Below are 130,991 nucleotides of genomic sequence, written 5' to 3' on the forward strand. Positions count from 1 at the left end.
ATTTCTCCTTAAGTTCATCAAGAATTCCCTTCTTTTTATTGAATTTATCACAATACCTTGAGAACAACTTTTTCAGCATAGCTTTACAGCTATTTAAAATATATAGTAATTTAGGTCAGGTTTTCAGAACATTACTCTATAAGTCACTAAGTGGAAAGTAACAGAAAGTTGGCTTCCCTTTTTGTAATTGCCTATTGTCCGCTCAATTTTCTGCCTACATCTTTGATAACTGATATTCACTGTTGACCCAAGAAGCCCATCGTAGAAAGAAACCCTCCCTATGAACTTTGTTGGGTTTCCATGGAATCTTTTGCTCAACCATACAGTAGCATATTCTTTCTAAGGAGGATATAATCAAGATAGTCCATAATTGCCTATCAAACTAACAGTATGGTGATTGACAATCTCTTTATATTTCAACTCTAACTCTTTCAGTCTTAAAAGTTTGGTGAGGAGAAATCCAAAAATTGTTTTAAAGAGGAAAAAAATGCTTGCACAATTGCATCCATGGAGACATGTATATATACACAACACAGAGAGAAACAAAAAAGTGCTAAGTCTGCCTACCAACTAACACTCATACTCTCTCTCTCTCTTTTAATGAGAGAGAGGGAGAGAGAGAGGGAGAGAGAGAGAGACAGCCCAACACTCTTGCTGGCATCCCGGCCAGATGAGAGGGACTGCAGAGGGTCTCTCCAAGTTTAGGGCAGCGAGTCATTCAATGGGAAAGTTGCCTCTTGGAAGGAATGACCTGGCTTGGCTCCCGCTTTCGATTTGCTGCCCAATGACCGAACAGAGAAGCGAAGAGGTAGGAGAGATGAAGCGGGAGTCAAGCCGGGTCATTCCTTCCAAAAGGCAACTTTCCCATCGAATAAATCGCTGCCCTAGACTCAAGAAGACCCTCTGCAGTCCCTCTCGTCTGGTCGAGATGCCAGTGAGAGTGTTGGGCTGAAAGAAGGAGGGATACACATACTCATGCTCTCCTTCCCTCCCTCCCTCCCTCCCTTCCCCCTCTCTCTCTCAAATGGCAAATCCGAGCAGCCGCTGCTGGGAGCCTGTGCCTTACCTTCTCCCAACCAACATACCCCTTCTCTCAGCTACTTTCTGCCTTGTGGACCTAGAACTGATTGCTGTCTCCAGGCTGGTTCTCCTCTCCTATTATTGTGGAAGGCATCTCACAAAAACCACTGTACAGCAGTTGGAAACTGCTGCACGGTGTTTTATTGCCATGTGCACGGCCGCGCAGCCGCGCAGCTTAGAGGGAACATTGCCGCCAGCCTGTTGATCCATTGATCATTAATTCAGAACCCCAGTTTATTGTTGTGCCCAAGGTGCTACACTAGAAATGGGGAGCCTGAGCTTGGAAACTCGCTAGTGACTTTGAACCTTGTTTCTCCCACTCAGCCCAATCACAAGGCACTGATTGTGAGAAAAATAGGAGAAAGCACTGTACATCATCGAGTTGTTCAAAATACAAGACATAAATATAATAAATTGGTGCTGACACTTTAAAGTCCAGAAAGCATATATCTGGACTGAGAAACAGTTGAGGTGGAAGATGAGTCTGGTAGAATCCTATGCTAGGCCCAAGATTAAATGTAGCTCTAACATCTCCTTCAGAGAAGATATTCAGCCAGTTCGGATTGGTTTGGGTGAACCTGTATTGGTGCCCTGCGAGTGGGTGGGCCTACTTTGGCTCTATGCCATCCCACTTAGTCATGTTTTCTAAGCCGTGCACATGTGTGCAAGCTGTGTGCGCAAGCAAAGCGCATGAATGGAAGGCATGAAATGGAGTTTGACACACCTGATGAAGGACATTGTAAAAGTATATGTTTTAAATCAGTGTTAATTTTATTACACCTCCAATATAATGCTTTGATGGTCCTTTTTTCTACATAAACGTTAAGAGTCCAATACATTATAAATATTTATGGTTCTATAAGTCATGGTTTTAGGTTCATTGACATTCTTGTTATAGAAATTAAAATACTCTCCCACTGTCTATGTAAGAAAATTTTTTGATTCATTATTGCATTCACTTCTTAACACCTCCATATAAAATTGATTTATTGATAACAAATACCTATAAAAACTAATAGTAGGTTTTTTAGTTTTAATATTTAACAAATTGTTCTAGTACCTCAGGTGCTAGAAAATGCTGCTGTTCCAAAAGACATTACTAACTAATGTTGTAATGGTAAATATTGCTATTTGTCTCCTAATACACATCATGTTAAGAATTCATCTTCCTCTATTGATTGTGCAAGTTATTATCCCTACTTCCCTGCATCACAGCTGATCGTTGGAATTACTGGTTCCCCTGAACTGGTAGTATTTTTTTACTATCAGTTCGGGTGAATCGGTCCGAACCAGTAGCATTTCACCCCTGGCAAAGAGGTTGAATCTTTATTAGACATCCCATTGTTTTCTAAGTGATGTGATTGTTTCCAGAGATACTAGAGTTGTAATATGTTTAAATCTTAATACTGTCCATTCAAGCAAAGATGCTATACGTATATATGTATATTCCAAGGTTGCTCAAATCAGAAAATTAAGACCAACTGTTGGGTTCCAGATCAGTAATCAAGGTTTTTAATCTTTTTGCTTATTAACTTTGGCACAAAATGTTGTTACTTTTGGCACCCAAATTACTGCATTGTAAAAGAAGTCTAAGATTTCTGGATTAAAATAGTAGCCTGACATAAGAGGAACAAGTTGTTTTAAACAAAACATATTCCTTTTACTTTCTTCACTATGTGAGGAAGGAGAGGCACGTGTTTGTTTTCAGCAGTCTTCAGCTTAATTCCCTAAGACACTTATGAAAATCTCTTAAAACCAATGTTGATATGAACCTGCACTATATTATAACCTCACACATTTTGAATGCAAGTAAAAACAGAATGAGTTTCTTGTACAAATGTATGCAAAGTAAAATAAAATATACAGCATGTTGAGAGAGTTCTGTAAGAAAGGATGTTAAATCCAGTTGTGCATGCTTCAGAAATGATTTAGAGAAAGGATTTGCATGACTAGAGCACATTTCTGCTATTAATTAAAGCACCTATATCTTATTTCGGACTTCTGCATGAGCCTGAAAGAAGAGGCACAGTTTTATTTAGAGTTGTATTAATTCTCCCAAGTTAATTCCTTAAAGTAGTAGCATTTCCCCTCAAGACTTATGGGGATAGGATAGATTGGGCTGCTTTAACTAAAAATAGAAAGATGCTGTGTGTCTATCAAAGCATTTTGAAGCACTCCTAATATTGATTACGAGTCAGAGTTGGGTTCCTACCAGTTCACACCTATTCGGTAGAACCGGTTCATCAAATCTACCGAACTGGTTAGAAGAGGTCCCACCAGTGAACCCGGAAAGCAGGCCACACCTACAGAAGAGGTTCCAAAAATTTTTGAAACCCACCACTGGTCCTTGGATATGATTATTCTGCACTATCATGCTCATATTTATAAAACTCAGTGCCTCTGTGAAAGGTAAGGATGACTACTGCGTTTGTGGTGCAATCAGAGCATTGCATGTGTTGTTTTAACGCAAACCAAAGATGCCTTTTAAAAAACAAGTTTACATCATATTCTTATGCATGCCAGTGCTGTGTGTGAGATAATTTAAGGTGGTTCTGACAAGTGTCATTGGCATCTTCATATCCGGTCACATGGGCGGCAAGCCACTCCCATCAGGTCACATGGGCCTCCCACAAAGGAGGCTACACCCACAGAATAGGTTCGAACAATTTTTGAAACCCACCACTGTTACGAATAGTCCTATTGTTACCACTATAATGAGCCTACCCATCATAATCATAACTGATTTAATCATTTTACAAACTTTTTACAGCAGATGTTGTCTGAATCACCCTGGAGGTTGGGTGAATCTACAGCCATTAAGCAAAAATCACAGCCATTAAATAATCTGATGTCATTAGGTGAACCAAGTTAAGCTACAGCCACGGTTTTGCCAAAAGAGTGGAAGTAAACACTGGTTTCCAACAAATTTGTAATACATGATTATGGTAGCACAGGAGGCTCAAACTTCATCCATGTGATGTATTTGTTTTTCGATTAATGTATTGTCTTCAAGTTGAGCTTGGCTTTTGATAACTTAATGAGAACATCTATTTAGCTTTCTTGACAATACTAAAAAGGTAGTTGCCATTGTCTTTTTCTTCCTATCTAAACTGTTGTAAAGCCATGACCTTAGCTTTTGAAGATCAGTCAAAATCAGCTGAGTTGCCAGTGAGTTGCACTACAGCTAGGCTATACTATTGGATGTGACTGCAGAATGGTGATGTTCCTGGCCATCTATGGTCAGCTGGTCAATCACAAATACTATAAATTACCGAATTTTCTTAAAAAAACTAGCTTGATGTAAGAAATACATGAAAATTAAGTGTAACCTCTAAAATACAGTAATACTCAAGTTATGACTACAATGAGAACAGGAAATCCCATTGCTAAATAAAATGTGATGTCACAACTTCCTGCTGGCTTCCAAAACCCACACTCAGGGACTTCCTGGGCGGGACCTTGCTGATGGTGGCAGCTTAACAGAGCTGCTCCCGGGTTTCTGGTCGCGTTATCTGCCTAGACATCTGGCAGATACCTTGCTCTTCAGGCAAAGAAGAGCGGGAGAGCGATCCAGCTGGTAAGAGCTTTTCCTTTGAAGCTTGCAGCTTTTTTGGCTGCAAAGAGAAGGGGGGGCCAGCCGAGGCTGAATCATTATCTCCATGCTGGAAATTCCTAGCTTTTTTATCACAGCTTAAAGTAAGGCACCTCCACTTAGAACAATATTTGAACTATTTATCTGAAATTAATACAAGCAGAGTCCGTATCTGAGAATCTTATCTGCTTTTTTTTTTATCCTAGCTTCATTTTTTACAAGAGCTTCCTTCGTGTACTTGTTTTTTTCTTTCTTAAAAAATAAGCTCCTAAAATGGCGATGGTGCATTCTCCGTAACAATGGCACATTCCTAATTCTTCTGCAAAGAACAGTGATAAAAAAGATCAAAGGGAAGAACAGCCGGCCAGCAGTTTCTTACTAATTAGTTTCACTTCTCTGAAGAGTTTACAAGACTTTCTTCTTATCAACTTTGTTAATATATATTTCTGATACAGAGAAGTCAAAATGGCGCTGAATATGCCGAGCTGCTTCGTTACAATGTCTTTTTTGAAATCCTTTGAAAAATTCTAAAGAGCTAATAAAGGGGTGACTTAATACCCTTTTTTTTTCATATGCTGCATAGCGAGCTAGTAGAGTTTGATTAATTGCTTGGAGATAAGACTAATAATGGCATCAAAATTAAATCCGGGGGGGAAACTTCCTCCCCCTCCTAGAAGTACATCCCCGATACCTGGCACAAAGCTGCCCCCTACTGGAGATGTGCTAATGAAAGAACTTTTTTGGAAAGCTTCAGACAATTCAAAGAGGAGATAAGGGATGATTTCAAAGAGTTTAAGATGGATTTATATGATAAACTTGATACTAGGATTGCCAAAATAAATGATGATATGCTGGGACTTGTAACTGTATTGACAGAACATGTTTCTGGAATTGAAGATAACCTAGAGGTTCTTAATGAAGCTAATACCAATTTGACATCCAAAACTGAGGTGGTGCAACAAAAAGTTGAAAACGCTGAAAAACAAATTATTATGATACAGTACAGGCAGATGGAGCTCGCATTAAGAGTCAGGGGGTTGCGTGAGGATAAACAGGAAAACTTGAAACAGATTTTTTCAGAGGCTTTTGACCGTCTGGTGGGAAGATAGGGGTCCAACTTTGACTGGCAGATTGATAAAATTTATCATGTTAACTCTTAGGCGGCAAAGCAGAAGCAACTCCCCCGAGATGTAGTCATATACTTCGCCACAAGAGAGTTCAGAAACATGATACTACAAGATTCCTATAACACCAGGCTTCAAATTGGCGGCCAGGATTTGATTGTCTTGAAAGAAATACCACCTCAAATGCTAAGAGCCAGGAGAGACTATGCCTTTCTAGTGGAAGAACTCAGAAACCGTCAGATACAGTATAGATGGGATGTGCCATTTGGTATTATAATTACATTTGACAAGCAAAGATATCATCTCAACTCTGTATGGAAAGCTCGAGATTTCTATCACAATATTCTGAAGGTGGGACACCCTGCATCATCTGGATCTGGAGAAAGACCACGAGAAGGACAAGATAGACAGCAAACCACACAACTACCAGACAAGACACACCATTTCCCCCCTCCCGGAAGGGCAAGGTGTCATGGAACAAAGACCTAGCTGTATGACTACCAGACGAATGGAAAAACAAGCTACAATGCAACAACCTCAACAATCACCGGCCATTGATCAAGGAGTTACAGCAACAAGCTCAGAAGCCATGGGAGGAGCTAGGTCAAAGGTTAAACAGGCCATGCAGGAGGCTCTAAAAAAGCTTCAGGCAACCAAAAATGACAACTAAGATTTTGACATGGAATGTCAATGGACTGAACTCTCCACAGAAGAGAAAGAAAATTATTTCACTATCTTAAACAGTTCAAGAATGATATAATTTCTCTGCAAGAAACTCATATCAAATCAACTGATCAAAAATATTTGTTTAAACCCAAACTCGGTCAACATTTTGTGACCTCTGCTACGGAAAAGAAAAATGGTATAGTTGTATACTTAAGAAAAGACATTAAGGCTGAACTAATTGAAGCAGATCCCTTTGGAAGATATATCGCGCTAGATTTAATCTTAGAAGGGAAAAAGACATTACTTTTGGGAATTTATGCTCCTAATCAACAGCAAGACGGATTCTATAGAAATCTTCATGCTAAATTAGTACAGTGGGACTATAAGTCTTGTATACTATTGGGTGACTGGAATGGCGTGATTGACACTAAAAGAGATAAGAAGACCTCTCGCCCAAACACTAAAATCCGAGCTAAGTTACCCAAACCTTTTTTTGACATGATGGACGACTTTGAATTGAGAGATATTTGGCGAGAAAGAAACGCAGAGGAATATGACTTCACCTTCTTTTCTGAAAGACATCAATCCCTTTCAAGGATTGATTTTATACTAATCACGAATGATTTACTTTCTAGGGTGAAGAAGACAAAGATTGCGGCGAGGATCCTCTCAGATCATAACCCAGTTTGGATGGAATTGGGAAAGGTAGTGCAGGCAAGAAGGTCTTGGAGGCTGAATGAAAACTTATTCAGATATGAAAAGTACATTAATGATTGTAAAAAATTGTTATCTGAATACTTTGTTCTGAATATGAATAAGGGTACACCCATGGAATTTGTATGGGATGCAAACAAAGCATATATGAGAGGAGTACTGATGAATATAAACAAAATGCATAGACATAAACAAGGGCAAAAACGAAAAGAATTGGAAGAGGAAATTAAAGGGAAAGAGTTGGAGTTAACATTGAATCCAGGCGATACAAAGGTTAAGGAAGCAATTAACATATTAAAATCCCAATTAGATATGTTGATCTCTGACCAGGTAGCCACTAGTTTATTATATGCAAAACACAACACTTTTTGTAACGCAAATAAACCGGGCAGATGGTTAGCTTATCAGATTAGGAAAAATAGGAAAACTTGAAATGTAACCAAATTGAGTTATAGAGGGAAGGAGGTGTTTCAACAGGAGGAGATTCAAAAGGTATTTCGAGAATTTTTTACAGAATTGTATAAAGGGGACAAAATTAAGGGTTTAGATATAGACAAATACTTAGATAAAGAGAAAATACCCCTAGTTAGAGAAGAGTACAGGCAAAAGTTGAACCAACCAATAACCTCAGGGGAAATCTTGCAGGTAATTAAACAACTAAAGTTAGGGAAAGCGCCAGGCACAGATGGCTTGACAGCGGTTTACTATAAAAACTTAGTTAGAAATGGTAGAACCTCTTAGAGAACTATTTAATAAAATTCAAATGGAAGGTAAAGTGCCCCCATCTTGGAAGACAGCGTTTATATCTTTGATACCCAAAGAAGATCAAGATACTACCCAACCAAAAAATTGTAGACCTATCTCATTACTTAATGTAGATTATAAAAATTTTACTAAAATACTAGCAAATAGGTTAATGGTGGTTATTCAACAATTGATACATACTGACCAAACAGGTTTTATACAGGGGACACAGATGAAGAGTAATGTTAGACTAATCATTAATGCATTAGAATATTTGGGAAGGAACAACCAAATCCCTGCTGCGTTCATATTTCTGGATGCTGAGAAGGCCTTTGATCGAGTTAATTGGCAATTTCTGCTGAAGATATTGCAAAAAATGCAGATAGGAGATAGCTTTTTACGGTCAATTAAAGCAATATACCAACAGCAAACAGCTCAAATCATAGTCAACGGAAGTTTAACAGACCCTTTTCAAATTGGAAAAGACAGGGCTGTCCTTTGTCCCCACTATTGTTCATTATAACTTTGGAAGTATTGTTGAATAAAATACGGGGCTTGGATGGTCTAAAAGGGATCAAGATTAGGCAGCAAGAATACAGAGTCCGCGCTTTTGCAGATGATTTGGTCATAATATTGGAACAACTGCAGGAATCTAGTATGGTTTTAATGAATACAATTAATCAATATGGTCAAGTGTCTGGTTTTAAAATAAATTTAGGAAAAACCAAAATATTAGCTATAAATATGAATACTAAACAAAAGGAAGAACTAGGAGGGATGCTAGGATGTGAGGTAGTTAAAAAAGTCAAATATCTTGGGGTCAATATTTTAGCCTCAAACGGAAAATTATATAAGCACAATTATGAACCACTTTGGCGGAGTATACAGATAGATATGAAAAAATGGGAGAAATTGCACTTATCTTTGCTGGGTAGGATAGCGGCAGTGAAAATGAACATTTTACCAAAATTTTTATTTCTTTTTCAAATGCTACCTATACTTTAAAAAGATGCGAATCTTTTAGAATGGCAGAAGGGTATCAACAAATTTATATGGGCCGGAAAAAAGCCGAGAGTAAAGATAAAAATAATGCAAGATGTATGCGAGAGAGGAGGCTTGAAATTACCTAACCTAAAATTATATTATGATGCAGTGGTGCTATCCGCAATTAGTGATTGGACCCATTTAACCAACGATAGAATACTGAATATTGAGGGACACGATCTGGTATATGGTTGGCATTCTTACTTGTTATTTAACAAAAAATTGGATAAGAATTTGAAAAGTCATATCCTAAGAAATGCTTTACTGCGGGTCTGGAAAAAATATCAATATAAATTAAATGATAAGTTACCCATGTGGGCAATTCCTAGACATGCAATTGAAAATATGAATATAGCACAAAAACTGGATAGAACCACTTACAGACAACTTCTCACTTTGGAAAGGGGGGTTCTACAACTAAAATATTTAGAGGTATTGAAAGAGGAGAAGGTAGTTCAAACATGGTTCCAGTATGGCCAATTACAGGCCAGGTGGAAAATAGACCAAAAAACTGGTTTTATCCAAGTTGAGGATAATTTGTTTAAACAAATAAGAGATCAAAGTTTAATGCATATAAAGAGGATATATAATATACTAATGTACTCTTTGGTTAAAGATTGTATGATAAAGTGGGCTCAGAATATTGAAGAACCAATAATGTTGGACACGTGGGAAAGAATATGGGTAAGAAATGTGAAATTTACACAAGCACAGAACCTGAGAGAAAATTTTTATAAGATGTTTTATAGATGGCATTTAGATCCTAAAAAGCTGGCTTCTATGTATCCGAATGTACAGCCTAAATGTTGGAGATGTGGTTCTCTCGATGCTACATATTTTCATATAGGGTGGACTTGTCAAAAGGTTAAGGCATTTTGGATAAAAATGTGGTGGATCATGCAAAATATCTTTAAAAGAAGGATAAAGTTTACTCCTCAGTTATTTTTATTAGGTATATGTACTGACTTTACAGCGGTAGAGACCAACTTGGTTCTGCACCTAATAACGGCAGCAAGACTGTTGGTGGTGCAATACTGGAAGAAGGAAGACTTGCCTACAACTCAAGAATGGACATTGAAAGTTACAAACCTAGCCGAGATGGCTAAAATATCGGCATATCTTAAAGACCATTCAAATGAGAAATATAAACGAGACTGAAAAAAATGGATTGACTATACACAAAACAAATACAGGACTAAGAAATTACAGATAGCCTATGTTTAAGATTAGGAATAATCTAAACTGCTCAAAGTTAGTGTAACAGGAAGAAGCTGAGTTCAACGCAGGTGTTATTGACTTCCTTTTTTTTTTTTTACTTCCTTTGTCTTAATATATTTTAGACTATGTTTGTTAAAAAATCTATACCGTGTACGGGCTCTGGGAAGTCGGGGGGGAAGGGAGGTGGGGTCTTAGGGGGGAGGGGGGTATATAGTATGTGTCAGATTTCAAAGTAACACAATTGCACTTGTATATTGTTGCTCTTTAATTCCAGTGTAAAAATAGGACAAGCTGAATATATTAATAGATAGTAGAAATACATCGAAGGGAAGAGTAGAGGGATAGAAGAAAGAGGGGTAGAGAGGGTGGGAGAGAGGATTGGAGGGAGGGTGAGAAGGAAGGGAGGGAGTGTATCGGGAGAGAGGAGTGGTAGAGGGGGAGGGGAAGTAGGGTAGAGGGGAATGATGGAGGGAAGATGGAAAGTTGGAGGGGGGCGAAAGAAAGGGTGTATGGAGGGTTGAAGAGGTACATTGGGTTTCTATTTTGGGGGGTATTATTGACAAGAGGAATGGCTGTGTTTATTGTTTAATGTTATATGGCCCCGGTTGTGCACAGTATATATGTGACTGTACAAAAATGAAAATGGAAAATAAAAACGCATTTACCTACAAAAACCAAACTCAGTTGGGAGGCTTGGTGTGTGTTGGGAGGGGCAGGTAAGTAGAATGAAATTTGGGTTGGCTGCTACTGGGTGATAGTGGGCAGGGGAATGGCAGGGGAAGTGAGGTGTGGTTGGGCTTGCGGCAGCTGCTGACAAGTGCCCAAGGGTGCACAAGAGCCAGGGAAGAGGCACATGTGGCTGAAAAGGCACAGGGCAAGTGTGGCAGGGCTTAGTTGGGAGAGTGTGCAAGTGTGTTGCAAACAGAGGGATTTGGAGGGGTTGTTTATGGGGGGGCGGGGAAGTCTACCTGTGTTCTGACCTAGCTTCCTTAAAAAGCATGTCTTAGTCCCAGCAAAACCTCTTTTATTTACACGACTGTGAATTCCTTTTATTCACAGTCAGCAAGACTTTGCAAAGAGTCTTTCAGAGGAATATTTATCAACACGAACCTTATCTCGCTCAGAGACCTGCCAAATTACAAATTTCCAAATGCAGGACAAGGCAACACTTGGCACAGATTCTCTTATAGTCACAAACAGAACTTTCCACTCTTGAAATGACCAAAGGAATTGTTTCCTGCAAAAACCCATTCCCTGTTCCCTCCTCTTTTGTTTCCTATGGGAGGGGCCAATCACTTCCAAGGTGTGGCTTTACTCCCAAGTCAACCTTGCTTTCTTAATTGTTCTTGTCTTCTTGCAGCTCTGCACCTGTGCACACTGGGGACAGGCTCCAGCTGTTTCTCTGCCTCACTGCTGTCTAGCTCCCTCTCTGCCTCTGATGCAGAGCCCTCGTTTGAGCTTTCTTCAGCCCCCAGGACTGACACATGTTCCTCCCCAACCTCGTTGTCCAACTCTGCTGCCAGCTCCATTGGCCACTGGCAGGCCACAACAACCTGGGCAATTGATAACATTCCCCACTAATTTTCCTATTGACTTCTGTGGGAGACTAGCAGGGAAGTTTCCAAATAATGACCACATTAAGTTATATTATAAGTGTGAGCCAGTTCCTAAGCATCATATGACTATGGGGTTGCTAGGACAGCTTGAATTCTGAGGATCATTCATAACCATCTTTCATTCAGCACCATTGCATCTTTGAAGAATTGTCTCTTATGTGTCTGTTAACCAAGGAGTTTATCATTATGGAAGGAAAAACCTTATGTTATCAGGAAAAAAACATCAGGAAAATAGAAAATTCTGGCTCTATGGATGTAACAGCCTTCTTAATTTTGTATCATTGCCAATCAAACATGATCCTCATTTATTCCCACAGATGTCAGGGTAGTAACAGTTTACCCATCTCTACTTTATAACGACTAACGACCAGTTCATAGATGTATTCACATTATTTGATTTTCCTCCTTCTGTTGAGTGAGTTTTATGGAATTCCTAGCAATTAGAGTTCAAATTCAGTGAATTCTTTCCAAATTCATAGTTTTATTATTTTATGTAAGACAATTAGGATAAAAAGTGAACAAACCATGGTTAGCTTGATCATTTAAGCATGTCATAAAAGCAGTCTCATTCATTCTGTGTCCTAACATACCTTATATTTTTAATACAATTAGGAACAAATGTTTATTTGCTCCACATCGAATAAAGTATTTGTATGTTTTCCATTTTCTGTAAAGTACGTTCTCCTTTTCATACCGATGAAAGCTTAATTTGATGTTCTTCATATAAAAAGGATAATTTTACTATCTGGCAAAAACACATTAAACCAGTTTTAATATTAAACCTCCAATACCATCACTTCAAGCAATTTAGAGTAAATAATTTTCTGGACCTGGTTATATGACTTCTGGGAACATCAGAAATAAACACTGAATGAATTCATATCCACGTCTTCACTGCATTGCACCCAGTGAAACAAGTCTAAGAGTAAATTACTGGGGCTCTGTACACTCTTAATTTTTTAAAAAAAAACATTAGATCTGGTTATTTCAACAATAAAACAAGTAGCTGCCAACCCTGGAAGGCGTTGGCTCCTTCAGCATGGTAGCATGGCTCCAGTTAAAAAACTTGATTTATATGAGTTTTACCAGAAAAGGAAATGGGGGGGAGTAAATACACCCATATGGACAATTGGAATATCCATGGCTGAAACTTTGAAAAAAACAACAACAGAAAGTTGGCTGAATGAGGAGTATCAGAATGTACACTATGCAGGGAGACACGTATTGTAACACTAAGTTCTGCTTTGGTTAAACAATAAAAGAAACCCTGTTGATAAAAGGGTAACTTTTGTTCTGTAATTTGGCTAACTACTTGAAATAGATGTAAAGCAATGTGTAGCCTCATTTTTAATTTCCTTCTCTAACAGGAGTGTGTTAGTATGGGGGCAGGGAGAATATGTATCCCTTTACTTTAAAATAATATTTCTTTCTGTTTTGCTTGACTGCTGACATAATATGATCAGGATGGTGATGGAAACCAGATACAACTGCAATAGATTTTTCCCCTTTCAGTAGCTGAACTTACATTTAACCAAACTGCATTCAGTCCAATTTATTTCAGAACCTGTTTTCTTAGAGAAACTAAAGGTTGATTTTGTCATCACTGGCTGTGGTTGCACAACTACATTTTCTGTTCCAGGTCAAGCGGTATTCAAAACATGCTCTTAAACCTAATCATATTTCTATTTATTACAAGTGGCTGAGATATTTAGATTTAAAAGTCATTGGAGCTGGGACTTTTTCCTCTTTCCCCCTTTTTTATTAAGTAAAATTTGCCTAATTTCCTTACACGAGATCTTCCCCCACTTGCCATTTTCTCAAGGAATATTTTGAACCGTCTTTATCACATCACAGTGAAGTGATAAAATGTATCACTTCATTATCATTATTGTTATGTTGGCGCAACAATCATTTATGTATTTGTTTGATAAATTTATGTAGCAGCATAACGGGCATTTTTTAAAAACCTCAAAAGCAATAAAACAAAATAACCAAAAAGAACACAAATAATTAAAAATATTAATCTGTGAGATAGTGCACTCATTTTTCCTAGTAATACAGCTCTTTTATAGGTGTCACATCCCTGTTCCCAAATCCTCAGGCAGATGGCTAAGCCACTGTTCAGCAAGATTGGGATCAATTTGACACCAACAGAGAATGTTATTGTTGTATTAAATTTATATGCCGCCAGTCTCACTGTTGAAGCAACTCTGCATGGCCGTACAATTATATTCTACGGAGCGAATGCTGCAGTAGACAGGCTTTCTACTTTCTATGAATGTTATTGTATTTTTAAATTGTTGTCTGTCTTATTTATTCCCTTTACCCTTTTTATTGTAAGCCGCCCAGAGTCCTTCCGGAGTGGGCAGCATACAAGATTAATAAACTATAACTATAACTGTCATCCTGGATCCCCACAAATGACATTTCTTTGTGGATGTCCTTTCTTTCAGATCTGATTTTTCCAATTGATGAGTAGAAGGTGCTAAAAATCACAAGCAAGGAGAACAAGCCATGCATCCTTGCAATGGCATGTGAAAATGACCTTGAGGGACAAGGGGAGGAGATGCTCCTTAGGAAGCCATCAGAAAAAAGAGAGAGGACTTAATTGCCAGAGGAAAAAACCTAGGAAGGACCACCCTAGTTGATTGGGTGGTTAAAAGGGATGGTGATAAATTTGTAATTTCAACTTTTGAAATTTTCAACATCAACTTTTGTTGATGTAGCCTTACAATAAAGGAGAATCAGCTCATATACAGTGGCCAAGTGGTGAAAATTGCTTGCCTCCCATTTGGAAGGCTGAGAGTTTAATCTTAAACCATGGCAGATATTTATCTCTTAGGAAGCAAAGAGAAACAAATTTATTTATTTATCTATCAAATTTTAAAACCGCCCATCTCCCTCACAGAGACGTACTTAAGAACAGTGTTAAAGCAGAAGCGCATGGCCACTTCAAATTATATTCAGAACAGATAGGCAATAAAATATTACAGTCTTCATATTTCTTGTTGTGATGAAGTTTAAAGAGGAAAATACTTCATTAATTTAATATTAATATGTAATATATGGCTTTTGATAGCTACTGTCCAATTTCTAGCTTTCATTTTCTAGGGAAAATTGTGAGGAATATAATTCTGCAGTTGATGAGATGGATTATCTAGGCCCATTTCAGTCAGGTTTCATCCTGAAAACTAAAACAGCTTTGGTCATGTTTTTAGCTGACCTGTAGTGAAATCAGGATGGAAATGGTCTGTCTATTTTTGTGATATTTTAAATACTGTCTACCATGGTATCCTTCTAAACTGGCTCCATGGAATTGGGGAGACAGGTTTACAGTTGTGGCCTTCTTTTCTCCAGGGCTGTTCCAAGCAGTGGATTAGATTTGATTAACGACCACAGGTTTTACTTAATGACTGAGTTGATTCACTTTACAACCAACATAAAATAGTAGTAACATCAAGTCAGGCCAGATTATCTGTTTAACAACCGCAATGACTTATGATGCAAAATCCATCTCAACTGTGGTTGCTAAATGAGGATTACGTATAAACCAAATTGTGAATGCCCAGTTTGGTTAATAGCAGTAGACTTAGACTTATATACCGCTTCATAGGCCTTTCAGGCCTCTCTAAGCGGTTTACAGAGAGTCAGCATATTGCCCCCAACAATCCGGGTCCTCATTTTACCCACCTCGGAAGGATGGAAGGCTGAGTCAACCCTGAGCCGGTGAGATTTGAACCGCTGACCTGCTGATCTAGCAGTAGCCTGCAGTGCTGCATTTAACCACTGCGCCACCTCGGCTCTTGATAACTGATCTATTTAGCAAAAAATCTCTCTGAACTATCAGTTTATACATTGCACATTTTAATTTCTCCAAAAGAAACAATGCATTAAGAAGAGGCAAAAACCATAATGCTGAAAAGAGATTCATAGATTGTTTTTACTAAGATGACATACTGATTTTAATACAACCACTAAAGGGCATATTTCTATAAGTCAAGGACAGAAATGAGTCTTCTTCAGCCATGATTTCCTCATTCGATCTTGTTTGTTACTCTCCTTTATAAAACAGATGCTGAAGTGATTGTCTACTAAGTCAATAGAACCACAGAGCTGAGAAGCTGGAAAACAAGCACAAGATGCTCTTCTGATTTAGTCTCCTTCTTTTTTACTGGTTAAGTTCTTCTAAATTACATTAAATCTTGGACACTGCATTGCCATGCATTCCCATCTGGAACCCATTTCTTGAAGTGTCCTGTAAAATCTCCTACTCTGTCATGCAGAAGAGAAGCAACTGCCTGAGTATTAATAAACCCTTGATTTATTATCTCCCCCCCCCCAAAGTATGTCTCACTTCAAGCAGGCCCTCTCCCCCCCTCCTTGCAGATTGTTGAAGGCATCATCCCTTGGCTAGACAACTTGCTCAGAAAATCACATACTTTCCCCATGTCACACTAAATCCTATCCGAAAAAACTTTATTTCCCCACTGCAACCAACTTAATTCACAATTGAGACCATTTGTGTTTTGGTGTTGTGTCTTTCAAACTGCCATCCCAAACAGACTGTTCTTGGATGAGTTGGGAGTTCAACTCCTAGAATTTCCATCCAACAGAAGCCAAAGAACTTTCAGCAGATCCAACAGATCAGGAATCCCACAGACAGAGAAAAAGAGCCTTAAAATATTTGGGTGTTTGGTTCTTTGTTTTATTAAGGACCACAATAGTAACATCTGCCTAGGTATTTCTGAGAGATGCTGCTATAAGCCTGACTGTAGCTTTATAAAGATAAAATTAACTAAAGCTGACAAATGCATTTCTTTTATACTGTATTTGGAAAATATTTAGGACTAAATTAATTCAGCTTCCCAGTTAGCCAATTCCTGAAAATGGGCAAACCCAATTGATCCATTACTGAGTCCTCTTTGGTGTAGTTGAAACTAGCAAAGTGAGCAAAGAACTGCTGTTCTTTAGAAATAGTTTGAGGGCAGCTTTCTTTTTTCTTGGAGGAGTCATTGCTTCAGTGTGCCTCTTAATGTCTGATTTTAACTGTTTACTGTATATACTCGAGTATAAGCCTAGTTTTTCAGCCCACTTTTTGGGCTGAAAAAAGCCGCCTCGGCTTATACTCGAGTTAGTGAAAAATTTGCCCGAAATGGAGGAGAAAAAGGGGCGGGGCCATGCCGCTGGGTGACACTCGTGAATGGCCCAGTGCCCCTGTGAGTTTCCCCTCCCTCTGTGTCAGTTTGCCGCGCAGCGCGCACCGCACCATCCCCCTTCCTCACGTTCTAATGTAATGCAGGGCTGTCTTACGATTCCCCTTCCTCCCCCTCCTGCCGCTCTGCAACGATGTCCCACCTCCTCCTTGTTATGGCAAGCAGCCACATAGCGATGTCCCACCTCCTCTGGTACAGTGATCCAATGATAGGAATCACTGTGCCGTGTGTCATAGGAGGCGGGACATCGCTCCCGCGGCTGCACGGGACATCATCATCACAGCGGGACATCAGCATCATGAGGTGAGTGAAGTATTTCATTGAATACACCGCTAGTTTACTGTTTTTCTTTGAAATAAATATTCAAAAACATTATTGGTATCTATTTTTATTTTTGAAATTTACCGGTAGCTGCTGCATTTCCCACCCTAGGCTTATACTCGAGTCAATAACTTTTCCAGTTTTTTGTGGTAAAATTAGGTGCCTCGGCTTATACTCGGGTCGGCCTATACTCGAGTATATACGGTATGTTTTACCTTATATGTAACTGTAAGCCGCCCAGAGTTACCCTATGGTAAAGAGGGCAACCAATAAATTTTACAAGAAACAAACAAACAAACAAATAGTCCCAGTCACCATCTTGACTCCCCCCTCCTCCTCGTGAACATCCTGACTGAGGAATTCAGAGTGATGGCATTTTTGTTAAACCAGGGCTTGCACTAGCTATCTCCCATCTTCTATTTATAAAAGATATGGAACACAGATTGGTTCCTGGCGGCCTCTGCATTTTGAAGCCAATAAAGCTAAAATTAATAACAGGTCAATTTTAAGTGCTTTGTGAGGGACTGAGATGGGGAAGCCCAGGTAGTTTTGAAGCATCCCAAGTCTGGTGTTCCACCAAAATGAAACAGTTGAGCTTATTTCATGAGGTGGTCATCCTATGAATATAATATAATAAAGTTCCTTCGGTGAAAGTAATTAATAACATTAAACCAGGTATGACAGAATTTGTCTTTGATAATATAGATAGTCTTCAAGTTGTTATTGGTCATTTTACCAAAGTTACAACAACGGCAGAAGAGATGCTTTACAGCACTCTTGCCATGGTAAATGGTTGTGCTGCCCCTGATGATCATGGGATTGCATGTTGGGTAGGTGAACATTATGACTGGTTGCAGAATTCCCCTGCCACATGACTGTGATTTGTGATACTTTTTGCTGGTTTCTGGAATTTTGTGTCATCATCATTCAAATGAATTGGTGCTCTCTTGACAATTGCAACATTTGTTTGACAACCACCATTGAAAGTGTGAGAATATTATTTCCAATCATGTGGGTTCCTTGATATATGATCACAATGACTTAAGACTACATTTCCAGTTCCAATTCTGGTTGTAAGTTGAGGCCTACCTAATTGCATTTAGGAATTGGCTGTTGCCAAATTTGGTTACAGCTACTGAATTAAAAAGTTAAAAAGATGAAAAGGATAATGGTAATACAGTCCTACATATGCTTAAGGATATTTATCTATGTACTAGGGCTATATTACTATTATCCTTCTCACCTTTCCTATTACCTTCTCATATTTGCATCTTATGATTATATCACTTCGTTGTTAACATATGTACACTGAGAGCTTATGCCCGGAGCCAAATTCCTTGTGTTCAATCACATTTGTAAGCAACCAAGGTTATTTAGATACATGAACCTTTTTGTCCAATCTAAGAGCTTCATTTCATAAATATGTTGATATAATTCTTTCTTGAAACAGTACTTTTAAAACAGTAACACTAAAACAAATTTATTTATGGGTGTAACAAAATAGGTTTTAGGTGCATAATTATCTATATATCTACAGTTTTCTAAAAATGAAATGTATATAATACTACATCATACAACAATTTAATTAACTTATTCCTTTATGACTGTTATTTTTGTAAGAGGGATTGAAATTTTTCTATCAAATACAACTAGGATCTGAGAATCTTATAGTTTGATTAGTTGTCTTGGGATCACATTTCCCCCAAAGCAGACTTACAAGTGGTAGAAGCTATAAAGAATAAGCACTAAAATTATAAAATACTAAACTTTGATTGGAAAATATATAATTAATATTCTAGGAACTACTGTATAGATACTATCAGATTTATTGTAGTAAGCATTGAAATAATTGGTGTAGTAAATGCTTTTATTTCATGTTGATAAATTGCTTGACCTAGCTACATGTTTGATCTAAAATAGACTCTTAAAACACTTTTTTATTTAAAAAAAAAACAAGAAATCTTATGAAGCCAAAATATCATTCTTGGTCATATTTCCAAGGTTTACCTTATGGTTGTACAGATATTAGAAAATGTTTCCGACTGACCATATACTAGTAGGAAATGTTTATTGTTTATTACATTTATTGTTTTGTTGTTGACATTGATTCATATAGTATTGTATTTTTTGATCTACCAGTATTGCATTTAGTTCTAAGCACATACTAAATAACATTACTACTACTATGAACAGGATTCTTTTGTTATTAAATCCTATTGCTAATAACCTGATCTAATCCTGTATTACTGTTATAACCTGGATAAATGTTATTAGCTATGTTCTGATATTTATTTTTATTTTGGGGTGGGGAAGTTGTCAAAGTTGCTCTATTTTGGAAAAGTTAGTTATTAAGGGATGGATGTTTATATTTAAAGTTTAATACTACATGCTGCCTAGAGATGTTCTGAATGGTGTCATAGAAATGTTATAACATAATTGTAATAGAAACATCTGAGCAACTGGAATTTCAGAAGCATCCCATGACTCATAAACTCAGTAGCACTCAAATAAATACTCCTCAAACCATAGAAATCTCAAGCAATGAACCAAATCTTAAATTTATCTTTAGATTTGGTGTTCCTTCTTTTATCAGTGTCATCAAATTGGGAACCAATTAGCAAATCACAATCATCTGAGAAATCAAAAACTGCCTTCATCACTGAGTATTTTATTTCCTTTGCCTTTTATCTTAAGCTATGATAATGCAAATATGTTTTGGCTTTCAATAGTCATTGTTCTAGAGTGCTGCATATTTATTTATCTATTTTTAAGGTTTATCTATCTGTAAACTTTATTGGCTGCCCATATTACCACAGGGTAACTCTGGATAACTTACAATCTTAAACAAGCTTTTTCTAACAAGCTGATTTACATACAGGCATTTGTAGCATTTGCTTTCCTAGATGGATCAAAGAAAACTATAGCGGTCACCTCTGTTCTGAGTTTACAGCTTTCAAGAATTACTTTACTTACAAATAGATATAAATGCTTACACCTAATGAGGAATTTGAGAAATGTCTTATCTGCATTTTCTTATAACATTAGGCTTCAATTCTTCTGTCCTTTGTGCAAGTAAATGCCAATCACTATCTTATCAGAAGTCCTAAAACAGATTTAAGTGGATTTCCATGCTTTTAAAAAAACTGGGAGGATTCATTTATCATCAGATGTAATGCAACAGTTATCTATAGGCAAAACTTCCTTTTATGAAGCTCTATTAGGGAAGAAACGCGGGTAGGTCATATACAATATTATTAAATAACATTATATTGCTCTAATTTTTTGTTTCATTTTAGATCATATACCAGTACAGCTAAATATACATTATTGTATTTAAAAATCTGGGGAAAGAATGTAGATGAATTTTTGGGACATATGACCATGGTCAAATTACAGTGATGCCTTAGTTCATTGTTAAAAAACAGTGGTTAGGCAAATGTTAGTTCGTATTATGAAACAGCTGCTGATCAGCTCACTTATTCAATATGTTTGTAGACATATTTATAAATAGTAAGGATCAATAAAATACTTATAATTATCTTTCTAAAATAAATCTCGACTCCACATCACTCTTTTGTATAAAACTTAGCAATGTACATATAGTTCTATATCAGCAGAATGCTTTATTATTTTTATTTATTTATATATTTATATTTAGCTTAATTGTATTCATGTCAAAGTTCTGTAAGGTTAATGTTATTTTGGCTGTGACAAACCTGATATTATAGCTATTACTCTGAGGAACTAATTCTAATAATCATGGAAATAATTTTCAAGGGAAAAAATCACTATGCTTATTTCTGGATAATGCAGATATAAATTATATACATAATTATATACATAATTTATAATCACACCTAAAACATTCTAAAAAAAGCTACTACAAGATTTAGAGCATACATATATTTAATAAAAGCTATCATGTTATTGATTACTTTTAATTTAAACTAAATTTGAATATTAGTTATTGCGTAACTACTGTAGATGCCATGAGCTAAATAAATAAAAAGTGATCAGTTTGAATGTATAGGATACAAATATGAAATGTAGCAAAATAAATTCAGTTTACTTTTCCCCCCTAATAAGTTTGCTCATATTTTTTAAAGAAGAAAACAGTCTTGGTTAAATTAGGCCCCTTGTTGGGGGCTCACAAAAGTGTTCATTTTGGAATTACGCTATATTTTGTTGGGTTCTTTTTTATAAAACAAAAAAATGTTTAACTTGATTATTGTTAATTAAATAAATACAGAGAACTAACAAAATATATGACAGAAAATGCTCTCATACAAGTACTTATTTTAGCAAAGTTAATTTATAAGGCAGTATTAAATACAACATTTGTAAAATAGTTATATTGGAAATCATACTCCTTTGGCATATTCAGAAAAGTAGATAGGATTTAAAAAGTTATAAATTTCATCCTATCCCTCATTAACATTAATTTAATGTTAATTAATTTAAAATTATAATTCAACTAGTATATGTAATTACAGTTCGAAAATATCCAGAAACAATTATATATAATTGACTTAACTTGGGACATAAAAGGCCATAGAAATATATCTTTTTATCTTATTTTTTCTATCTTGTTAAATTTAAGCAGTCGTTTTCTAATTGGTTTGTATGTGTTTAGTCTGCTTTATTTTGTTACCCCGTGAGACGGGCAGTGATACACACGTGATGAATTAATACAAATAAATATAAAATCATTGCAAATCAGAAGCCCAGCCCACTCTGTTTTTTGAAATCGAAGAGCCAAGCCTACTTTTAATACCGCACGACTGCCCGAATTAATCCTAGTTCTTTTTCGACATGCTGCTTATTAAAATATTTTGCATTGCAACGCCCCTGGCACTTGTCCATTTGATATGTTGACTGGGGATCATGGGAAGTGCATTCCGTCTCAAGCAGCCTCTGGCTTGCCATTCATTTGGCGAAGTCACCGAAACAGAAGATAACAATAAATGTCAGCTAGGAAATCCGCAAAAAAACAAACAAACCCCAAACCCCTGCGGAAGCGTGCAAGTAAAGGCGAGAGGGAGATGATTGACAGCTCAAACAGTCGGTTAGGGAAGAAAGGAAACATGATGGAGCCAGACAGTCCCGAAGGCGGCGGACCCTCGCCTGGGTAGAATCCAAAAACAACCAATCAACGGCGGGGAAGAACTCCGGCGCGAGAGAAATGGGAAGGTCCAGCCTACCACGCGCGTTGTTTACTACAGGAGAAAGCTCCTAGCAACCGAAGAACTAACGTCCTCATGGCAACCAGCGGCGCTAGCTCTGCAACAGAAAAGAGCGGCGGACTAGGCCGTATCTTCCTAGATTCTAACAATTACGGAGCGAACCGACCATCGGCTCAGTCTGGTAAGCAGCTGCGAACAAGTGGGTGTATTTGTATATTCAACTTATGTTCAATATATATTCAACATAACACACTTTTTGGTCTGCATTTTTCTTTTCTTGTTTATAGCATCTTTCTGCCAAGACTCTGGAATGGTCATAAGCCATGGGAGTAGCCTTGACTAGAGCAGCTCAGTGGACGGCGGCTGGAACTGGAACGGGGACCTTAGAAATTACTCCCCTGAACGAATCTCTTTTGAATGAAATTATCAAGTTCACAGAAACGTTTAGTAGCAAGCATCTCCAGGAAGCAGCTTTTGTCTTTAAAGAACCACTTGAATGGCAAACAAAACTAGAACCATCTGCATTTGAGGCAGGCTATGATGTCAGGTAAGTCTGTGGCCAGCTCACTCTTCCCAGAATGTACAGTATAAGAACAAAATAAGTCTTCAAGATGCCTATGAAATTTTTTTTTTATGGGTGCAGATTTTGTTTTCCCCATTTCCTAATGGAAATATTAGGATGTGATTTGGATCTTTTTGTCCTGTGATGTCTTATCACTTTTGCATCTGCAAATCTTCAGATTAGCAACCCTTTTTATTGGTCAAGATAGTTTGAAGGAATGTAAGGAACATAATCATAATAATAGAGTTCAAGAAAGAGGCAGTTTGATATAGTGACTAAAATGTTGAGCTAGAAATCAGGAAACTGTGAGTTCTAGTTGTCCTATAGGCATGAAAGCTGATTGGATGGCTTTGGGCCAATCATGCCCTTTTAGTCTAACCCATCTAACAGGAGATGGAAAGAGACAGAAGATAGAAACATTAATTATGACAGCTACAGCTAGTCCTAATGTTACAATGGAAATTAAAGTTAGGATTGCCATCGATAAGCAATTCATATAGTGTCACATCACATGTCTGTGTTGCTTAGTAATGGTAATACTGACAATCTCCATTGCATTATAACCCCAGGAGCATCCAAGTCAAATGGGAAGAGGTAAGGAGTGTGTGGCTGCCATGGATGGACCTTGGGAAGGTAACAGCAACAGACAAGTACAGGGAATTGTGTGTATTTGTGGGAGGGGAGAATTTTGCAACAGAGGATAAGATCCCTGGGATCTCCTACTCCAAAGTGGAAGAAAAAGCAGCAGGGGCAACTTGTGATCTTCCCTTCAGTTTTCTACTGACTTTGCTTGTGAGAAGATTTACTTTAGAATGAATGAGCTAGAAGGAACCTTGGAAGTCTTCCAGTCCACCCCCTTGCTCAATCAACCTATATTATTTCAAATAAGTGATTGTCTAGACTCTTCTTAAAAGCATCCAGAGATGGAGCGCCCATGATTTCTGGAGGCAAGCTGTTCACTGTTAATTGCTCTCACTAATAGGAAGTTTCTCTTTAATTCCAGGTTGCTTCTCTCTTTGATTAAGGGTAGTTTCCAATCATTGTCCTCTGGTGCATTGGAGAATAATTTGACCCCCTCTTCTTTGTGGCAGCCCCTCAAGTACTGGAATACTGCTAACATGTCCCCCCCTAATTCTTCTTTTCTTTAGACTAGCCAAACCCAAATGCAGGCCTTCTTCAGGCCTTCAATCATCTTAGTTGCTCTTCTCTGAACTTTTTCCAAAGTCTCAACATCTTTTTTGTAGTATGGTGACCAAAATTGGTTGCAGTCTTACTAGGGTTTTATAAAACAGTACTAATACTTAATGTGATCTTGTTTCTATGACTCTGTTTATACAACCTAGGATTGTATTATCTTTCTTGGCTGCTGCTGCACAATTGCGGCTTATATTCAAGTGATCATTCACTAAGACTCCAAGGTCCCCCTCACAGTTATTGTTTTTGAGCCAGGTTTCGCCTAATGTGTATTTAAGTTTTTGATTTTTCCTGCCTAAATGTAAAACTTTGCTTTTCTCCACGTTGAGATTCATTTTGTTCAAATTTGTCAAGATCTTTTTGGATCTTGAGCTTGTCTTCTGGGGTGTTAGCTATTCCTGCCAGTTTAGTGTCCTCTGCAAAGCAGGTAGGGAAGGTCGCAAATAGCAATCACATGACCACAATGCACTGCAATGTTATAATCACAAGGTGAGCCCAGGCATTCCTCATTGCAAACATGATTGAAGACATACTATGATGTAATTTGTGGACCAATCACAAGACCCCTCATTTAACATCATAGTGATTTTGAATTCTTGCTGAACAAATGGCCATAAGTCAAGGACTACCTCTAAAAATAAAATGAGATAAAAAAAATTAAAAGAAATAAAATTTAACTTTGGCTAGATGTGCTTATGATGCATTTGTGTGTTCCAAGTATACAGTATATATTGAAGAGTTCCTAAATTAAAAGAGACTTATTGCCTACAATGAACTGTCATAAAAATTGCTAAGAAATGTAGATCAAGGCTCATGAGAATTATCCAAAATTCTGAAAAACACAGCATTAGAAAAGCTGATCCACTATATTCTTTTTGAAAAACCAATAAAGGCTATGCAATTTCTAGTTCAGTATAAGAATTAATGGGATATCCAATGTTTTGTTTAATGAAGTTTGCAATATTTCCTGTTTAGAAATAATCATCATTCAAGGCTATTGACACTGACAATAATAAAAAATACAGAAATGCAAAGTACAAAAAAGATAGCAAATTGAGGCAAGTTATGTTTTGTTATTGTTGTTATTAGTTGCAAAGTCATGTCTGATCCATCATGACTCCATGGACAAGCTTCCTCTCGGCCTCCCTGTCCTCTACCATCCTCTGGAGTCCATTTAAGTAGTGACCTCAAATTAGATTTTATTCTAGCCTGATGAAATTGATCCCTCAGGAATATAGCTTCTGTATTTTGTTCCAGCTGTAGTTTCCAGGTTGTATTTTGGAGAAAATATTTTGACTTCAAACATGTATATTCCAATAAGTAAATAAGTACTCAGGATTTTCTTTGTGAAGAAATATTTGGATTGAGAATGTAAGGGCAAGTGTCAACCAATTTAGAATGTACTCTAAGGAAATGGAGTATGTAAAATAAAAATGTTCAGATGTTGAATGCTGGTTTAATTTGCTACAAAAATATCCCTTATTCTATTAATGTAATCCAAGCTATTAAAAGACAGCTCACAATATTTAATAAATTAATTTTGGTAAATTAATAAAAGAATTAACATTCAAACCTAACACTATTTTATTATAAGGCAAGATCCTACTGCTAGATGGATTAAAATCAGTTTGAGAAAATGATTTGCAAATGGTCATTGAGAAAGAGGATTGGGTTTATATTTCAGTTTCCAAGACTTGGGTTTCACATCCTCTGCCCAAATTAGAAAAAAATTACATCAAAAAAGTATAAGGTATATGACTGATAAAACTGACTAAAAAATTGGAATAACTGCAGTGAAAAAGAAGCTATGTTTATTTATTAAGAATCACTGGATTTTAAATTATTACTTTATTCTTTCAGTGAAAAAACTGTTCAGTCTCACGAAAAAGACAAAAATGGACAGCCACTTCTCCTCCTTAAAGGATCAACAATTAGCGTTCGGAGTTTTGGACAGCTGTCTTATTTACTCTCTGTTGCTGGGAAAAAAAGACTGAAAGAAGCACAGGCATGTCTTGAAGGTATTCTGTATACTCTTTCTCTGAAAACCTGGATATTTCTGAATTACTTGATAATTACATTGTTTGGCCTTGTTCTATTTCAATAATTAGTTCAGAAGGAGAATTCGTTGCTACTCAAACCTAGGAGAGATAATTTATCATGATTCAATATCAGAAATAGGCTAAATAATGCTAATATTAGATGTTTTACAATTAATGGGATAATGTTTCATTCAAATTCATATTTATTTGTAATTAACCAAGATCTTCAATAACTCAATCTGAGTTCTTTATGTAATGTGAATTACTTATAGCCAATAGAGATCCTATTGTGAAAATTCTTGGCCCTGGATATGGAACAATTGAAGGAGAGGATTTGTCCATGCTTCGTTTACTAGACAAAATTAAAAAGGAGGATGCATCAGATAATGAAATTAAAATGAAAATTTCCCTACTTCTTCAGCAATTGGATATGCAGTTGCTTAACAGCTCGCTGAAACAGATATCACAGTGAGTCTATTTCAGATAGTATTTGTTTATTTAAAGTGGGCAAATCTTATACTTTTACATTTTTAAAAATAAGATTTATTTTTGCATTTATTAACTGAAAATTCAAATAATTCCCAATAATTTGAAAAGGAAAAATAATAGAAAGTAATTTTGAATCTGGAGCTTCTGTAGTTTACTCTTCAAATATTGTCACATACAGGCTTTCATCTGAGAATAAATTAAGAACAAACATACTGTATATACTCGAGTATAAGCCTAGTTTTTCAGCCCACTTTTTGGGCTGAAAAAAGCCGCCTCAGCTTATACTCGAGTCAGTGAAAAATTTGCCTGAAATGGAGGAGAAAAAGGGGCGGGGCCATGCCGCTGGGTGACACTCGTGAATGGCCCAGTGCCCCTGTGAGTTTCCCCTCCCTCTGTGTCAGTTTGCCGCGCAGCGCGCACCGCACCATCCCCCCTCCTCACGTTCTAATGTAATGCAGGGCTGTCTTACGATTCCCCTTCCTCCCCCTCCTGCCGCTCTGCAACGATGTCCCACCTCCTCCTTGTTATGGCAAGCAGCCACATAGCGATGTCCCACCTCCTCTGGTACAGTGATCCAATGATAGGAATCACTGTGCCGTGTGTCATAGGAGGCGGGACATCGCTCCCGCGGCTGCAGGGACATCATCATCACAGCGGGACATCAGCATCATGAGGTGAGTGAAGTATTTCATTGAATACACCGCTAGTTTACTGTTTTTCTTTGAAATAAATATTCAAAAACATTATTGGTATCTATTTTTATTTTTGAAATTTACCGGTAGCTGCTGCATTTCCCACCCTAGGCTTATACTCGAGTCAATAACTTTTCCAGTTTTTTGTGGTAAAATTAGGTGCCTCGGCTTATATTCGGGTCGGCCTATACTCGAGTATATACGGTATAAAGATTTCTGCCTTGCCCCTTTGCCTTCCTCACAAGTAATTTGGAGACATTGGGTGCTATCATAGACAAGTAGTCAGAGGAAAAATGGAAGGTTGTCAGAAAACAGAAAGCATTTTCCCACAAATGTTCTATGTTAATCTGAAGTCTAAACCTAATTTTTGGTAGTTTCCTGTTCGCCCAACAGCCCTGCCATACTCTTTCCCAAACCAAGACATCCAGTGTTATGTATGAGAATTTCTGCCTTAAAGCTCATTAGCCAAGCAGTTAATTGTGTTTCTGTGGAATATAGAATTGCTTTAAAAAAGAAACCCAACATATTCTTTGATTGAATCTTTAAATATTGTTAGAATGTAATTAATTTATTCTAATTACAGAGAAGTGAGATTAACACCAACTGCTGTGAAAAATGAAGTAGAATTGCTTAAGCATTTCTCTGGGCCAATGGAAGATGCAGTCCTTGAATCACTAGACTATATATCAGGTTCAAATTGTGTTTTTTTTATTCTTATCATTTTAAAAAATGTATATTAAATACAGAATAGAAGATAGGCTCACAGACATTTTGGGTTCATGATGATAATGGAGAATTTGATAAATTGACAGGAGTTTCAACATTAAACTGACCATGCTGGGGAAGAGGGAAGTTACCAATATTTATTTATTTATATTTTTCAACCCACTTCCACAGACTGTAACAGGGAAAATAGCTACCTACACAGTTCTGATCTTTGTAGGCTATAGAGATATTATGACATCTGAATATATTTTTCCAAGGCTTTCTTTGCTATCCTACAATTGCTAGTCTATGGCATATTTTTTGATTGCATGGTTCCTTTATTCTTTTTTTTAACAATTTTTATTTGTTTTTGAACAAGGACAAACAAACATAAAAATAAAAAACCATCTTCCATTACAAATTGTAGAAAGTGTGTCAATTGGTTACAGTATTTCCATGCATCTCTTCCATAGTCATCACCTGCTTTTCATATTAAATCACATATTTTAAATTCACCTATATTCATGTATATCACAATTATTATATTTCAACCTTAATTTGACTATAATTGTTCTTACATCCTTTTATATATAATATTCAAAATCTAAAATAGGATTATATAATAACATTCCATTAAATCATCCTAAGATCATCCAATCACAATACATCTTTATAACATATTCTAGATAAAACTTTTAAACTTCATCTCATAATCTCCATGTTGTTTATATAAAATTTCATATTATCAAACTAATATATCTATATGTATTGTTATCATTATTAATCATTATTTAATTATAGCTATTGTTGCTTCATTTTATACATACTACTAGTAAACTAAATTTAGCTTAATTTTTTATTATACATTTTCATTGCATTGACCTGTATCTTTCCAGTAATAATATGGTCTTATATCTCTTGCCATTTGTAGCATTAATGTTCTAGTTACTTTCTTAATAAATCTTGTATAAATTTCTCTTGGCAACATGTTATTCCTTTGGTATCTCATAAAAGCTTGAAACCCAACATCTGTTCTTTCCATCAACTTATCTTTGGTTATCGCTAGTGCTTCTGTCAAGATTTCTCTCCTTATCTCTGTCAATTTTTCTCTCTTTTCTTCTTCTGTGCTTTGAAGTCTGGGGTAGAGTTCCAATCCATCTATCTCCCCTTTCCATATTCCGCTCTTGCCATTACCAACCACGCTCACTTTATTATCAATATCCACAGTTTTCTTATTTCTTTGCTCATTTTTTTCTTCCATCTTTTGAACTCGGTCCTCTACTTTCTTCATTTGATAAACATCCTTAGTTTCTCTATCAGATTTTTCTCTTTTGTATTCCATATTCTCCAATCTCTTTTCAATTCTCCCTGTCACAACTAATAAATTTTGAATTTCAAACATGATAATTTGCAATGTTACAGTTTCTTTTTCCTGCTGAGCCATTCTTTCAATTTTGCAGACACTGCCACTATAGAGTTCAAGGCTATTTTAATAAACTTCAAACAGGTTCATTTATTATCTTTCAAGTCAAAATGTTATCTTCCCTCCAATAGCCAGTGATAGAACTTCTAAAAGGCACCTGTATAAACAACTTGTGCTCTTCCTACTATCACTGTCAGTAAACAAACTGAAAGAACCTTGAATCTCAAGTGATCAAAGAGAAAGAAGAAAAACAATGTATCCAGCCTCTAAATGGCAGTGTAACTGCTTTTCCTCCTGTTGTTACAACCCTCTTTATAATCCTTCTTGTTATCTTCTTTATATTCCAAGTTTAAGAAAGAAAGAAAAACCTTAAATGGAGATCAGAAACAATCCAATCAATCAAATCAAGCATTATAAAAAAGGAGAATTTTAATCCATAGGTGTAAGCAAAAATGAAAAAAGAAGAAAATTAATCCGTTCAGTTTAAAAAATAGGGAGCCCCTGCAAAAGTTCCATCCGTGAAAAAAAAAATAGAAACTGGATAACACACTAAGTTCAATGCAGATCAATCTCACTGCCTACAGTCTTCTGTCTTCAATCTTAACTTAATTTTTTTGGGGGGGTAGTCTCTTCCTCTAATAATAAAATTTCCTCACCAATTCAACACACTTTCTCTTTCCACTTTCTTCCCATTCTGGAGCTGTCCCAATTTCAGCAGCTTCATTAGCTGTGTTTCTGTCGCTGGAAAAAAAGGGCTATTCCTGGATATTTCAGGGACTTTGCAGTGTCCCTGAGATCAGCAAGAGATGCCCTTCTCAATCACCTCTCTGCAGAATGGTTTAGGTCCAAATGGACCATCCAGCGGCAGAAATTCAACTGCGATCTCAGAGCACCAAGATCGCACGTTGTGCCATCATTACATCAGCTCTCCTCAGGTTCCTTTATTCTTGATAGTTGAACCTAAAAGGCAGAAATTGGCAACAATTCCAATATTTTCACAACCAATTCTAAGACTGGTTGTTATATCTGTTATCATTTATATCTGTTTATAGCCCCCCATCTCACATTTGATGTGGCATAATTAAAATAAAACTATTAACATATGGTTATGATGCCTGCAATTTGGCAGTTCGAATCTCACTAGGCTCAACCTTCCATCCTTCTGAGGTGAGTAAAATGAGGACCCAGATTGTTGGGGACAATATCCTGACTCTGTAAACTGCTTAGAAAAGCTGTAAAGCATTGTGAAGCAGTCTATAAGTCTATGTTTTATTTGCTGTTACTATAATCCATAATATAAACTAGAAAATTTTACAGATAATGTAGCCATTTAATGAGCTCTATAGTTCCATGGATCCCTTGACCTAAAGACTTCACCCAGTATCTTTTATATGGTTAATGTTAAATAGGAGCGCACAGAATACCAAGCCTGGTAGCGTGGCACATAGTAGGGAAGAGGGAATAATCTCTCATTGCCAATAAATATTGACCTCAAAGGAAGAGAACCAGCATAATACGGTGCTGCCCGCTTCCAGCTCCCAAGGCTGCTCAAGATAGATACCATGATTGATATATCAAAAGCTGCTGAGAGGTCATCCTTGAGATAGATGCATGACCTCTATCTTGTTCTCACTAGAGGTCATCAAAAATACAATTGATATTGTCTCTGGCCTATGCTAAGATCTGAATTGAAAGGGCTGAAATAATTTACTTCATACAGAATTCTATGAAACTTTTGTGCCACTATCTTCTCAGCAACTTTCCCTAAAATGAGAACATTGGATACTGGATGAAGGTTGTTCAGTATGGTGAAATCTATTTGTGGCTTCTTGAGGAGAGTGCGAGCTAACTCCTCTTTGAAGGTTGGAGAAACAACTCCCTGTCTTAAAGAAGAATCTACAATCTCCAACCACAATTCATTAGCTTAGCAGTCTTATCTATTCAGGAAGTATATAAATCTAATGAGCTCACGATAAATGTAAATCTAATAAATAATTAGTTCTCCCTTTTTTATTTGTAAACTTGGACTCATTTTTTTCATTGTCTTGCTTAAAATCCTTGAAAAGAACTTGCAGATTCATTATATTTTCAGTTATCAATACGGTTTCATCAGCTTAGCACAGTTTATTAAATGTTTCTTCCCTCAGTATTAAAACCACCCTCATATCTTTCTAACACAGCTCCCTAATATGGCGCCAGACATAAAGAAAGCCCTGGAATACCAACTGCATTATTCAGCAGCCATTTCAGGTTATAATAAAAATAACTTTATGACCACTACCCTCATTTATGACTTTTGCAACATCTCTCAGGCACATGACCACCATACAGTCAGTATGCACTGTTTTGTGCCTGATATATTGTTTTTTCTTGTGATCCCCTCTTTGCGGAATAGAGAGATTAACACAATGGGAAATACACCAGACTTGTTGAGTAGAGTGTACTCACGGCTGCTGGTACCAGCACTTGATTTCATTGTGCATTCCCCATTGTGTGCCTGCTTAATCTCTTGTAATCTCTTCCTCTCCAATGAATCCAAATGGTACAATCATTATTTCCCTTCCTATTAATTATCCCAGCGCCAGAGTGAACATTCCAAAGGCTGGGGAAGTAGGCAAAAAGGAAAGTGCAATTGCATTTCCCCCTTAGTGACAATTTTGCTTAACGATGGAGTTGCTGGTCCCAATTATGGTCTCTAAGTGAGGGTTATCTGTAGATGCTTCATGTTCAGGCCTGGTATATTACCTATTTTACTTGATAGTGTTAATTTTTATTATGCATGGTCTCAAATAGTAGATGACCTTTTAACCACTTTTTTAATGTGTGCCTTGGAATCAATGTTAACTTTGGCAACTGCCTGGACAATTCACTGCAGTTCTTTTTGCAAGATTTCAGAAGTGGTTTGCCATTTCTTCCTTCATATGAGAAAGAGTGATTGGCCAAAGTCATCAAGTTGGCTTTGTGCCTAAGTTGGAACTGGAATTCATGGTCTTATAGTTTCTGCTGCCTTAACCACTATATCAAATTGGCTTTTTTAAAATTAATCTGCACTGACTGAATAGGCAATGTTTCATTTCCACTAACATCACAGTAAAAGTTTATATACTTTTTTCCCTCTGTCAGGTAAATTAAAGTGGACTAAAACATTGCACTTGTTTTTTCAGACTATGAATTCTTCAATGGATGTCGTGCCCCCCCTTGGAGACAAGTGCATGGGGAAATTTGTTATTTGTCAATTAAACCACGTGACACAGATGCTATGTTTGTTACTTGTAGCACAGCAGGAATATTCTTAAATGGAGTAAGTAATTAAAGCAAAGCTTTATGGTCTTTATTTTAGAGATTGTGTCTATGATCTAAATAAATGTTTGTTTGCTTACCGATTAAAACTGTTGTGCTACTTGTAAGTCAGTAATATACGTAAATAGTTTTCTTTTAAGAAGATATTCAAATGTATAATTATCTTAGTTTTGAATTTTTGCACCCAAATAATTTTGTGGTGGTCCTGTGCACCTACATTCTATTCCTGCTGTTCCTTTATATACTGATTTATGCTATGCTTATTTTAATTATGAATTAGAATATAAATTGTTTTCTTTTATTGTAGGACTTGTGATTGTGAATTGGATCACCATTATGCATATAGAGAAATAACACAAGACATTTTTAAAATAATGTGCTATAATGCTGCTGAGAGAAATAAGGATTATAATTATAGTATTGAAACGGAAGAAAATAAATAATATTGAAATCAATGTGATTCATTCATTTTAATTTTAAGAGATGTTTCAAAATAGAATGGATTGAACCAACTTAAATCATGCCAGAGGTGAAGATTGCAATATGTAAACCCCCTGGAAATAAGTTCCATTAAATTCAGTGTGACTTACCTAGAAATGGGTATAAGCTATTATACTCTGTGTTTCTGAGAAATGTGTGAAACAGTTCAAAATTATATAAAACTTGGTTTTCTTATAGGGAAGAAGCAATGAGAGAGATGAAATTGATTATGAGAGGAAGAGTGACATATATAAAGATCTTGTCACATTTTTAAGAGAACGATCAGCAGCATTTGTAAGCAATATGGTTAAACAGGTATGCATTTTTTGTTATTATACTTCTAGTTCTCATCTATACTATGAACAGCTTGAAAGCTTGCATATCTTGAGTTATTTTCTATGTGATTTTGTATCTTATTTTAGTTCAGTCTGTTTATGCAATATACGGGCACACATACTGTACAATAACACATTGGATAACTTCACACGTATTAAGTCACAGTCTGGCCTTTTGGTTTTTTATGTTGTGTTAATGTTGGATTAAATGCAGGGTAATTCAGGTTCAATGGAATTCCCAGAGTGACTTTAGATCAATGACTCTCTCACACCTCATATAAGGTTGTGGGAAAAATATATGTAGAGAGAATAGAATAGAATAGAATAACAGAGTTGGAAGGAACCTTGGAGGTCTTCTAGACTAACCCCCTGCTCAGCAGGAAACCCTGTATCATTTCAGACAAATGGGTGTCCAATCTCTTCTTTAAAACTTTCAGTATTGGAGAATTACAAGTTCTAGAGGCAAGTTGTTCCACTGGTTAATTGTTCTGTCAGGACATTTCTTCTTAGTTCTAGGTAGCTTCTCTCCTGGATTAGTTTCCACTCATTGTTTCTTGTCCTACCCTCAGCTGCTTTGGAGAATAACTTGACTCCCTCTTCTTGTGGCAGCCCCTGAGATATTGGAACACTGCTATCATGTCTCCCCTAGTCCTTCTTTTCATTAAGCTAGACATACCCAATTCCAGCAACCGTTTTTTATATGTTTTAGCCTCCAGTACCCTTATCATCTTCGTTGCTCTTTTCTGCACTCTTTCTACAGTATCATCATCTTTTTTATATCATAGTGATCAAAACTGGATTTAGTATTCCAAATGTGGCCTTACCAAGGGATGATAAAGTAATATTAACACACTTCATGTGATCTTGATTCTATCCCTCTATTAATGCAACTTACAACTGTATTGACTTTTTTGGTAGCTGCTGCACACTGCTGGCTCATATGTTCACTATGATTCCAAGATCTCTCTTATTGAGTGTGATACCACCTATAGAACTGTACCTGTGCATTTGGTTTTTCTTGCCTAAATTAGAACCTTACTTTTTTCACCATTGAATTTTATTTTTTTAGAGAGTGCTCAATGTTCAGGTTTGTCAAGATCCTTCTGAATCTTAAGCCTATCTTCTGGAGTGTTGGCTATTTCTGACAGCTTGGTGTCTTCTGCAAATTTAATGAGTTTCTTATCTATCCCCTCATCCAAATCATTGATGAAGATGTTGAAGAGTACTGGGCCTAAAACAAAGCCTTGGGGTACTCCACTGCATACTTCCCTGCATGTAGATGCAGCTCTGTTGTGAAGACTACTTGTTGGGTGCAGTTGGTCAGCCAGTTACGAATCCATCTGGTGATGAAGCTATTTAACCCACATTTTAATGTTATCAAGTCGTAGATTGTGGTCTACTTTGTCAAATGTCTTGCTGGAATCCAAGTAAATTATATCCACAGCATTCTTCTGGTCCACTAATTTTATCACCTTGTCAAAGGATGCAATACGTTTTGTCTGACATGATCTGTGTTTGACATACCCATGTTGGCTTTTGCTTATGAATTCGTTTGCCCCTTGGTGCTCATTGATTCATTGCTTGATAATCTTTTTCAGAATCTTCCCAGGTATTGAGATCAGGTTGATAGGACTGTAGTTTCCTGGATCTATTTTTTTTCCTTTTTTGAAGATGGGAATTACATCAGCTCTTTTCCAGTCCTCTTGTAGTTCCCTGGTGCTCCAGGATCATTATGTGTATTGAATTCAGTACCCCCCAAATGGCATGTAAATTGAATAAAGTATTGTTAAACAACTATAGCTCAATGCAACATATAAGTCCACCAATAGGTTCTTTGACTAAGTACTTTTGGTGATTTACAGTATATATGAAAATAAATTGTAATTATATCAGGAACATTGCCCAGCCAGCAGTGTGCAGCAGCTGCCAGAAAAAGCCAACACAGTTCTACGCTGCATAAATAGAGGGATAGAATCAAGATCACGTGAAGTGTTAATACCACTTTATAAGTCCTTGGTAAGGTCACACTTGGAATACGGCATTCAGTTCTGGTCATCACGATGTAGAAAAGATGTGGAGACTGGAAAGAGTACAGAGAAGAGCAACAAAGATGATTAGGGGACTGGAGACTAAAACATATGAAGAACGGTTGCAGGAACTGGGTATGTCTAGTTTAATAGAAAGAAGGACTAGGGGAGGCATGATAGCAGTCTTCCAATATCTCAGGGGTTGCCACGAAAAGAGGGAGTCAAACTATTCTCCAAGGCACCTGAGGGTAGAACAAGAAGCAATGTGTGGAAACTAATCAAGGAGAGAAGCAACTTAGAACTGAGGAGAAATTTGACAGTTAGAACAATTAACCAGTGGAACGACTTGCCTCCAGAACTTGTGATTCTTCAATACTGAAAGTTTTTAAGAAGAGATTAAGACCCATTTGTCTGAAATGGTATAGGGTTTCCTGCTGAGCAGGGGGTTGGACTAGAAGACCTCCAAGGTCCCTTCCAACTCTGCTATTGTATTTTATTGTATAATTGTTAGATCTGGCTGATATTTAAATTCTGCCAAAGAAGTATACTTTTTTAATGCTCCGAGTCGTTGTTATATTATAGACTGCCTTATTTGTGCTTTCCTAAACATGAGCAAAGTGGTCAAAAATTATATTTCAACATTTATTTAGATGATCTAATGCTGAACTAAGTCACTTAGAAGTGAGAATAGAGCAGATAATATAAGAGATAAGAAAAGCTTTATAGAAAATTGGAATTGATGATGAAAAGGATTGGTAAATACAATCCTCATTTCATTGTCAAAAGCCAAATGTAACAAAATATTTTGAATGAAGTTATTAGGAATCAGTTTTTCAATATTTTATCTATAATATTTTTTTCATTTGTCTATGAACCATAGAATATATCTATGGCTGGCTCAGGAATTTATCTGTGTCTGGAATTTTGCCAGTAAATTTATTTCCTAGATCCTTAACACACTTATTTGGAAGCTGTTTTGATTTTAATGGAACTTCTTTCCAAGCTTAGGACTGCAGCAGTTGGCAAAAAGTCTCTGCTCATCTTTCTACACATGTTTTTCCTTTAAGCAGTAGTATAATTTTAAAGCAGGAAAATATCATATTTTAACAAAAAAGGTCAACTGTCTTTGACAATGCTTTAAATAATCAGAACCATTCCTCTTTCTAACTTCATCTCTTATTATTTGAATAAAAAGAATATTCATTATTTTCCAGTGTTCTTTGATTTCAACATTAGAGGTACTTCAAACTAACACAGCATAAATGACTGTTACAGTGTTGCAAGTCCAGGATTTAAATATTGCTGGCAAATCAAGATTTCAAGATTTAATGAATTTGTATGCTGCCCAATCCCGAAGGACTCCGGGCGGCTTACATAAAAACAGTTTTAAAAATACTAAAAAAAAAATTTAAAAAACAAAGACAAGCAATAATATTTTTAATAAAAAAATAGCAGTTATAATGGTATTTATGGCAAACCATTTTCTCCATATTTTTATATGTTGCATTTTCATAGGAACATTCATTGCAAGTAAGCTAAAATGGTTGGGTTTTGAGATAAGGGAATAAAATGCTAATGCTCATAATCCATAGAGAAATAATGACATCAATAAATAAAAATCTAAAATAAACCTGCACACTGACTGGAAGGCTACAATTTATTCAAAGAGAACTGACTCAACTAAAAGGGAAAGGGTGTCTCATAGAGCATGGAAATCCTGTCAAAAGTGTTTGGATAACAATAAGAAAAACAAAATACAGTAGTAAGGATTTGTTGTAGACCTCCTGAACAAGCAGAAAGTAGGGATGAGGTGTGTTGTGTCAAACGACTAAACATTTAAAGGAGCTTATAATTGTGACAATGGGAGATTTAAACTTCCCTGGCATCTGTTAGAAATGTAACTCTGCCAAAAGTGAGAAGTCCAACATATTTCTGTCCTTTCTTGCTGACAACTTCATTTGTTAGAAGAAGGGAGAAGGAACAAGGATTTACTGTCCTGAATCTAATTTTTATTAATAGATAGAATTTTTTTGAATAACTGAGGAATCTGGGGTTACTTTGATTTCATGATAGCAAGGGGAGGAAGAAGAGTCTGACATGTATGCTGGGCTTCAAAATAATAAAATTAAACAGATAAACAATAAATTTAAAAATATGATAGGCCAGTTTCGATGTCTTTATATCGAGAAAAAGAAATGTATTAGGGAGGGATGGGAAATCCTCTAAAACATGATATTGCAGCATAGGTATATCTGCAAACAATTCTTATTTGAAAGAAAAATGGAAGATACCTATTGGGACCATTTTGAATATACATAGTACTTTCTAAATTGATGCAAAGAAATAGACTTGCATAGCCAATGGCTATGTTTATTCAAGGGGATGTTTATTCAACAAAAATCACAAAGCAGTTGTCAGGTTCGGTGGGGACTGAATAAAAAATGTAAAGTGAAGAAATGCCCCAAAGAACTCAGAAAACATTTTCAGGAACATCAGAAAGAAATGATTGGTAACAGGTGATGACAAGAAGGAAGCATTCCTAACTTGTCTTTTATGTCTGCTCTAAGAAGGGAAACAAATCTTAGTTGGTCTCATTTCCATTAGAGGAACTCAGGCTAATCAAGGAAAAGGTAAAATACCACCTAGATAATTCAATGAATTTATGTCTCCAGGGTCAAATGAATTGCATCCTATCATAGAGAAAGAACTAGGAGAAGGGGTTTCAAAAGGAATAATTTTATTTTTTGGAGTCCTGGAAAAACCTAGAAGACTGAAGGAGAATAAATGTTAACCCTGTTTTCAGAAAAAGGAAAGCAGGGTTTTTTCAGCTTGATAACTGCAATATTTTATTAGTGTCAAGGGTAAGGGGGGATGATATCAGATTTGCAGATAACATAGTATTAAAAAGTATAACTACTCATTTGGAAGAGAAAATAAAGATTCAAAGAAATGAGCTGGGACAATGAAATGAATATGAAATTCAGTAGGGATAAATGTAATGCCTTTCATCTGGGGTGAAAAAAATGAATGATAGAAATATAGAATGGCAAGAAATCTCACTTGGTAGTCGTACATGTGAAAAGGATCTGGGTATTCTAATAGATGTATTAAATATGAGCTAAAAGATTATGAACTGAAAAGTAGGTAATGTTCTGAGATTTATTGACAGGAAAATATTTAAATGGAGACTGAACAATCATTGTTTAAAATCAGATTATGCACCAAATTCGGAGTTTGCTTAGACAACCTCAGGAATTCTTTCCAGCTTTATGATTTTATAAGTATGTTCGCCACCTTGGGGAGGGAGGGAAGGAAGGAGACAGACAGACAGGCAGATATTAACTTTGCCTCACTTTTTGACAAAGTTACTAATTTGGTTGAATGCTATGTGCCTTATTATTTTAGATGTTTAATTTAAAAGCACCATGCATTATATTTAATATTGATATCAAATATTGATATCAAAATGTAAAAGAAGAACATATATTTAAAATAGTTATATATATAAACTTAGTTCATTATTAGTATTTCAGAAAAATTCAACATTTGTAATCTCAGTTTTTACAAGATTTAAAGCAGCTTCCTTGCTAGCCTTAAGTATCTTATGGAAAATACCAACTTCCACTTGTTGCATAGACAAGAAAATTGAGATTTTCTTGGTAGGTAAAAAACACATTCAAAATTGCAATATTTCAAATATTGAATGTTGCATATTCTAGTAAAACCCTTAGCAATATTTAGTGCAGTTTTTATTTTAAATAAGTGGCTCACATTTGTTTTTATTACAAATTTTTCCTACAGTTCCTACAATCCTTTTCTTTTGAAGGGAGGCTTAAGATTTTAGTAGCAAGGTGGTTATCTACATAAATATCTGTTATACAGTTCTTACAGCTAGTTATTTAATATATTCATTTTCAGTCCATGAAATAGAATTTTAGCTAATAATTGTGTTTTTTTAAAATACAGAATCAAGTATACATTTTTAATCAAAATTTTGATTTAGTTTTCTTATGGCTATCTTTTTTTAAATCAAGAATTGTGATTGACAACTTTTATATGCTAAGAAAATCAAACTACCTAGCTATCCTCTGATTTACTAATTTCTTAGCATGTTTTACTCATTTGAAAATATGACTTTTTCCTAAACATTTTCATCTCTTATTAGAAATATACATTTTTTGATGAACCAAAGTATGAAAAGCAATATTATCCACATATCGAAACAGTTGAGGGAGATGAATATGGCCAAGCCCCAAAGTTTAACGACTATGCGGAAAAGCCTAAGAGTCCTCTTGTAAAAAGTAAAACTCCTGACAGCAAGAAATTAGAACCATCTCTTAAGTGGAAGGCTACAACGGGCACTCGAGAGTATGTAATTTTTTAGATTTTCTGACAAATATAATTAATTAATCTGAATTTTTGCAATGTAATATTGTTAGCATTTTTTTTAAAAAAATATGAAATTGAACAAATTTAAATTTGCTCTAATTTAAAAGCTTTATTTAAATAAATTGTGATTTCCAAAATGTTACTTTTCCTTATTTTGTGACAACTCAGCAATTAGAAAAGTTTGTATTCAAATCATATTTCTTTAATATAAGTACATGCTTCATAAATAGGCACAGGATATACAAATGTAGGTAGAAACAACTGTATCTGTATGATTTAGAATGGAGCATTTAAGATCCAAGAGATACGCTTAAGGCTCCAAATTTTCACATTTGACAAGCAACTTAATGATCCCTTAATTTTTAATGCTTTGTGATTGGCCAATCTGGCTGGTTGTTTCATTTATATCATATTTCCTGTGACAATACAAGGCAGAATATGTGTTTATTTCTTTCCTTCTAAGGAGCGAAGGCAAGATTGAGAAAAATAACTGGACAAGACAATCTTGATTTTAACTTTGCTTCTGAGAATCTGAAATTCTAATGATTACACCAGAACAGGTTCTTTACCAGCTACCATTTCACACAGACAACAGGAAATGTGCAGATAATACAGGCAGTATTTTGCTCAAACAGCAGGACTAATGTTGATAATTGGTGACTTGGCTATTCACAACCTAGGTTGAGGTTCCACCCAGAACCAATCAAAGTAGAAGACAGGAGAAACAAGTGGCTTGAGCTACAAACTCAAAAAAACAAACAAACTTCTGAATCAGAGCCACTGGGAGTTCAGCAGCATATACATTTAATAAATTATTTGTAGTTGGTTACACAGATGATGATAACTTAGACACGCACCATTTTTTTCTCTGGATCGCTAAGATGTTCTAATTCCATTTTCATGGTTAGTAATATATACAGCATTGAAGGAAAAAAAATAAAAACCAAATCTAGGTGGTCAACAACACTAAAATTCAAATGTATTGCTATCGATTGTATATTACAAGTTAATTACGCAAATATATCTTCATTATAGTTACTCTTATGCAAAGTAGTAGTTAATTGGTCCTTTTGAAACAAAACTTTTAACAAATTCAATATTCTAGGATTACCAGTATATGAAGATTGATATGTCATAAAGAATTCATGTAGAGGAGAGAAGCAGGTGCCTCTCAAGATATCTTGGGCTCCAATAACTCTAAAGTCTGCATATCTATGGTCTGGAAGTAATAGAAGGTTCTGAGGACTTCAGTTCTTCCAGCTCAAGCTTGTATATCTTTGAAAAAAGGAATTGAGAGGATTAATATAGCAAGTCTTCTGGTAAAAAAGCACCATTAAGTGGCTAGAACAACCACATTTTGACAATTATATCCAACTGGCTTACTTAGTGGAAAAAGGATTCTGTATATACTGCACTTAAAAAAGTAGAGGTAGTTGTTGATTTACAACCGCAACTGAGCCCAAAATTTCTGTTGCTAAGCAAGACAATTGTTAAGTGAGTTTTGGCCCATTTTATGACTTTTCTCACCACAGTTACTAAGTGAATCTTAACACAGTTGTTAATAACACGGTTGTTAACTAAAAGTGAAACTGGCTTCCCCATTGATTTTCTTGCAAAAGATGATCACATGGTCTTGGGACACAGCAGCTGTCACAAATAGGAACCAGTTGCCAAGCATCCAAATTTTGATCACATGACCCTGGGGATGCTGCAATGGTTGTGTGAAAAACAATCATAAGTCCATTTTTTCAATGCCGTTGCAATTTTGAACAATTACTAAATGAATGGTTGTAAATTGAGGACTATCTGTATTACAACTTTTAATTGTGTGTGTAATCTGATTTTCACTGTGACAGTATATTCAGCATCAATGATCGATCATTAGTTGTACTGATCCATTAGCTAAATTCAAAAAAGATGAGAGAAAGGATTATAGGAGGTGCTTATGACTCTTATCAGAGGTATATTATTTACTGCAAGAATTGCAATAGTTATCCACACAAGTTGTAAATGAACTGAAATGCATTACAGTATTAGAACATTAATATTTTCATCGTAGCTCTTGCCCAGCTTCACACAAATGTATGTTAAAAGTACTTTTGAAAAGTCAAATCAATAGCTGCAGTAAAAAAAAGTTTAAAGAAGAAAAAAGTCAGAGTCTGCTTTTAATATCAAAATGCCATGACCGCAATCCAAGAGAGAATTAACTGTGCTTAGGTCCATTGAAATCATTAGGTTTATTCTTTGCTGCAACTGAGCTGAATTATGGCCCATTTATAATTCTAGATTCAGCAAATTTTGCTGATAATTTGTGATGACATCAGTTCTTTATGCTTCTTTAACAAATTATCCAATCTAAGTGATATGACATTAATCAGTTTTAGCATTTAATGGACTTAGTTCAGAAATTAAAACATTTTTATTATATTCATTATATCCTTAATTTAACAAATGATAAATCTTTTTAGAGGCAAAGCAGCAAGAAAATCTGATGAAAAAGAAATCAAGCATGCCACTCCAGAAAGCAAGAAAAGACCCTGTGGAACACCAACTGCTTCTCTTAAAAGGTACAGTCTTAATAATGCATAATTTTCTTTTGCTTGAATTAAAATCACAATTTTCCAACATGAACAAGATAACAACAAATTATTTCAGTGTCTCATATGAGAAAACTGAAATGATTAAATTGTATTTGATGGATTTATTTTAAGGTGTTTTTCTTTCTTTCTATTTTTATGTGCAGGAGTCTGTAAAATCAGTGTTAGTCTCAGATACGAATCTTACTTATTAAGTTTTCAAATGGAAAATTTTCTGGTGTTCCCACTTCTTTGCATGACCAAACAGGGAACTCCCAAGCTGAAAATATAAACCTGTTGGTTCTGGCAGAATTGTGTTATATTTGCATCTGCTACCATTTTTCCAATCACAGACAGAGAAATGATGATTGCTTGGCTTATTGTTCTAGTAACTTGGCTCTTAATAAACATTTCCTTAGCTCACATTTCTTAAGCAGTGTACAGAAACAGACTCAGTTTTCAGCAGTGTGCCCCGAAATTTAAATACCTGTTTGGAGAAGTTTTTGTATTGTTTCATTTTTATTTTTAGTAATCTTGCTTTCTCTCTTCTTTAGTGTTCTGGGACCTAGTTAGTATCAAAATCTGAAAAGCAAACGAATACATCCATTCCAACAATTTTCATAGTCACACTGTTCCATCAGCAAAAAATTGTGCAGATTTAAACCAATGATTTTAATTTTTTTCCACTCTGTCAGCTTAGTGGATTATGTAAACATGATGTAATTCAGTTTATTATAGAATTTAGCTAATTTGTTTATATAGATAAGAATTGATATCTATTAATGAAGATATTACAGTTTTGATGCTAATTTTATAAAATAATAGCACAATACAGTGAGAACTTATACAGGATGCATAGGATATATCCTATGTATCCTGCGTAATAATGTCTTCTGATTATTTTTTAATTATTACTATATTGCAAAAGATTGTTCCAAATATAATTGAAACCACAAAGGATGCTTCATCCTTCTTTTATAAGCAATTTTTATACTGAAAGTTGCACATATATTAATTCTTCAATTGTTCTTCCACATGAAGGATAAAGCATACCTATAGCTTCAGAGATAAGGTGCTTGCTTAGCTTTGAAAAATTGTTCAAAGGGGGAGGGGAAGACTTTTGGAAAAGAACTCAATTTCCCAAATTCTTCAATCTACAACTATACTAAAAACAAAAAATCAAAACTGGAAATGTTTTAACATTTAGTTTGTTCATATCAGATGATAAACCAGTTTCAGTAATTTCATCTCACCATGTGGAACAGGATAATAATATTGATCTATCTTATACTTTCTTAACAGTGTTGCAGTTGAGTAATTCAGCAAAAGTATTTCACTTTATTGTTCAATTTAACATATTACATTGGGCAGTTAACAGGAAATAAAAACAAGATATATACCTTGTTCAGGAGGAAATGATTCAACTGCATAAATAGTTTCTGATTAAATAGATGCTAGTTTCCTTTATGAATTTTATGCAATTAAAAATAATTTGTGAAATATGAAAGCAAGCATTTCTTTAAAACAGTGGAGGTTTTTCCCAGCTGCAAAAATCATATGTGACTATTTTAATGAATTTTTTTAAAAAAAACAACAGTTTTATTCTGACTTGGAAAACTGAAAAAAACTGTTTTAAAAAATGCTGCAATCATCAGTGGAACAACTTGTCTCCAAAACGTATGGGTGTTCCAACACTGGAAGTTTTTAAGAAGAGATTGGACAACCATTTATCTGCAATGATATAGGGTTTGCTGCTTGAGAAGGAGATTGGACTAGAAGACCTTCAAGATCCCTTCCACCTCTGTTCTTCTGTTACTCATATTGTCAACTGTTGTGGAACACATTTCCAATCTTTTTCAATACATGCATAGGTCATCTTAGTGTGGCTTGCTTTAAATTTCTGTCTCTTAATAATTTCAAATTTATATACATGGATTGTGTTTGGATTAATATAGTTATCATTTCTAGCTGTGATTGTCCCTTTCTTGCTCCGCTTTTCCTTCTTTTTTGGTTTAGTAAACTTCCACTGAAAAGTGAAGAGGCAAGTGAAAGTTCTTCTGAGAGTGAAGAAGAGGATGAAGAGCCTGAACGCCATCAGGAAATTAACACTGATTTGCCATCAGAATATTGGCAGATTCAAAAATTAGTGAAATATATAAAGGTAAAAAAAAATAATTTTGAGGAAAGACTGCAGAAGATCTCAAAGGATCTTCTGATTAAATTATAAATTCAAAATATTATTCCAGAATCTCTTCATTTTGTTTTTATTTCTCTAATCAGTTTGCATCCCACAATTCTTTTTGAACCTTTTGAACCTCTGTTGTAGTAGATCTGTAGAATACGATTTAATTTAGTCATAACAATACCCTTTCAGCCCAATATATTGCAAAGCAGATAGGTAATCTAGTGCAACCTATTATAAAGTGGCAAAATATTAAATATTCTACATTCCATGTTACTTATTTATTGAATTTATATAGACATCTATCTCAGTGAATTGTCTCCAGCATCCTTCAAAGTTGTGACATAAGAAAAAAAAAGAGTAAAAATTTGACCTAACAGTAACAGTAATATGTGTCTGTGCATGAAGGTTTTGCAACAATTTGGAATTAGGGCTTTTTGATCGCCTGGTCAATTTTTTTTTTCCCCACTTTGTTGGGATTTATTTATTGATAGGTCTATAAATTTAAGAGATCACTTATGGCTTTTGTTTTTATACACAGCTCCTTGCTGGGTTATATTTGTGCATATGAATCATGTTATAGAACATAGTACATAGAACAGAGTTGGAAGGGTCCTTGGAAGTCTTCTAGTCCAACCTCCTGTTCGTGTAAGAGACCCTATACTATTCCAGACACTTGGCTGGGCAGTCTCTTCGTAAAAGCCTCTAGTGAGGCTTTTACGTTTAGGGCCCCTACAACTTCTGAAGACAATGCATTAATTGTTCTCTCACAGCTAGGAAATTTCTAGGTTGCTTCTTTCCTTAATTGTTTCTGGTCTTTCCTTCTGATGCTTTGAAAAAATAGATTATAATTTTAAAAATAATGTTATTATAATTTTGAAAATAGTTATAATTTTGAAATTATCATATTTATGCAATAATATAATTCCAAAAGACTAATTGTGAAAGATTTAATCCTATTTTCATATTTGAGTCAAATGCCCCAAAGAAGCAGCTTGATTCTAATAGTTCTTCTTCTGATGTGGCTCTTCCAGTAACTGCAGGGATTCATATAGCCAGGCTAGGTACAAAAATCTTCATTCATTTATTTATAACATATAAAAGCAAAAAGAATATTTCCATAAAAATAAAGTTTACATCGCATCAATTTAATTGCTGTGATGGAAAACAAAACAATGTAAAAAAATAGCAAATCCTTTATTAGTTTCATTTTACTGAATTGTCCACAAGTCGCTTGTGAAAATGCTATAGAATAATTTCTATTAAATTTAAATAATATGACATATTTGGAAGACTGGAAAAACAGTAGACTTGTTCTCTCTGTGTGTTTATATAATTAATTCCAGAACACTTCTGCTTGAATATGAGAAATGCATTAAAATAGGATTGGATTTTGAGTAAAACATTATCTTGTATTAATAAGCTAGCAAATAACGTGCTGTGTACCCATGGGTGGTCATTTTGTCTTTTAATTTTTTTTAAATGAACCTTAATGCTTTTGCTTAATGCTTCAGTATTGTTTTAGATTGTTTTTATTTAGATTGTTTTTGGCTGTTCCATTGTAAATCACTCTGGGCATCATCAGAAGGAAAATTGGTATACAATTATTATTTTCACAACAATGTAAAATCATGACTGCCAATTCTGTAGCTAGTGTTGGCTTTCCTACACATTGTGTTCTTCCCAAGAGCCTAGGATATTATAATATATTAGCGTAGCATATGTAATCATCCAAGTAGTCTGGTCTTTTGCAACTGACAGATGAAAATGCACAGATTTTTCCAAATGCTGTCTAAAATGTTTTGATATAGCAATTAAAATAATAATATTATTATTAACAATCTCATATAAACTGAGAGACAAATTAATAATCTGCAAATGGACACAAATAAAAATGTACATTATGAAGAAAGATCACCTCCTTTTCCTCTATAAATACAATGCAATATATGTAATGATTTATTAGCTCCAAGAGAAAAATGGCAATAGTTGTAAGGTTTTTGGAGTTATTCAGTGTTTCTAATTAGGTGATGTATCACTGAAGCTTTCCAAAATAAATGTTTGCCACTTTTTATCTATTTGGATGAAGACTTTCACAATCAAAAGTAGAAGTGAATTGCTTTAGATTGACTTACAAAAAAAAGTAAAATAAAACATGAGACATCTCTTATATACGCCCATAAATGTCAACAGTTACAAAAGGCTTTTTAATTTGTTTCATACTTTTGTTGGATGATTTTTTTGAAATAATGTATGATGTTGCTGGATCAAATTAGTTACTCAGATAACAGCTGGAAAAGTGACTTATGGAAGGGTTGTATTAGAAAGAGTTATTTTTATGATCTACTAAAGATAGAAAATCATTGCTAATGAAAACTGTACAGGAAAAGAAAAACAAGAGCTGCTAGAAGGGAAAAATACATACAAGAATAGAAAAGACAAGTGATATATGATAAGAAATATAATTAATAATACACCATCTGAACTGTACACTTATCCAAGCAATTGTAGCCACGTTGACCAAAAACCTAAACTTTTGGCACTGATATAACCTTACCCTTCCTTTGAACCATCATAATTCTCCTAATCTCCTACCTTATGCATACAAGAAACTAACTTGCTCATAGTTCCCAATCATCATCATCAGCAGCATGTTTTTGTGATGAGAGGCGGAATAAAGGAAGGCCACTTGTTAAAAAACAAAACACCCAAAAGCATCTGTTTGGTGCATATAAAAATTTCAAGAGTGAAGTGATAATACACCAAAAAATTGCAATCACATATACGGTTGGCAGTATAAAAAATATAAATATAAGTAGGATGGTGAATTTCTACCATGGCAGGAAAGAGCTGGAGGGAGAGAAGGATCACTTGCAAAGCTAGAGTATTTTAAAGGAATATCAGCTTTCTTCCGATTCAAATATATCCCAGCAGATTGAGAAACAAAAATGGCCCTCAAAAAGCCAGGCAACATCATGTGATCAGCTGCAAATTGCAAAACCTTCATACACAGAAGCCTGATATGGTTATTGTTAGGTCAAGATGTTACTTTGCTGTTCTTTTCGCTGTCACAACTTTGCAGGTGCTGGAGACATTTGGGCCCAGTCAATAGAAGAACTAAGTAGAGGCATGATATCTCACTATATCAAAAGAGAGCTTGTCTTAGGTAATAAAAAGGTGTCGTTTTTGAGGTACCATGGGCTTATGTTCTATTTACGCAGCTGGTAATGAAGGGGACTTCACAGTCTTACCCAGTGGAGGGATTCAAATAATTTAATAACCAGTTCTCTACCCTAATGATTTCTTCTAACAACCAGTTCACCAAACTGCTCAGAAAGTTAACAACCAGTTCTCCTGAAGTGGTGCGAACTGGCTGAATCCCACCACTGGTCTTAGCCCACTGCCCCCTACATTTGAAAGACAAACTATTAAGCAGCAGATGCCGGCTAACCAAAGTATTACCATTTTCATGGACAGACCAAAAACCATGTAAACTACAATCCATAAAGTAGTAGCTAGATCTCTTTATCCATAGGTCTGCATTATGGACTCAATCTTTCATTTAACACTTACCTGCTAGCTACTCCAAAACCTGCATGCTGTCTTTTAGAAATTATTCACCTTGCTGAAATATATGAATAACACCCATTCTGTGACTTTAAGATGTTTGCTTGCTGATCTTGTTTATTCCCTGAAAGCATTGCTCCCCTCATATTTGAATGCTCTGTTCATATGGTTTAGTTTTTCTTTGGAAAATCTGTTGGCTTTACTGCAATTCAATTGCCCAATTTTTTATTCAAGCTCAGCTGCTTGTTGTTTTCTTGACAGTCTGAAACAGTGATGGGTCTTCCCAGTTTAGTCTTGTTAAATGTCTTTCGCAGACATTATTTCAGGCCCAGCCATGACCCCACACCCACTTGTGGCAGCTGCAACTCTTGCCAGATACTAAGAGCAGAACTTCCCCAGATTCCTCTCTATTATCTGCTCTATTTTGAGAAGAATTCAGCACTTTCCTCTGGTGTTTGACATCAAGCAGAAACACGGCCAGGAAATGATGTGCCTTCCATACGTTCTGATCCTGGAGAGGGAGGGAAGGTGAAAGAAAAGAGGTTACTGTTAAAAGATCTATTCAGTGTAGCAGCCATGTTGACTGATGCAGTTTCTATATGCATGTCCTACAAGTTATGGGTAATGTATATTTTAATTGTTCCTGTAAAATGAAGAGTGGCAATGTGGATATTTATCTCCTTTCTAATATTCAGTTCTCTGTGATGACAAGGAAGAAAGTGGAAAAAAACAATCAAAGGAGAAAGCAGCATAATTCTGTGTTTTGCTTTTCCTCAAAGTCCATTGTGTCCTTTGAATGTTGGTCCCTTCTAACTTAAAAAAAACAATATGGAATTGATGGATAGGCATAGTGAGGCTAGCCTTACTTATTTATAGTAGCTCTCATTTTTTTAAAACCAGGCTGAATGAGTTTATGGCTATTTTGATAAATAAAATCATTTTTGTTCACTCTGGGCTGGATGTTAATTTGGTAGAGGGGTGAGTGAGACAGCATCTTATGATGTAATTTACATTTCTTTTGCACAAGTATTTAAGTTCTCTGTAATTTGAAAGCTGCTATCTGTTGGCTAGACCCCACCTCTCCTCCCCTTCAAGGTGTTTAACAGCTAACTCTAAGAGGTAATCAATGTGGTGGGGACTTTATTTTTTTTGAGGAAGAGAATAATTTTGTTTTGTTTGAAGGAGGAAGTAATCTCCTCCTTTAAAAGGTAATTCTTTAAGACATCTGTTTGCCTAGTCTCTAACTCTTCCCTTTGAAGCAAGCTTGCTATGAAGGCATTGGGAACTAGTTACAGAGGATTACAGAGGAAAACAATTACCTACATGATTCTCAATCAGGATTCAGCCCAAATCATGGGACATAAAACAGAATTTATTATTCTAGTTACAGGGGTGTCAAACTCACGTCATCACATTGGCATTAGGACATCCCCCCCCCTTCATTAAACTGAGCATGGCCATGGTGAGCGCATGATGCATGCAGCCCATGGGCCGGGAGTTTGGCAGCCTTGCTCTAGTAGCTGACTTAGATAGGGGAATACATTGTTTGATCCTGTGAAATATCTCAACAGGAAGTACCCTAGATCATCTTCCAGGATTGGCAGTAGTGAACTGTCAACTGTATTACAATGATTCTGTGCTTCAGTCAGTGGTTCCTCAATCATATATCCTGGAGGAAAGTGTTCGAGTTCATGAAAGGCCTGTAAAGAGCCTGAAAAGAATCAGAACTCTTTCCCTTGTTTTTTAACCTCTTATAAAACCACTGGGAGAAATCATCTATCAGTTCAAGGTGATATGTTATTAATATTACTAGACTGATGACACTTACTTACATCTTGCTACATTGGGCCAAGCCAGCAATGCTCTGGAAGCTCAGAACTGGTGTCTTGAGGTTATAAGGATCTGAATTGGACAAAACCATTTCAGATTAAATCACATCGAAACAGATTTGCTTGTTTTCAGCAAGCATCTAGTAACATTGGATTATGTGCTAGATGACACGTTTTCTCTCTGTATAGAACTCTTGTCTTCTCTTTTCATAGAACTATATTTTGATAATTTTGAGCCGTTGGCTCCTGGTGGTCCCAGTGGTATTATTCACCCTTTGTATTTAACTTTTGGATTTTATCATTACATTTTTATTTCATATGTGGCTGTATGTGTTTACCTAAAGACATCAGGATTGTAAAAATTGTATCAAAAAATAGGGGGAAAAGATTCAAAAAAGAAATAGCAATTAGGAACAAGATAGGCGATGTGTCAGGTGCTCCAACAGCAACATGGGTCAGTTTTCCAGTGGGATGTAACACTTGTGTAGACTCAGACTTTGCCTATATAAATAAATCTGCAGCTCTACAAAACTAAGAGGTCAGAAAGTCAGAATGTAAAGAAAATGCCTGAGAGAAGTTTGAGCAATAGTGCAAATCTACACTCTGAACCCAGTCTGGAATTTTTCCCCCGTATCATGCAATTTTGTTTTCATTCTTCATTTTTTTTAAGTGATGGTTTTAATTTGACGTTTGCTCCGTGTATTCTTTTGTTACTGAGACATACCAGGCTTGACGGTGTCAGTGCTTAATTAGCTCTTAAACAATACTTATTTTCCACGCATTACAGACATGTAATGTGAACATTATGGAATCTGTGATTTTTATCATGGTTATGATTTTCCACTGGCCCTGGTTATTTTAATCTCTGCGTTTCATTCACTGCCAGGCTATAACCCAAGAACTGCAGAGGATTCAGGAAATGGGACAAGAAGTTATTCCATAACTCTGTAATACTTCTCCATAACTCGTCACTAACAAGTTGCAGCTTGACCTGTGTTCTGTTAAACAAAATGAAAAGTTGGATCAGACAATGAATATTTAATAAGATATTATTCCTATTTTAAAAATCCACTATAAAACCATAACTGAAATAATTGTGCCTTTATTCTAGCAGGTAACACAAGCATATTCAATAAAGGAGACTAGATCATCACAAGCATATTCACCTGCTTAGATCAAAGTTATGTAGGGCAACTAAATGAGAAACTAATACACTCATAATTTTAATACAGTATATCCGACTAAATAGGGTATTTTGTTTCAATATAATAAAAGGAAGCTGAATTAAGTTACCTACAAAAAATGATTTGTAGGCAACAGGTAGCCACAAGTTAGATTTCAAGCAATAATCTAGATTTTTCAGATTCATTTGTAAGGCTAGCTTAAGACAATTTGACATTAAAATTGAAAAAATCTGGTAGTGCTGTAATAGGACTGCTTGGGAGGTTAGAATGTGAATGAACTGAAACAGTAGAATTATCTGCCAGGTTTTCTTGGCTTTAGTCCCCAATTGAGTCAAATACCAAAGAACAGAGGAATATCTGTTTCTTTCTTGGGCTTTTAAAAATGGCAGATATTGTAAGGATAAACCAATGGTTTATAATGTATTCCTGCAAACATTTTGTATGTTTGATGCCCCCTTTTAATAGTCTTTGCCTGGCAAAAGTAAAATATGGCTCATTATGGAACTTGTTTTGTACTAGGGGTAGAAAGCTGAGGGCAATGTGGTTGGAAACAAGACATTTCATTTCTTTTTTGGATGGGATTTGGATGTTAGATAATACCCTGAACAGAATTCTGCAGGAGCCATATGGACTCCAAGGAGTCTGTGGAGCTTGTGAACTAGTCCCATTGTATTAACTGTCTGAGAAATTTCTGTAAGGAGAAACAGAGGCCTTTTTTTTCTCTTTTCCCCTTTAGTTTGACTTTTTCAGAAGAAAAATGTGTAGGCCAGTTTTAGATTTGTAATTGTTCATTATTAACTAATGTTTGTGATCTTGTCATACACTTATCTACATTTATTTGTTTAGTGGAATCATTGTTATTGTTCCTTAAGCACAGTAATGAATGAAATGAAAAATGTTATAGATCTCTTCTCAGAAAGGTGGTTTTTCTTTACGTTACGGCGGTTACTTAATATAATTCTGAACTTCATCCATCATCTAAAAAGTGCCTAGAATTTTTTTCTCCAAGCATGCCTTTAATTATTTTTTGAGTTTATATTCTCTTTTTATTTCAATTTGTGGATATTTGTGCTGAACCATCCTATAAGTGGAGCTAGATTTTTAGAAATAAAATCTGCCTTTAATTTAAAGCTTTAAAGTTAAATGTTGCAGTGCCATAGAACACATTTAGCATCCATCATACTATATTCAGTTTCAAAGGTTTTAACAACATGATGCAATTTTTGTGTACATTTAATAGAGTCTAACAGCTTCCATGTTGATTAAAATCTACCCTTGAAAACTTTCTCTAATAGCTACTAGGCAGAAAAATAATTGTTATGGTAATCAGCAGTAATGGTTATAATATAGCACAAATGTATGAGAATATGTGAAAAATATTTCATGGGTTTGTTTTAAAGTGTGTATGAAATAGTGGAAGCAATTTTTTGCATACAAATTTTGTATAAAACCCCCCAGATTCAGCCTTACAAACGTAAAATTAAAAGAAAGTTTCAAAAGTTAGAATTGTATCTTTTCTTTAGTTTATTAAAATATGTCACTGATTTATCAGTGATAATTTAACAGAAATTGGCTTTTCTTCTATTTACTAGCAAATCCCACCAAATTAAAATATGCATATTGCCCTTATAATTTTTTCTGTATAATTTTTTTCTTGGTGTTTCTGCTCAGTAAAACCTATAGTAAAACCTATTTTACCCTATATTCTATTGATGGTCTCATTTATAGGCAGGTAACCAGACGGCTACTGTAATTGCATTGTGTTCAATGAGAGATTTCAACTTGTCTCACGAAACGTGCCAGTTGGCAATTAGAGATGTTGGAGGTCTCGAAGTGCTGATTAATTTACTTGATACTGAAGAAATCAAATGTAAGGTGAGTTAGTTGCATAGTAACCATTATTTTTAAGGATTCTACTAGCTTTTACACAGGGTGTTCATTTTGACTTCCAGATCCTTCTCTTTTTTTAAAAAGCCCTGTGACTATCACTCATCTTGTAACACTGTGTATTTTAACTGAAGCCTCATAAACAGAATAAAGTTGGAAGGGACCTTGAGGTCTTGTAGTCCAATCCCCTGCTTAAGCAGAAAACCCTACCGCACTTCAGACAAATGGTTATCTAATATCTTCTTAAAAACTTCCAGTATTGGAGTTTACACATCTAGAGGCAAGTTATTTCACCTGATTAATTGTTCTAACCATTAGGAAATGTCTCCTTAGTTCTAGGTTGCTTCTATCCTTGACTAGTTTCCACCCGTTGCTTCTTGTCCTGCCCTCAGAAACTTTGGAGAATAGCTTGACTCCCTCTTCTTTGTGGCAACCCCTGAGATATCAGAACACTGCTACTCAGTTCCTGCAGCCATTCTTCATACGTTTTAGCCTCCTAATCATCTTTGTTGTGCTTCTCTGCATTCTTTTTAGGATCTCAACATCTTTTTTACATGGTGGCGACCAAAACTGGATGCAGTATTACAAGTGTGGTGTTACCAAGGCATTATAAATTGGCATTAACACTTCACATGAACTTGATTCTATCCTTCTGTTTATGCAGCCTAGAACTGTGTTGGCTTTTTTGACAGCTGCTGCACACTACTGGCTCATATTTAAATGGTTGTCCACTAGGACTCCAAGATCCCTCTCACAGTATAAAGAGTCTTAACATTTAAGTCATGGGGGAAATTTAAGGAATTAAAGAATTTATGCATGAATTACAGGAAAATTTTGAGAATCCTTCTGGCTTCCATGTAGAAATGGAAATCAAGATTTCTTTGGCTATTTCCTTTGTGCATCCTCACATAAACTTTCTTTAGAGGCTTTTGCCATCATATCGAGGAAATAAAAGAATTTCCTTTTCAGCCTTGTCACCACTTGTACTCATCCACATCACAGCCATGATTGATAGTAGCAATTTTCTATTTGGTGGCATGATAATACCTTCTTCTTATCCCATGAGTGAAACAATCATCCTTAGGAGTACTTAAATTTTAAAATAATATATTACACTTTAAATCATTACCATCCCAGCTCAGGTTCAAGGTGTATGAAATCTGTAATGCTTTGTTAGCCATAATCTCAAGAGGCAAGGTCAGCTAAGGAAGCTTATAGGACTGCTTGGGCACGAGCCCACTCCCAGCCCTAATCTGTTCATTAACCAGCCCTTGCCACAGCTACTTCCCTTATAGGTTTTGCCCTTTTCACTAGTATTATGTTCTTTTCATGCTTGTCACTGTTCCTCACTCTTACCTTTCACACCAACTTTTCTTCAGCTTTCTAGAAGTTGGAACAAAGAAGAGCACTGCCAGTATTTCATTTTTATAAGAGAGGATGGGAGTTAATTTGTTTTCATATGTCCCTTACAATCACTGTTCCACTCTCCTCTCAAAAATAAGAGCGTGGTCAGTTTCAATTCGTCAATTTCAGTTCTTTGGCAATATAACTTCTAGCCAATTCTATAGTTCCAACGAGCCTTGTGTCCTCTTTTCTGTTACTATTTCTGCGCTGGCATTGTTCCGTATTTTATATTATTCACTATTATTTTAAACTTGGGAGATGATCTAATGAGATAGGAGGAGTAGACAAGGATAAGATGCAGAAGAAAAGCAAAGTTCCAATCAGAATCTCTGTTTTCTCTGCTAGCTGGTGAAAGGGGAGAACAACAAAACCAGAGGAAAAAACAATCATCTTTCTTACAATGAATAGCACAACCCCCAATAGGAACAACACCACTTGATAATGATTTAGAGAGGGGCTGTAGAAGCAGAATATGAGTTGACAGTGCTGCCATTGTTCGACTCCTGGATGGGTGGAAAGTAATAGAGGAAGACCTTTCATCTTCCTTCTTTTCCACTCTGTAATAAACTTGCATGGAACAAAGAAAGACAAGTAGGGTCTCCTGTGGCATGAAAATCTGCATATTACAGGTAGTCTTCAACTTACAACAGTTCATTTAATGACCATTCAAAGTTACAATGACAGTGAAAAAAGTAACATGACTTTCCTTCACAGTTATGACCTTTGCAGCGTCCCCATGATTATGTAATCAAAATTCAAATGTTTGGCAACTGGTTCATATTTATGATGGTGACAGTGTCCCAAGGTTATGGGATCACCTTTTGCAACCTTCTGATGAGTAAAGTCAATGGGGAAGCCAGATTCACTTAACAACTGAGTTACTATCTTATCAACTGCAGTGATTCACCTAAAAACTGTGGCAAGAAAGGTCGTAAAATGGGACAAAACTCACTTAACAAATGTCTCAGAAAGACATTCAACTGTGGTTGTAAATAGAGGATTACCTGTATTAAAACTTTTTTTAAAAAAAGTTAACCTGTACTCTAAAAGAAAACAATCCATAACTATGCATTTTTTCCCATTAGATTGGTTCATTAAAAATCCTGAAGGAAATTAGTCAAAATGCTCAGATAAGACGTACAATTGCTGATCTTGGAGGACTGCAGATCATGGTTAATATACTTGATTCTCTAGATCAAGATTTGAAGTGTTTGGCTGCTGAAACAATAGCTAATGTAGCTAGGTTCAAACGAGCCCGAAGAACAGTCCGTCAATATGGTGGAATCAAGAGACTGGTAAATTGCTTTTATACTCATATAAGTTTTGCTAATCAGATTTCATCTTAATTGTGTCTTTTTTCATCTAACAGTAATGTGGAATTAAATGTACACCAATGTGGTCAAATAATTTCCTTTTCCATGTGACAGAAAAGTCACTGCTTTTTTTAAAACGGACACCTCATGTTATCATTCTGCTGAACATCTAATGCCACAGCACTGTATTATGTCTAAAGATACTTACACATGTGGTAGGCTGCAATACTATTATCCTTCTCATCTATTGCCTTCTACTATTGGTATCTTATGATTATATTATTTTGTTGTTGGTATGTAAACCCAAATCCTTATGCACTGGAGACAAATTCTTAGTGTGTCCAATCACACTTAGCCAATAAAGAATATTCTATTCTATTCCATTCTATTCCATTCTGCACCACACCACTCCACCCCATAACCTCCTATACTCTACCCTATAGCAGATATTAGCAGAGCTGTGGTGGCATTGTGATTAGAATGCAGTATTGCAGGCTACTTCTGCAACTGCCAGTTTGGTTCAAGATTGACTAAAACTTCCAGCCTTCCAAGGTCAGTAAAATGAGGAGCCAAATTATTGGGGGCTATATGCTGACTCAGTAAACAGCTTAGAGGGGGCTGTAAAGCAGAATATAACTATAAGTGTTATTGCTATTGCTATGTTTGTGTAGCCTTCCTTTAAAAGAAAATGAACAATTCCCAATCACAACAACAATTATTTTTTAAATGAACAATAACAGAAGCATCTCTCTGAAATTCTAAATATTCTGTTTAAACTGACAAGATCATAATAGCATTTCAGATTACATATATCTCCTGAAATAAAGATAGTTTTGCTTACATTCTAAACCAACTGAAAAGTGTTTTAGCAGGCATTCCTTCCAGCAGTTTGGAATAACTGATTAAAAGCTTACTAAATATACTTCTCACTTAACTGGGAGATGCAGGAGGGTTTTTCACGATTATATAAATGGAAACATTCCCAAACTTACCCATTTTTTTATAGTTCGAGTAGTAAGAGAATCCAGGGGTAAACCGCTTTTTTGTGGCATTGAAGAGTTCTCTCTGTTTTACCACAACTGCTGAAAATCACCAGGGCATTACTTGCTATTTTGAAGCAGAATACAAACAAAAACTCTAAAATAGACCAAAGATATATTTTTTTAAACCCAACAACCCTACAACTCAACAAAAAGTATAAATTTCTGATTTTAATCCATGTGTGACATATACCAAAAAAATTGCATCTTTGACCCATTCACAGTGTCGCTTTGTCTTTCCTCAAAATCTCACTTGGGAAGTGTCCTCCCCCTGCTCTACCAGAAAGTTTGGTCTCTACAACCAAAAACCTGTAGGCAGCAAGAGCTAAAACAGGAGTAAGATATTTCCTTTCATTTCTAGAACAAGGAGTAATGGTATCTTTCAGCACCAGGATGGCATATTTGATCAGTGCACATCATCATTTCTTGCCAGGTTGGGTTGTTAGACTGTTCTGCAAGTCTCAATCAGCTTCAGGGAAAGGAAATTGAAGTAGCACGCTGTGGTGCTTTGGCACTATGGAGCTGCAGCAAGAGTTCTAGGAATAAAGAAGCAATCCGTAAAGCTGGAGGCATCCCCCTGCTGGCTCAGTTACTGAAGTCTCCTCATTCAAATATGTTAATACCTGTAGTAGGAACTTTGCAAGAGTGTGCCTCTGAGGTAAGCAACATCTCTACACCTGCAAAATTAAATGACTATCTTTCGGAGACCAAATAGAAATCAAAAATAGACAATGACTTTGAATTTCAGGTGCATATGAAACAATATTCTGCCTGTCTATCCATTCACCCATCTATATACTAACCAATCAAAGTGATATAATTGACTACAACATAAGGTAGTTTCAGTGAACTACTATAATTATATTCCATTATATTTTAATTCTTTAAATTAATACAAATTATGGTATTTACCTGAAAGGAATATGAGTTATCATTTCCAAATAATTACAAATAGAAAAAATTGATTTGTATGTTTGTGTGTGTGTGCATGCAGGGCTGGGGGATGTAGCAGTCACTCTTAGGTGACAAGCTAATCAGTCAATTCGTATGGCAACCAACAGATTCACACTTAGTTGATTAAAAAGAAGTGGACCCTGCAGTTGTGGGAAAATGCTGGAAGGGAAAAGATCACTATCGCAAAGATCTTATCTCCAGATTTTGTAATTATTCCCTTTCTATCTGAGCAATAACAAAATATTTATATACCAATATAGGTGCAAGTGGAAGATCATGTAGTTTTGAAATTGGGTTGTCTTATTTTATAATTATTAATTGTATCAATTTTTTTGCCCAGTACTGCTTTTTTTTAAAGAGAAGTTTCTGACTAATGTATCCAGATAGTCTTCGGCTTAGAACAGTTCATTTAGTATTCAAAGTTACAACGGCACTGAAAAGAGTGACTTATGACCATTGTTTACAGTTATGACCTTTCCAGCATCCTCATGATCATGTGATCAAAATTCAGATGCTTGGCAATTGGTTCTTATTTATGACTGTTGCTGTGTCCCAGGGTTATGTGATCACCTTTTGCGACCTTCTGACATGCAAGTCAATGGAGAAGCTGGATATACTTAACAACCAGGCTACTAATTTACTAACTGCAGTGGTTCTCTTAACAACTCTTGGAAGAAAAGCCATAAAATGGGCAAAATTCACTTCACAAATATCTCACTTAACAACAGAAATTGTGGCCTCAGTTGTGGTCATAAGTTGATGACTACCTGTATTAAACATTCTTATACACAGTTATATAGTAGGAAGACCAGAGTTGGGTTGCTCCTGGTTCGGCCTGGTTCAACCTGGTAGTGGTAGCAACGGGAGAATCCGCCCACTCACTTGGGCGCCTCTTTGCATACACAGAAGCGTTAGGAAAGAGAGAGAGCGCATGAGTGAGCCGGTAGTAAAACTGGTACAAACCCAACACTGAGGGAGACAGATAGACATATAAACTCCCTATTGGTTTTGACAGAAATTGTCAACCTTAACTCACAAGAAAACTTTGGAACTTTGCAATATAGAGGAATATTTGCTGTTTTATAATCTTCTCTTGTTGATTTTCATTGTTGGAGGGGAGGGGAAATGGCAGAGACAAAAAAAGCATTTAACTTCGTCCACATTGATAATTTATTTTCTGAAGGTCTTTTCAAACCCCTTTTTAATGGGTGTTTATTTGTAGCCCAGCTACAGACTAGCAATCAAACATGAGAAAATGATTGAAAATCTTGTGAAAAATCTGAACAGTGACAAGGAAGAGTTGCAAATGCATTGTGCCAGTGCAATCTTTAAGGTAAGCATTCATCTTCTGAGACAAAAAAGGTTCTCTGCACACTATTTCTCTTTGAAAAAAATAATGGGCAAACTGGATAATTATCTAAGAAAAAAATGGTGTGACTACTTCAACTGTTCTTTATCACAAAAACTGATAGTTACAAATCCTCTAGCATAAGTATAGCCTTATATTTACAAAGTTCCTGTTGGACTACAGTTTTCTAAGAGTGTTCTAAAAGTGCTTAATTTGTCAGGATCATCCCCATGAAGTTGCATAGAGGGCTCTATACCTGCAATGGAAAATGCAGTCTTGAATAACTTTGTTTACCATCCTCTATCAGCTCTGAATGGGGACACGGGGCTCAGTGGCTAAGACACTGAGCTTGTCGATCAGAAAGGTCAGCAGTTCAGCGATTTGAATCCCTAGCACCACGAAATGGAGTGAGTTTCCATTACTTGCCGCAGCTTCTGCCAACCTAGCTGTTCGAAAGCATGTAAAAATGCAAGTAGAAAAATAGAGATCATCTTTGGTGGGAAGGTAACAGCGTTCTGTGCACCTCTGGCATTTAGTCATGCTGTCCACATGACCATGGAGATGTCCTCGGACAGTGCTGGCTCTTTGGCTTTGAAATAGAGATGAATATCGCCCCCTAGAGTCGAGAACGACTAGCACATATGTGTGAGGGGAAGCTTTACCTTTACAGTTCTGATGAATCCAACTCTGACACCATGAAACTTTCAAAGGAAAATGATAATAAAAGCTTTAGATCCAAAGGAAAAATATCCCTTTAACTTGGATAGTATTATCTCCAAACCCACCCCCACAAATTAACAATTTAAAAAGGGTGGTTATTATTCTTGCTACGTCATTCTATAGTTATTACTATTGCTTTGTAAATACCTTGCCGTGTTTTTCCTACTTATCTCCATTCATATGCTTGCTTCTTATTTATTTATTTATGAAATATATATGGCTACCATTTCCTATTGGAAAATTGGGATTTTGAACAAAAATAAAAACACCATAGACACACAGAGAGTTTTAAATCATTAAAGGAAAAAAGATAATACTGAGGCCCCAATGAAACTATATCCATGGGTCAACCATATCATGCCAGACTCATCAACATCCTGGCTCCAGTATCTGGAGGAAAAACCATTGTTTTTCTGAAGGCCAGTAATGTCAGGCCATCCATATTTCTTGATTAAAACTGTACTTGCCAATGTTAATTTTGAGACTTTTCACTGGAGTGATGAAGAAATGGGCTTGGGATCTATTTATTTTAATAGGATTTAAGCCTATACTGTTTCTTTGCATCCTCCTAATTTAATTTAGGAATCTAAATATTGCTTCTAGGATTTTTAAATTTAGTTCATTTAAATCGTAGTGCTGTCTCTAAACAGAACAGAGTAGGGGTTGGTCTGGATTTAAAACGTATTTTCAATGTATCTTTGTATTTATATTTTCTTTTGTTTGTTTGTTTTTACATAGTGTGCTGAAGATCAAGAGACTCGTGACCTCGTTAGGCAACATGGAGGCCTGAAACCTCTTGCTACTTTAGTTGCTAATTCTGGAAATAAAGAACTTCTGGCAGCAGTGACAGGAGCAATCTGGAAATGTGCAATCAGCAAAGAAAATGTGACAAAGTACTTGCAATATTTGTTGCCTTAAATATATACAGTATATTGTAGTTAGCACCTCCTGCTTATAACCAACCATAAGAATTTAGAAACTATTAAGACTTAATTGTTATGTGTGAATAACGTCTGGAATATTTAGGTGTTCTGTGAACGCTTTAGAAGAGGCTCTATCTAACTGTCATACTGAAACTTAAAACATGATGAAATATTTATTGGATTAGTTGGCAATCTAATAATGCATGTTTAAGCCAACATTTACTTCTCTAGAATACCTGTAGTTATCATCGACTCTATTCTCTATCTTAATGTCAAACTAGAGATATTGGACAAAAAATTAGTTTTTGTGGCATGTTGGGTAAGGATAATGGGAAACACAGTCTAATCCATTTTGCAGATCACTAAATTGAGGAAGGATATAAGAGCTAGTGGTATCTGCAAGCAATGACAGGTCTGCTTTTTATGCATTTATGTGCAGTATTGCGATACAAATATGAAAGAGTGGAATTTGTGCCATGGGGCATGATGGACAGTTTGGCATCATAATAGATAGAAACAGATGTGCCTGGAAGTTAGAGAATTACAAGTTGTGATGTTAAAGCAAGCAGCAAACCCTTGTAAAATAAGCCATATCAGAAGTAATTATGGCAGTAATGTCAAGATTTGGCTGAAATCAGTTTGTGTATATATGTATTGCCAGATTCAAATCTGTTTAGCAATCTTGAATTCCATGATTCCTAATTATAAGACATAGTCATGATTCAGAATTATAAAATTCTGGAAAATACAGAAAGTACAAAACCTACTAAATTTATTTATTTATAAACTTAATTCCTATTGTATTGTAGAATGATAATAGTTCATCTACCATTAAACCATCCAAAATATGAGACAGGGATAATGAAATACAAATTCTTTGAATTTAATTATACTTTGAGTAAGTCTGTTGACAAATATTATACTTATATTTAGTCATGAAACTTTGATTCTTAGATTCCGGGAATACAAAGCCATAGAAGCTTTGGTTGGCTTGCTAACAGATCAGCCAGAAGAAGTTCTTATAAATGTGGTAGGTGCCCTTGGTGAATGTTGTCAGGAACAAGCCAATCGGACCATTATCCGTAGATGTGGTGGAATCCCATCTCTTGTTGCCTTACTCACTGGAACCAATCAAGCTCTTCTTGTGAATGTGACTAAAGCCGTGGGATCTTGCGCAGTTGAACCAGAAAATATGTCGTAAGTTTTTCTCTTTAGTATATATTATATGCACATTACCATAGATTTCACAATTAAAATTAATGCTATGAAAGTCATGTCATAAATAAAAATTACACTTAGCAAATATTTAGTATATTTGAAATAAAGGATTTCAGATAAATAATGTTTGAAATATTTCAATAACTAAAATATTAAAATTAAACTATAAATTAAGTTGCATAATATTTTTGAGCCTCCTTTTTCTGTATTCATTGATGATTTTATGGTGGGCTGAATATGAAATTATCTTTCTTGCTTTGAATATGGTATTAGCAGAATGCAGTCATTGGAATTTTAAATCAGGATTATTACTTATATGGGAGCATCAAATGCCACAGGTTGATAATGCCATCATGTTGTTTCAAAGTCTTTTCTAAAATGACATTCTAAGGAATAACTGCTTCTGGTTTCAGAAACATTACTAGAGCTGTAGGATTTTGCACAGTTTTTTGGATTTTGAACTTTTATGTTAAATATTACTTAATATAGGGGTTGATACTTTGTAGTCTTAAGATCACAAAGAGACCTGGATATAATGCAGTTAATTTCAGAAGCTTTTTATAAGAGTGTTTTCCAATATTGCTGTAACCAGTCTATCCCTCTTTTGGAGTCTTCTCTAAGGGGGCAAAAGATAATCAAAATAAGTTATCTTTGACAGTGTTTTGTGTATGCAAGAGAGAATGAGAATGTAGATGGTCATCTTACCAATTCTGGATCATGGTGGCTTTTCAGCTCCACCATATTTATATGTGTTGTGATGGAATGAAGCCACAATGACCTAAAACAGGTTGTGTGTCCTTTCCTTAATAAAATCCTAAAAACTACCGTAAATACGTTGCTTTTAAAGGAAAGATTTGGACAGGTCAATAATGCTCTATTTTATATTCTGTTTTATTTTATGATATTAATATGAGATCATTTCAATTATAGTGATATCAAGTCTCAATTTTAAAAATACTGAGTAGCTCATACTATTTTTCAAAACTCTATATTCTTTGTATTCAGTTAGAAGAATGGGATCATTCTGGTAATACGTATTTCAAAATACCACATAACTATTTAGAAATAACTATATAGCAACTTCCAAAGTTTAAATAGTTTAAGGCTGATAAGCACATTAATGATGCTACGCTTTTCTCCTGAGGCAGACCATCAGGCTCATTTAGAACAATTTCACTTCTGAAGTTTGAGGTATAAAGTTGGATTTCTGGATGGGATTCCAGGTTCTTCTGAGTACAAACTGTATTCTTCACCAACAAATTGTCATTCCTTCTTTGATAATATCTAAATCCTAACTCCCCAAAACAATTTATATTTCTTTCAAGATGCTTTAGGACAAAATATGTTTTTCCTGCTTCTGGCCTTCTAGCCTTTTAAAAATCTTTCACATAGTTGGCATTATAAGAGTTTTCCTGAGGTATTTAAACATTTAGTAGCTATGCATGGAAACTAAAAAAATATCAAACCACATTTTCTTTTTTTTTCTTCCCACATTGCACTCTTCTGCATAAACCAAGTTATTCGTTTTTGACTTTTATAATGTAAAACTTAGATCTGAGATTTAAGCATTTCCCTTTTGGATAAATGTTTCATTAAAAGCTTCAAGTAATATTTTGCTTTATGTGGAAAGTCTTGACAAGGGCATGCAATAGTATAGCTCTTTGCTTCTATACAACCAAGATCAAATGAATATAGCCCTTGTTTCCTCCCACTGTTTTATTTTGCCTCACTTGCTTTTCTTAGTGCAGTGATTTAATTTTCTTGAAAGCACCATTTGTTTTCATGCTTTGGCTGTCACCCAGTGGCAAGATAGGGCAGAAATGTAAATATGGCATAGAATGAATGAAGAAAGTTCAATGGAAGAAAGATATGCATATAATTAATCATTATTATATTATATCTTATAAATAATGGTTAGCTCACATGTAATTTTTGTATTAAGTGAATGCTAGTGATAGGGTCATAAACTGACAATGGAATCCAAACAACATATTCTAGAGCAATAGCAATAACACGCTGCTTGGAGGCTACTGCTTTTGTCCCCAGTTTTGTACTAGAATAGACAACCCATGACCTGCTTGGTTATAATTTTAGAAATATTTTCTTACCCAGTTCCTCAATATCTTCAACAATGGCAGTGCTTCTAATGTACTGCTTTCACTAAAAAAGTTCTTAAAGATTCTGAAAGATATTCAGACATGTATTGATCTTAAAAATAGCTCATGTTGAACTGTATAGGATAGTGCTTCAGGAGTTGATTCCAAAATTTTTAAATGATACTTTGAATTATATCATAAAATGGTTATGATAAGTTTAATGTCCTGCAATGTTTTATAAAATTTGCAGTATTACAATTCGTTGGGAGTCCTGGATTTTGGATGCATTCTGTAAGCCCATTTGAGGTAGTCAAAAACATTTTGCCCCCTGATGTACTGTTTGCCCAGGTAAAGGTTATAGGCATAAGAATTTAGTGAATAAAAAGAATATCAAAGCATGATGGTAAATCCAAATAAATACCTAAAATTGTGGTCTGAATGGTGGTAAATCCAGGTAAATACCTAAAATTGTGGTCTGAATGGTGGTGAATCCAAATAAATACCTAAAACTATGATCTGAAAGATATCACTTTATTTAAGCGAAAGGAAAGGAACTGTTGATCATTTGAGTGGAATCAAATTATTCTTGAATTAAAGTATGCATCACTCCTTAGTTTATTTTGTTTTTCCAATTTAATTCTTCAATGCAAGAACATTGCTTAATGCTACCTCCTCCTCCCATCCACCTCTAATGGTAGCTGAAACTTTAAGCAAAAGGAACAGCAAAGAACATACAAAGGAGAATATTCAAACATCCTTCTAAGTATAGTTTGTGTCATCAAGAGGAAATGGGTTAGCTATGTTTATCATGTTCTCAGAGGCCATACTCCAGATTCTCTCTCATGCTGTGATGTAGCAAATGGTTATCAAGGAATAGGTCTTCTTGGTGGTATTCCTTCAGTTTGAAATGGCTTCCCAAAGGGTGCGTCTGGCTCTTCATTATCCTTCTGGTTGAAGGCAAATATATTTTATCTCATGCTGCTAATATATTAAGTTTTATTACTATTCTGACACAAGGGATTTTTTTATAATCAGTCTGTGTCTAGGTATGTTGTGTTAACATATGGTTAATATGCAACAACAACAATAACAATAATAATATATTATATAATAAAATATATTTAATAATAATAACAACAACAGCAGCAGCAGCTTATATCCTCCGACATTACCTTAATAGTTCGGTCCTTGGTTAGGACTCGAGCTGTTGAGCTCCCAATCAGCCCCAAAGGCTGTGAATCTCACCAAAAATTTAACAACAACGACGACAACAACAATAATAATAATAATAATATGGCTTAGAGAAATGTACTACAACAGCAATAAATCAGGGTAAAATCACGAACAGCAATGGAATTGAAATGATGAATGGCCAAATCATCAGTCACCATCAGATGAAGCACTCAACTATCTGGGCATTTTACAGTTGGATAACACCACACATAGATAAATTAAATTTTTTATTAATAAAGAATACACCCGAAGAGTGAGAAAAGAAAAAAATGAATGGTGGAAACACCATCAAAGCAATCAATACCTGGGATCATTAACTGAGGACAAGCTGAACTAGGCAGTTTGAGCCACAAAACAAGAAATATAATGATTAGTTATATTGATTGATATGAATGGTGTGGTGACCTAGTGGTAAAGACTCACATTTGGAAGGTTGAGAGCTCAATCCTAGATAGTGGCATATGTTTCTTTCCTAGAGTACAAAGAAAAAAAGTATCTGCTACTAACTGCATGGCATCAGGAAGGGCATCTGGCCAGTAAATGCTCAGATCCATCCAGTCTCTCTGACTCTATACCAAATTAAGGGATTTTAGGGTTGTAAAAAAGGGAGTTATATTGATTGATATATCTGCCTTGCAGAAATGGAGGCAGAGGTTTACTTCAAATTAAACAGTCTGTCCAGAAGAAACACATGCGTTGGCTTTTACATAAAAACAGCCGAGAACAAGCATTGATTCAAAAATTGAAATTTATTAAATGTGCAGGAAACAAAATTTGAATTTCAAAATAAATGAATAAAGCCACAAATAGAATGCTGGCAAGGAAAAGTATTATGTGATCAATTTCTAAAAAAAATAAAGGGAAAGCAGATAAAGATGAAAATTGATAACAGCTTACAACTGGAACATTAAAAAAAAAAGAAACTGAAGACTTGATTTTGCCTGTTCAAACTATTCAAACTAATGCAATCAAGCTCAGAGCTGAAAAATAATCAAACGATTCAAGGTACAAATGTTGCAAAAAACCTAGAAGAAATATTGCATTATTTGCTTAGGCCATGCAAGAGGATCACAGAAAGTAATTATAAACCACAATATAATACAGCCACCAAAATTTAATGGAACATCTATAAAAATTATATTCCAGTAATGAAAAATTGGTGTAAACATAGAGTTGAAAAAGTATTCGGAAATGAGCAAGTTACAATATTGTGGGATTTTCAAATACAAAATGATAAAATCTTGGCTCATAACGACAAGCAATGGCATGACAAAGTAGCAACAAAAGTGCATTGGAAGACGTATAAGAAATGCCATTTGCCTGCAAGCAAGAACTGGTGGGATCATAAAATAGAAAAAGTCATACAAAATGAAAAAGCTACAGCCGAGCTGGCAGTTGAGTTCCCCAGACTTATGATACTGGGGGACTTCAATTTGCCTTCGCTCGGCGAACACTCTGATAGAGCACAGGAGTTCATGGCTTCCATGACAGTCATGGGCTTGACCCAAGTAATCCAGGGTCCGACTCACTCAGCGGGTCGCACACTCGACCTCGTATTTCTCTCGGAGCAGTGGAGTTGTGATCTTGGTTTGAGGGGTAGTGAGATCTTGCCCCTGTCATGGTCAGACCACTTCCTTCTGAGGCTCGACTTTCAGAGACCAATCCCCCACTGTAGGGAGGAGGAACCAATTAGGTGGTTCCACCCCAGGTGTCTTATGGATCCCCAGGGTTTCCAGATGGCACTTGGCGTTATGCCTGATACTCTCGCCCGCAGTCCGGTGGAGACCTTAGTTGCTACTTGGAACTCGGTAGCGTCTGATGCTCTCCACCGGATTGCGCCATTACGGCCGATCCGCGGCAGTGGATCCAGGAGGGCCCCTTGGTTTACCGAGGGCCTCCGGGAGATGAAGTGCCAAAAGAGATGCCTAGAGCGTCGCTGGAGGTCCAGTAAATCCGAGTCAGACCGAGCACTATTAAAAGCTTGCATCAGAGCATACTTCTTGGCAATACGGACAGCCAAGAACAACTATATTGCCGCTCTGATAGCGTCCGCTGAGTCACGCCCTGCCGCCTTGTTTAGGGTGACCCGCTCCCTCCTAAATGCGAGGGTTGGGGATAACCCCCTACAAGGTAGAGCAGAGGAATATGTCCAGTTCCTCGCAGACAAAGTTGCTCGGCTTTGGATGGACCTGGACTCCAATTTTGCAGAGCCAGCCGGGGTACCGGGGGAAGGTCTTGAACGACATCTCTGAACTGACTTTCAACCTGTTGCTCCTGATGAAGTGGACAAGGCCATGGGAGCGGTGAGTGCTGCCACGTGTGTACTGGACCCATGCCCCTCCTGGCTGGTCGCAAACAGCAAGGAGGTGACGCGGAGCTGGATCCAGGCGATGGTGAATGCTTCTCTTCAGGAGGGCTTCTTCCCACCGGCATTGAAGATAGCGGTGGTGAGACCCCCTCCTGAAGAAGCCATCGCTGGATCCAGCCAGTTTGAATAATTACCGTCCAGTCTCCAACCTCCCCTTTATTGGGAAGGTTGTTGAGAAAGTGATAGCCTCTCAACTCCGACGGTCCTTGGATGAAGCCTTTCAGCCAGACTCCTTTCAGTCTGGATTCAGGCCTGGCTACAGCACGGAAACCGCTTTGGTCGCACTGACCGATGATCTCTGGAGAGCCAGGGACGGGGGTCATGCCTCCGTCCTAGTGCTCCTTGACCTCTCAGCGGCCTTCGATACCATCAACCATGGTATCCTTCTGCGACGGTTACGAGAGGTGGGGGTGGGAGGCACTGTTTTTCGGTGGTTCTCTTACCTCTTGGACAGGTCTCAGTCGGTGTTGGTTGGGGGGGAGAGGTCGACCCCTAGGCCCCTGAAATATGGGGTTCCTCAGTGTTCGGTCCTATCCCCCCTCCTGTTTAACATCTACATGAAGCCACTGGGTACCGTATATACTCGAGTATAGGTCGATCCGAATATAAGCCGAGGCACCTAATTTTACCACAAAAAACTGGAAAAGTTATTGACTCGAGTATAAGCCTAGGGTGGGAAATGCAGCAGCTACCGGTAAATTTCAAAAATAAAAATAGATACCAATAATGTTTTTGAATATTTATTTCAAAGAAAAACAGTAAACTAGCTCTGTAAGTGGAAAAGAGGGTCAATAAAAACAATATGGTATCAACAATAACTTTAAAAGTACAAAAACCTTAGCTCATTCAGCAACCAAGCTAAAACACGAGTTAAAATCCTTCAAAACTCATAGGCTCATAATATACATTCTACCAGTGTCCTGCCTGTGCCCATTGAATATACAGCCTGTCCTGTGTCCATTAATTACAGCCTGCCATTGCCCATTGAATAACATATACAGCCTGCCTGTGCCCATTAAATATACAGTAGCCATTGTAAAAATTTGCTCTGGATAACAAATTATTATCACACAATACCGGTGTATTCAATGAAATACTTCACTCACCTCATCTCCATGCAGTTTAAATTCATCTCCCTGGAACACTAAGTTCTCTTTTTATTTGCTAAACTGTTGGACTCCTACAGTAGCATGCAGCTTCATTTTCAGACTTTGCTCTATTGAATGATGCCAAATAAAACTTAAAAAAGAGGAGATTTCTGCAAAGTTTGTCCAAATGTATGCATGTACAACATACCTGTGTTAAAAATTCTTCTCTGACACACACACACACACAAACACACACACACTTATTTCTTGGTTATCCCAAAGGGCCACAAAAGCATCCCATTGCCACTGTTGCTTTCAGCATGTTACATTCCACCATGGATATCTTTAAAGAAAGAATTTGAAACTAATAAAGGATGTGCTGTCCAATTTCTTAAATGAATTATATTTGGTGTAAATAAAATGAACCCTGAAACAATTACGTTGGCCATTGATGTGTTTGACCCTTCCCTTGGGCTCAGCTTGGTCATCTCCTACAGCTATCAGTCTTTTGCATACGTGGATACCAAAAGAACAGTTTACAGATAATCCTTATTTAGTGAACATAACTGGGACTAGTATCTTGGTCATTAAATGGTTGTTAAATGAAACTGTGACTGGGCTGAGGATCCTATTCAGTTTTCCTTTGCTTTACAGGTCTTTTTCACCATCATTATAGCTGCAAACAAAACAATCACTAAACAAGGCAGCAGATACAAGGGGGTAATTCAGTCCACCTCATCCCTTTGTAAAACACCCCCCACCCCCAGCCGCTCTGTGAAACACCCCCCACCCCCAGCCGCTCCTCAGCCCCACCCGTTCCCAGACACCTGATGAGTCAGCACTACTTTCCCAGATGGGGACAGCGCACCCAACGCTTAGGTAGTCCGAGAAGAAGCGGGGAAGGGCCCCACTTCTTCTTCTTTCCACCCCACCTCCGCAGAAGGAAAACTCAAAGCATCACGGCGATCCCGGGAAAAAGAGGCGAGCCGGGGAGCGGCGGCATTTCTCTCTCTCTCCCTCTCCCTCTCTTTGCCGCGACCTGCTGCCGGCGGGCAACAAGGACGGCCACCCACGCCGCAGATCCACGTCCAGCAGGGAGGAGGAGGAGGGAAACCCACCCACCTGTCAGCCACGGGAGAAAGGAAGTCGGCGAGCGGAGGAAAAGACGGGGGAAAAGGAAGCTCGGCGGGTGAAATGCGGTCCCCGCCAGGATCTCACCTCGCCCTCTTAGCCTCCCCACCCTTGACACACATGCACGCACACGCACCCTCCGCCTAGCCCGCCAGAACATTCCCGGGTGGGAACAGCCGGGGGTGGGGGGAAGAGAGAGAGAGAGAGACGCGATCGCGTTCCCGGCAGTCCAGAGCAGGAGGCGCTTTTTTCCAAAAATAAACACCGTGGATCATCTATCTCAGTGTTTCTCCACCTTGGAGACTTGAAAGTGTGTGGACTTCAACTCCCAGAATTCTGGGAGTTGAAGTCCACATATTTTCAAGTCTTCAAGGTGGAGAAACACTGATCTATCTAATTAATATAATTAGTTATAATTAGTTGGGAGGGAAAAGCGCTTGGTGCAAAGAAGGACTTTCTTTCCACCAGCGGAACCCCCTGGCGCAATCGGGCTGCGATTGGCGGCCGTCCTTGCTACAATCCGCGCCGAGCTCTGATGAGGGGGAAATTAGATTCCGGCTGATGCGGCAGGGGCTGCACTGGTGGGGACGGGTGGAGGGGATGGGACTTGGAGTCCTACCATCTTGGCGAGTGGGGAGTCTCATCCCACCCCGCCCCGCCCGTCCCCGCCAGCGCAGCCAGGCTGCGATCGGCGGCCGTCCTTGCTACAATCCGCGCCGCCCGCCTCATCAATGGGGTAAAGTCCTTACGTCCAGCTCTGATGCGGGCGTAAGGAAAGTCCTCTCTTTCCCCCTCATCAGAACACAAGCCCGGGAAGCGAGTGGAAGTTCTCTGCGCGACTGAAACGGAAGCCACGGCAGGAGAGTGAGGCTGCTGCCGGCCATTTCACCTCGTGCAGAGAACTTCCACTGGGTCCCGAAATGGAGGAGAAAAAGGGGCGCCCCTTTTTCTCCTCCATTTGGGCAAATTTTTCACTGACTCGAGTATAAGCCGAGGCAGCTTTTTTCAGCCCAAAAAGTGGGCTGAAAAACTCGGCCTATACTCGAGTATATACGGTAAGTTCATTCGATGGCATGGGATAAAATACCATCAATACGCGGACGATACCCAGTTGTATCTGTCTGCCCCGTGGCAACTCAGTGAAGCGGTTGACGTGATGTGCCAGTGCCTGGAGGTTGTCAGGGTCTGGATGGGGGTTAACAAGCTTGTGCTCAATCCAGACAAGACCAAGTGGCTGTTGTGTTTCCCTCCCAAAAATTTGGTTAGTATTCCATCATTCAGGCTGGGCGGTGAAATTTTACACCCCTCAGACAGGGCTCGCAACTTGGGAGTCCTCCTGGACCCACAGCTGACCTTAGAACATCATTTGTCGGCTGTGACCAGGGGGGCATTTGCCCATGTTTGCCTGGTGCACCAGTTGCGTCCCTACCTGAACCGGGAGGCACTCGCAACAGTCACTCATGCCCTCGTGACCTCAAGACTGGACTACTGCAATGCGCTCTACAGGGGGCAGCCCTTGAAGAGCATTTGGAGACTTCAACTCGTCCAGAATGCAGCCGCGCGAGCGATTGTGGGTGCACCTCGGTACACCCACGTTACACCTATCCTCCGCGAGCTACACTGGTTACCGATCGGTCTCCGGATACGCTTCAAGGTGCTAGTCGTCACTTATAAAGCCCTTCATGGTATTGGACCTGGGTACTTGAGAGACCGCCTGCTGCCAATTACCTCCCAAAGACCCATTAGATCACACAGGGTGGGCCTCCTCCGGGTTCTGTCTACCAGCCAATGCCATCTGGCTACTACCCGGGGGAGGGCCTTCTCTGTGGCAGCTCCGTCCCTTTGGAACGAATTCCCCGCAGAGATCCGGACCCTCACCTCTCTCCAGGCCTTCCGAAAAGCCATTTAAAGCCTGCCTGTGCTAGCAGGCCTGGGGTTGATGAGTTCCCTCCCCCTCTCGACTTGTGTGGCTGTGTGACTCTTGGCTATATTAACTACTTGTATTGTACTTTTGTGTTCCCTTTCCCCCTTGAATTGTTCGCCGCCCTGAGTCCCCCTGGGAATAGGGCGGCATATAAATAAAACAAATCTCAATCTCAATTTTTTGCAATATTAGCACATTAGCTTTAGAGGAGGAAAACAAGAAAAAAATCTGCTTCTGCCTCCCAGCATCCATCCGGTATTCATCTGAGTAGCATCCTTGCAGCAAACAGCAAATAGTCTGGTCAATCTCTGGTCAACGTCAGCATGTGGCTGGTCAGGGCTCTGCTCCGTTGCGCCCACCACTGGTCAATTGAGCTGAACTACCATCTTCCGGGAATGCTGGAGCCTTCACTGCCAAGCAGCTGATTGACGGTTGGATTGGCTTCCCAGAATACTGCTGATCACCTGTTCTAGGCAGCGGGGATTACCGCCATCGATTGCCACCATCTTTTATAAAAGTGTATTATGTAACTCATCCAGCTTTTCCTTAAGTAGTTATTTTTACAGAGACCAGCCTTCTCTAAAGTAGCATCCTTTAGACCTATCCTAGCACTCTTAGCCAAGTTGACTGAAAAATCTGGGAGATTTTGTACAAAGCATTTGGTGAGTACCAAGCAGGGGTAGGTTCCTGCCAGTTCTAACTTCTTCTATAGAAGAGGTTCCACAAATCTATCGTGCTGTTTAGAACCAGGGTTTTTTTCTAAAGGGTTAGGGGTGCAATGGTCTTGTAACCTGACAGCTTTAAGACTTGCACACTTCAATGCCAGAGTTCCTGAGCCAACATGACTGGAGGAGGCATTCTGGACGTTGAAGTCCACAAGTCTTAAAGCTGTCAAGTTTGAACACCCCTGGGTTTGTTTTTTTTCTAAAGGGTTAGAGGTGCAAGGGTCTTGTAACTTGGCAGCTTTAAGACTTGCGTGCTTTAAATACCAAGAGTTTCTGAGTCAACATTTTGGTTGATAAGCAAGAGCATTGTTAAGTGAGTTTCACACATTTTACAAGTTGGCCATGCCCACTCAGTCACATGGCTGGCAAGCCACTCCCACAAAGCAGGCCACATCTACGGAAGAAGTTCTAAAATTTTTTGAAACACACCACTGGTACCAAATCATCATAGTCTAGAGTAGGGGTAGTCAACCTTTTTATACCTACCCTCCACTTTTGTATTTCTATTAGTAGTAACATTTTCTAACCGCCCACCGGTTCCACAGTAATGGTGATTTATAAAGTAGGGAAGTAACTTTACTTTATAAAATTTATAAAGCAGAGTTGCAACAAACCCCTACTGCCCACCATGAAAGCTGGAACGTCCACTAGTGGGCGGTAGGGACCAGGTTGACTACCACTGGTCTAGAGGCTGGTTTAGACTATATAAAACATGTTAGAAAACTTTCCCCAGTGTATTTGTTTGAGGGTGTTTCTGTTTGTTTATCTATCCTGCACAATTACATTGTAAATTTTAAAAAATATTTTATGTTGTATCTTATTTAACTCTATCAGTAAGTCTTATGCACTAAAATTTAAGATTCACTAAACCAACCAGATGTAGCTTGACACTCAGATTTACAATACTATTTATCAAAGCAGTTTGTAACTTTTTGTTTAAGTTTACAAGAGTTGAACTGTGGCTTTCCAAAAGATGAGATTGTGCTTTGTAAGACTTGAAACCTGTAATCTTACCAGGGAGCGCAATATATATATATTCAGTATAACACTGTTTACATTTGTGTATGTGGTCTCAATTGGCAGGAGATGCAGTCAGACTTCTTGAGAGTTCTGGCATATACTGGTGTAACAAAAAGGATGATAGCTATAAGAAACAGATGTTGAGTGTGTGCATGTGTCTTTGAGAAAGTTTGAGGCTTGTTTACCCTGGAAATATTCAATATCAAATTATTAAAGCACAAAACTGGCTTGCTGTAGATTCACTTAGAATGTTACTTTGGCAGTAAAACAAATGTAACCCTGCAATCCATTTAAAAAAAATGAGCTCATGTATTAGTTTAAAAAAGCAATTGCATAACCAACAATAATCAGGGTCTAGCAGACATATTCCAGTATCAATTGCAAAAGTAATCAATGTGACCAAGATTGTTTTACATACACAGTATTTTAGGAAACCATTAGTGTTTTGTAGAATGACTGGCCTCCAGATCTACTGTTCAAAAAGTTTGTTTTCTCTTCTTGTTTAATGGTTTTTCTTGTGTGCAAAAGTAAGGGCGGGAAAACATAGGAGTTACAGTTCTGAGATTATAGTGAATATCTCTTAAAGAATGATTATACTATTGATGGCCCTTCTAGAGCTGGAAACAACTTCACTCACTGGGATAATAGAAAAGAAGTGGAAAGTAATCAAAACTAATCTTAATGGGAGTAGCACAAGTTCTGGAGAATAATGTTCTAGGAGCTCAAACAGGTACATACGATTAAGAAACAGCTCTAGCTCTTTAGGAAAGGGTGTTTGTCATAATGTTTGTCATAGCTTATGTATTCAGGTTATACAATCAGATCAAATGAAAGCAGTAGAGAGATAGATCTTCTAACCACTGGTAGTTTTCCTTTAATGATCATTCATTCATTCACTGACAGTTCAACATTGCCTAAAGTTATAACCATTGCAGGTCCTTGCTGCCACTTGCAGTCTGGGTGCTTGGCAATCTCTTTGTACTTAGGACTGGCTGCTATGCACCCCAAAATCATGTGATTGTCATTTGCAATCTTTCCTGCCATCTTCCCTAGAAAGTCAGTAGGGAAGCCAGTGGGGTCACAAATCATGATCACTTGCTAACTTTTAGTGGACATTCTTGAGTCTATTCAGTGTTACAATCCAGATTTCAAGATTCTAAAGGGCTTTCATTTCCTTTCTTTTCCTCTCCTCTCCTCTCCTTTGCCCTCCCCTCCCCTCCTTTACTTTCAAACATTCTTTAAATTTTTTGTTATGGTCATAAATAAATGAAAATGAATAATATTTCAATTCTTTAAAAATAGCTCATTTTTTGCAAACTACGAATATTTTTGTCCATTTCTTTTTATAGTATTTGTCTCTTCATGATTAAAATTCTATGCAAAAACATAAGACTTGTATTAAAATATGTTTTGATTTTGCTATGGCTTTTAGCATAGAGCAAAAGCTTGCCTGCCACTTGAGGCTTATATAGGAGATAGTTCATTCTAAAACCAATCAAGCCGTTTTGTCATTTTGTTTTAGAGGAACCACTGTGCTTGGCAAGGAAACAACTTTTCCTTCTAGTCAAGTAACAATGAGCCAAGGATTTTAGCAAAGACAAGGTCAGTTAGCAGTTCAAGAGTCAGCTGAGGTAGCTAAACTGTTCCATACTCCAGAGTGCAAAGAGTGAACTGAGTCTGTTGCATCCAAAAAATCAGACTAGAAAATGAGTCAATGTTTCTGGCAACTGGTCATAAGAGCGTCAAGGTGAAGACATTATTTGCAGCATTGGTTTATCTCTAACAGGCCAGTTGGACAATTCAGGGCTTGAGCTTCCATTCTAAACCATCTGGATTGTATTGCTGGTCTCAATAGCAAGGCCAGCACAAACCGTTTCTTGTAAGGAGTCTTTTTTGTTGAAAGCTTGTGGGTTCTGTGCCTTTCAGCCCTTTGGCTCTTACCATTGCCTTTGTGAATTAAAACTCTTAAGAATTAGACCTCAAAGATAGTCACCTCTAGATAAATGGATAGAGATAAGGTAACCAGATTTTCAGATTGGTAAAGAGGGACACCTTTGACCAGGGTGGGTGGGTGGGCTTGATTAAAATTTTATACGGAGCAACAAAAATTTTCATACAATGCAAAAATAGTAATATTTTTTTTATTTCAACATAACTACAATTTACAAATATAAATTGTAACTGTTGCCAAACATCAAAATTTTGATCACGTGACCATGAGGCTGCTGCAACGGTCACTAAGTGTGAAAAGGGTCGCTAAGTGTGAAAAATGGTCATCAGTCACTTTTTTCAATGCCATCGTAACTTTGGTCATTATACCACCTTTCTTGCCACAGTTCTTAAGTGAATAACTGCAGCTGGTATTTTGTATTTTGGATAGAATCTTTTTTAAATAGTCTAAGACAATTTAAAAAAAGAATCCACACAGAATAAATTGAAGTAAAACATTTCAAACTATTCCACACAGAATAAATTGAAGTAAAACTATTTTAAAAAATTCTATGCGCAATATATTTCAAAGTATTGTGCATAGAATTTTTAAAAATGGTTTTACTTCAATTTATTTTGGATGGAATCTTTTTTTAAAATAGTCTAAGACAATTTAAAAAAAGAATCCACACAGAATAAAACTATTTTAAAAAATCCTATGCACAATAAATAAAATATTATTTTAAAATACATTAAAAAAATAAAAGAAAAAAACCCAGCTCACTTACCAGCAGGCACAAGTGAGCACTCCAAGTTAACCCAGAATGATGTAGATGTTAATACAAAGAACTGAGCAAATTAAAATGGTGAAATTAGTCAAGGAAATATTTTTCAAAGAAACTTTGCCACCATTTTTTCCACACGAGCCGACCTCCAACCTTCGTGCCCCTCCCCTCCAGAAAATCCAGGAAGGAACACTCGCAACTTCTCTAGCCAAGTATTTCCTGGAGCTCTATGGTACTGGGTCATCTTTTCTTATAAAAGTAAATAAAATGGGTGGGGGTTTTTCTTGCTTTAACGTTTTATCTTCAATGAAAGTACTGAGACAGAGAGAAGGTTTAGACAGAGTGTCTTTTGTCTTGCCCCGGTTAGGATTTCTTAAGCAAATCCACTGGGCTTTCAACATGAAGCCAGAAAATCGGGACTTTTTAAAAATGCCCTGGGACACGGGACAAATGGTTATAAATCATGACTGTCCCACCAAAATCAGGATGTCTGGTCACCTTAGATAGAGAGCAAACATTACCTTAAGTAGAGTGTTATGATTAAAATAATAAGGGATGAGTAGGAAGCAGAACACTAGATTCATCAGAAGCAATTCTTGTTATCTTACTTGGCCTGACTGCATTACTTTTTTATTTAGCATATGGCATATCACCAAGAACTACCAATATATATTAACATTTCACCTAGAATGGTAAAACATAGCAAAATATAAATGCTAAAAAGGTCTATGTTCAAAAAACAATATCTAGGCTAGTGGTTCCCAACCTTTTTTTGTCCCACCTAAGCATCTCTATAATCCTGATGCCCCCCCACACACATATAATTCTTACTTTACTCAAAAAGTGAATTCTACTCATGTGGAGGAAGCCTAAAAGGCCATTAACTTGGTTTAAACAAGGTTCAAATTGCCCCCATTAAAAATAAAATTGTCCCCCTGTGGGGTCTGGGCCCCACGTTGGGAACCACTGGTCTAGACCATCTAATCATTGAAGAGCAGCATTGTTTATATGAAAAAAAAACAATCAATTACTGGTCTGGTATGTGCCCTTACCATACACTAGGTCACAATGTGATCTACAGTTTGGTGTGGGACTGCACAGTCACACTGAGGAGAGGATACTATGCTCCATTTATACAGTGAGGCCTAGCGGATGCTGTGTGAGATGCAAATCCTATTCAGAATTGCTGGACTTATAGTTCAAAGCTGATTGCAAATGAACTTGTACAGGTAATGAAAGTGGAAAATGGGAATAGAAAACAATGGAGATTAGAAAGACAGAGTAATGTAATGCTGTAGCAATAGCAACAGAATGTTTCAAATCTATAACTGGATGGGTTGTATCAAATAAAACAGTAAATGTTTATCTTGTTAAATAGTAGTATGGTACAGTTGATATAATGCAATTCTTTGATTAGAAGGCGTATAAATCTGGAAGTCACTGTCATGTAGGGCCTTGTTGAGAGATCTTGATCAGATTACTGTCAGGCTTGGCTGCCTCATTCTAAACTGCTAAAACTAAGATCTGGGTTTTAGAAGTAGGATGGTTTAAGAGATAATTAAACAGACATTGAAACTAAATACGATTGAATGTGTGTGTGTGTATTTGTGTGTTGATTGTAAAATGTTACAATACATACATGTTTGTAAAATATCAAAATATCTGAAATATTGGACTAGAATTTAGAATTAATTATATAGATTTTACGGTTCTCATTTATCCTCGATCGCATGTTTCTTAAATAGTTTTTCATTCTATTTCTATCAACTTTTTAAATTTTTGTTAGTCTAAAATTTTATTTCCTACTTTCCAGGCAAAACCTCTTCTTTTTTTTTTTTTGCATTATCTATGCTGGCAATATAAATTTGTCTGCATTATGTGATGTTTGAAATTGACAGTAGCTCTCTCCAACAAGCTAATATTAGTCTTTTCCAAATTACCTGGATGTTGGAAGCAAACTTATATAACTAGGTTGCATTGATTGAAGTAAAAGCTGCAGTTACATTAGACAAAATTGTGTTTTCTAAAGCATTCTAGCTGGGTTATAATTGTTGATTATGTATTAGATTGATTTTGCGTTTTCCATTCCTTGCAAACTCATTTTACATAATGAACATAAATTAGATGTTCTTGTTTGATTTCTACATAGGTAAAATATCTATTTTATTTACAAAAGAATGTATTCACAATTAGAGACATGGACAAACTTTAGAATTAAACATGAGGTTATAAATCAAAGTATGCTGGAGTCTCTTTATCTTCACCTCATCTGCTTTGAATTTTGCATATCTTCCTGAACAAAACTAAGTTTGTAAAGGATATTAAGTTTTGTTTGGTCTTCCTCTCCATTTTAAAGTACTCTGTGGATTTTAATATGAAGTTATGATCCCCTAGACTGATTGATATATAAACAGAAGACAGATGGTTTAAAGATGGCTCTGATGATAATTCATTTTTCAGCTAGACATGAAGATACTTTGATTACAGTATGTTTAAGCAATTATAACAGAGTATTCAGTGTTAGTCTTGTCTTAGGGAAAGCATGAGAAACAAGTTGTACGTTATTCATACCCAACAAAGAGTGCACTGTGGTAGTGTGACCCATTTTCATTCTGAATGTTAGGTGAGCACATAGATATTTAAAATATGTCATAGAGCAAGTTAAATAAATTAAACATAGACTCAATATAAAGTACATAGCTTTTTGGCATAAATATTTGTTTTGGAAAGTATTTATTGCTATATGAAAGAAACCAGTATGTTTAAATTTTGGTTTGACTTTGCATAAAGCTTGTTAAAAAGTCACATGGCTTGTTTGCAAAGTTTACTAGAGTCCTTCTATATAGTATTTTATTTTTATTTTCTTGAGGAATTATTTTTAAGGCAAAATATTATGAAATTGTATATTTTACCCAACAAATACAAAGTATATATTTTGAATATGTACAATTATATTTCTAAATGATGAATATGCAACCATCCAATTATTTTAAAAAATAGTTTATTTCTATTTAAAAATTACTACAATAAACTTATTCATAAAGAATATCCATAGTCTTAATGATAGAATTGAATAAATTGAACTTGGATAAATAAGCTATCATTCAATTAATCAAACAAACACATATTTTATATCTTCTAATTTTCAGTTAAATATCTTTCATGTTTCTTTTTGATAGGATAATTGATCGCTTGGATGGTGTTCGCTTATTATGGTCATTGTTGAAAAATCCTCACCCAGGTGTTCAGGCCAGCGCAGCCTGGGCAATTTGTCCTTGTATTGAAAATGCAAAGGTAAATAAATACATTGAAATTATAATCCAAATAATCACCAAATGTTAGTTTATTTCCTAGCAAGACATTTGACAATGTATTGGTAATATTCTGATTAGCAAGTTACTTAGGGTTGGCTGAATATTATGACAATTAAATAGGTACATAGCAAAGAAGAACTGTGCCTTATCATACTGGAAATAGTTATTAAAATAACTAGTAGGGTATCACAAGGGTTAAGTCTTGGTGCTCAATTAGCACCTATTACCAATATTTTCATTTCATAACTTATTGGATCCTTATCAAATTTGTAAAAAAGGGGAAAGATAAATAATAATCTCACAAAACATACAAAAATTCAGAATAATATTAAGTTACAGAAATAGTATAATAGTATGCCAGAAAAATACACATTCTAATTTAGGAAACAAATGCACAGATACAGGATAGGAGATATCTGGCTTGGTAACAGGATTTCTAACAAATGTCATAGAACTGACTGCAAACAGAATATGAGTTAGTAATACAATATGGCTGTTGCAAAAAGGCAAATGCAACTTTAGACTGCATGAACACAATCCCACACAGTATTATAGTTCTGTTTTATTGTGTTTCGTTCATACTTGTAATAAATTTGATTTATCCTACCTCTACAAAGTGCTGTTTTTTTATCATAGGTTCTCTAGAATTATATTAAAATATTAGCTACTCTAGATGAAACAGCTAATAATCTCTTTTGCTGGTTAATTAAACTTTAAAGATTCACATTAGATTGATTTTTTTACCCTACCTTATTGCTAAATTACTTTGCATCCTGTGTCAGTGCACTCTGTGTCTCTGAGTTGGTGAGATGCAGATAATATCATATTGACTTCCATAGTTAGGGATTTTAACTCACATGGAATAACATGAACATATCTGGAATAATAATACAATACAATGTAATACAATACAATACAATACAGTAGCAGAGTTGGAAGGGACCTTGGAGGTCTTCTAGTCCAACCCCCTGCCTAGGCAGGAAACCCTATACTGTTTCAGACAAGTGGCTATCCAACATCTTCTTAAAGACTTCCAGAGTTGGGGCATTCACAACTTCTGGAGGGAAGCTGTTCCACTGATTAATTGTTCTAACTGTCAGGAAATTTCTCCTCAGTTCTAAGTTGCTTCTCTCATTGATTAGTTTCTACCCATTGCTTCTTGTTCTGCCCTCAGGTGCTTTGGAGAACAGTTTGACTCCCTCTTCTTTATGGCAACCCCTGAGATATTGGAACACTGCTATCATGTCTCCCCTAGTCCTTCTTTTCATTAAACTAGACATACCCAGTTCCTGCAACCATTCCTCAAATGTTTTAGCCTTCAGTCCCCTAATCATCTTTCTTGCTCTTCTCTGCACTCTTTCTAGAGTCTCCACATCTTTTTTAAATCGTGGTGACCAAAACTGAATGCAGTATTCCAAGCATGGCCTTACCAAGGCATTATAAAGTGGTATTAACACTTCACATGATGTTGATTCTATCCCTCTGTTTATGCAGCCTAGAACTGTGTTGGCTTTTTTGGCAGCTGCTGCACACTCCTGGCTCATATTTAAATGGTTGTCCACGAGGATTTCAAGATCCCTCTCACAGTTACTACTATTGAGCATCGTACCACCTATACTGTACCTCTACATTTTGGTTTTCTTGCCTAAATATAGAACCTTATTTTTTTCACCATTGAATTTCATTTTGTTAGATAGTGCCCAATGTTCAAGTTTGTCAAGATCCTTCTGTATCTTAAGCCTATCTTCTATTCCTGCCATCTTGGTGTCATCTGCAAATTTGATGAGTTCCCCATTTATCCCCTCATCCAAATCATTGATGAAGATGTTGAAGAGTACTGGGCCTAAAACAGAGCTTTGGGGTACTCCACTGCATATTTCCCTCCACGTAGATGCAATTCCATTGAGGACTACACTTTGAGTGCGGTTGGTCAGCCAGTTACAAATCCATCTGGTTGTGATGCTGTCTAACCCACATTTTTCTACTTTATCTAGTAATAGGTTATGGTCTACTTTATCAAATGCCTTGTTGAAGTCCAAGTAAATTATATCAACGGCATTCCTCTGATCCACTAATTTTGTCACTTTGTTGAAGAATGCAATAAGATTATTCTGGCATGACCTGTTATAAAATCAGGCTTTGAGTTTACTAATGATGTACTAAACTACATGTGCTAAAACTGACCAGTATTGTCCTTTTCTTAGTGGGGAAATTTACATATGGGATAGGTGTGACTAAGACTAGACATTAAGTTTATGTTTTTACTATTTTAATAAATGTTACATGAAAGCTTCAGTTAATCAAAGTGAAGATGAATGGTGGACGTTAGAGTTTTTAGGTCCATCTGGTGATGATCAAAGTACATGGAATATTGTGTCTTGAATATAAGAGAAGTAAAGAGTATGAATTAGCTAATTAAATGAATAAAGAAAATAGATGTAAAATTAAGGATGAAATAGAACTGATTGAAGATGATCCTATCTTCTGGAGAAATGTTGTTGTCAATCATTTAGTCTTCTCTAGCCCTCAGCCACTCTATGGATTAGTACTATGTGGAGAAATACATAAATGTAGAATCAATTGCAAGAAAGAAGGAATGAAAGAGCTAATATATATGTCCAAAGTATGAACTATTATCATCTAGTTTATATTGTACTTTCATATGTACATACTTTTTCCTATGCATAATATTGGAGTTATATGGGTATGCATTGATGTTCAGCTTTTTTTCTGTAAACTTACATATTACATAATATATGTAATAATATTATAACTTTATTCTGCTTAATGGATTAGATATATAGTATTAGTCACATATGTTCTAAGAGTCATCTGAACTATATTTTGGATTTGCACACATTTTATATGGGTGGCAGTTGATTTGCATATGAATTAAATCTTTAGTTATTTATTTAAAGTTACTAAATAGGAGTTAAGTCTATAGAGTTATTAATCATGCTTGATCAGAATGTCACATCTATAATCATTCTCTTGCATTGATTACATTATTATTATTTATACTAGGTTTCTACCATGACTACGTCACTGAGAAAATAAAACTGGATATGAAATATTCAACTTTGATTCATAAAACAAATTTTAACAGGAATGGTGTTTATCATTTCTGAAAAGGAATTATATTTAACCAACTTGCTAACTTGTAAATTGAAAAGTTTGTGAATACCAAATTCAGAGTATGCTTCCAAATTAGAAAATAGTTTATTTAGTTTTTATTCATCTATTATATGTTTATCCATAAACTGAATAGACATATTGAGGGTGAGGGGGGCAAGAATTATTTTGACTACAAATAAGCCATAGCAAATTTGGCAAGAGCAAAAATGGAAATGAGCAGCAAGTCAAAGACATGCACACTTGAAGAAATTGGATATGCTGTTTAGTATAAGAATAGTTACCAGAATTCTGATAAAACATGCACCACCTCCAAGAAATAGGAGATGGAAAGACACAGTGAAACATCAAATGGATGGAAGGATGGAAATGTTAGGGTGTGTTGACACAAAGAAGATGAGAAATTAATATAAGCCAGATACACATGAAGGGAACTGAACAAGGTTAGAAAAAGGGAGCCAAAATATAAGTAATACCATGCCAGAGTCAGCAAGGGTAATATTTAGTGAGTTAAGCTGAAGACGAAAGACAAGGTATGTTCCAATGGTTATTGGCTTTTTTCCCAAACATCAGTGCTGTTTACACACTGTTGAATGGTACTCTACATATTCCTCCCATTTCCATAAGGTGGCCAACACTTCCTTCAGTTGTCCAGTGTAGGAAAACATGGCTAGCTGATGCTCTACCCTCTTTACCTTGCTCCTCGTTCATTCCATTTGCTTCACATGACTAAAGAAAAGAAGAGGGCAGGGCAGATGTCCTCCTCCCAGCAGAGGAAAAGCAAAGAGTACAGTAAATAGTTAAAGGTACCATGGCAATATATATATATATTATATATAAATAAATTTGTACCTCACCTTGAGCCCAAGATGACAAATATATCCAACACATTTTCCTCCTATTTTCCTCACAAGAAAAACCCAGGAACCCAGAGAACTGGGTTGGGCTGAGAGAATGACTGTCCACAGTCACCCAGCTGGCTAAGTAGGAATTGAACTCATGATCTCCTGCTTTCTAACCTGGTGCCTCAACCACTAGACCAAACTGGCTCTCTTTTGCTCAGGAGGAGAATGGAAATCCCTGAACATGGGATGAATTGGGAGTTCTTGCAGTAAGTAACTGCCTGTCCATCATTGCAGAGGAAATGCAGCAAATTTAGCCTTATTATGTTTCCTCTGAAGCGCATTAATGTCTGAAGAGAGAACATATAATTCTCATACCAATATGTATCAGCACTGCCCTCATGTTATAGAAGGGTCCAGACTTTGGGAATGGAGGCTAGAGTATGAAATTTGTATCTTTTAAGGTAGAGACTTCTTTTGCAAAATATTTATTAGGAAACATAGGAATTTATCACTGGGTTTGTTCATGTTATTACTTGGGATTTTTAAAAAATCTTACATAGGAATATGCAATATGCTTTCTATAGGCATTGCCCATTGAATATCAAATATTATAGGACTATTGAAACCTAAATCTGAGTTCTAGCCAAATGCTCCAAGTTAGTACAAAAAGGAAAGGGAGGAATGGATTTTTTTGAGGACCAAAAACTAAATTTATTTTTTCTTTAAAAGACATCATTTTAAAAACTTGCTTTAAGGTTAGCAGCATCAACAGTTGGGCTGAATAGAGTCAAAAAGGATGTCATGGCAACACAATCCAAGCTCACCCATTTTATGTTCTTTATCCCTTTCGTTAAAAATGTATATTCTGTATATTCTGTATTCTGTGTATTCCTCATCTATATTCTTTATTTTTATAGCTATGAATTGATAAGTAAGCAAGGAATATTAAGTTTATATTTTCCAATATCCCTGAAGAGTTAAATAGAAAATAAAAGCTATGCTGCTTCTGCATTAATATAAGAATTTTGCCATTTCTGATACTGTCCTTCTCTATCTTAGACTTAGCAAGCAATAAAGATTCTATGAAGATACTAACAAAACCAGAGAGACACACTTACTCAGTATCAGAAAAAAAATAGCTTCCTTTTGCCCTGTATCAAATGATTTAACTTGTAAAAGAATTGCCCTTTTAATTTTCTTTGATATTTTAAAGAATTTAGAGTGTGCTCATAACTCTATGGGAAATCACTGGAGTCAGTGGATCTCTAGTTATCATCATTTGTCCCTCTTTTTAATTTTTATGTAATTATCATACTTTGATTCCTATTTGAAAATGAACCATCTTTGGAAGAGTTTATTACCATCCCACACAATATTATTGAACTGATAGATCTCAAACCTTTGAATGTAGGATTGTATAAAAATACATGGAAAGTTGCAGAGTTGACTTGTAGAAATTACTGGATGCTAAGATTAAGGCAAATAATTTACAGGATCACTTCCTTAATGTCAAAGTAGGGGAAAGAGCCAGGGTTATAATAAATGATACTTTGTGTTTATGAGGAAGCTTTCCTCTTTCATCACAGTCAAACAGATCCAGGTGTACCTTGGCTGCCAGCATTGGGGCATTGAGGAATTAAAAGGCATGCTGCATGGGCAATAGAAGAGGATATCTGTATATCATGGCAAATGTTGTTCCTGCATAGCGCTAATGATTGTTTTTATGCAGTGGTAAAGCATATATCAGAATTAATCGTGTGTGTGTGTGTGTGTGCTTAAAGAGCAGTATTGAGGCAACAGAATCTTCTTAGCAGAAGTAGATTTAGATTAATTAGCCGGTTAATTCAATAGCTACAAACCATAACGGTAGAAGTAATTGCTGTGACAGAGTGGAAGTATATTAGCCAATCTAAGCAAATAATTATGAAGAATTGCAGTGAAAAGTGTTCTGAGCTCTGTTGATATTGGAAAGTCAATTTGTAGTCATGATACTACTTATTCCCTGTGGTGAATAATGTAAACATTAAAAAAAACATTCAGGGATTACAAAGTCTGCCTTGTTAGCAGAAGGTTGCCATGTTGATCCCAAACAAAGACTGATAGGTTCCAAAATGATTCAGGCACTTTTGAATGTGGATAGCAGTCTGGTGAATTTTAACAAACAAAAACCTTTATTTAAGGCAATAATTTTTTTTAATCACAATATGCATATACAAAACAGTTTTAACGGTTATTTCAATTAACTTTTTGGATTTTCAATACTTCATAAAGCTACAAATGAAGATCTAGTTTGTGGTAAGAAGAGCTAGTTTGACAGCCTGGGCACATGTAATTGACAGGTAGTGTATGTTATAAATTTGTAATCTAATTACTAAATATTATGAAAGAAATACACATTTCAGCTATTAAAATTATTAAAAGCATATGTGCTAAATCTACAGTGAAGTTTGGGGGCAAACAGAACTATATTTTTGTTTGTGAATAAATAGCTACTATAGTGATTCATGAAGGAACTCAGTATCAGGATAATCATCTTTCATTGGGCTCTTAGAATCTCAGAGAACTATACTGCCATTGAAAAGAGCAGATAATTGTTCTGATCAGAGTACTTTCTTATTACTGTATATAGTAAATATACTTTATCTGACTTCATTTATATATTTCTTCTCATAGTTTTCAAATTATTTATTGTTCTCCTTGTTTGCTGTCCCCATGTGACTGAAATGTAAAGCTCCAAAACATTTAAGTTTTTAATTACAGTAATATCTTGCCATGATCAAGTCTTCTTCAGTTCTTGTTAACTAACCATCAAATCTCTTGTTGTGTTCTTACTATTGTTAGAAATAATCTTGTCTAATTTTAGAAAGTTGTTATATATAATACCTATGGTAAAATTGTTTTGTGTCTGGGTCTGTTTTTCATTTGGCAATATTTTTGTGTTAATTAAAAAAACTATTGTACATTAGTTAGGATACCAAAATACTCTACATTCTAAAGCTTATTTGGTATAAAGTATTAGTAGGTGAATTTATATTAGTATATTGATATAAAGTATTAGTAGGTTAATTTGTATATTCATGGCCAGATATAAATGTTTCAACTGATACTTAGTATGTAAAGGTAATAAAAAACATATTTTTATTTTAAAACATTAAAAAGATACTTTAAAACAATAAGTAAATCTAATAAATTAAAGGCTGTAAACTAAAGATCTTGACTGAGCGTATAGTGACGGCCCTCCTGCCTCGTTAATTGAGAAGTCTTTTAATTCAGGCTTGTAGCTGAAAAGAATATTGGTTTACTTAAATCAAAATTCTAGGTTGTTCTAGAGACTTAAAACATTTGTAAATAAACTAAAATTAAATATAAGATAAAATTGAGCTAAGATAAAATGATGAGAAGTATATGTATTTCAGATTAATTCTATCTTGAACCTTTTCTGCATATAATTGGCTTTAGCTTTTGCAAGCTGAAACACAGACGATGAATGCATTAAATTAACAGAATTAGTACTTTCCTTTTTAGCTGTTATTACCTAACAATAATATCTTTAAGGACAAAAGAATGAATATGCATTGTTCTGATCTGTGGCAATTGTACTAAATCTTAATGAAACTTAAAGTATTGTACATAAAATATTTACTCTAATATTTGTATCGGTATTAAATCATATGTATTCATATCCCATAATGGTGAACTCTTTATAGGTAGAAAGTATTAATCTTCATTATAGAACTCATTTTGTATGCCATTGGTCTGGACTAACAAAATATTGCTTCAGAATTATATTCCTCAGATGTGTACTTTCCAAGATAGCTGGCTCACATATTCATTACTTACTTTATGTTATAAGCTCATTTTCTTATATAACAGTGTTTTATGAAATGCAGAAAAGACATGCTGAATTTTCTCTTTTTTCCTATCCTCCTGTAAATGGACTTTAAGATGGTTTCCTTTAAAATGGTAGGCAATGGAATTGGACAAGGATAGGTTCTCCAGAAGAAATCATAATCCACAGAGGATTCTTGGTAACTCAGGTTTATTTGCACAGCCACACCATCACATTTTTGGGCAAAAGCAACCAGAGTTGATAAATTACCTTTGACATCTTAAGCTTTCTAAGATGCTCCAAATGGAAAATACTACTGATTTTTTGATATGCTTTTATCTGTAAGGATATGTTTATAAACAGCGTACCTTTTCAAAGCAGCATTTAGTTTGTAAGAGTTCAGACTAATATGAGATGTAAAATTATGATTCTGAAGCATGAAAGAGATACAACACTTTAGAATTTTGGCAGATAAGTATGTTTTTCATGGTATGTTCATTTGAAAAGCAGTAGCTGTAATGATCTTCTGGTCTCATAAATCACATGCAACCCAGAGGTGCAATTGTGAAGTACATAGAGCTACTATACTTTTGAAGGTAGAAAGTAATGATGTCTGCCATGATGCTAGAAAAACCTGATCATCTATGAAGAAGATATTTCTGTCGTCACTAATTGCTGAGATCAAGTTATAAAATTTCTTACAGAAATAAAATGTTATAATTTGTCTTGTTTTCACTTAGGATGCTGGTGAAATGGTTCGTTCATTTGTTGGTGGTTTGGAACTAATTGTTAATCTTTTAAAATCTGAAAATAAAGAAGTTTTGGCAAGTGTGTGTGCTGCAATCACCAACATAGCAAAAGATGAAGAGAATTTAGCTGTTATAACAGATCATGGTGTTGTTCCTTTATTATCCAAATTAGCGAATACAGTAAGTGAAACTTCGTTCTTGTTGCTAATATTCTGAAATACACTGTATAATATCATATTTTAACTTCTGCAGTTAAAGATTAAACATTATTTCAAAATCTTCATATTCTGAAGGAAAAATTGGACAATTTCCTCATACATCTCAACAGCCTACACCCCAAAATACAATTTACTATAGAAATAGAAGCTAACAACCAACTTCCCTTTCTGGACATCCTAATCTACAAAAAACCCAATGGCTCCCTAGGATGCACCGTCTACTGGAAAAAAACACACACCAGCCACTATTTAAACAAACAATCCCATCACCATCCTGCACAGATCAACTCCATAGTCAAGACCCTCATCTCCAGAACCAAATGCCTAGCCGACAAAGACCACCTGAAAACTGAATTACACACTCTCACAAACGTATTAAAATCCAACGGATTCCAAAGAAATACAATTACCAACCTAATCCAAAAGGAGACCCTCCCCCCAAGAACGAGACATAGAACAGGACAACAGCATCGCCCTCCTCCCTTACATCAAAGGCACCACAGATAAAATCAGCAAAATTCTCCACAAACACAATGTCAAGACAGCTTTCGACACTGACCAAAAAATACCCAGCATCTAGAGAAACCCCAAAGACAAGATCCAGCTAGAAAACCAAGGAGTCTATGAAATACCATGCAAAATCTGCCCAGCCATAAACATTGGACAAACTAATAGGAGAATAAATGCATACATCGCAGAACACAAGAACGCGGTCAGACAAGAAGAAAAAACTTCCAGCATCTTAAAGCAACAGGACATGAAATTGATTTTGAAGGAACCAATTAATCTCTAAAACTGAACACCTCAACAAGAGAATAATTATGGAAGCCATTGAAATAGAGAAACACCCCCACAACATGAATAAATGTGACGATACCTCCTGCCTACCCGACATCTGGAAACTAGCCCTAGTCAACAAATGAGTCCCAGCCATGAAAACCGACACTGGATCCAGAACAACACAGGACACTACCACCAATCACCCTCACCAGACCCAAACCCATCCCATAGACAAAATGCAACCACCATCCAGAAGCCATACCACAGCGGCATCACCAACTGCTACACCCCCCCTCCGACCCCTACACAAAACAAACTGACACACACCATGAACATATGGCTAGATTGCAAACTTGGAGCCAAACTAAAGCCTGGAATGTTACATCACAGCCATCTGCTCAGGACATTACATCACAGAACTCAGGAGGTTACAACGCAAAGGCTCAGGATGTTACAATGCAGCCAACCTGCCAGGATGTTGCAGCACAGGACTCAGGATATCACTACACTAGAGCTCAGGATGTCATCACACAGCCCATTACCCAGGTCGTTACAACACAAAAGACTAACGGGCACACAGCTAGTACCTCAGCCACACAGGATATTACGAAACAGCCGACTAATCTGCATGCACCAACTACATCAACTAATCAAGATGTAACAACACAGCCAACCAACCCACTTACAGCAACAAAGCCAGCATTCCACACACACACACACCAATATTTATAGAAAGACGGCAGCTCCGATCACTCTTTGTTCGCACAAGCATGAAGCCGAAGGCGCCAGCCTGAAGATGGCAAGTGGGACCTCGTCGAAACCTCGCCAAAATACTCTCAATCTTACATGGGAAAAGACCCAAAAATGCCAAGACCTGCATACCTGTACCTGTGAAAATCTATGAAAACATACATACATACATACATACATGCATGCATGCATGATGTTAATAACCAATAAAGCATTAAGAACAAAGAAGCCAACCTTTTTAAAGCTCCTTTCATATTTTTAATAGTTGTTATTATGTGAAATGTCTTCCATTAAGACATTAAGGGATATATTTTTATTATAATTTATTTTTCCTTTTGGTTTAGAACAATGACAAATTAAGACGGCATTTAGCTGATGCCATTTCTCGCTGCTGCATGTGGGGAAGTAACAGGATTGGTTTTGGAGATACCAAAGCTGTTGCCCCTTTGGTACGTTATCTGAAATCAAGTGATCCAGAAGTTCACCGAGCTACTGCACAAGCATTGTATCAGCTGTCAGAGGATCCCAACAATTGCATTACCATGCATGAAAATGGAGTCGTGAAGGTAAGATAGCTAGCTCTTTCATTCATCTTTGTGGTCCAATGCACTTAGGTAAATGACTATCAGAAATTACCTTCTCTACGATAGAATTCAAATTGCACAATATTCTTACACCTAGGCACTTAACAATGTTCTCTCTACGCCTATCTTCTTGGCCTTTTTATACTTAATGTAGTATACCGTTTATGTTAGCTTTTACCTTTTTAGTTTCTCTGCATGTAACTAGAAAAAAAAATGTGGCCCTGCTATTCCTCAGAATTCCTCATTCCATTGTAAGTTAGCTAAACTATATTGCACTTTGCCTCACAGCAATATTATCACACTTGAATGTCTGAATAGATGTCATTAATTAGTAAGGAGCCGAGGTGGTGCAGTGGTTAGGGTGCAGTACTGCAGGCCACTTCAGCTGACTGTTATCTGCAGTTCAGCGGTTCTAATCTCACCAGCTCAAGGCTGACTCAGCCTTCCATCCTTCTGAGGTGGGTGAAATGAGGACCCAGACTGTGGGGGCGATATGCTGACTCTGTAAACCGCTTAGAGAGGGCTGAAAGCCCTATGAAGCGGTATATAAGTCCAACTGCTATTGCTATTGCTATTACTACTAAAAGAATTTTATAATTGATTCAAAGGTTTAAAATCATGTTACATAACATTCAACTTTGGAAAACTCAAAATAATGAATAAGTCCTTTTATCCTACTTCAATAAGAAAAATGGACTTTTATAGTATACATATAACTGATTTTAAAAACTTTTTACAATCTGAAAACCTCAGTTTCTGGCACCAGATAGGATGGCAATTTTCCATACTGTTTGAGAATTGATCTTTAATATGTGGACTAATCTTAAGTCTTTTTCACTAAGGAATTAGAGAAATTTATTTTAATTTTATAGAAATTAGTCACGCTAGAATATGGACCTATTTATATAAGTAACATTCTCTATTTAATTTGAATACTTTCATGCCTCCTTTTGTTTGCTTTAAAAGGTTAGTTGTATGCTGCATATAATATGGGAGCCTTTTTTTTGCAATAAAACATACCAGCAGCTATGAGCATTGCATAATAATGGACAGATAGTGGTGCTGCTGTCCTATGTACCAACAATATTGTAAGTAGCAGTGATTTGTCATCAGGCTGTGGAACAAGATGGATGGTTAGCTGCAAGAATTGATGGAGCAATAAAACTATAGGAATCATACATAGAATAATCATGCCTTATGCAGACCTCTTTTTAATTCAGGATTCAGTAGATGGCAGAAGCAAATGATTGTCTTATCTTAAAAAAACTAAGCAGGGTAATATTTGGTTAGTACTTAGATGGGAAACTAGGAGAAAAATCCTAGGATTGTAGCTTAGACTAAAAAATCAAGAAATCAAATGGCAAATATGTCAAATCAATGGCAAATCCTTTACATTTTCTGGAGAACGTTATATATGTGGTGTGTGTGTGTGTGTGTGTGTGAGTGTGTGTGTATGTCTCAATCACAAATCAAGCTAAATTTCTTAGAATTTTTGCCTTCTATGTTGTCATATATTTTTATTCAAGTTTATAACACATCCTAGGATTTTTCTTATAGTCTCCCATCAAGAATTCATAGTAATGAGGCTAGAAGACAAACTCTATCATTGCTTATGCTTTTGTGGGGAGCTATTGCACAATTATAATTTGGCGGAAAGAAGTACAGAGTATTACAGCAAGAGATTTTTGGCAACTTCTTGGTATTTTATTAATGCTTCCTTTAAACAGTGGGATGTCTTGAATAATACTCCTAGCTTTTCATCCTTTATCTACCCGTTTCCTTTTTTAAAATTCTCATACCACAACTGGAATGTTGGTGTCTGCATTATTGCTAGATTCATTATAGATAGTGATTAGTTTAGTAGTTGTTGAGGATCATGGCTTGTGACTATTAAGCAGTTTAAATCTGTCTATCCATAAATAAAACCACTGTGACCAAGTTCATGACTTCCAATGAACAGAAAAAACTTTCTAATACAACCCAGTGTTCCACATTCATTAAAACAGATTGATGGTCACTGACCAAGTCTGGTCACTGACAACATATTTAATTAAACCAGTTCAATATTCATCACTATTGAATATTGCTCTGAAGATTTTACAGTCTTCCAAACTCGCTTTCAGCATTTTCACTGTAAAAATATTTCATTGTAAAAATCCATTGTAAACATGGATTTTATAGGCTTGTATCTTTTTCCAACATTTTGGGGAGCTATTTATTGAGATTTTAGCTAACCTTGTTGGTGCCAGGTGCCATCTGTAAAACATTTTGTACTGGTTTTCCTTGTGTGCAACCGATAGTGTCATTTTTAAGTTTGTTCCCCCAAATTTTTCCCATTTATCTAATTCAATATTATAGCCAAAGTTCTGTGCCCATTTTATCATTTGTTCTTTCACAATTTCCTCTTCCATTTTATGCTTTAAGAAATTTGTATATTCTCCCTATCATCTTTCTATCTGAGCTTTGAATTATTTGATCCAATTCATGTGGTTCTGTTTCGATGTCATATAATTTAGTATCATTATTGTGTTTACTTTTGATTTAGGTTAGGCAAGTAGGTTAGCTAATCAATTATCATGTTTTGTTCTGCCAATTCTTCAACTGTTTTAAATTTCCCTGTCTGTCAATTAAGTCTCTGTATCTTAGCATTTTATTCATATCTATAAAATTTGGATGGATCGTCCTTTCTGTCGGTGATAGCCAATTCGGGATTTTCACATAGTGGATTTTTTGCAATAACATTCTTCTAATTAAATGTTTTTGGAAGTATTTGTGCGTTTTATTTTTATCACCCCATAGGAATGTATGCCAGCCTGCTTGCAAATCATGGCCTTCTAAAATCAAAATTCTTTTATTCTTTAACTCTATCCAATCCTTCACCCATGTTATTGTTACTGCTAATGTGTATAATTCCCAATTTGGAAGTGCTAAACCTCCACTCTCCTTGCTGTCTTGCATTGACTTTAGTTTAATCCTCGCTTTTCGTCCTTGCCAAATGAATCTAGTGGTTATTTTGCTTAATTCTTGAAAGAAAGTTTTACCCAGGTTAATTGATGCGGTTTGCAACAAGAATAAGATTCTTGATAAAATATTCATTTTGACTGTGGCTATACGTCCCATTAATGATAGCTGAATATTTTTCCAGCTTTCTAAATCTTTCTTTATTTGTGTCACTAGTTTATTATAATTATTGTCTTTAATTGTGGAACATTTTGCTAACACCCAGATCCCCAAGTATTTCACTTTCTTAATTATTTGCATTCTAGTTGCTAATTCCAGTTCCTCTTCTTGCTTTTTTGTCATGTTCTTGGTTATCATTTTGTTTTGCCTTTATTGATTTTTAGTCCTGCCACTTCGCCATATTCTTCTAATTTTTGAATTCATTTCAGATTAGATTCTAATGGAACCTCATCTCCTCTAAAGAAAGGAGTTAGTTTGTTTCTCCTTTACACATGCATATATCAACAAATACTAAGCATAGGCTTGGGTCTTATATTCTTCATTTTTGAGTCTCAAACCTTTTATTCCCTGGTCCTTCCTAATTTCATTTAATAAAATGTCCAGAGTTACTATAAACAGCAAAGGAGAGAGGGGGCATCCCTGTCTAACTCCCTTTTTTATTTCGATCTTGTGTTAGTTCTCCATTCATTAGAACTTTGGCTGTCTGACTGTTATAAAGTTTTTCTATCATTTTTGTAAATTTTTCTCCGAATTTCATCCTGTCTAATAGTGTTATAATAAATTTCCAAATTACATTGTTGAATACTTTTTGTGCATCAAGGAAAACCAGTACCATTTGTTTTTCTGGATGTGCCTCGTAATATTCTATTATGTCTAAGCTGACTCTCTTTATTTTTATTTTTCCTTGAAACATATTTCTTTTCTCTTTTCTTTAGATTTAGTTTGCATTAGATTTTGCTATTATAATAAAAATTCGTATGTATGTATGTATGTATGTATGTATGTATGTATATTATATATGTATGTATGTATGTATGTATGTATGTATGTGTATGTATATATATATAAACAAACTATAACAGACATGACAAATATTCCATGAAACTTCTGTTGCAATAACAACTGTGTGTTTCAGTCAGGTTTTGCCTGTGGCTATCACAAATATTCCCACTGATAAGCTGACAAGTACATTTAGTATACATTTAGTATACATAACATGTGAGATACGTTATTTCTAGTCTAATTCCTAGTAAGGAACAATAATTTTGATGATTTTATTATTGTTGTTAGTCTCCCCTTTGGTAACTTTTTAATTTAGGAACATTTGGGGGTGGGGGAACCCTGTACGTTGGCATCTTCTACTTGGCATGTTCTGAATATCTTTTAGTTTTCTAAAAAGAAGCCTGTCCCACTAAGCTGTAGGTTTGTTGGAGCAGTTCAACAGAAGCTGTGCCCTGCAGCTCTTTTAGTGATAAATGAGCCATTTCAAATAAGTGGAGCTGCAGCCAATGTATGCAGAAGGAATCATTAAAGCATTTTTAAATAGATAGTTTTGAGGGTTCAAAATGTATAAACAAGGTATGCTAAATCCTAACATATACGCTGAATTTTAATGGAAAAGGTTGTAGCTCTTTGACTCTTCCAACTTTAACAGAATTTGCCAAAAAACCAAAGAATCTGGCATGAGCCATAGATAACAGTTCCATCTTTCATCTAGGTTTCTCTTCTGTATTTATCTTGCTTTAGAGAATGTAGGGAATGTCCTTTTTTCTGACTTGGCACTTTTATCCAAACCACAGAAAATACATTGAGCAGCTTCTTGCAATTGTCTAAAAACAAATTCCAGTTCAGGAGACTTTGTAGAAAAGTCAGGCTGGGATCCAGAGATCCCAGTGCACAACTGGAAAACATTTCTACACATCCATAGAGGACTCACTGATTTTCCATACAGCCACAGAAAATCCCCTGGTCCACATATGTAGCTTTTTAGGAGCAAAGAGGAATGTTAGCTATAAGAAAACCCACTATGCAATTGGCATGCCCATCTCAATTAACCTGAGGTAGGTAAAAAGCAAAACTCCCCAAGGAATACTATTGGTAAACAGTGCTACCTTAAAATATAATTGTACAGCTAATAAAATGAATTTCTTTTCACTGGCAGATAGCAGACTGAGCACACTGAGGCAAGGTGCCAGGTAATTATTTTTGGCAATGAGCTGAGCAAAAATAGTTTCCTTGAGGGGAAAAAAGAGCATTCACAGAAGCTGAACATAAGAAAAAACAATAATAATGTATTTCAGACTTCTTGACTAGCCTTTTTTGGCAATCATTAAAAATATGATACATTTCTGCCTGAAAACAGCAAGTTTAATTTTACCAATTAGCTGAATATTGTATGTATTGAATTAAAGCTCTGGCGGCTGGCTGTAGTAATTAACCATCAGAACACACTTGTCAATATCTTCTTTCAAAATGACTTACTGGGTTCTTGGTAAGATTCCTACAGACACTAGATTTTACCATTTATTTGATAGTACATCATATTATAGGATATTTTTACACATTTCAAATGTTTGTTTGTTTTTATGTACCAAAAGCAGCTGTTAGACATTTAGTTTTATACAAAGGAAACTGGCGATGGAACAGGTTTTATTTTTTTAAAAAAATCTTCATGCCTTTGTAGATGCAAAAGAAAGGAAGGAATGCATTTCATTCCTTGTTGCTTCTTTGCCGGCTTGTTGTTTGGCAACTCCGAGAAAATGATGGATGTACATTTATTTGCAGTCTTTCGGTCATACAACATCTTTAAAAATCTCCAGTCTTGGATGAGTGTTGAAATGTAGCAGCTGGTAGGGCAATTTAGGGCTGAATAAGGCCACAAGATGGATTTTGCAATGCTTCCTTTCAGAATTAGTCTACAGATGGCAGAATTTTCTCATAATATTTGTGATCCCTTAAAGATGGAAGTCTGCAATACCTGAATTTGACTTTCTTTCAACTTGTCAATTTTGCATAAATTTTAATGATATTTTCCCTTTTCCTTTTTTTAGTATCAGGATTTTTTGATGTCATAATTTTGTTTATACATATTGCAGGGTCAAATACATGGTTGTTGATTATGTGCCATCAAATCAATGTTGAATTTTATTTACCATGGAGATAGAACTTCTTCAATATGATCTATCCTCAGTCTGCCTATTCAGTCTTCCAATAATGCACCCATCACTGCTGCAATCAAGTCTATAATATCCTATTGTTAATTGAGCTATTGATTAAATCACACTGCACCTTTTAATGTAGGTTTTTATTGGTAGTTTTCTTTTAAAAATTGTTATTTTAATATTTTATCCAGTTGCATATTTTTTTATACATTGAAATAGGGCACCAGATAATAAAAGTAATAAGTAATTGTCTAGTTTGAACACAAATGATATTTTTCTTATCCTTCAAAATTCCTGAATCTCAAATTTTAGAAATGAACCTTAATTCACTTTTACCACCATTAGCAATATTAGTGAACATTTCTTAACTTTTAAGAAGAAAAAAACAGAAGGCAACCAGCCATCTTCTGCTTATAGAGTGAAGAATTTGGTTTAACTATTCCTTAGATTATATGCCAGAAGTTAGGTTCCAGCCCACATGGGATTTTCAACTGGAATCTGTTCACTTTTGACCATGATATTTCAAGGCCAAGTTCTTTCCAACAACATACAATATATATTCCAAATATTATGTTATCCTTTTATTAGTTGAGAAGAAAAAAAAAGAATGGAGTTAACTAGCAATGCAATGGTAACTCAGTTCTAATCCTATTTAGTTTTGGGTTATCCACATGTATTATTTATCATTTAATTGAAACAGAAGCTTTTAAGGAGCAATTTATATGTGCAAAATAACACACTTGGATGTCTCAAATAGTTCCAGGCTTTGGTTGCTGAAAACAAGCACAGATTCTATCTAGATTGATACTTCTTTGGATGGATTTTGACCATATGTTTTTATTCAAGGCAGGATTTTTTATGTATGTAACTTTTTGGAATACAGCTAAAAAGTCAATTTCCTTCCTAATTAGAAAGTCAAGAAATTCAACATCTTTGAGAAACAAGCAATCATTGAATTGAAAAAGAAAAATTAATACAGTAATTTCTAGAATCACTTAAGAATAATAATTGTATCTATTTTAGGCAATATATGTAATCTTATTATGTATTTATGAAGCTTTATATTTATACATTTATAAATTCATTGATGAGGACATGATATTTATTTAGGTAACTAAGTTACCTCTGATTGGTAGTTTTCAGAAAAGAAAGTTTGTCATACAAACCAGAGATTCCAAAGGACTAAACTGGGAACATTTTGCATGTAAAATCTGTAGTCTCCAGGTTATCAGTGGTCTCTAGGTCCAATCTTTGCCTGGAAAATCAGAACAAACAATTTTTAAATTGTATTAAAACAATTGTTTTTTAATGAATGTATTTTAGTTATGCATATGTTATGAAAAGTAACAAGAAAGTGATTTAATCTGTATTTCCAGTTTGTAAAATTCTCAACCTCCTAATTTCTTGGATCCAAGCTCATTCCACAATAGGCAGACATAATTCCTTTGAAATAAGGGATCTTTTAAAGCAAATCTCATTTCGATCTCTTCACCATTGCATTTGTTCATTGTTTTGGCAAATTTAACAAAAGAGACTAATTCAAATTAGAAGAGATTGGACAGCCAGAATGTTATAGGGTCACCTGCTTGAGAAGGAAGTTAGACTAGAAGGTCTTCAAAGTCCCTTCTAACTCTGTTCTTCTACATTTTGTAAATTGCATTTATTCTCCCATTTCCTCTCAGTGTTTATTTAGCCTTTGGAAATTTTATTTCTAATTTTTTCTTTAACATTAGGATTTATAGGATTTCTAACATTTTGCATATAAAGTTGTGGTAGTATTAACCAAATTAATTTCCAGCTTATTAAAAATGAAGTCATTTATGTATAATCTATATCAGTGTTTTTCAACCACTGTGCCGCGGCACACTAGTGTGCCGTGACATAGTGTAAGGTGTGCCGTGGGAAAAACACTTTATATATAGTCAATATAGGCACAGAGTTAAATTTTTTTAACATTTTCTAATGGTGGTGTGCCTCGTGATTTTTTTCATGAAAAAAGTGTGCCTTTGCACAAAAAAGGTTGAAAAACACTGATCTATATAATGTGTATAGATCTACAAAACTGGAGAAGATATAAATGAGGCATGTTATCTTGATAAAGCTTCACACCAACTAAAGGTTGGAATTTTTGATAAGGATTTATTAGATGACTTTATCAATTAACTCTGGTTGATACTTTGTTAAAGAAAAATCCCTGTTGAATGTACCACATCATATGCTCATTAAATCACTTTTTCAAAATTCTAAAATGCATTAGGTGTATTTTTTTAAAAAATATGGAAATATGGAAAATAAATGAGATAAATTGAATTATTTAAAAAGAGACTTGTCTGATAGTCCCAGAAATGCTTTTCAAAAGGCAAGTGGATTTTCTTGTTTTTTCCTTGAAAATATTTCAATTTTCCTCCAATTGCATTTTGAAAAATATTTTGGGACCAACCATGACTGGATGATTGAAAATCTCCATAGAGACTTATCTGATTTTTTTTAAAAAATCATTTAATGCTACTAAATAACATGTTTTAGGAGAGGAGAAATAATAATGCTTTTGATCACAAGAACATGATAAGAATGTTTTAAACCCGAACTACAAATATTTTATTTTATTGGCATCACTATATTTATAGCAGTTATGTTTGAGATTTATTAAGATAGTAAGAAAACAAAAGATGATCTGTGAATATACAGTCTATAATAATAAATAGTATTTTCCTTGTTTCATGTCAAACTTTATGGAAATCATTGTAGTTACTCTATGTACATACATAACTTTGGTTTTAAGTCAGGCATATGATTATATTTCTGCCTTTAACTCATCTGTTGGATTCATAGGGAAATTGCTTCATGAAGCAATATGTGACAGTTGAAAGCTCATCAGAACTGCAGATTGTGGCAGAAAATAAAAACAGGAGATGACTTTCAGGAACTGAATGGAGGAAGGCACTTCAGAAAACACAAGTGGTTTATGGGAAAAAGCCACACCAAGTTGTGTGTTACATTATCTATCAACGAAGCATAGCAATGCTAGGCTCTTAAAGCACCTTATTCATGTCATTGATAACATTCAATAGGCTCTGTATTTGGTAAAACTGATTTGCAACTCTGGAGTCATGTTCATTCCATAATAACAACAAATTATTAACAGCTGTGCCTTGATTAGGAGCCTGTTAGTTGGGTTCATATAATTAGTGTCAAAATCAATTTATTTGTGTATTGCATTTTTCACAAACATATTGAGTTTGAAGGTTGTTCAGGTACAAATACCACCATGTATCAAACAGATTACTTTAATGTAATTCCTGTCCAGTTGAAAGAGTATCAATTTTAAATAATCACAAGACAAATCAGGCCAGTTAAATATTTCTATAGCAATAGCGACATTGTACTCAAAATGCAGTTCATTCAACTCTTCACATGTTTAGTTTTTCTTCATAAAGTAGTTAGGTGAGCCATGGAATGCTTAGTTAACTCTCAATTTGCATTCCAACTCCATGAGACAAACTCCCCAACTTTAATGATGATAAAAGTTTTCTGTAATTGAAAACATGCAGTTTTCCCCAGTCAAACACACCTCTTATCCTTGAGGGCAATACTACCAAGAGGTGCTAACTCTGAGATTCAATTTTTCCTACAAAAAGTTTATTTTTCTGTGAGTACAGCAAAGGGCTGTACTCAAAAATCCCCATCTCAAACTTTTTCAAAGATAGCTTCAACAATGGAACAAGGTTCCACAGGCTGTGTGCACTTCTATACAACCCTATTGTTCTTATTACAATTATGTATTAACAGCTTGATTATGCATGTGTAAAAGAGAAAGAAACCAACTCCTTTCTTTAGAGGAGATGAGCATTGACTGTATAGGGATATATTGTATATAATACTCTATTCTCCCTCATTTACCAAATCATTTTTCAATAGACATATTTTGTGAACAGTTCAAAAAGGGAGATGGAGAATAATAACTGAATGGTTATCTACAAAGGACATTATAGCTATAGATTATAAATCTATAATCAAGTGTCTTGCTTTACATCTCAAAGTATTTCAATATCAGCAATTGGGAGAATTTTCAAACACAAGTAAATGGATTACCTGAAAATCTAAAAGTTTTTGAGCTTGCTTTATCAATATAGAAAGGAATAATTTATCCATCAGCTGGAGCCAGAGCTGTCTGATCAATTTCCGACACCCATCAATTGTTACTAGGTGCTTGATGTTATTTTAGACTCATATAAACAACATTTTTAATCACTTGGTTTGATGCTTTGACTCACCTGAGATTGTGATTCTATTGCTACTGTAGTATCTTACTTCTTTGCAGTAATGTTGGCATTTGCCCTTGAATGAAGTCTGCTGATGCTATTTGGGATTAAAGCAAAACTTGCTTTTTCTCATTCAAATTAATTCAATTGACTCAGGGCAAACAATTACTTTTCCTGAAAACTTTGCTTCTCAAAATCCTGTGATTCTGTGAACTGCATTACAGAAGTTTGTAACACATGTAATACAGGTACTCCTTGCAATCATTCATTTAGTGATCGCTCAAAGTTACAATGACACTGAAAGAAATGGCTTATGGCTGTTTTTCATATTTACGATGGTTCCAGGATCTCATGACTATGTGATCAAAATTTGGATACTTGGCAGGTACTCATTACATTCACGGTCCTAGAGTCATGTGATACATTTGTGACCTTCCCAGCTAACTTCCAACAGGCAAAGTCAATGGAGGAAGCCAGATGTGGCCCATTAAGTGAATCAATAGCATGATTCACTTAGCAACTGCAGTGATTTGCTTAACAACTGTGGCAAAAAAATACGTAAAATCAGGCAAAACTTACTTCACTGCCATACTTACAGTAGTGGGATGCGACTGGTATGCCCTGGTACAGACGTACTGGTGCCTGCTGGGAGCACCGGGTACCATTCCAGTATGGTGCTCCGGAGGGCCCACCCACCCACCCACTCTCCTTACCACTATTTGAACTGACCGGGGCATTTGCGCACACACAAGGGGCATGTGGTGCCTAAGCGACTCTCCGCCAAGCAGCTGGAGCACCGCAGGCAGTGGGTACGCATGCGCGCGCTATGCACATGGTGGACGCCCAGCCCCATTGCAGCGTACCAATTGCAACGGAAGCCGAAACCCACCACTACTTACTTACCAATTGAAATTTTGGTCTTAATTGTGGTTGTAAATTGAGGATTATCTGTTGTGATTCTATGGTAAAAATGTACAAACTAAAAAATGGAGGTGAAGCAAAAGCTTGAATGTTTTATGGTGACACCTAGAGATCAGAGAAAGAGAGGTGACTGACAAGATGCTTACATTCTACACAAATACTTCCTAAAATATAAAATTGATCTTCATAAGCATATCTCAGATGTGTGCAGTTAGATTTCCTGTCTCCCAACAGTTGTAAGGCTAATGAATGGTAGTGATTAGTATTTACATTTGTGTTAACTTTCTGCTTGTATATGTAGCTACTCATAAAAGTTTCATAATGCAGCAGTATAAAAATATACATAAGCATTGAATGGTAACATGTTTTTGTGGTTGAATTCAATGTTGTTTATATTCAGAACACTAAAAGCTACAGATTGAAAAATATTTTTTAATTAAGGCTACATGCTTTAAAATCCTGCGGTTGCCATAATAAAAATTAGGAGACTTTCTTAAATCTGAATTGACCACGCTGCTTTCCATGAAATGTGTATATTGGGTGATGAACATGGCACACAGTTGCAGTGTGCCTGAGATTATAATGGATAGCTAACTTAAGCAGAGTCCCCTATAATCCTTATTCTTGTGCTCTCACCCACTCTTGCGGAGAGCTTGTTTTATAGCTGGGCTGCTAATCTTTTACAGAGTAAATCTCTTGGTGTACATTTATTCAGGAGCAAAAGAGTGGAAACTTACTCTGTTTTCTTGCCATTTTATAGCTAGCAGAGGGACTGAATATATAGGCTTAAGTAATCAAAAAAGTCAAGATGGTGGTAGAATGTTGCATTTGCCCCTAGATACACTAAAAAGTTGAAAGCTAAATTTCCAGTTGTATATAAAGGTTTTGTTTTTTTTAATTTAGAACTCAGCTGAGACTTGAAGAAAATAGGAGAAAACATTCTTACTCCTACATGCCTTAATTCATAATCTTTCAGGAAGAAATGCACATACACATGCTAAGTGATAAAACAAAATAAATCTAAGAAAAGAAACTGTTCAGATCAGACCATAAGATAAATTTATTTCCTTCTGATTTTCCAATCTTTTGCTGGTTTGGGCTTTTTCTCCCCCTACCTACAATAATCCCTGCCATCTTCTTTCAGAAAGAAAGACAAAAATAAGATAACTGGTTTGTTTTTTATTTTATCATAAATTTAAAGTCCACTTTTTAAAAATTCCTAGTCCTGACGAATTGTTCAGTGTTTGAACAGAGTTAGTAGTCTCTGTACACTGTCTAAAATAGATTTAGGTTTTGAATGATCAGAGTGTATTTCAATTTTTGGAACTATTTACTCCCCATAGACGACATAAATCTATTGGCCAACATTCTAACAAAAACCGGATTGAAGTTCTATTGCTAAGAGCAACGGTTTTTTAAATGCAGCCATTAATATACAGGAGCATCTAAACTTTCAGAATGTTTCCATTGGAAGTGGGAAAACTTGAAACTTTTTTGAAAGGCCAACATCCAAAATGATGTTGCTTAAATGCCAATCCTGAGCATTTGCCACTACAATACCAATGTAATATTTTTATTATGTCTGTGAGTATAACAGGATTGGTCTGAATGTTTTTTCCCCTGATACTTATCTTGTCTTAAATGCATTTATTCCATTCTTTTTTAAACGTGTTGTGCTTTTGGCTAGTGTATTTTCTCGAAAGAGGCTATTGAAAATCCAGCTTTGAGCAGCTGATTCCAGAATGTGAAACACATGGCTATTTTCATTCATTATTGGATGGATTTCTGCAGGCGTGTTATTTTAAAATAATTTATTTTTAGTGTAATGTTTTTGGTTTGGAACCCTTTCTCATTTTCCCCCCTGCACTTTTATTTTTAACAAGCTTCTGCTGGGTATGGCAGGCTCTACGGATGAAACTCTTCAGGAAGCAGCAGCTGGTTGCATAGCAAACATCCGCAGGCTGGCTTTGGCTACAGAGAAAGCTAAGTATGGCTGAAACTCCAAGCAGCTTTTATCAGGGCCCTGTCAGCTTTTTCTGTCTAATGTACTGTATGCTAGCTCAAATTGATGAGCAAATGATGCTTGAGAATGTCTCTGAAATCTATATTTTCAGTTATTTGTGCTAGTGTGGCATACCTAATCAAAAATAAATGGATGCAAAAGTGAAATATAAAGTCAAAAGGTGTATGATATTTTAGCATTTGCCTTCATTACTGTATTTTTAAAAATATTTTTATTTTATCACTTCCACTGGATATATTTGGCATAACCCAAATATATCACTGTATGTCCAAAAGTGTTATAAATCTAATAATGCTTCCTTCTTGTTTGGAATGCTATAACAAATGTATTTCCTTTCATTGTATACGGCTGTACAATTTCTCACTAATGTGTTGAGCTAAGTCTGTCTAATCATTCCATTATTATGATTTTCCTTAGGTAAGTGCTCAAAAATATCAAGAAAACTATATTCATATAGGCCAGTTTCATATCTGGAACTGTACAAGGACTTCAAACACATCTGCTTTTCTACACACTCCCAACATTCCCCCAATTTCCTGTACTTTAATACTACCTGTCCTGTACCAACAAGATCAATTAATTTGATTAGAAATACATAGTGATCCAAATACAAGTTCAAGTCTTAAAACTCACAACTAGTTATACTAAACCAATTTAAAACAAATAGGCATTTTCTTCTTCATTACACTATCTTTGGTCATGTCCAGTTTTTAACTCGTGGTACTGCTACACTGCAAATCCATGCTAGATTCTGATTATCAATTTTAGAATCATGGCTTTTTCCAAAGAATGTTAAAAATTACAATTTGCAGAAGGTGTGTATAGATTGTTGTTCCATGTTTCTAGATTCCCTCAAACTTCCAACATGACTTAGGGCCTTTCTACCAGATTCAGTCTGTGATGTAGCCATATCCATAATTAACTTCCCCACGGAAGTAGTTGCTACTGATATAATTACTGTTGACTATCCTTTTCTCTATATTGTATGTAGGGAAACTTATAAATATCACTTTACATTAGTGATTCTTCCCTAAAGATTTCAGCCTTATCAAATATGTCAAATGGACTGTTATTTGCAAACATTTTCTTTTTCAATTGCAATAAATATCTTTTCTTTATCAACCTTGTCAAACCATTGAAAGCCTAACTTTTTAATATCTGCTGTATAAAGATTTGTATCAGGTCATATACATTTTGTCTCTGGAGATAGTTTAAGTATTTGGAAAAAGATGAGTAAGTTTTGCAAAATGGAATACAGTAATAAAATGGCCTTGACTGGCTGTTTGATTTATTCTCAAACCGTATATCAGCCTTCTCTAAGATCATGCCCTCCAGATGTCTTAGACCCATAGCTCCTAGTTTCTGGGCACCCTGCCTGAGAATTTTGAGTGTTGTGATCTAAATATATCCCAAATACATTGCAATGGTCAAAGCTGATGTGTAGATTATAATCCATATAAAGTATACATCAAAGGAAGTAATTACCCAAATATTTAAGTTTTATAGGCTCCTGTAAAATTTTCCTTCTGCTATAGCAATCTTGAGGTCCAAAGCAACCTATCTTGAAATATATGACCCTCAGTTTAAAAACAAAACAAAACAATATCTGATCAAGAGGCAATTTGGAACATGTGTGTCAATGGCAGGTTGGCAATATTTTATTTTACACTTGGAGCTCAAGCTTTCAAAATGCATTTAATACCTTTTCCAATTTGATCCTGGCCAGCTTCTCAATGAGTATAAATCAGCTACTACCCTCCTGTAGATGTCAAGAACACTAAAGTGCACTTTCGTTAAAATGTTCATGGGAGAAATGACTTTACCCAACTTTCTGCAAGGGAAGTTCCATCCTACTCCAGGAAGAAAGCTGAAAGAGAGAACCTTTCTTTGCCTTTCTTTGAACTAAAAATATAAAGTTTTCCCTGCAAATGTCTGTCATCAGACAAAAAAGGCTTTCTTTATCGTTTCCTGAATGTATGATTTATTGCCTGATGACAGACACTTATTATCAACTAATCAATTGTCCCAGGATGCTCAACTAGGCACTGAAATGTGAGCTTTATATTCATTTCCTGCTAAAGTTCAAGTGAACGAAAATATATGTTACAGGCCACTTACACATTGTTTTAGCTTCCCCCACCCCACACCTCCCAATCTTACTTGTTAAGCAGAGCCCGAATGTCTATGTATAACAATGTGTTCGCAGGCACTAAACTGTATTTAATGAACTATATTTTTAATTTTTAAAACATTTGGTTTTGTCCTGTTTCCTGATTGCATAATATGATGGGTTACTAGATATAATGCTTTGTTTGTTTGTTTGTTTGTTTCCTGTCTTTATTATTTTTACAATAACTCAAGGCAGTGAACATTCCCTATACAACTTCTTCCTTCTATTTTCCTCAGATCAACAATCCTGTGAGGTGGATTAGGCTGAGAGAGAGAGTGATTGACCCAAAGACACCCACCTTGCTTTCATGACTAAGGCAGGACTGGTACCTTAACCATTAGACTGGACTGGCTCTTATATATTGCTACACATTGTATAATAAGTGATTGCTTAATGATTTCTTCACTTATGGATAAACGTGCCCTATACTTACATAGCTACTATATTTCAAGTGAGATGGGGAAGGCTGAGCTGTTTGCTATGGGACAGCCAAATCCAGCACTCATGCATGGGAGGGGATTTGGAAGCACTTCTGGGTGTCCTCAACCAGCAGACAGTCATGGCCATCCTGGTTTTAGAATTATTTCCCCAGAAAGACGTTTCTGGCATCCCAATAAGGTGAAGCCCTTTTTCTACTCCTTATTATCCTTGATGTTGTTTTGGACTGCAGAAGTTGTGGGATAGAAATCTCTAAGATATAAAAAGAACAAAGTTTCATTGGAATGAGTGGCCGCAAAAAAACACCAACAACAACCAAAAATTTTTTGGCTTGACAAGAATTCTTCTTTTTTTCTTTTACAACAAAAAATCAAACTTGGCTGCCCTGTTTAATTATTCCTTTGGGATAAACCAGTGTTTTTTTTAAACTTGGCAATTTAAAGATGTGTGAACTTCAACTCTCAGAATTCCCCAGCCAGCATGCCATAAGATGGATGGATACATGGATAATATGGATGAGCTACATGGAGAATGCAAAATAGAAAAGGCTTTTTCTACTTCTGGCTCGTTATCTGCCCACAGAGCCCTAGGTTTTCCCTATGCTTTTGCCTAATCCCATATAGCATCCATTTCAGAATGCTGCCTTCATTGCTTCCAGGAATTGAATGCCCCCTGCTATCCCCTTCCCTGGGTGTTGCATCCAGCCTTCAGTTTAATCTTTTCTGGATTCCAAAAGGGCTCCATTGGCATTAATCCAGTGCACTTTTCGGACTTTTTAAAAAAAACTTTTAAGCAACAAAGTGGCAGTCACACATTGCCCATAACTGAGGCATACTGGGACCACTCCACCTTAGTACTTTGATACTGATTTTACAGATTTGAAAACAGACTGTTCCCTCACTCCAAATCCTGGTTTCCTTGTCTGTCAGCTCCTCAGCTTTCCAGCATGCTCCCTGGGACGCAAGAACAGTAGATGGAGTAAGAGATTGAATAGCTCAGCCAGCCCAGCAAACTCTAGAGTTTTGATGACCTCCCATTTACCTTTAAGGGGCCAAATCCTAGGTTAGTCTCACTCCACCAAAACAAAAACATTCCCTCTTCTGGAACTAAGCCAGGAGAAATTTTTGGCCTAAATGTAGCAGGCAATTGGGAACCATTTCTGTTGCCGTTACTGTTCCGTTATATATATAAATATTCAGAATCATATTTTACTACTTTGGCTCAGTTATAATGTTCACTGCTACTCAGCAGTTTTTTTTGTTGTTAGGTGGTTTTTTTTTTTTTTTTTGTGCTATTATCAAGATTCTGATGTGAGTACACTGCCACAAAGCAATTGGCTACTCTTAATAGGTAAGCCTTAACAAGATGGTTTGAGTCGTCTTTTAATATATAGTCTCCAACTTCAGAAAATTTGCAGAAAACATACCTATTGTAGGCAGTGGGCAATCATGCTTTGCATTAGTATTGTTTTTTTAAAAAAAATCTGTTTTTTTGCTCGGTGCGTCTGACTAGTTCTTGGCCAGTTACTGCTGGTTATGAGCATTTTTTTTAAACCAAGTCTATACTCAGTTGTGTTTAGAGCCACAAGTTTGCTTCTCCTCCAAAGGGCTTATACTCCCCACCCACCCCTAGAGTATCAGATTGCTTGATGCTGGGTTGATATTGGCCAGGCCCTGTGAAGGCACTCAGAGGAAGCATAACTGGGGCAGCAGGGAGCAAATCTACAAGACTATTTTGAGGGTTTTTTAAAAACAAAATCAAAGCAATTCAGTGGCTACATGGGAAAGTTGTCTTGTAAGCAACAGTTAAAAATAAAACTCTTTGGCATGTAAAAAACCTGAGGTGGGGTGCTAGTTTGCATCAAATGGCATGGCTTGATCTATGCATTAGGAAAGAGCCACTGTCTTGGCAATACCCAAATTGTGTGATTCAACTTTTTTCTTGCCATGATAGCTGAAAATGTTGGACATTGAAGTCAGCATGTTTATTTATTAAATTTATTTGCTGCCCATCTCATTTCAAACTACTCTGGACAGCTTACAGTATAATAAACATTAAAAACAGTAGCAAATATAAAACAAAGAACAGACAAAATGTTTGAAGACCAACCAGTTGAAAAAAGTTGTGGTTATTTTCTCCTCTTTTCTAACCTGCCTTTAACCTTTCCTCTTTTAATACAGTTTGTCCTCTTACTTTTTAAAGGCTTCACTTTTAATATTAGGGCCACACAGAGATTTGGTTTAATTCCATAGAAGTATTTTGTGAGCACAAAAGGTATGAACAGCTGTTCTCTGCAGCTCTTCTCCAATGGCAGCTGTGGAAAAAAGGCATACAATCCCAGACAAAACACAACTGCTTTAAAGAGTTGTAGAAAGAGTTGTAGATATGTGCTCCTTTTGGCACAAGTTGCTTTCCAAAGCATCCTTTTCTCATCAAATCCAAAGCACTGCACAACCTTATTAGATACTGTGATTTGGATCCTGACATCTTTACATGGCAAGCATTACAGAGGAAGACGCATTACTGCACATTGGCCACACACAATAAATTATATACTGTGTTTACAAGGCAAACTAGTGCCTTGTGTTTTGTGATGATTGTTATGAGAAAAGTAGCAACAGCTGAAACAAAAAAATATAACTTCCATTTCATCATTTCTGTTTTTAACTTGAGTGTGTGACAGACATAAGCAGTCTACAGAAAGCAATTGTGGAAGGAAGTTGAAAGAGGTCAGGCTGCTGAGCTGCTATACAAGAATGTAGATTTCTTTGTGGAGGTAATTAAGCCTCTAATAGAGGCCAATGCATTTATATGCTTAGTGGAATTGAATATATTTATAATTTTAGTTTCTCCTTCATCCACATGCCACTATGTCAATCTTCAGTTTTTTATGAAGTCTGATAAATACATTTATGGGTATAAAAATCAAGGTTGGATTATGTTTCATAGCTGCCTACAAATTCTCTACATCCCCCCAACACCTCTATTTGAGATAAAGATATAAAAAAGGTTTGCCAAAAAAGTTCTCTCACTTTAAACCCAATCTCCATGGTGAGCTATCAAGTTTTATGTCACTAAATTAGCACACAAATAAGTCAGTCCCCTCAGGAAACAGCTATCACTGAAAATGGCGAGTAAAAGGGAATAATAGCACCCAGGGGGCATATCGTAGAGAATGCCATGTGAGTAAAGCAAATATCACAGTATTGGGATAAAAGATGGGCCTAAGATACAGCCCCTAGCCTGCTACTTGTTCATGCCTGATTAACAATTCTCATTTTAATTCAAGAAATGAGATGTTAACAGCTAACTCCGAAGCACTTTTTAGCTGCAGTGAAAATAATTCCTCTGAAAAAAATGTTGCTCATATATTAAATGGACCCTCAGGCTGCCACTGCGCCTTCTGCTTCTAATAGAAAAAATAGTATCCAACAGAGAATGTGTTCATTGTCTGGTGCAATCAGCCCAAGTGTTCCTTCCTTATGAGCTCCCTAAATTCTTATGTGGCACTGTTTCTGTTTTAATTCCTCAATGAACAATTCTCTTTTGTGTTCCTCTCATCCTGTTTGGGAAAACAAACATGAGAGGGAAGGAAAATGATGTTTGTGTATATTATTTCCTGGTATTTGCATAGGAACGGAGCCTCAAACACTTAAGTAGTTTGAAGAAATCTGATGAATGGGTCAGCCCACTTGCTGTGAAGAATTTTAGGAACAGTTTTGATAACTTGGGACCATTTATGGTTATGTTTTAATTCAACCTTCAAACAAACACACTCAAATCCTGGGGGGTGCACCATCAGGGATAAAGGCAAGAAATTTGATATCTCAATTTTGAATTTAAATTCAGCACTTTGCTTGTGGCTGCTGTGTCAACAGAGAAATGAGTTCAGTTCAGAGAAGAGTAAAAAGGATGGGAGAATCACATTCATAGCTTTTCATAATCCTTATTTCAGGCCACAGAGGAATATTCTCAGGACCCCCTCTTTACTAGAATGAAGTATAAAAATTGCACACAACTACTATATACTTGAAGTGCACACGCTTCCTCTTAAAATGTTTGGCAGCATATGTAGTACAAGATGCTCACTGAGAATTTGTCTGGGAAATAAAAGAAAAGTTTGCTAAAGAAGGTAGTGACAAACATTTCCAATTCAGAACCAAGGAAACTGCATAGATGCAATGACCAAACCCTGAGCCCATCTTGAGACTGACCTCTTTATGTTTAGAATGTCATCCAAAACATTTTGGATCCTTCTTTCCATCTGCAATATTTGTAACCCTACTCCCTGGATTATTTTCTGTTGTGAAGGAATGTATCCTCCTCAACCTGTTTTTGAGCTACCACCACAGACAATCCTTTCATAGGGCCATGTGAATATGTTCGTCACCCCTGCCCTGTTATGAATATCAGGTATGTAGTTCTGGTTTTAATTAATGGTCTTAGACTATCATATTACAAATCATTGTTCTATTTAATTTTGAAGCTCGCTAAAACAATGGCTGCCTTATTAACTTCTAAGGAAGTGTAAAAGTCAGGGTGGATGACTGTCTGTTCTTTAAGGAAACTTTTGACCCTGTTGGACTGTCTGTATTTCTCCAACAGTAACAAGAGGTGGTGCTGTCTCTTCCTAAGGGATGGTGTCAAATTATAGTTACCAAATAACAGTGCTTAGAATAAGTATTATGCATGCCAACTGCATAACTTTAGCAGATTGTTCAATTTTATTTGAAAAATTGTTTGGCTAAACTTTGGCAATTTATGTTCATACCCCAGTCATTAAATAAGTATTTAAGCCAAACTGGGTTGACAGAGCATACAATCTGTGTGAAGAAGTTGACAATAGGATGCAGATGATAGGATGCCCATAGAAAAGCATTTTGGCACTTAACACTTGGTTTCATGTTTGAATTGTTTAGTTAAATAATCATAGTGCTGCAAGAAGATTACCCAGACTAACTATAAACAATGGCAAGACAAGTAGCAACAATAGTGCCTTGGAACATCTGCAAGAAATACCATTTGCCCCGTAAGCAAGAACTGGCGGTACCAAAATAGACAAAGTAATAGAAAATGAAGATGCTAAAGTGATCTAGAATTTTAGAATTCAGATAGACAAAGCACCTGCCTCATAACAGTCCAGACTTAAAATTCTTGGTAAGTAAGACCCCCCCCCCCAAAAAAAAAATCTGGTTAGAGGATATGGCAGTACCTAGAGACAGCAGAATAGAGGAGAAAAACTGGAGAAAATTGCAAAATAAAAAAACCCTGCAAATAGAAATAGAATGTGGCCACACCCCCCCCCCCCAAGATAGTACCACCTGGGTGCAATCACAAAACATCGGGAACACCATTTGAATACTATCAGTATTGACAAAATCTCACCTGTCAATTACAAAAGGCAGCTTTACTTGGAACAGCTTATATTCAGTGACTATACGTTTACCATCATCAATAACATCTGCCTATCCCTAGTCCTTGGGAAGGACTCAACAATTGAATAAAAAATGCCAGGTACAGTCTAAAAATCTGGCTGTAATAATAAAAGCTGGTGATAGTGATAATTGTAATAGTGAGATAATGGCAACCTGCAAAATATAATACCAAATTCCAACATATTTATTTGGAAAAATGTTTCTAAGTTCCACATAAAACAAAAATAGCATTGCCCAATTAGCAGTTTGAAAATGTGTCCGTTTTCTAGAAACTAACTAGGGAACCTTCCAATGGGCTAAAATGAGGAATGCTCAGCCTCATCAGTTTCAGAAATGGATGTTTTGTAATTGATGATAAAGCTTCTTCTGATGTGTTTACTAATCCATGGTTTGCTGATGGATGGTTAGTTGAATAAGTCAACATTTATTGTATTCTAAGCCATAAACACTGATTTGAATAGATTCACAGAAAGGAACAGTCTTTAGAAACCCCTGATGAAGCTTCTTGGATAAGAAGTGAAACATTTTCTTTCTCAAGGGCAAAAAACCCAGTCCTTTTGGAAAAGCACCTCTGAGAGAACTATCTTTAGTGTGCTAGAACCCATCCAGTAAATAATTGAAATAGCATAGTAAAAAAAATATTGAGTTTTCTCTTGTTGGTATAAAAAGATCCCGCACCATTTTGGATCTAAATGATGGTTCTTCGGGTTTTAATGCACCCTAACAAGATCTCAAACAGTATAGGGATTTTCAATACACATACCATGCTTTACTGAAGGCATACTTGTGAAAGTGTGGAATTCCTAATATTAAATTCATGAAATGATTTTGATATCTTTGTTGCTTTATACATGGACAGAAGTCAGAAGGAAAGCAAAGGAAAGAGGAAAGTCAAACAAACCACAGGAAATGAGGGATGGATGGTGAGCAGAACACAGTGATGCAGATGTCAAAGAGATGGAATACCAGGCTGAACCAGGAAGTTCTTGTAATAAATCAATGACATCAGCCAGTTCAGGTTCTATAGCATAGGAGTTCTTGGCTGAGTCTTTAATAGATGACTCTTTTTCACCAAGAGAGCGTTGCTTCACAAGCTTTCATGCAACAATGCTGGAATTGCATAAAAGATTACTAGGTTTTAGACATTTTATAAAGGCCCACTTGGTGGGACCTGTGACTCTTTTTCCCTTCCCAGGTTCAGCACCTTGTAAGATAACTAGCAGCCAGAAGAGAACAGCCTGATGAAAGAAGGAATGATTTATAATTTGGGACTTTGCATAACTCTGTTCCTTCTTTCAGAATACCTCACCACCCTACAGGGACTCATCATAATATTTTGCTTTCATAAAACACTTAGAAACCCTTACTTAAAACCATAACAATAAACCGGAGTTGCCATCCTGTTGAGGAGATGGAGGTGTTGGAATGAGATTTCTGGTGAGACATTTATCAGGGACCAAGAATCATAGGGTTAGAAGGAGCCTTGGAGGTCTTCTAGTCCTACTACTTGCCCAGTGCAGGGAACCTTATACTATTCTGGATAAACAGCCAACCAGTTTTCTTGAAAACTTGCAGTGATGGAGCACTCAAAACCTCAGAAAGCAGAATGTTTCATTGCTTAAGAACTCTCAGTCAGCTTTATGGTAACTGACTGATTTATACATAATCCTAAACTTCGGGAGAATTTCCAGAAAATACATCTGAAAAACATCATCCCGGGGAATATTGCAATAAGGCTTCCTTAAGATGGAACCAAATAAATATATTTTTATATATCATCTGTTTGAAAATGTATGAACATTTGGTGAATAAAACTAATACTCTCCTGGACTTTTTATGGCTCTTTTCCATTGTCCTGTTCCTTGTTTAGAATGAGAATTATACTATACTAGCATCCCAAACAATAGACCAGAGTCACACATCCTGCTAAGCCAGAGTTTGCTTAACTATGATTTATTTCTTGAATAAACCACAATCGACTAGTTTGCTGAATACAGTAAATCACAAATCAGGGTGGTAAGTTCACAAGTCACACTAAGCCATAATGTGGTATGTTTGGCTTACTATGATGTGAAAAAGCCATCCATAATGTAGATTGCCAACTACATTATGGTTTGAAATAAGCACACTGTGGGTCTTTGACATATTTAGAGACTGTCCGGTAACAGCTGTTGTGACATGTCTTCAGTGCAAAGAGCTTGCAATAAGTAGTAAGATTTATACAAGTTAATCCTTGCCACAATGCACTGAATAAAAACTTGTAATTCAATTCCAGTAAAGAAATATTGGTGGTGCTGCTTGCTATTAAAATAAGTTTTAAAATCCCTTAGCCAGTAAATGGAGTTCAACTGGGAATAAAATAGCTACATTTAATAGCACAGTCATGTCTGCTCCAATGGATGAAATGATATACAAAGTTCAGTTCTCACCTCTTTACTCTTTTATTAAGAATAGTCATTTGCTTTTATCTTTTCTAATTATTAGCAAATTAGCACTGTTACTCATATGCCATGTCCTGATTTTCATTTTATAGTGCTTCCCCACTAGGTGTCCTGGTTAAAGTAGTAAACAACTTAGCTTATGTTGGGTTGGGCTGAGAGGTATATTTTGAGAGTTACAGGGGTTCCCCTCCCACTGGTTATTAACCAACCTCTCACCCACAGTCATTTATTACCCATCATGTATTTTTGTCAAAGGTGCTGCAATTCCTGAGGGACTTTCATACTTGCTGCTCAATTTGTGGAAAAGAAGAATGCTACTATTTTATTTAGAATAAAAAAGGGACAGCAAACACACACATACACGCACACACCCCCACACACCCCCACACACACCAACCTTCTTCAATTATATTTTATATTTTATATTTTAAGATGCAACAGTCTTGATTTTTCTCATTGCAATATCCATTTTTTTTAAAAAAATGTATTAAAACTTTTCCAAAGTTTGTAGAGAGCCTTTCAAGCTTTGAGTTCCACACCTATTATTGAAGCTTCAGGTTGGGCAATCCTAAACAAAGGACTGAGTTTTAGATACTTCAGACCTCTGACTTCCTTCACACAATGACTTATTTGGTGATGGAAGCTATTGCCCTATAGATGAAAATATTTGTAGCTTGATGTTGAATGTCCTTGGTGCTAAGATTGTTTTCTTGCAGACATTTTGCTACCTAATTAAGTAACATCATCAGTGTAGTAAGGGGGTAGGGTTTGTTCTCTTTTTATATACTAGTGCCTTGCCCTGTCAGTGTTTGTTGGAATTGATTAGGTGGTTCCTTGACTGGTTTGTTTCTCTGAGTTGATAGCTTCTTGCTTCTTTATTGTAATCTAATGTTGGTATTAATTGCTGATTATTTGGGTATTGGTTGCCCATAAGTAGCTGTTTTTGGTCTTTTTAATTGTCATTTTTTAATGGCAAGTAGATGTTATTTATCACTATGTACCTATTGATAACTGATGCCATCAGTGGATACTACCTTCCTGCTATATGCTTCTACTTAACTATGATGTATTCAATTGACCTATTTTTGTGTATTTATAGTTCATACAATTATAAATGGATTGAATAGGCTCTGTTCATGCACCATGCTAAGTTAAAATGAAGTTGACCACTTTCAGCTGGGTGGTTGTCTTGCACGAAATCCTGGTTTGCTTCAGTATAATTTACTGCACTAACCCAATTGGATTATCACAATACATTAAAATAGCCATACTGGCTGCAAAGTGTTGAGCCATAAAGCAGCCAATCACATTTTACTTTAGTAGGTTCTGCAGCGTGACCCGTCAAAAGCGCGGAGGACAAAATCGCGCTCGACGAAAGCGTGCATGTGACATCATCACAGCGCGACGAAAAAAATTAAAAATTGAAATAAAATTAAAATTAAAGCAAGCCGATTCACATAAAGGTAAGGGTTAGGGTTAGGGTTAGGGTTAGGTTAAGGGTTAGGGTCAGGTTTACAGCGTTAGCGTTAGGTTTAGCGTTAGGTTAAGGGTTAGCGTTAGGTTTAGCGTTACGTTAACGGTTAGGTTTAGGGTTAGATTTAGGGTTAGGTTAAGGGTTAGGTTTAGGGTTAGGTTTGGGGGGGTTAGGGTAAGGTTTTAGCTTTATTTTTACATTTTTCGATCACAGCGCGATGTTTTCGTTGCGCTGTGATGACGTCAAATGCACGCTTTCGTCGAGCGCGATTTTGTCCTCCGCGATTTTGTGGTGGAACCGTTCTGCAGAACCACTGTTGTTTCGGGAAGTCTCTGGCTTTTTGGTTGGTCAGCACAAAGCAGAGACAGATTAACAAACAAAGGTGAATAAAAGAACAGAACACATAAGAGAATGTCATCTCAGGTAACAACCTAAATATTAATATGTAGTATTCTAACAAAATAATTGTAATCCTAAAACAAAAGTCTTAAAACATTTCAAAACTAAAAATATGATCCAATCAAAAACTATTAAGTTGGAATTTGGGAAAACATTATATTAATGACACTAACATTCTGAATTTAAAGGTGTTGCATATACTGTGGTCAAGGGGAAGTATAAATCCTCTGAATAGCATGAATGCAGAACTGAAATCCTTTATTGTCATTTATTGATGTATTTATTTTGGCTAGTGAGCCAAAGGGGTACCACAACTAATTTGGAGGCACAGAGCCACACTTGGGGAGTATATGTTCTTATATTAGCTTTCTAGTATAACTGATGGCAGACTTGTTGTAGGGCTGTTACTTGGTTTTCTGGCCTTTTGTGATAAAATAGAACGCATAGTAAACCTTGTCTAAAAAAATTCTGCCTTTATGTGTGGCTTCATTAATTTAAGCCCTTGAATATGGATCACTTTTCCACAAACCTTTCATAGTTCTGAGTAATTTTCCCCCCAAGTGAACTATCCTACTCATGCCCCCCTCCACATTGGGGGGAGAGGAAGATATATACAGTAAATGGGCCACAGTTAGAAACTGGTTTTCAATGCCATTTTGGTAAGTACTATTAATTAAAAACATGTCTCTATTCTGGATCCCATGTGAAACAAGTTCTGAAAATAGAAACAGGAATTAATCTTGTTTTCATTAACAAATTTGTTTCAAATGGTGATTTAAGGAATGCAATAGGGAAATGAATAGAGAATGTATTGTCCACAGCAAAATGTTATATGGGATTATTTGGTGGATCTTAAAATTGCACTGATGCCAATTTCCCTTGCTCCTCCACTGTTATTATGGGCATACCTTTTTCTGCACAACTTTTGTTTGCATTTTCTTTTTCAATTTGATTTTCAAATATTGAGCCCCTCATCCATCTTTATCTCTTCTCAAATTTATTTTCAATCCAGTAATAAGATTGATTCAGTATTTGAATGTTCATCTGTGGCCACCATCTGCCCATCTATCCCAACCTGTTCTCCTTCAGCTATGTTAAGCCTGCAATCCTTAGAATTTCCAGCTTTCAATCATCTGCCTGGGCTTTATAGAAGTTTACTCTCAGGTAAGAGAGATGGCGAAGTTGGAGAAGGTTGATCAATGTGAAAAGCATCTTGGAAGTAAAAGGCTGATCAAATAAATAAGACTTCTCACTCGTTGGGAAGTCCATCTGCCTGGAAGTACAATCAAGTGTTATTGTTCTACCAGCAAAGAAAAGTATTGTCAACTTTGTCAGGTTCCAATGGAATTGGGTGACAATGACAAATAGTCACAGAGGTACAATTCACTACCAGTATCTGTGAGCAGGCTGCAAGCTTGATTAAATAATAATGATGATGATGATGATGATGATGATAATAATAATAATAATAATAATAATAATAATAATAATAATAATAATAAACAAAATGTGTAATCTTAAAAAAAATGAAATTAGGCTACCAAACAGCCAAAGAAGCTGAAAAAATTTCGCATTTACTATATATGGATGATTTGAAACTCTATGGAAAGTCAGAAATAGAAATCCAATCATTGACAAACACAGTCCGAGTATTCAGCACCGATATTTCAATGCAGTTTGGCATGGAAAAATGCGCCACTGTATCCATAAAAAGGGGCAAAATCACTGCATGTGAGGGAATTGAAATGCCTAATGGCCAATTAATTAAATGCAAAGAAAATGAAGCCTACAAATACTTAGGCATTCTGCAGTTGGATAACATCAAGCATGGAGAAGTAAAAACTATTGTCAGGCGAGAGTACACCAACAGAGTTAGGAAAATTCTGAAATCTAAATTGAATGGTGGAAATACAATCAAGGCCATAAATACCTGGGCAATACCAGTTATAAGATACACAGCTGGTATAGTTAACTGGACACAAGCTGATTTGGACCTTTTGGACCGAAAAACCAGGAAACTAATGACAATGCACTACAGTTTACATCCACGTGGTGATACTGATAGACTATATCTGCCCCGAAAATCAGGTGGCAGAGGATTATTACAAGTGAAGCAAACAGTTGAAGAAGAAAAACATGCACTGGCTGATTATTTAAAAGAAAGTCAAGAACATCTATTAATCGAAGTAAAGAACAAAAATCTACTGAAGGCCCAACAGATGAAACAAGAATACAGAAAAGATGTGATAAAATCAAGAATGGAGAGTTGGCAGAACAAAGCACTGCATGGCCAATTTCTGGAAAAAATAAAAGATAAAGCGGACAGTGAACAAACTTGGTTATGGTTAACAACAGGTACATTAAAGAAAGAAACAGAGTCACTAATCCTGGCTGCGCAAGAACAAGCTATCCGCACAAATGCCATTAAGGCCAAAATCGAAAAATCCTCTGATGATGCCAAATGCAGACTTTGCAAAGAAGCTGATGAAACTGTTGATCACATACTCAGCTGCTGTAAAAAAATCACGCAGACTGACTATAAATTGCGGCACAATTCAGTAGCACAAATGATCCATTGGAATTTGTGCAAAAATTATAATATTAAAACAGCAACAAACTGGTGGGAACATCAGCCTGAAAAAGTCACCGAAAATTAGATGGTCAAGATTTTGTGGGATTTCCGTATACAAACCGACAAAATACTGGCGCATAATACACCAGACATCACACTGGTTGAGAAAAATAAGGTCACAATCATAGACATCGCAATACCAGGTGATAGCAGGGTCGCTGAGAAGGAACTTGAAAAAATCGCAAGATACCAGGACTTAAAAATCGAAATTCAACGACTATGGCACAAACCAGCAGTGATAATTCCAGTGGTAATTGGCACACTGGGTGCTATTCCAAAAGCACTGGAATTACATTTAAAACAGTTAAAAATTGACAAAATCAACATCAGTCAAATGCAAAAAGCCGCGCTGCTTGGATCTGCACGCATATTACGAAAATACGTTACGACGTCCTAGGCCCCTGGGTGGGGCCCGACTAGTAACCAATGCCAAATCCGGCGAAACAACTGGCCGCTGTGATACAATTGTATAATAATAAACAAATAAGAATTCCATACCGCATCAGTCGTCGCACGGGTTAACAAGGGCCGTGGCGGATGTTGGGGTCCCTGGACATCCGTCAACAAGTGGGCTACAAGTGGACCAGCCAACAAAACGATAAAAATATAGTGCAGATGAAAACCGTGCCATAATGGCCTGTTACTACAACTCAGAGCCAGAAAAAAGAGGCTATTTAAAGCGAATATATGAATTATGGAAACAACAATATCCAGATTCAAATGTTAGTGAACAACGACTAGCAGATCAAAGGCGATTTACTATACGGAATAAAGTGTTTAGTGAAGTTGAACATGAGGAAATTCAGGCAAATTGCAAAACCCAAAAAACAATATCACAAGCGGAAATAACTGATATTCAAGACACAACTAAAGACATTATAGTAGAACTCCCAGAAGAAGCTCTCGGGGAGGAAATAACACCACCACCACTAGAACCAGTTATCACTGAACCAACTGATGAACTAACTCAAAAACAAAAAGAATTGAAGGATAAGATCATGGAGCATTTTCTGCTTAATGAGGAAAGGCAACGTTTACCATCACTAAAAACTGTGCCTAAGAAAATTTTGGCCCCTATCATGAAAATGGTTAATGCAGTGTTTTCAACAATTGAACCGGGATCCATCTTGGAAACAAACCAGTTAATGTACAGCGCAGCTGTAATAGTCACTAATGAACTAGGCATTAAAATTAAAGTACCTAGTCACACAACAGAAAAAGCATCAAAGCCAAAGTGGAAAATCCGTTTAGAACAAAAAATCAAAAAATTAAGGGCAGATGCTAGTAACTTAAAGAACATGCATGAGCAACGGCTTAAAAACAACAAAATCATAGATCGGCTAATCAGAAGATATAGATTGGATACAAGAAACATCAATGAAGCTGTAGAGATTGTAAAACAGCAGATAACAGCAACAGCTAGAAAAATTGAAAGATATGAGGCACGAATCATCCAATATAAACAAAATCAGCAATTTCGATCAGACCAACGGCGTTTTTATCAAAGTCTTAATGTGAATGGTGACACCAAAAGTGAAAAACCAGAAAAACAGGCCACAGTTGAATTCTGGAAAGAATTGTGGGAAAATGCAAAGGACTACAACAAGGAAGCAAAGTGGATACATGACTTTGAGAAAAGCATTGGCAACAAACAAATGCAAGTATTAGAAATAACAACTGAGATGGTCAAAAATTGAGTTAAAAAGGTAAAGAATTGGACATCACCTGGAAAGGACGAATTACATGGTTTCTGGCTCAAATATCTGACCAGTTTACATGCAATATTGGCCAGGCAACTGAATGAAATTTTACAAAAGGGCCAAATTGATGAATGGTTGACAACTGGAAAAACATACTTGATTCAGAAAGATGCAACTAAAGGAACAACACCTGAAAACTACAGACCAATAACATGCTTGCCAACAACCTTCAAATTACTCCCAGGCATTATTGCAGATAACATGATGGATTATTTGGAAACAAACAACATCTTGCCAGTAGAGCAAAAAGGCAACAAAAGAAGGAGCAGAGGCACAAAAGATCAGCTCCTAATTGATAAAATGATATTAGAAAATTGTAAGAACAGAAAAACAAACTTGAATATGGTCTGGATTGATTACAAAAAGGCATTTGACTCACTGCCACATAGTTGGATCATAAAATGCTTAGAAACAACTGGCATTAGCAAAAATATTACATCCTTTACTGAAAAGGCAATGAAACAATGGAGAACTGAGTTGGCAGTAGGGAATGAGATCTACGGAATGGTTAACATCAAGCAAGGAATTTTCCAGGATGATTCACTTTCACTTCTTCTCTTCATCATCGCAATGATCCCACTATCAGTAATCTTTAAAAAAAATGAAATTAGGCTACCAAACAGCCAAAGAAGCTGAAAAAATTTCACATTTACTATATATGGATGATTTGAAACTCTATGGAAAGTCAGAAATAGAAATCCAATCATTGACAAACACAGTCCGAGTATTCAGCACCGATATTTCAATGCAGTTTGGCATGGAAAAATGCGCCACTGTATCCATAAAAAGGGGCAAAATCAATGCATGTGAGGGAATTGAACTGCCCAATGGCCAATTAATTAAATGCAAAGAAAATGAAGCCTACAAATACTTAGGCATTCTGCATTCTACTATTGTCAGGCGAGAGTACACCAACAGAGTTAGGAAAATTTTGAAATCTAAATTGAATGGTGGAAATACAATCAAGGCTATAAATACCTGGGCAATACCAGTTATAAGATACACAGCTGGTATAGTTAACTGGACACAAGCTGATTTGGACCTTTTGGACCGAAAAACCAGGAAACTAACTACATCCACGTGGTGATACTGATAGACTATATCTGCCCCGAAAATCAGGTGGCAGAGGATTATTACAAGTGAAGCAAACAGTTGAAGAAGAAAAACATGCACTGGCTGATTATTTAAAAGAAAGTCAAGAACATCTATTAATCGAAGTAAAGAACAAAAATCTACTGAAGGCCCAACAGACGAAACAAGAATACAGAAAAGATGTGATAAAATCAAGAATGGAGAGTTGGCAGAACAAAGCACTGCATGGCCAATTTCTGGAAAAAATAAAAGATAAAGTGGACAGTGAACAAACTTGGTTATGGTTAACAACAGGTACATTAAAGAAAGAAACAGAGTCACTAATCCTGGCTGCGCAAGAACAAGCTATCCACACAAATGCCATTAAGGCCAAAATCGAAAAATCCTCTGATGATGCCAAATGCAGACTTTGCAAAGAAGCTGATGAAACTGTTGATCACATACTCAGCTGCTGTAAAAAAATCGCGCAGACTGATTATAAATTGCGGCACAATTCAGTAGCACAAATGATCCATTGGAATTTGTGCAAAAATTATAATATTAAAACAGCAACAAACTGGTGGGAACATCAGCCTGAAAAAGTCACCGGAAATCAGATGGTCAAGATTTTGTGGGATTTCCGTATACAAACCGACAAAATACTGGCGCATAATACACCAGACATCACACTGGTTGAGAAAAATAAGGTCACAATCATAGACATCGCAATACCAGGTGATAGCAGGGTCGCTGAGAAGGAACTTGAAAAAATCGCAAGATACCAGGACTTAAAAATCGAAATTCAACGACTATGGCACAAACCAGCAGTGATAATTCCAGTGGTAATTGGCACACTGGGTGCTATTCCAAAAGCACTGGAATTACATTTAAAACAGTTAAAAATTGACAAAATCAACATCAGTCAAATGCAAAAAGCCGCGCTGCTTGGATCTGCACGCATATTACGAAAATACGTTACGACGTCCTAGGCCCCTGGGTGGGGCCCGACTAGTAACCAATGCCTGTTCTGGCGAAACAACTGGCCGCTGTGATACAATTGTATAATAGAGTGATGCTGATACATTCGATGGTATATGGCAAGTAAAAGAGCATAGATGGGCACGGGATGTTGCTAGCATGCTAGATAACTGAAAAAGCAAAATGGACATTAGAATAGCTGAAGGACAGTGAAAATGCCCTGAAGTAGTGGTGCAATTCAGGCAGTTCTATCCAGTTTGGGCGAACGGGTAGTGGTGGCAGCGGTAGGCTCCACCCACCAGAGGTGGGTTCCTACCAGTTCGCAGCTATTCGGTAGAACCGGTTCGTCAAATCTACCGAACTGGTTAGAAGAGGTTCCACCAGTGGACCGGGAAAGCAGGCCACACCTACAGAAGAGGTTCCAAATTTTTTTGAAACCCACCACTGGTCCTTGGATATGATTATTCTACACTATCATGTCCATATTTATAAAACTCAGTGCCTCTGTGAAAGGTAAGGATGACTACTGCATTTGTGATGCAATCAGAACATTGCGTGTGTTGAAGTTGTTTTAACGCAAACCAAAGATGCCTTTTAAAAAACAAGTTTACATCATATTCTTATGCATGCCAGTGCTGTGTGTGAGGTAATTTAAGGTGGTTCTGACAAGTGTCGTCGGCAACTTCATATCCGGTCACATGGGCGGCAAGCCACTCCCATCCGATCACATGGGCAGCAAGCCACTCCTACAAAGGAGGCCACACCCACAGAGTAGGTTTGAACAATTTTTGAAACCCACCACTACTGCCCACCCACCCGGAAATCATCATATCCCGTTTTGGACACTCTGCACACGCTCACATTTGCGAACCGATAGCAAATACACCATGGAGGCTTATTGAATACCAAAGAGGCCAGGGTAGCCTGTAAGAAAGGCCAAACAAAAATAGAAAATATACATGGCAAGGCAAAGTATTCCATGGTAAGTACACAAAGGCAAAGTAGATAACAAGACTAGGCAATGACTAAAAGTAGGAAAGTTAAGAGAGAGGGGGGGGAGGCTAATTCTAGCTGCACAAGATCCAATCTTGGGAACAAGACCAAATCTTGAGAAGCAACAGGCAGCAAGTGCCATCTCTGCAAAGAACCTGAAGATACATTGGATCACCTGGTTAGTTGTTAAAAAAAGAAATCACACAGATTAATTGCAAATAACAGCATGACAAAGTAGCAACAATGATGCATTGGAATATCTGCAAAAAACCTATTTGCCTGCAAGCAAGAACTAGTGGTACCATTAAGTAGACAAAGTAATAAAAAAAGGAAGAAGCTGAATACTGTGGGACTTTAGAGCTCAGGTAGACAAACATTTGCCACATAACACTCCAGATTTAACAGTTATCGATAAGAAAGACAAAGAAAGAAATCTTAATCAATCTTAATAGGCACCGTGGTTGCAATCTCAAAACATCTGCAGCACCACTTGAAAACAATCAGCACTGACAGAATTACCATTGGTCAATTCAGCTTTACTTGGAACAACTTACATTCTGCACCCTTTAACATTATTAACTGCCTATCCCAGGTCCTTGGGGAGAACTCAATTGGTGGATAAAAATGCCAAATCCAGTGTAAACATCTGGCTGATTGTGCGACCAACCTTAGTAATAATATTCTGGGCAGTTTAAAACAAAACTGCAAAAGAAAAAGGAACAAAGATGGCAGAATTAACCAAAAATGGGAACAGAGACAAAGAAAAATGGCCTTCATTCTTATTTACCATATGCCTGGGTGAAGAACCAGAACCTTTCAAAACACAAGTTCAGAGTTTAAATCTCATATAATGATTTGATGTTCCAGGATCTCATGCAAAGTTTGGAATGGTAGCATCTAGGCATCTTTTGGTAAATCAGAGTCAGCGTTTACTGCCCAACGACAGGACTCAACATCAGTAAGCTCTGCCAGCTTACTGCACAGAAATATATGATTAGCACACAGTATGGATACAGCCAAATTAGAAGGGAAATCTACACAACTTGTCCCAACATTTAACATTAGCACTTGAGACATGGATCATGTGTAGTAAGCTCAAAAAATGAGCATGCTCATGGAAAAAAGTGAAAACCAAAACAAGAAAATGTTTAAATAAGATAGGGTGAATGAAATAAATATTCCACTTCCACAATAAATATTGTGCTTCAAGGAAGTATTAAAGAAGAGTATGGAATAGCAGTTTAAACAATATACTCTCTTATATATTTTTTCTGTTAATATCCTATATTTTGAAAGTGACCTTTTATGAACTGTATATATTTTTGCTTTTAAAAACCTACAGAATCATTTGAAAATATAATAGTAATATTTAAAAGTTAGATGAATTGACTTCAAAACATTTATAGACAGAATTCTTTATTAGCCAAGTGCAATTGGACACACAAGGAATTTATCTTTGGTGCATATGCTCTCCGTGTACATATGTGTGTGTGTGTGTGTGTGTGTGTGTGTATGTGTATGTGTGTTACATTTATGCTGATAAATAAATAAAGGGAGACTAGTATAGACTAGTATAGTAAGGGTATGGCTAGCTGATGAGAGCTAAATAGCTTGAAATAGATCTATACTAGTCTCTCTTTATTTATTTATCAGCACAAATATAACACAAATATAACAAAGGCAACAGTAAAAATATTGGGTTTCTGTCGTGATGGACTCTTGTGACGAGCCAATTGACAGATAATGGAAGCAGTTAGCTTCCTCCCATAATTGGGGCATACCGGGGGTTGTGACACTAAATATATGTATGTATGTATGTATGTATGTATGTATGTATGTATGTATGTGTATGTAGGTATGTATGTAGGTATGTAGGTATGTAGGTATGTATATATATTCATCAAAATCACTAGCACTTAGTGATAGTCATAGGTTACTATTCTGTCCCCCCTTCTCCGCTCGTTAACAGACGACAGGCAGACAAACTTAAAAGAAAAGAACTTTATCAGTTCTCGGCTCAGACTGGCTGCAAGCCCAAAAATAAACATAAATCAAGTCTCTGACCAGATAACAGAATACAAAACAAATCTCTTACAAAGCAATGCACTTCTCCAAGTGTCTCCTTGAATCAGGGTTACAGAAAGCAAATCACTTCTCCAAGTGTCTCTCACAAACAAACCATGACCAATGAATGCTGAACGAACGTTGACTCCTGCAACCAGGGTGTGGCACCATCCGTCCTTTTATCACCAGAAGACGCCCCAGCTGCATTGTTAATCTTGCATCCCGAAAAGAGTCACAGGAGACTTCTGCTGAGTCACAACAGGTTACTAATAAGCAATCAAATCATACTAGGAAACAAAAAACATTATAAATTGTAGAGATACAAACAACAAGGTTATAGTCATAAGTGGGAGGAGATAGGTAATAGGAAGAGTGAGAATAATAATAATAGTAATACAGTCCTAATAAATAGTTTGACAGTGTTGTGGGAATTAGTTGTTTAGCAGAGTGATTGCATTCAGGAAAACACTGTCCTTGTGTCTAGTTGTTCTGATGTGCAGTGCCCTACAGCATCGTTTTGAAGGTAGAAGTTGAAACAATTTATGTCCAGGATGCGAGGAGGTCTGTAAATATTTTCACGGCCCTCTTTTTTATTTGTGCAGTATACAGGTCCTCAATGGAACATAAGTTCGTAGCAATTGTTTTCTTTCTGCAATTCTAATTACCCTCTGAAGTCTGTGTCTGTCTTGTTTAGTTGCAGAACCAAACCAGACAGTTATAGAGGTGCAGATGACAGACTTAATAATTCCTCTGTAGAACTGAATCAGCAGCTCCTTGGGAAGTCTGAGCTTCCTGAGTTGGCGCAGAAAGAACATTCTTTGCTGTGCTTTTTTGATGACGTTTTTGATGTTAGGTGTCCATTTTAAGTTTTATAAAGAGTGGGTTCACCAATAATTCTTAAGTTATTCTATCTGTGGTAGGAAACGATGCCAGATACATGGCACATGCAACTCCATTACTACATGAGTTGCATTGGTCACAAATATGTTTCTGGGCGCAGTTCAAGGTGCTGGATGTCCAACCTGGCTTTGAACCAAGTTAGCCAAGGGATCATTTTTTCCAAGAGTTTCTACCCATCCAATTTGATCCAGCAGATTGGGTATGCTGCAAATCCCCTCATCCAAAGAGCATCAATTGGCAGATACTAAAAGACAGGCCTTTTTTGCTATATCTCCTCCTTTGTAGAATATTCTCCCCTTAAAAATTAAAATGACCCAACTCCTGCCCCAACTTTAAGAATTTGGCTGTGTACCTAAATTGTGTTCAGGGCTCCATCTCGTGACTTTAACATTAGTTGGTTAATTATTTTGGCGCCTGTATGTATTTATTGTTTGGAATGTTTTTATTGTTTTAAATTGTTTTAACTGTTATATAGTTTCAGAATTGTCAGCTGTCCAGAATCACTTGGCTCAGATGATTGGCTATAAAGATTGATTGAATACATAAAGACATAATTGGTACCAAATTCTCTTTAGAACAGTGTAGATACTAGCATATTAAAACTTTAATACATAATATTTACACTCTCATTTATTTATAATTGTGAGCTCAAGATATATAATTCATTTCTCATAAACTGCTATCGGACATTGTTGTGCACTTTCCTATTTACTCCACACACATTGGCTAATTTAAGCCTCTTCAGCAAACTGAATAATTATGGACGAGGCTGCTGAAAATACAAAACTACTGCCAATTTCCCCAAAACTCCTAATTGGAATTAAAAGTAATAATAGTCTAATAACTGGGAAACTGGCAGAGAAAGCATTGCATAGGAAGAGGGGGCTATTGCACATTATGTACCATTTGAAAATATTATTGTAGTTTGAAAGGTTTTAAGTACCATTTGTTCGACATAAAGTAAATATATTTATTATTTAATATAGGAAATACTCATCCATTCACCAGTTTTGCAGAATAAAATACTGTATCCCAGGATAAAGTGATTTGTTTACTTATGTATTTATTTGTTTTTTTATTTGTCCCCCATCTCACGGTCAAGCTACTCATATATTTTGGATTTATATTGCAGGGGAGGGTGGTGTGAAATGTTTTCAACAATCCATATAATCTTTGAATTAGGAGACCAGAAGACCTTGAATTCTAGTCCCATTTTAGGCACAAAGCCAGTTGGCTGACCTTGGGCCAGTTTGGATTGCTCCTTGAGAAGAACATCAAATCTCATGCAAGGACTTCATCAGGGTTTTCTCACTTTGGAAAACTAACATTGAACTTTCCACTCCTATGAGAGTTTACTCATCCTAGTGAATTCACTGGGGCTACTTGTAGACGTGTGCATTTAGGATCACAGCCTTTTTTTTAACTGATGCCCAATTCTTTCTCTCTTTTCTTTATTAAAGCTGATTAGAATGATTCAAGAATAGTCCCACCCTTTCTTCCAAGCTACTCCACAGCATTGCCATGAAGGAAAAAATCGAGATCTCTGTAAAAGCCACTCTTTGCTTCTGGAGGCCAAGTAGGATATACATTAAATAATACAGTATCTAATTTAGTGGAGCTGCTGAATTCAGTCAATGGTAGTCCATATTCAGTCAATGGTAGTCCATATGCCATATGCTGATTGGTCAAGGACAATCCTTTACTTCGAACCAACTTTCCCACCCACCAGTGGACTCGATAGAAACAACTTAAGAACAATTCTTGAAGGAAGTCAAGTAAAGGTTTTTCAATTAAACGCATTCCCCCCACCCAGGTCCCTGAAGTCTAATACTTTTATTCCCTCTGCCTCTTATCCCACCTTTTGGAACTTGATGTTTTGTCATCATTTCTGAGGAAAGTTCAAAATGTTTTAAGCCTGTATTTCAGCCAGGCTTTGCAGACATGGATGTCCAACACATTTGAAGCGCACCAAGTTGGGGAATGTTGATTTAAACTTTAGTTGGAAGAACTTGTATTCATGTTACAACACATGTTATATCTATAAATCCAGTTATAAGCAAGTGCGTGCAGGCCTACCAAACAGAGTCATACTCAAAATATCTTTATATTTTGGAGGACATACTAGATTTAGGCATACAGTGATGGTGCCCTTGTCAAATAGACTCTTGAGTGAACAAATAATTGTGTGGAAAGACAGATCTCTACTGCCCACCTCCTTAACAGATGAAGATTGGTGACAAGTGACCCTTTGGTGTTGCTAAATGACTTGAGTCCCTAGATCACTTTGGGTTGTTTCAACCTCCATTTATTCCATCTCTAAAATGAACAGAATATGCTATTTTCTCCAAGACTTCCTTTATCTTTCCAATGGGCTCACAAATCAGTGTAAAGTATGTAGAAACAAGTTACAACATTGCAGGATTTGCCAGCTTCCACCATAAATCTGTGTATTTAACTTGTTCTGATTTATCTCTTTTGAAGTGAAAGAAGCCAGGATCTTGCACCCTCTGGGCACAGGTAGAAACTGAATAAGGTTACTTCGGAGTGGCCATGCACTGTTAAGCAAACAGTAGTTGAGCAATTACCTCCTGCCAGCCTTTCCAGACTGGGTCTCTTCTAGACTGAAGCTTTTAGGATTCCCATATTTACGTTGCTCTTCATCTTTTAGAATGACTGAAGATTATGGACCCTGGTGCCCAAGGCGATCTGGAAGGTACTTAGGTCGGAAAGGCTACAGCGGTACAGTGAAGTACCTCACGTCTCTCCTTCAGAGTTTTGAACCTCCTGGCAAATAATTCTATGTACCAGTAGGATCATGTTTAATTTTCTTTTCGGCCTTTGTCCGCTTCGGACAAGACAGGAGTCGCCTCAGGACATCCAACCACCGCGGATTCCTCCTCCGTGAAAGGATCGGCCGGTCCGCGATCCCGCCGCGGTCTCCACTTCGCCTCGGACCCTCCCTGTCCTTTTGATAGACACCGCCGCGGGCTTCGCAGACCGCCGCGGCCCCGGAAGCTGGATACGACAATGGTACGATGTTCGCAGACTGAGCAAGCCAAAGGGGAAACATGAGAAGACGCGGCTATTCACGTTCCCGGGCTAGGGCGCTCGGGTCTGGACAATAAAGACGAGCAGTCTCCGCCGCCGCCGCGGGGCGAGAACTCTCGCGAGCGGTGTGCGTGCCGAAAGCGTGTGGCGGGAGCTGGGATGGGAGAAGGGGAGAGCGGAGGCAAGCAAACCAACGAACAAGCACGCAGTCAGACCGAATCCCGGCCCCCGCAGCAACCGCAGCTCCCAACAGCCGCCAGGTACTGACCGCTGGAGGCATCCCCGGGAATGGGAGAGGACGCGCGCGCGCTGGCCGAGCTTGACCTGAACCAAGGCAACGGGAGGGAAGGGGCCCTTCCCCCGCAGACATACCTCAACCTCACCTTCGGACAGCAAAGTTGCGCTTCTTCAAAGCTCTCGCCGTCCCGGTTTTCTTTCACTCTTCCTTTTGCAAGAGATAGTGGCTCTGTCCGCAGCGGCTCCGACGGGGGAAAGAGAGCGGGGAATCCTGGAAGGGCACTGGGGGCTACAGGTGAAAGGTCGCTGAGGTTTTGCCGTTGCAAAGGGAAACATTAATGCGCCCCGCCGGCCGTGTCCATCATCACGCCCGCGGTCTTCGCCAGCGCTCGGCTTAGCCGCCGCTCAGCAGCCCTGCTCGCCTTAGCGCGCGCGCGACTTCTCTCGCTGCTCCCCCTTTGAAACGAACCGCGTCCTTCAAGGAACGAGCGATTCCTCTGCCCAAAAACAATATTAATGAGAATACAGTCCGGACCCCTTAGCTGCCAGAAGGATTCTACCCACCCATCCCCCGCCCCGCCACCCTCTACACACGCACGCACGCATCAACTTAATAAGATTCATAGTAATAGCAACGGCAGACTATGAGGACTACGCAAAAGATCCTAAGGGGAAGCGAGCGCTTTATTTTTGCCTTTTCCGTTTACTGAATTGGGGGCGGGGGCGGGGGCAGGCCCGGGGCTTGATCTCGTAAACCCATTGCCACTTAGTGGCCCGAGTGAACTGCGCCTTCTCCCATTAGGGAGCGGAACTGCCGCATCTCTAATT

At 36.6% G+C, this 130,991-nt stretch overlaps 1 protein-coding gene across 1 annotated transcript; it reads left to right on the top strand.

Annotated features, from left to right (window-relative positions):
• Positions 1-22,838: 22,838 nt before the first annotated feature.
• Positions 22,839-104,098, top strand: ARMC4 (armadillo repeat containing 4). Its single transcript, XM_032238053.1, has 19 exons — positions 22,839-23,062; positions 26,132-26,289; positions 26,583-26,778; positions 28,075-28,181; positions 32,784-32,920; positions 33,598-33,714; positions 39,927-40,129; positions 42,619-42,717; positions 44,743-44,887; positions 53,217-53,363; positions 55,865-56,074; positions 57,566-57,790; positions 59,309-59,419; positions 60,893-61,047; positions 62,032-62,274; positions 79,774-79,888; positions 88,455-88,643; positions 90,556-90,777; positions 103,984-104,098. Exons 1-19 carry the CDS (start codon positions 22,839-22,841, stop codon positions 104,095-104,097), a joined length of 3,117 nt encoding a protein of 1,038 aa, XP_032093944.1. The 3' UTR covers position 104,098.
• Positions 104,099-130,991: the final 26,893 nt, after the last annotated feature.

The sequence above is a fragment of the Thamnophis elegans genome, chromosome Z (assembly GCF_009769535.1).
Source record: "Thamnophis elegans isolate rThaEle1 chromosome Z, rThaEle1.pri, whole genome shotgun sequence".
NCBI lineage: Eukaryota > Metazoa > Chordata > Lepidosauria > Squamata > Colubridae > Thamnophis > Thamnophis elegans.

Coding starts and splice junctions, on each gene's coding strand:
- ARMC4 (XM_032238053.1), top strand. CDS start 22,839: ATGGGAGTAGCCTTGACTAGAGCAGCTCAGTGGACGGCGGCTGGAACT. Junction 33,715..39,926: donor TAAGCAATATGGTTAAACAG/GTATGCATTTTT, acceptor ATCTCTTATTAG/AAATATACATTTTTTGATGA. Junction 61,048..62,031: donor AGCAAAGAAAATGTGACAAA/GTACTTGCAATA, acceptor TTTGATTCTTAG/ATTCCGGGAATACAAAGCCA.